Here is a 144,179-nt window from a genome sequence, read left to right as displayed (position 1 = left end):
ATTGCCGTTTGTATGGGATTGATAGTTTAGCTGGATGAATGTCTGGGTCAGTGGCTACTAGAAGATAGATGGGAAGCTGGGTGCTGTCAAGAAGTGGCTATAGAGATGGGTTAGTGCTGAGAGTGGATTGGTCCTGGGAGAAGGGTGCTGTTGGGATTCCCTCAGAGGCCTCTATTCACTCAGCTTCCCAAGAACCCATTTCAACTCCAGCCTTTGTCACTCGGGTATCTTTATTTGACATACAGCAGTGCTAGGCTCAGTTGATCAGACTCAAATGCGAGGGGAATAGATGCAGGGCTTTACACATCTCATTGCATTTACTATACATTGATTGCTTCACACATTTTTGGATTGGTTACTTTCCAGAAACCAGTCATTGTGCAGCACTGTCCATCATTCAACTTCCTCTTTATCTCCGAACTTTGTCCTTTATTATCTAGTTCACTGTAAATAGTTCCCTGGGTGTTCTCCCTCCTATCTTAGTTGGCTCAGACATTCTCTCTTCTTAGTCTACTGACCTATTTAGCACAAACATTCTGTTTTCAACCTGATTATTCATTTCCATCCCTTATTCTATCTTTCAAAAAAATGATGCCTCCCTCCATGTGTTTATTATTCTTGTTGGGCCAGGCCTCGCTACAGGATTGAGTGGGTGCTGGAATGCCTGTAAGTGTTGGCGTAGGTGAGTGGATGCTGACTAAGAGTTGGTGGATGGGGTCCCAATCACCGAGGGGGCAGGGAACTGGATGGTGGCAGGGATCTCTGTGGGGGCTTGGCTTGGGGGCAGGGAGTGTCTCTGGGGTGGCTAGGCAGTAGGGGATCAGTTTGGGTGCTGGCTGGGAAACAGGGACTCTTTCTGGCGAACAGGAGTTGGGAGACTGGCCAGGGGGACAAGTCTGGCTGGGAGATCCTGGGGTAATGTTACATCCCTTTGTTACATTCCCAGAATGCACAAAGTTAAATCAGATACAAACAAATACCCCTACTCAAACATTGCAATGTAACACTACTTTATTTCTTAGATTCAGAACACACAAGAACCCCAAACATAAAGAGAGAAATCAGGCTGCTCCCTAAGGCAGTAAGGAAGAGCTCACCCCACCTTGCTGTAAGCTGGCTCTTTCCAGAATGACTTTGCTCACACGCTTTGCTACAGAGCCCTCTAGCCTGCAAGCAGGATCTGGAACACTCCCGCCCCCTTCCCTTCTGCTCCCTTTGGCCTCACTCTTAAAGCGATAGCTTGCATATCCAACACAGTCTTCAATACACCATACCCTTCACCTTCTTTCCCTGCAGCCTGCTGCTGCCACGCACTTTTGCTTCCACCTCCCCTTCTTTAGTCACTGCTGCTGTTGCTGGCTGCTTCCATGCTTAGATTCAGCAGGGGAAGCAGCCAGATGGGATGCTGTGGCCTCTAGAAGTTTCAGGCAGAACTGCAGCTTCTACCCAGATGCATGACATTCAGGTTGAGTTTCAGGAATACAGACAGGGCTGCCATTTACATGAGTGTCAAGTGAGATGTATAATACTTAGCAGAAGCTGGAAGTTGAATAGTGAGGGAAAGAAGGGAAAGATGGCAGGGGATGTCACCTTGGAGCATTGGGTTCTGACCCTGCCTCTCTCGCAAAGTTCCTATATAATGATGGACAAGTAACACAAATTAAAATTTTCACATGAAACCACTGTTTCTCATTTGCTAGTTACCCAACTCCTGGGCCCCGATTTGTAGAAGTGCTGAGCATTCAGAACTGCAACTGAAGCCAGGCAAGACGGTCCCATGGTCAGAGTGCTGGCATGGGACTTGGGAGATACATGTTAAATTCCCTGCTTCTCCACAAACTTCCATTGTGACGTTGGCAAGTCAATCTCTCTGACTCAGTTATCCATCTGTAGATGGAAGATTAGAGTACATCCCTATTTTACTGGGGAGTAGTGATGCTAAATACATTAAAGATTGCAAGGTGCTCAATTACCATGGTAATGGGGGCGGGCATATAAGTATCTAAGGTAGACAGTCAATATAATCTGTACTTTGAATATCTACCGGGCTACAAAAATACTTTAAGTATTCTGAAAAATCAGGCCGTAGGTATTTCAAATTGAGCATCCAAAATTAGCAGACCCTTTTTGTGCCTCAGATTCCCAGAGGTAAAATAGAGATAATGATATTACTTTGTGTTACTTTGTGTCACTTCTCAGGTGTGTTATGAAGATAATTCATTAATATTTGAGAAGCACTCAGGTAATATGTTTATGAGCATCGTAGAAAAAGCCACGAGGAAATACATTCTCTATTCACTGCATGGTTTGGACTTGCAGTAAATAAGGCATAGGGCCACTTACTGAATGATGAGACCAAATAAATAGCTACCCATTCAGTGAGAGGTGTTCATCCTGCAGACTAATGAAGCAGGGGTCCCATAGAGAAAACAGTATGTGATCATGTAAAGATTACATTCAAGACTGTATCATTACGCATATGTGCATAGGAGCCAAATTAGAGTTGCACAGGCAACCATAATTTTGACACTTTCCAGTGCTTGACTTTGCAACCTTAACATTGCATAAAAAATGTTAAAACAATAACTGATGATCAATTCACCTTTTGGTTAATGTTATGGTATTTATGGGTTTTAGCTTCAGCTTTCCATGTTTGGTTAGGTAAGGCAGATAATGCTCTGCTGTAGATTTGGACAAAATGCACACCAAAGGCTATAAATTACAACCTTTAAAACACTGATAGATAAAGTGGTGGGGTAACTCCCTTTGATGGACACCCAGCCACCCAGTTAGCTGTAAAATCCCCCGTGGTAGCTGTTCTCTGCTTGCTTTACCTGTAAAGGGTTAACAAGCCTACAGGTAAAAGAAAAGGAGTGGGCACCTGACCAAAAGAGCCAGAAGGCTAGAACTTTTAAAAATGGGAAAGAAACTTTCCCTTTGTCTGTTGTTCTCTGGGCTTCAGGGACATGGAGTAGCAATGCTATAAGCAGAAACGCTGTGTAAGGTTTGAACCAGGTAAGAAAAAGTATTTTCCATCCCTAGAAGAAATAAATATGGATAGGGAATGTTTAGTTAGATGCTATCAGGTTTGTTTCTTATTTTGGCTTGTGTATCTCCTGTGCTAACCCCAGATGCTTTTGTTTGATTGTAACCTTTAAGCTGAACCCCCAAGAAAGCTATTTTGGGTGCTTAATTTTTGTAATTGTTTCTTTTAAGATCTAGCAAAAAGCCTAAGTTCCAGATGCATTTTTTCCCTTTGTTTTTATTAAAAATTTACCTTTTTTAAGAACAGGATTGGATTTTTGGCATCCTAAGAGGTTTGCGCATGCTGTTTGATTAGCTGGTAGAAAACAAAGGGAATTAGCTGTGGCTTTCTCAGCTCTTCCCTGGAGTGGGGTGGGGGTGAAAGGGCTTGATTGCACCCCACAGAGAGGAATTCCCAAGTGCTCCTTCCTGGGTTCAAAGGGGTTTTTTTGCATTTGAGTGGTGGCAGCATTTACCAAGCCAAGGTGAGAGAGAAGCTGTAAGTTTGGGAGTTTAATACTTGCACTCCAGGCTTGTATTAATTTTTAAAATCCTTGTGGGCCCCCCACTTCCTGCACATGAAGTAACAGAGTGGGGATTCCGCCTTGACAAACACCCATTACATTTAGTATCGACCCATATAAAACCAGAACATACACACAATATGCAGTTATTTTTTTCCAATTATTTCTTAGTATTTTCTATTAAAGCAACAACAAAGAAAGCTGTCAGATCGGTCTTTCTGATAGAAGTACTCAAGAACATAGGTATAGCCCATTTCAACTCAAGCATCACACATACTGTTCACAGTATCATGCAGAGGAGCTGAATTTTTTGGCTCACAGCAGATATGATTATATCAGTCCTAAATGAAAAGGTAAAGTGAACACCAAGAATGCACCTGAATTCATGGTTGAATAATAAAGCAAAGTGCTTCAGTAAGGTGGTACAGAAAATGACCAATGCAAGTGAAAAATTCACAAGCTTGCTTCAAGGAAAGGTTTTACAATTTTTGTACTAAAGAACAGACTCGTACAATCAAAAGAGGGGACATAGAAACTATCCAGAAAACTTGATGACAATAGAGTGTGAGGAAAAGAGGCTATTCCTGTCATAGATTAAAAACTGGTTAAGAGAGAGGAACAATAATTAGGAATATATAGGCAATCTCAGGATAGAAAGAAGTTAACAGTAGTTGCCCCAAGTCTTGGTAATAGATTCATATTTCTTAACCTGAAAAAGGGAATGAATAGGAGGTAGCAAAGTTTGCTGATATTTGCATGATATTCTTTTGGTTATGGAAGTCTAGGAAGGACCATGAGGGTTTTGTAAGGATTCATGCCCAACTGTAACGGGGTCAGGAGTCACCACCAAGGTGCCTCCTGCTGGTTGCTCTGGGAATTAGCTCAGTCCAGCTCTGGAGCACCCTCCACGGGTGGCGTCTTGCCTGTTTTCTGCTCTACTCCGCTGTTTCGGACCCACATTGCTCCCCCGCTCAGTGGTGTCCTCTTTAGGACACTGCCCTCTAGCAGTGCCCACTACTTCTTTCTCACCCCCCTTCCAGGGGTCACGGCAGTCCTTTGGCTTGCATCCGCCCCAGGGGCCAACCACAACCCAAAGTCTAGCCCTTCACTTCAGGAGCAAGTTGTAGTCTGTATTGGCTATGCTCCTCCATGGCCAGGTGCAGTGCAAGGGGGAGACCCAGGCCCACCTGCTACTCTGGGTCCCAACCCAGGAACCCTCTAGTAGCAGCCTCTCTGCCCTCCTTCTCTCCCCTTGTCTGCCTTTCATCCCTGGGCCTCTTCCCCTTGGCCCTTGCACCCTCTTGGCCCTTTCTGGTAGGGGCCTGCAGCCGAGCAGGTAACACCCTCCACATCCCTGAGCCTGCCCAACACTGCTCTCTCTCTCAGCTGCTATCCCTGGGAGCCAGTCCTCCTCCCTTGCTTGTCAGGAAAAGACTCCCCACTGCTCTGCTGGGCAGGCCCTTATATCTGGGCTGCCCCAGCAGCTGCCTCCTCTCTGGCTCCTAACAAGCCTTGCCCCTAATTAGCTGCAGGTTTCCACAGCCTCCCTGGCTGCTTCTGCCCCCCCCCCCCCCCTGCTGGAGTGGGCCACCTGCAGCACTACACTAACAAAATTTAGGGTTGTGAACAATCTACAAGCACCTTAAATGCCAGTGTGGATTAAGGCAACATGAAGCACAATGGACCTGATTTCCACTGATTTAAATGGAGTTTGGATGAGGCCCACTGAAAGGAACAACTTAACCTGCTCATACACAGGGCTGGTTTCTGAATTAGTTCTGACAAAAAAGACCTAGGCACCATTATGGGCTAAACGATAAAGGGTGCCTGTTTAATGCAGAATGGCAGCAAAAAGAGTATTATTACAAAGAAAATAAAGAATTCAAAAATATTGTCAGGCTGTTTAATGGATTAAAATATATGCATCTTCAGTCAGCTCACTGCACATAAGGAAATTATAAAAGCTATTGAGAAGGACAGCAAGACTGAAGGGATGGAAATACTTTCTTACGAGGTACCATTTAAAAGAGTTTTCAGTGGGACTCTTCCCAGGTTCAGAGTTCTGCACTAGAACTGATTTCAAGATCAGTGCCTCGGATTATTTTGGAAGGAAGAATAAGGAGACAATAGGCATAACGAATATCTGAAATGATTAATGATACAGAGAGGGCAGTCTGGTTCATTTTTATCACTGTTACAAGAATAAGAGAACATAATTAAAAGCAAACAAACTTTAAATTGATAAAAGGAAACATGGTTATACAGCTTATAATCAGAGAGTGGAATTCACTACCACAGGGTACTGAGACAAATAGTTTATAAACTTTAATTTAAAAGAATTAAAGATTTCAAAAGCAGATGTTGCTCTTATTCAGACACTGTGTATACATAGCATCATGGCATACATTTATCACCAGATAAGGCAAGAAAGATTTTGGTCCATAGCATAGCATTGCACAAGTTAGATGCACTATTGTGGTTTTCCACTTTCGCTGGACACACACATCAGTGGCTGCTTTTGGAGACTAAATGGAACATTGGTCTTTTTCAGTAAGGCAGTTCTATTTTTCTTATAATAAAATAACCTCATTTATCATGAATAATCTGACATCTTCTTGAGGAGAAAAGGGGAAAAAAAGTAGGAGGAAATTAAAAAAAAAAAAAAACTATCCCTGGAGCATAAGATAAAAAATTTGTTGAGAGTCAAAACTGCAGAAAAAAAGGAATCAGAACAAGACATGTATGTGATAAAAACAATACTTTACAAAGAGGCAAGTAGAAATTTATTTTGTCCTTCTCATATGGGTCTCAAGGAACATAAGTAAAGTTTAGAATAAATGTAATTAGAGATTGGGTTGGAATAGTGGTTAACTAAACATTTAGGGAGATCTCTTAGGCAGATTAAAGGCAATAGGAGTTCTGCCATTGACTTCAATAGGACCAGGATTTCACCCTTCCTAATTTTCATTGAGCCCACAATTCTCTGATATTGTCTCATAAAATGACAGATATAATAACTAATAAGAAATTGTATTTCTAAATGCTCATAGCTGTGGTGTATTGAAGATTGTGTTGGAATTGCAAGCTGTCACTTTAAGAGTCGGGGGGGGGGAGGGTTCTTGGTCCTGCTTTCAGGCTGGGAGATTCTGTAGTGAAGTATGTGATCAGGGCCTAGCAGCATTCAGTCTGGAAAAAGACAGCCTAGAACAAGGTGGGGTGAGTTGTGCATCTCTGCTTTATGGAGCAGCCTGCTTTCTCTCTCTCTGATTTTGGTTACTTAGTGTTTATTCATTATTCTAAAAATAAAAGTAGTGTTGTGTTGAAACCTTCCAGAAAGAATATTTAAAGTTTATCTATTTTCTCTTTGTATGCTGTGAACAGAACAATACCCATAAAAGGTACATCAGCATTATTGTGACCAAGCTTTGAAACTATATGTTTTCTGAAGACCAAAAGGTACTAAAAGTAGAAGTTTAGCAAACATCTCAACTCATCTTGGAATGGGAGTTTTACACATCTACATGGTAGAGTTGTATGGATTTAAATAGTAATTTTCAAAATTTCCTCAGTGTTTAAAGGATCTTCATGCACCTATATCCCTATTTATGCACATTGGCCCTGATTCAGTGAAGTACTCAAGCACATCCCTAATTTAGGCATGTGTCCCATTGACTTCAATGGAACTATTTGCATACTTAAAGTAAGGCATGTTATATATCTTGCTATATCATAGACCACAAATTTCTCCTCCCATTGCAGTCAATGTTAAAACTTCTATTGACTTTAATGGTGTAAGATCAAGTCCTTATAGGGTGAAATTCACTTTATGCAGAGGCCCAGCACAAAACCGATATACCACTTAATTCCTTTTAATTTCAGCACTCAAAAGAATTTTAAAAATTACAGTAAATTTAAAAAAAAAATCCCCTTTGTGCCTTAAAAGAGAAGCCTAATGTACAGATGTCAATCACTTTGATAGCATTTTTAAGAAAATTCTATTATCCTTTACAAACACTCCAGTTAGAGTTTCATACTATTTCTGATGTTTCCAATTCAGCCATTTGTTTATGTATCTGCACTATTTTCTAGTGTCTCTACCCTACATTTTAATTGAGAAATTCTAGTAGATTCAGAGTCAAATTATAATAAAGGGTGCAGAACTTAAAATCTAAACACTGGCTAGCTGCAAAGATTGCCTTATGAGCATGGGCAAAACAAATGGCCTTCAATGTTGCAGCTGCTAAGGGAAATCACAAAAGGGTCTGAGACATGAGAATTCCTCCCACCATGGGCCTAATCCAAAACCTGTTGGAGTCAATGGAAGACTTCAACAAGGTTTGGATCAAGACCCATTTATTTATAGTCCTTGGGTAATATTACGGGATACATATTCACCTATTAAAGACCAATCCTTTGAGGGTGGGGGGACGTTATGAGCCGGATCTATACACTGTTGTAGTCTAATGAAAGACTCTAAGAGTCTTTGCTTCAAAACCTACAAGACCAGGAGAAATATGCTATATGGCCACTTAAATACAGAGAATAAATATTCTATTATGATTATGGTTACAAAAGTGTCAGCCCTAAAATGGGTTTTGCCATGATTGAATAAATAAAAAAAAAATTATTCTATTGTAACACACCTTGTATGGCACACACACAAAAAGAATAAAGCATCAATCACAGCTCCTGATATTAGGGAAGGTATTAAATAAAGAGGGGGAAAAATACATGGCAAAATATTGGACTAAATGTAAGTCAAGATAAAAGAGAATTGACTCATGAATAATAAATGTAGATTTCATTATATATCAAGAAGAACAAATCATAGCAGATTCTAGTTGAGTAAAATGATTAATAACACAAGTCCAAATCACAGATACTGTAACTGAATATGAATAGGTCAAAATGTCTGGAGATGAGATGTTACAAAGATATAAATGTGTGTCCTTGTGGCTAAGATAAAGTAAAGTAGTGACAAGATATAGTAAGAGCATCTTATCACTTATTCATTGTTATTGTCCTCAGTCACTTATGATTATCAGGGGAGGATATATAGAAGGTGACAAGGCGTAAAGGTGGTCAAACGAGAATTACCAGGCAGCACTGTAAAAAAAATATATCCATCTTGTATTCATCTCTTGTGATCTCCTAATCCCATAGCTGCACTCCATGACAAAGTCATGGAATATACTTCCGCACAAAGTGGAGATGATTGAAATAATGAATGGTTCCTGATTTTCAGAATAAACTGTTAAACTTATTCGGTATTCCTCAGCTGCATATCTATGCATTATCAAATACAGGCAGACAATTCTGTCTTAGTGTCATTTCATTTCCAGCACACAAGTGAAAGGAAAACAAAATACATCTATGAAGCAAACCTGGGAGTTACTAGTCTGAGGCAGCAGACTAATTCTAGGTTCAGCAACCTACTAATTTCATAAATACAGTAACACATTTCATTAACAGGTCATTAGGAACACTGGAAAAGAATGTAAAAACCCACCGTTTTGAGGGCATTGAGAGTCCAAATAGAAAATTATGTCAAACCTTAACAAGCTTCCAGATCACAAGTCAAAATATAGTCAGATTAAAGGATGGAGTCTGCACACTTTACTTATATGGGGTGGTACTGTCTCAAATGAGTAGTCTAATTAAGGTCAATTAAACTTGTCACATAAGTACTACTCAGCATGAAAAATGTACAAAACTTGGCCCTCAATGAAGCAAAATTCCTCACAAATATTCCATCTTAACTCTGCATATACGTTATGGTGTCTCTTTAGTGGTATCTGGGTAAAGACAAGAGATTTAAAAGATTATGTTAGCAGGAAAGTGAACTTCTGTTTTATGTAAAAAGAAAAGGAGTACTTGTGGCACCTTAGAGACTAACCAATTTATTTGAGCATGAGCTTTCGTGAGCTACAGCTCACTTCATCAGATGTTTACCGTGGAAACTGCAGCAGACTTTATATACACACAGAAATCATGAAACAATACCTCCTCCCACCCCACTGTCCTGCTGGTAATAGCTTATCTAAAGTGATCAACAGGTGGGCCATTTCCAGCACAAATCCAGGTTTTCTCACCCTCCACCCCCCCACACAAATTCACTCTCCTGCTGGTGCTAGCCCATCCAAAGTGACAACTCTTTACATAATCAAGTCGGGCTATTTCCTGCATAGATCAATCTATGCAGGAAATAGCCCGACTTGATTATGTAAAGAGTTGTCACTTTGGATGGGCTAGCACCAGCAGGAGAGTGAATTTGTGTGGGGGGGTGGAGGGTGAGAAAACCTGGATTTGTGCTGGAAATGGCCCACCTGTTGATCACTTTAGATAAGCTATTACCAGCAGGACAGTGGGGTGGGAGGAGGTATTGTTTCATGATTTCTGTGTGTATATAAAGTCTGCTGCAGTTTCCACGGTAAACATCTGATGAAGTGAGCTGTAGCTCACGAAAGCTCATGCTCAAATAAATTGGTTAGTCTCTAAGGTGCCACAAGTACTCCTTTTCTTTTTACATAAAACAGAAGTTCACTTTCCTGCTAACATAATCTTTTAAATCTCTTGTCTTTACCCAGATACCACTAAAGAGACACCATAACGTATATGCAGAGTTAAGATGGAATATTTGTGAGGAATTTTGCTTCATTGAGGGCCAAGTTTTGTACATTTTTCATGCTGAGTAGTACTTATGTGACAAGTTTAATTGACCTTAATTAGACTACTCATTTGAGACAGTACCACCCCATATAAGTAAAGTGTGCAGACTCCATCCTTTAATCTGACTATATTTTGACTTGTGATCTGGAAGCTTGTTAAGGTTTGACATAATTTTCTATTTGGACTCTCAATGCCCTCAAAACGGTGGGTTTTTACATTCTTTTCCAGTGTTCCTAATGACCTGTTAATGAAATGTGTTTTTTAACCGGTATTATTGGCCATATGAAATGCAAACAGCTTGTATATATTTCATATTTGATGTACTCAAACTATAAGCAGGTGAAACAGACAAAAAATAAAAGCAGGCAAAATGAAAAATGGTACGATTTCCTGAAATGTTATCTGAAATTAAATTCTACCCTGTGGTTCCCTCTCATCTAATGGTGCTGTACTATGGGCCTGATCCCATAGTTCTTACTCAAGCAAAGCCTCCATAGATTCAATGGAAGTTTCTCTTGAGTAAGTGCAGGAGAGGGTTCCTAAATTTAATATCCAAAACAGCAACACTAAGCAAAATCCTAGAGCTGAATCTCCAATCTAGATATGAGTTTGCCAGTATGAGCACTGTGTTTGAACATCCTGACATTTGGGAAAATCTAGATGCTGATCCAAACTATAAAATTATGCAAAAAGAAAAGGAGTACTTGTGGCACCTTAGAGACTAACCAATTTATTTGAGCATGAGCTTTCGTGAGCTACAGCTCACTTCATCGGATGCATAAGTGAGCTGTAGCTCACGAAAGCTCATGCTCAAATAAATTGGTTAGTCTCTAAGGTGCCACAAGTACTCCTTTTCTTTTTGTGAATACAGACTAACACGGCTGTTACTCTGAAACCTATAAAATTATGGAGTGTCTCGAGCCAGGGTTATGGTTCTGCCTTCTTGTCTCTGCCTCCTTCCATTATTCCCAACAACTCTTTATCTGAAGGGTCTCTCAGAATCAAGAGTTATCACTAAAACCAAGCACAGAAATTCCCTTTCCATCATATTGCCAGCTTCTGAATGGTGGGCACTTAAGTAAATGTCACTTCGTGTGAAACTACAGCTGATCAGAAAATTAAAATTAAAAAAAAATCACACTAATATTTCACAGTTTTGATTTCTGGTATTGGTCATATTTTTGGCAACCTTTTCTGAGCAGTTTTAATGAGAACAGAACACCTCTGAAAACCATTATTTCAATTATTGGTTTTAGGGAGGCTTTAGCTTGTCTCGGCTATAACTGGCCATTGAGCATTTAAAATACCGTCCTTGCAACACATATCCAGAGGGCATATTCAATTAAGCTGGAAATATTTACCAGAAAACAGCAAGTGGGGCTCAGTTTTAGTGCTGTAAATTGGTTATGAATCTTGACAGCTAAGATCTCCTCTTGAAGATAATGATGGATAGACTGAAAAGCTGGAGCATACTATTAAGAAGTTATGGACAATGTCCCTTAAGAGTGTCACTGGCCATTGAAATTAATCTTATGGTAAAAGATCAAATCCCTATCCATTTCCAACTTGGAGATGACTGAATAAATGTTTGAACAGGACATTTATTTCTCATAATTTTTTGTCAATCCCTCACCTCCCTATTATATTAAATGTGTTTTAGATGAGGGAATTATGCTCATGATTATAGATCATCTAGACAGGGGGATGATAGAATAGGCTAACCTAACAATATTAGAGTTTTAGATATTCATGCCCAATATCATAAGCAGCAAATGACCAACCCCATGAAAGCTCTAGATTTATGTTCTTTCTATTAAGAAGACAAGCTTGACTCCTTGCAACTCCATGTCAGTTTTCCCATGACATTCACCATCAACCAACCTGGGCACATCAAGTGTTGTGCTTATTCTGAAAGACTTTAACGGGGCCGGATTTTCAGAGGGTGGTCCTCAACACTTTTTGAAAATCTTGTCCGTTAGTGTTTCATAAGAGACTTTGGGTATCTAACTTGAAGCACATTAAAGAAGCTTGATTTTCAGAAAATGCTGAGACCCTGTCCTGTCTTCTGAACATCAGGTCACTTTAAGGGCACCCAAAACTTGAGGCCCGCAAGATAACAAGTCACTTTCCAAAATGTAGACCACTTTCTTTTTGTACAAATCTATGGACAACGGACACTTGATTGTTCAGTCTGCTGCATGCTACATTATAATCATCAGGTGACTTTATAATAGGCATTTGCCCAATGATATTTACCAAAACTATCTAAAGAAGAGAATGTCCTGTCAAATTGCTATACACAACATAAAGTGATTTATATGTTGTATTACTTAGTATTGGTGGTCTACACAAGAAGGATGACTTAGTCTTCAATTTTTGATCTCCTAAATGTTTTAGTGGCATGAATTTTGACATACTTTATTTGAAGACAGATTGTCATTTGTCATTTAGAAGTTATGATATGTTGTTTTTGTCATAGACTTAATGTGGTGTAAAATGGTGACAACTAAAAGTGTCATATCATGAAAAGGAAAATGTGCATGGCCCTCCGCAAGGTCAGAATCTAAAATGTAGGATTTGGGGATCACTCAAGAAAGAAGAATTTGTATTTTGATTAAATTTGTGCTAATTTTAGCTTTCATTATTCTAATCTATTCTCTTTAGGTCCATATATCCTGCTTATCACTATAATCTCTGTATATTCAGTTCCACAAACAAACGTGGTCCCACTGAAGACACTGGTAAAACTTCCACAGAGTTCAATAGTAACAGTGATGGCTTAACTCTGAGTGATTTTGAAAATCCCACTCAAACATGTTGAGTGGCTTGTCCACACATCTGTGGCAGAACCAGGAAGAGAACCCATATTGCCAGTCTCCTTTATCTATTATTATTAATATTAGAAAGTATGTCATCCCAATAAGCCAAAGAACACTCATTGAAGTCATGCCATGGCATCATTTAACCGCACAGAGTTAAATAGCTGGTAATGTCAGTGGGTCAAGTTTCACAACCATCCCACTAATACCAATATTTGAAAATATGCTTCTCTTCAAAAGGCAGAAGACTGCAGCTGAGATACTTTCAAGTGAACATTTCCATGACATGTATTTTACTGAATCACTGGGGACTGGCACACCCAGTCACCAACTGTTCTCTCTAGCATAACTACTATGCTGTTTTTGCACATACAGCAAGCAAATACACTGCTTATCTGCCAATCAGCAAGGATTTTTGGCACACTGGGAGATGTGCTGGCTGCTGATCAGTGCAGGCTGGGTCCTCAACATATGTAGCAGCTTATGTTGTGAAAATGAGTTTGCAACTGTTGAATTTTGAACACCACTTTTGTGACTTAACCCTTCCCCCCCCCAAAAAAAAAAACAAAAAACAAAAACTAGTTGCCCCCAAAATCCATCAATGTCATGTTCTTAGGCTGACTCTGGCACATAGAGAAAGACCATTTTCCGTAGACTGAGGTTAGGGTCTTGAAACAAAGCCTTGGGGAAAAAAAGAAACAAGTCTTTTGGGCGCACACACACACACTTAAAATAAAGTTGTACTATAGACACAACTTCATACATACTGTGCCCTAGAATCCATCTTATCCAAAGCCCCTTATTACCCTAATTTAGGTTTTGTCCCCAGACAAGCATCACTTACATGGAATTTCTCCCCTCCTCTATGAATATGAATAAACTACTAAGCCCCATTCCACTGGTGGCTGTCTGAGCCTAATTAACTCTGTAATGCCAAGAGGTAACCGGTTATATCTTAACTACAGTTGTAGTGACAGAGGTAAACTAGGCCATCTCAAGAGCAGTTGCTTCCAATTATTTTGTTTTTCACATGGCCGGGGCTTTATCCTATTTCCTGATGCATTTTTCAAAGCAAGATGTCTTTTTTTTTCTTACTAGACTTCTCACATCTGTGGCAGAACACCCTAAGCTTAGCCCTGAGGTGTCTAATGGAAACAGACATTTCCCACATTCCAGGGTTAATTTAACAGAAATTGAAACATCACACTGCTATTGCCTTATTTCCTTACACTGTATTTTTCATGGATTTTATGCTGTTTCTAGAGGATCATTGCAGTAATGGAAAAATGTGGAAAAGACTTAAGCTCCTTAAAACCAACCCTTTTGCAAATGTAGCATATACCTCTCTGGACCAAGAGTGACTCAGATATTAAACTGATGTTTACTGCACTTAGTCCAAAGAAATCTAAATGTCAGCACCAGATATATCCCTTCTTCTGTAGGAACCAACTGTAATTATCACAGGGGAAAATGAGCAGCCTCTCATATCTTTTAATTTCATAAAGTTTTAGCAGCACTATAAGCATTAATAAATAGGGGATTTCTTAACACATATACTTGAAGTTTCAATTATCCCTTTATCACTTTACAGAGAACTGTATGGTGGCAAGCACTGTTTTCTTGTGCTAACTGAAATTATTTGGTGTCAAATCTGCTATTTTATTTTTAAAACAGCCATGGGATCTATGAATAATGAAGACATTCGGGAGTTAAAAACACATTCTTTTTGAAGCACCCTGCCATGGAAGTGTTGAATATTTTCCATTGTTGTTGTCCTTAAACTATCATAGAGCATGTATCAGAGCATTGTGTTTCTGAATTCTATCGATAGAAATGAAATACTGATATGAAGAGTAAGGACTCATTTCGATGCACTGACAATGATTAAAACAGGTTCCACATTCCACATTCAAAGATGACAACTAGACTAATGTGGAAATTTAAAGACAAAACACCCTACTGTGGGCAAGCATCAATTTAACTTATTTCTAGTGGTGCAATTTCTTTGTTCTATAGGTATAGTCACCCAGACTGTTATAGTATTTCTCCTTGTGCATACTGTACAGTAATCTATTAAATGGCAAAATGAGAATGGGAACAGCTGCCTCTTGGTACCTACTTTTGTATTGTAAAGTTCCCAATATATGGACACAAACATTTTTTCGATTTAACATTTAAGGGACCAAACCTGACTTTTCCCACCATTTTGTCATTTCAATCCCATTGACATTAAGATGGATATAAATAGGAGTCATGTGGCTTTCCATCCCAGTCATGACAAGCAGTAGAATCTAGCAGGGTTAGAGCAAAGGTCAGCATCAGGAGTGCGAAGGTCAAATCCAGGCTCTGCCACTGAGTTACCTTGGGTAAATAACTTCACTTCTCTTCTTCAATTTCCCCATCTCTAAAAAGTTGATAACACTTAGTAACTTACCTTCCAGGAATTCTGTAAATTTTCATTAGTGGTGTTTGTAAAGAGCTATGAAAATGTCTAGTGTCATGCAAATGTTAAGTGCTATTAAATCCCTGGATATTTTGAAATTTTGCAGAGGAGACAAAAAAAGTATAGCAGTAGGAACATATCAGCACATTTGTGGAAAACCTGATAACTGGGGACAGATAGGTATTGTATTATTCACAACAACCATGGAAAAATTGGAAACCAGCTCACGAAGAATTATCCAGCAGAACTGGGGAAAGTACAAAAGAGTTGCCTAAAAAATATCAAGTAAAGGATTTCTGCGAGGTGGGCTCACAGAGCCATTTTGTGAAGAAGTCAGAGGAGAGGCTGCACTTGGGGAAAAAAAAAACCATACGGGGCAGTGAATAGACAAGTTGGCCACCCCTGATATTGGAAGAGGAAATGCATAGGAGGTGTGACAAAGTTCCTCCTCTACCTTGGTGGGTCTTGCGCTTATTGGCGGATTTGCTCGCCTTGGAGCTTCACGGCAGCCCTCAGTTTGGCCGTTTTGGTGAACCTACAGTCCAGGTCAACTCCTCCTGTGTCTGACCAGGAGCTGGGAGGTTTGGGGGGAACCCCGGCCTGCCCTCTACTCCGGGTTCCAGCCCAGGGCCCTGTGGAATGCAGCCGTCTAGAGTGCCTTCTGGAACAGCTGTGCGACAGCTACAACTCCCTGGGCTACTTCCCCATGGCCTCCTCCCAACACCTTCTTTATCCTCACTATAGGACCTTCCTCCTGGTGTCTGATAATGCTTGTACTCCTCAGTCCTCCAACAGTCCGCGTTCTCACTCTCAGCTCCTAGTGCCTCTTGCTCCCAGCTCCTTACACGCACACCACAAACTGAAGTGAGCTCCTTTGAAACCCAAGTGCCCTGATTAGCCTGCCTTAATTGATTCTAGCAACTTCTTGATTAGAACACCTGCAGCCAATCAGCCTGTCTGTCTTAATTGTCTCCAGAAGGTTCCTGATTGTTCTGGAACCTTCCCTGTTACCTTACCCAGGGAAAAGGGACCTACTTAACCTGGGGCTAATATATCTGCCTTCTGTTACTCTCCTGTAGCCATCTGGCCTGACCCTGTCACAGAGATTAATGCCATAAAACATGTGAGACAGGTTAGCAGACTGAAAGATTACTTTCCAAAACAAAGCCAGCAGATAACATAACTTGGGTCCTATTGTGAGAGGAAGGTTCCAGAGGAAGGGGCATGTGGCTTGGTTAAATGGTGGTGTTATCAATGCTCAGGTAAGCTTTAAAAAAAACACTGGAACTTTTGGGTGCAAATCTGAATTGAACCCAAAGCCAGAAGCCATTGACATTCATCAGTCACTATAGCTAATTTGCATTCTACTTAGTAAAGAGGAATTAGGAGACATTACAAGATGTCAAAGGTAAGATGAAACTTACACAGGCTGTACTAACTAATTAACACAAACATTGCAACAGAGAGTTCAACTAAGGAAGCAAATTAATTCTCAGAATATGAGAGTCTGAGAGTTTCAACTGGCAAGGAACTTCCAGACCCAGGGGAATGTGTGGAGAAGTGTGTAACTAGTAGACAAAAAGTTAAAGTGGACTCAGCTTTCAAAGAGAATGATGCAGAATTCCTACTACTCTTGACTAGAGGAAAAATCCTGGTGGTTAAAGTAATTACTACTCAGGAGAGGATTTTTTAAAAGATCAAAGTCAGGATTAAAGGGCAGGAAATGCACATTGTGGCAGACCTGATCTCACAATACTCAACACAATACTAGGAGATGGTAGCTGACATAAATATAAATAAGAAATAGCAAATGGTGTTGTAGGGAGAGTGGAATAGAGGGTTTTTTTTCCTGCTTCGTTGTTTATTGTTTTGCTTTGCAGAAGTGGGTAAGCTGCTGGACTAACACATTGCATTTTTAATGGCTGTGAAGGACACCTAGAGCATAGGATAGGCACTTTTTGTTTTGTATGTATTTTAAACAGCATATGGCTGTTTGCATTCTAACACCTCTAGGGACCGCTTCCAAACTGGCTAAACTTAATAGCACTTTTGGGTACGCAAGGAAGAAACAGCAATAATAATTTTGAACCACCCTGTAACAGGGTGGTTGGGGGGCAGAAGCCAGCCAGCCCTTTTTAAAGGCAGAACCTTTTTAAAATAGGTGTTTTGGCCCAGGAAATTGGATTATTAGACCCAGCTGGGAAGAGCTCAAGTGATTCTCTTAAAAGCTGAGAGATCGCAGTTGAAGAGGAGAGCTGCAGGAAGTGAGAAGGCTCCTATGGCAGACCCTGGTGGGGAGCCTGTTTTGGTCAGCAGAATGGCTTTGTTTTGTGAGTTGTGTGTGTTGAGTAATAAACTGAGCTCTGAGGAAAAGGCCCTGATCCAGTGATGAGCTGCCAAAATCTTAACAACCGGTTCCCTATAAAAAGTTCTGATTTAAGGGATGTGCCCCAGTATGTATTTTTTGTACCAACAGGGTTACCATATGTCTGTATTTTCCAGGGAGGAATTTTTAAGAACGGCGATTTAAGAACCAAAAAGCCTGACCTGTCCGGGAAAATACGGATGTGTGTTAACCCTGCCTAATGTTCTTTTTTAAAAAGATGGGCCTGAACTAGAAGTGAGCTCCGTTTCACATGTGTGGGTCCCCGCCACTCCCTGGGGCTGTCCTAGGGTGACCAGATGTCCCGATTTTATAGGGACAGTCCCGATTTTGGGGTCTTTTTCTTATATAGGCTCCTATTACCCTCCACCCCCGTCCTGATTTTTCACACTTGCTGTCTGGTCACCCTAGGGTGTGCACATGTGTGGGTCCCAGCTGCTCCCTGCCCCCCTCATTGAAGCAGGTGTGCAGGGTTACTGCCCTGGGAACTGCAGGGCACCAGTGGACATGGGGCCAGCTGCAGACAGGGGCATGGGGCAGGGCTAGCTGGAGGCAGGGGGTACAGGGTTGGCTGCGGGCAGGGCAGGAGGTGTGGGGTTGGCTGGAGACAGGAGGGTGTGGGGCTGGCTGCTGGCAGAGGGTGTGGGGGTGGCTGGAGGCAGGGCAGGGGGTGCAGCAGGGGCTGGCTGCAGGCAGGGGGTGCAGGGGTGGCTGGCGGCAGGGCTGGCTGCAGGCAGGGAATGGGGGTGGCTGGAGGCAGGGCAGGGGGTGCGGCAGGGGCTGGCTGCGGGCAGGGGATGGGGGTGGCTGGAGGCAGGGGGTGCGGGGGTGGCTGGAGGCAGGGGGTGCGGGGGTGGCTGGAGATGGGGCTGGCTGGAGGCAGGGGTGCGGGGGTGGCTGGAGGCAGGGCAGGGGGTGCGGCAGGGGCTGGCTGCAGGCAGGGAATGGGGGTGGCTGGAGGCAAGGCAGGGGGTGCGGCAGGGGCTGGCTGCGGGCAGGGGATGGGGGTGGCTGGAGGCAGGGGGTGCGGGGGTGGCTGGAGGCAGAGCAGGGGGTGCGGCAGGGGCTGGCTGCGGGCAGGGGGTGGCTGGAGACAGAGGGTGGCTGCGGGCAGGGGGTGCGGCAGGGGCTGGCTGCGGGCAGGGGGGTGGGTACTCACGGGGAGAGCAGCAGGACGCAGCCCAGGCCCAGCAGAGCAGCCGGGGACCCACCAGGCAGCATCGGGAGCCCCAGGGCCGGGGAGCAGCAGCAGCAACAGGGCTCGTGCCCAGGGCCAGGCGGCAGCCCACGTGGCTCCCGCAGCGCAGCGCCCCCGGCGGCCGGAGGAGGAATTACATCACTTCCCGGCCGGGGCCCATCAAAGCCTCAGCGCCCGCTGCAGGGAAGCGGGTTAACGCCCGGCTCTCAAACTGCCTCAAAATTTAACAACCGGTTCGCGCGAACCAGTGCGAACCAGCTCCAGCTCACCACTGCCCTGATCCAAACTCAGTGTGGTGTCGAGGCTGGGAGACAGGCCAGCAGTCTAACACACATGCATGCGCACAATTATACCTACACAATGTTGGGTTGTTCAAATCCAGAGGTATGGCCCCATTTCAGAGAAAGTTCATGAAATTCTGACCTAGATCTGGATTCTAAAGACCCCTAATGTTCAGGGAGAAGGGCTGGATACAAGATTTTGTTTGGGGACCATTTCCACTTCCAATGTACAACAAAGAGCACATTAATGTAAGCCAATGGGAAGTGTGCACTGATATTTCTTGAGGTTCTTTACGATCAATTGAGCAAAGAAAAAGTTCTCACCCTGAGTCCTAGGAAAACTGCCTCAAAGGATAGATATAATGTGTGTGTATATGACAATTATTCTTATTTTTGTAGTGTCTCATTCAAAGATTTGATGGTACTCTTGGCACCAAGGGAGAGCATAAAGTGATGGCTCAAAAGCTTTACCTACATCCATTGTTTAACAGAACAGCAGCTTGATAGCAAGCTCTTTTTCTAAAAGAAGGCAATTTTCTCCATGCAGATCAAGAAGAATGGACACCAATGGGGAAGGCACCAACACTTGATAAAACTGCCCAGTGAGAAAGCAACTGCAAAGTCAAAAGTCTAACAACAACAAAATAAACATTTAAATGCTGTACCAGAAATTGTCAGTTCTCTCTCCGTTTCAACCCGGGGCTGCTTTGACAGGCACAAGTGTATGTTTTAGTGCTCTGCAGGATGAAACACATATGCACAGTCATGCTCTATAACAGCCCTTTGAAACCAGATCAGACAATAAGAAAACTCTTACACTAAGGTTTGGTCTACGCTACAGAGTTAAGCTGCCTTATGTCAACCTGTCGATCTAACTATGTCAGTGTACATATTACAGACTTGCTCCTGCCAGTGTAAGTACCCTACTACAACAACATAACTCCACCTCCACAAGAGGCATAGAGCTTATGTCGGTGTAGTTACAGTGATGTCTGTCTAGACTCTGCATCCCTTACATCATCTGTTGGCTGTCTTGTCAATTTCATAGCTCCACTGGAAAGCTGGCTTCTGGCTCCCCCGCCAGGCAGCTGCGGGGTCTCCACTCCAACCCAGGCTGCCACCCAAGCTCCTGGCTTGGGCTGCCGCCCAGGCTCCCAACTGCAGCCAACCAGTGGACTGGGAGCTAAGAGTTCTATACTCCTACCTCCACCAAACACTTCTCTGTGACCTTGGGCAAGTCATTTAATCCCTTTGCACATTGGTTTGCCCCTTTGTAAAACAACAATGATAATACTTAGCAACCTGAGGCTTGATTCATTAATACTTGTAAAGCTTCAAGAACCTTGGAATGTATACTGTAATCTTAACATACGATTTTCTGGTCTTGTACCACTGACTTGCTGAAAAAGCTTGAAAAAACTGTGTAGAAATAGACTACAGATGCCAATAACTCACTTTGAAGTTCTGACTTTAAAAAATGAAGGCTTAGCCAAACTGTTGTGAAGCCAGAAAATTAGGCTTAAAAGGAAAACTAATTGCCCTTAAAGTTAAGTATTTTTAAAATGTAATTATATGACAGTTGCACTCAGATACTGAATATTGCATTAGAATATTTTAAAGTATCTGTCACAGTTTAAAACAGCATGTGTAACCTCAGCACTTTAAATGAAACATACATAAGACCTCAGTTACCACAAGTTATCACACACAGTCTTCTTGAACAGGGCAAGTTCAACTAACCAAACTGTTCCATTAGTAGTAACTAAGTGACACATCTGTCCTCCACACACTGCACCTATAACGGGGCACACTCACTGCTCGTGAGCGCCCCCTTGGCTGGGCACGTGTGCCTGCACTCTCTCTGTTTGTGGTGAGTCTTTGGTGACTCAGCCCTCCGGGTGAATCACACATAGTCTGTCTCTGAGATAAAAGCAAAGCAAAACCCCTTCTGGAATACAAGTCCAACAGGAAACTCTCCCAGTGCCCTCTGCAACGTTTCCCTCAAGTTGTCCCTGCGCCAGGATAGAGCAATGCCTCAGAGCTCCCTCCCTGGCGACAGGGTCTTCACCCTCTTAGGGCCATTCCGGCTGCAGCTCTCCAGCTGGGCCACTGCAGTTCAGTTCCCCCTCTGGGGTGCCTCAACATCCAGACTGTTTTTCTCAGCGGCTAATGTGGGGAAGGGGAGACCCAGGTGTGCCCACTACTCCAGGTCCCAGCCTAGGGACTCTGTAGATAGCAGCCATATGCTGTGTCCATTTAGCTAAGTCACGCTACTAATCTAATTCCCTGGGCCACTTCCTCACAGCACCTTCACCCTTACCTCAGAACTTTATCCTGATGGAGTCCCAACAACCAGCTCATGGCTCCTTCTTGCTCTCCCTAGCTTTTGGCAGCGCAGCACTGGACTGCCCTGTCCAAGGTCCTGCAGCTCCGCCAGCCAGCCAGCCTCCATACCTCCAGCAAGGAACTGAACTTACTCTGGCCCTGCAGCTCTTCCTATACTAACCTGCTGGGCCCTGATTGGCTGTATACCACACAGCTGTGCTAGACAGCTTGGAGGACCCTCTCCACTGCCCTTTTAAGGGGCAGGGTGTGGCAGGGCCATGAGGCTTCCAGCAGGGGACCTCAAAGGGTCTGTTATACCCCGTCACAGCACCGTACTGAACAGTAGAGCAGGAGAGAAATATACATAAGGCACAGAAGTCAAGACTCATTATATCACTGACTTCATCCACCTGTCAAGGGAGCATATAATCGCCAACATAGTTCTCAACATGCCATGGCCCAACAGGGGACTGAGGCTCAGATTCTCAGCTGATGTAAATCGGCCTAGCTCCCTGGAGCTCCAGGAGCTACATCAGTTCACACCAGCTGAGAATCTGACTTTATCAGATATTGATTGTCAATATTTTTGGGAAGGAGCAACAGGGAGTTAATCTTTTTTTTTGTAAAGATGTTATCTTGCTGTCTTTTAAGATTGGCCATAAAGAACTCGATCCTGCAAATATTTACACATTGGAATAACTTGAATCACAGGAGTGTTATTATTATTATATTTCTTATGACAGTGTTTAGGCACCATCTGAGAATGGGGCCCATGCTAGGCATTGTAAAAACGAGGCAGTTTCTGTGTCAAAGGGTTTACATGTAAAAAGACAAAATACAAAGAGTAAGGAAAGTGACATAACACATGAATGGCATGCTGGTTTGCAAACATCATGTTAGTTCCATTTTTTATTATTTAAATCCTTTGCCTGGCATGTTGCCAGAAAAGGTTTTGCTAGATGCAAAGACAAATAGGAATATTCATACGGAGTTCAATAATTTGGTAAATAACTCCTGTACATAAATGTTTGCAGACTCAGGCCCTAATTCTTGAAGGAAGATGTAGAATTTGGAATAAACCAGAGAGTCTGTGTTGGTATTGCAATTTCATCTTTGTTTCAAGTGCTGTATGAATACCTTTGATTTTGGGCTTAGGTGTTTGTAACTTTCTCACTTTTTTCTCTTTTTTCCCTTCCTTATTCATGCCATCGAGGGTCCTGAGCCAGCAAAGCATTTAGGCACATGAGTAGTCCCACTGATTAAGCTTACTTGTCCAATATAAATGAATACCTGTATGTGGAAAGAATTAAAACATTTTAGAATAATGCATATTAAAGAAAGAATGTCAGGAACAGAGATGACAGCAATGATCATGTACTCTACTTAGAGAGACAAAGTGGGTAAGGTAATATCTTTTATTAGACCAACTTCTGGTGGCGAGAGAGACGAGCTTTTGAGCTTACACAGAGCTCTTCTTCAGGTTTGGGAAATGTACTCAAGAGTGACATAGCTAAATACAATGTGGAACAGACCATTTAGCATAAGTAGTTAACACATATTTTAAGGGACCATTCAAGTGCTCCAGTCATAGGGGGGCAAGGGAAAAAACTGGGGCGGGGGAGTGATTAAAGTGGTTTATAGATTTTTGTGATAAGCCATAAACCCAGTGTCTCTATTCAGTCCATGATTTTTCACATCTAGCAAAGTTATGAATTTAAGCTTCCAGGCTCGTCTTTTGAAGGTGTTGTGCAGGTTTCCTTTGAGGATGAGCACTGAGAGGTCAGATATAGAGTGATCACATTGTGAAAAGCGTTCACCCACAGGTGACAGGGTGTTTTTGTCTTTTATCATTTTGCTGTGTGAGTTCATTCAAAAGTGTAGTAACAGTCTTGTTTTTCCCACATTGGTGTTATTGGGCATTTAGTGCACTGTATGAGGTACACATGTTATGATAAGCATGTATGGGACCCATGGATCTTGAAAGGTTTGTGCTGGGAGGTGTTGATCATTGCAGCAGTGCAGATATGGCAAGAGGTTTTGAATTTGTTGTTCTGGCAGGGTCTAGTGCCGCTTTGAGTTGGTGTGTCCTGGTCTGTGGGGATCTTCCTTCTCATGAGTTTGGAGAGGTTGCAGGGCGGGGGAGGGGTTCAGGAAATATTTCTTTCAGGATATGGTCCCCATCAGGTATGGGTTGTAATTGTTTGACAATACCTCATATGGGTTCCAGTGAGGGGTAGTAGCAGACAACTAGAGGTGTGCAGTCAGAGATGGGGGAGGGGAGTATTTCTGTACTGAAGCAGGTTCTCTCAGTGTATTTGAGTGGCCCATTCCTTGATGTGATCTAGTCCTCAAGTGGAGTTTCTTTGTTTGATTAAGGTGGTTTTAAGTGTGTTAAAGTGTATGTCCCAGGCCTGGGAGCTTAAATGCATAACTCTGCAAGACACTAAAAATCATGGTCTTTATAAAGATACTGGATTTATGGTTTATTACAACAATCTGTAACCCATTAATTCCCCCCACGCTTTATTGTCCTATGATTGGAGAGATGTTAATGGTCTCAGAATATGGTCTCAGAATGGTCTCAGAATATGGGGTTAACTGCTTATAGTGTTCCACTTTCTATTTAGTTGTGAGAGTGGCTACCTTTCCCAGACCTGAAGAAGAGCTCTCTGTAGCTCAAAACCTTGCCTTTTACCAATAGAAGTGGTCCAGTAAAAGATGTTACCTCACACACCTTGCCTATCTGATATCCTGGGACCAATATGGCTACAACAACATTGCAAACAACACTGCATTTAACAAATTATTATTCTTATAGATAATCCCTGACCATAAATCATACAATTTTTTTCCATTCACGATTAAAGTATTATACCAATTTTAGGAAGAACAAAAATCCTGAGGTAGCCAAAAATCTTCCTTAATGAATATGGAGAAGGCAGATTAAAAAATGAAAGTAGGAGAAAGCAAATGAGAAGGAAGTCAGAGGCAGAAGAAAGAAAGAACCCATGGTACATTGAGTAAAGAGAAAGACTTAACTAAGGGATATATGAACAATATTTTTCTTCAGATCAGCAGACTTGGCCCTTAATCTTGTATTTCTCCTATCCATCTATATATCTGAGTGATAGCTTGACTCCAGATCATAAAAGCAATATTTCCTAAATACTAGACCCTGTCAGTCTGGGTTTGTAAACATTTGACGTAAAAAAGACTGTATGCCATAAATACCATATAGAAAGCCAGTGAAAACAATAAAGGCATATATGAGATTGGAGGGCGTTCTTAAAAGTACACTATAATGTCACTAGTGCTTACAGTGGGACCAAACCCTGCTGTCCATTACCCTGGTTCAAATTCATAAATGTATGGGAGAATCTTAGGGTTTACATATAAATACTTCAAGAAAAAATTGGTGAGGACTTTAGAAATATGGCAAGTTATACACAGCAAACACTTTTGTTTAGACCCATAGACCAGAAGGAACCACCAAAACCTCTAATGTGACCTCCTGTTTAGCACAGGCCACCAACACCGCACAGCCACCCCCATATTAACCCCAACAACCAGAATTAGACCAAAGTATTACAGCCTACAGGAGATTCATCTATTGTGTATGTCAAGGTTCCTCCCCCACTCTGAACTCTAGGATACAGATGTGGGGACCTGCATGAAAACCTCCTAAGCTTACTTTCACCAGCTTAGGTTAAAACTTCCCCAAGGTACAAATTAATTTTATCCTTTGTCCCTGGATCTCCACTGCCACCACCAAACTCTAACTGGGTTTACTGGGAAACGTAGTTTGGACACATCTTCCCCCCCAAAATCCTCCCAACCCTTGCACCCGACTTCCTGGGAAAGGTTTGGTAAAAATCCTCACCAATTTGCATAGGTGACCACAGACCCAAACCCTTGGATCTGAGAACAATGAAAAAGCATTTAGTTTTCTTACAAGAGGACTTTTAATAGAAGTAAAGAAATCCCCTCTGTAAAATCAGGATGGTAGATACCTTACAGGGTAATTAGATTCAAAACATAGAGAATCCCTCTAGGCAAAACCTTAAGTTACAAAAAAGACACACAGACAGGAATAGTCATTCTATTCAGCACAGTTCTTTTCTCAGCCATTTAAAGAAATCATAATCTAACACATACCTAGCTAGATTACTTACTAAAGTTCTAAGACTCCATTCCTGGTCTATCCCCGACAAAAGCAGCATATAGACTGACAGAGACCCTTTGTTTCTCTCCCTCCTCCCAGCTTTTGAAAGTATCTTGTCTCCTCATTGGTCATTTTGGTCAGGTGCCAGCGAGGTTACCTTTAGCTTCTTAACCCTTTACAGGGGAGAGGATTTTTCCTCTGGCCAGGAGGGATTTTAAAGGGGTTTACCCTTCCCTTTATATTTATGACAGTGTACCACAGGAAAAACATAGGAGGGACAGAGGTACACCGGTGCCAGAGGTCCCCACAATGGCAGGAACTGATTAGGTGAGGTAAACCCAGATGATCCTGGCAAGTGACCTGCTTCCCATGCTATGGAGGATGAAGGCAAAATAACATCACTGGCATGGGGCAATTGGGGCTCAGTTTGCCCATGGCTGCCTTATGAAGGTTCCACCTAGGTGTAATTGACTGCTCTAGATGGCTGATTAGTAAATAAGCACCTGGACCTAAAAAAAGGTTAACCAAGCTTAGTCATTGGGGAATGCCCAATGGAGACAGGAAGCTGTTGTGGAGAGGAGTTCCCAAGAGAGGCCTGAGCCAGAGAGCTGAGCCAGAAGCCTAGATGGTGAGCTCTCCATAGAACCGTCCAGAATGGGGAACCTGTAAGAAGTACTCCTAAGGAGAAGACCCTCCTAGACCAGGGATTGGCAACCTTTGGCACACGGCCCATCAGGGAAAGCTGCTGGCGGGCCGGTTTGCTTACATTCAGCGTAGGCAGGTTTGGCCGATCTCAGGTCCCACTGGCCGCAGTTCGCCGTTCCAGGCCAATGGGGCTGCGGGAAGCAGTGGCCAGCACATTCCTCAGCCCACGCCGCTTCCCATAGCTCCCATTGGCCTGGAACGGTGAACCGTGGCCAGTGGGAGTCGTGATCGGCCGAACCTGCCGACACTGCAGGTAAACAAACTGCCCCAGCCTATCAGCAGCTTTCCCTGGTGGGCCGCGTGCCAAAGGTTGCCGATCTCTGTCCTAGACAGAGGGCTGCAGTTGACAGGCAACCAATAACGCCTGGTCTCAGCCAGGTGGTCTCACAGGCACAGGCTGTCACTGGAGAAGAGTCACAGTGCTTGGACCTCCCTGGATACCTCCAGAGAAGGACCTTATTCTGGTAGAGACATCAGGCCTGACAGCAGGACAGAGACCAGAACTGAGAGAACTCCTATGGGAGAGCCTGCATAGGAGCAAACATTGGACTTGGGTGGGGAAACAGATGGATTAGGAATGACCAGGTCACCCAACTCTGGGTTGAAAGTTTTGTTTATGTTTTGTGTTGACTTTTCAGTTAATAAATGAGCCTCTCCACAATGGTCAATTTTTAATGAATGCCATTAACTCATGATGAAGAAAACAAAATCACTTTAAGAGTTTATCTTGGAGAAGATGAATATTCCTTTGGGACTGGTGTCCTGATTTCAAAAATACCATATATTACCACATCTACCTACCTAATCCCTCCAAACTGACATTAAAACCGAATGCAATCTAAAATGACACACAGGAGAGTCACTGATGGCTTGACTGCTCTCCCGCCACATTGGCACAGACCACCAAGGACTAACCAATCCGTCTTTGCTCATTTCATAAGTAACTTGGTGTTGACTGCTGTCAAAGAATGGACACAGGACCAAAGGTCTGGCGTGCATTTTAATGGGGCTACCATGTCAGAGAGGCAAAGGTTCTCAAAGCAGAAGCTAGAGCAACTGAAAATGGAGGCAGAACTTTCTCTTAGTATATACTACCCAGCTTACCAAAATGGTTTACAGAACCAAAGCCAAAGGAAAACAGTAGGAGACTCTCCATTACCCCGCAGGATGTGACAATACTCAGTTAACAAATAGCTTTTAGCAATTCACCTTAGCCAGTGTAACTCTTCAGCCTCAGTTTTTTTCAGAGTGTCATGAACTAGAAGGAGATTGAATTTGTACAACATATTCCTCCTTGTAATAGTGCAAATTGACTCTTTAAAATAGAACCCAGGTCCCCCACTACACTGACCCTAGCAGCAAGGCATCCTGGGACAGTGCAGGACCTGAAGACCATTCTAAAGGGCCAGTTTTCCCCAGTGCTGTCATCCTAATGAAAAACAAATAGCTGCTTCCAACAAGATTTTTTTATAGGCTAAAACTGAAATTTATGAATTAAATAAAGCATCCTAGCACTGGAAGTACTTGTGATATACATTCTGCCCTCGTCACTGGGATCGATCAACCTTCGCTCTCATGTCTTCCTACCCATTCAAAGTATGTGTAGTACAATATACATCTCACTTGTCATTTGTTATTCTTTTCTAACTATCCAGTCACCCTTATCATCAGTAAAAATGATGTGCAGCTTATTGTGGATTTTTTTTTAAGTACAGAGTTTACAGTGCTGTAATACCAGCATACGACAGAGATTTAAGGCTCCTTTTCTTAAGCTTTCCAGAGTGTCAGGCAACAATAACAATGAAAAAACACACAAACAAAACCCAACAATCTCACAAGTAACTCTTCAGTATGAATGGGACATTACACTTCAGCTAGATAGGATGGCCCAGAGCCTAGGCTTCTGAAAACTGGAGTTGTTCCATGGAGTCAATGGAGCTATTTATACCACCTGAGGACCTGGCCTATTATGTTTACCTGTGCATACCCCATTGCAAAAGGTATACATCGGACAAGTCATCAGAATACACAAGATGCCATATTCTCAGCTGGTGTAAATTGGTGTAGCTCCATTGAAGTCAATTGAAATATGCCAATTTATTCCATCTAAGGATCTGATCATGGACAGCATGTGAACCACAGGCTGGGGGAAACTAGCCCACAGCCCTGCCCCTTCCACGCCCCCCACCATAGCCCAGAAGCCCTGCCCCCAACCAGATCCCAGAGGCCCCCACTCCAGGCTAGCTCCCCCCAACCCCGGAGCGCTGGGAGGGCAGGTGGCACGGCCTGAGCTGCAGCCACCCCACAGTGAGACTGGACTCCAGACGTGTGGAACAGGAAGCCGGGGGAGGGCTGGGGGCGGACCAGGGGCAGGGCCACACCCAATTATTTGGGGAGGCACAGACTCTCATAGTCTATGATACTCTCCACCCATGGATCTGATCCATGGTTTGTAGTAACTACTAAAAAAGAAGAAAGGGAAAGAGTGGAATAGTCATAGTATTCTATGAGAGACTTTCTATGAAAGGATACACGTTAGTCAAACATGAATTACTGGGCTCAATACAGGGTGATGGGTGAAATTATCTGGCCTGTGTTACACAGGTCAGCCTAGATGAGTTAATGGTCCCTTCTAGCTATAAAATCAGTGAAAGCCTTCCATTAACTTCAGTGGGGTTTGGATCAGGCCCCAGGAACACTGGAGGGTCTGTTGGCTCATTAATTATGAACATTGTGGAAGAAGTGAGCTATACATTATTGCAGAGAAATACAGAATCAGATAGTTTTGGGGATATGTTGGGAATAAAACAAACCACAGAATTAATGAAGGTCAATTTATATGAATGCAACCAATATGTTCAGACTTCTATACACTTTATTTCTTTAAAGCTGCTGCAGTAGTTATGAAGAAAAGGTTGCTTCTGAGATTTAGCAAACCCTCTGGCTATAACGGGAGGTTTGCTGATCATCTCCAAAAACTTCAGCACTTAGCAACTTTTTGCTGCACTGAGGAGCCATAAAAATACTTCTGTTTTTCCTTCTTCTTTGTGGTTATTCCAGATGCATGATTAACAAAGTTCTTAGTCAATTAAACAAACAAATCTAGCCTACCCCTATGAACAGACAGAAGGCAGGAAAACAACAAAAGAGAAAAAAACAATGTTCCTTATATATTGCTTTTGCAATGAATGAGATCAGATATTTTTTACTCATTAAAAAAAAAAGAGCCAGATGCACAGGGAAATAACCATCGTATCCTGCTAAATAAAATTTTCACTGGAAGGGTGAAGGGAAGACAAGAGAAGCTCCCCCCATGGACTTTATATTGTAACTATTTTGCATTCCTCAGATTTAAGGGCACAGTCCTAAACCACCTTATTCACATGACGAGCGCCTCTAAATCCAACAATAATTATAATAATTTGCTTCAATGGCATTTCTCATATAGACAGCTGCAGCAGCACAGGGGCCAGCAAACAGAGCTGTAAACAGGGAAGTTTGTATTGCAGTGCTCATTTGAGGTTTGTTTTACTGTGGGTGGTGGTGTTTTGGTGTGGTTTGTGTTTCCCAGATTAACAGGATTTAGGTGGGAAGGTTATAACAGATACAGAGGCAGCAGTGGGAGTGACCCGTGTAGTGGAAGACACAATGAAGATGACTGAATGTGGAAGCTGTGGTATACACATGATCCTGGAGGGGGTACCTGGAAAGAGTTTTGTCTGCATGAAGTGCCGTCTGATAGAGCTGATGGAAGAAAAGATCTGAGGATTGGAGATGCAGGTGGAAAGTCTGGTTGAGTTTAGAAGGGGGTTCGAATGGATTATGGAGCAAAAACATGAGGCGGCTGAAGGGAAAAGCTCAGACTTGCAGATGGAAGCAGGACTGAGGAATTCTGAGGGGAGACTGCTGGGTGAAGAAAATGGACAGGGGAAGCATGTGACTAAGAGAACCAGGCAGAGGAAAAGACGGGCTAGTGAAGGAGAAATAGAGCTCAAGAATAGGTTTGCAGAGTTAGAATATGAAGAAGGGGCTCAGCAGGTGGTCACTGAAGGTGGAAGGGCATGGAGGAAGAGAAGAGTGGCTAGTCCTATAGGAAAAGGGGAAGAATCAATGGAGACTACACCAAATATGAGCCCCAAGAGGATACAGGATGGGTTGAAGAGCATTACAAGGGAGAATAGGAATGGAAAGAACTTGCAGCCAGAGGGAACAGGGGATAGACCAGAGAATCGCACTGTCACCAGGAAAAGGCAGGTCTATGTGATTGGGGACTCCTTACTGAGAAGAATAGAAACGCCTGTAACCAGAGCCGATCCAGAGACTAGAAGGGTATGCTGTCTTCCAGGTGCTAAAATACGGGATGTGGACCTGAGGTTGAAAAGGATCCTAAAAGGATTGGGAAAGAATCCACTGATCGTCCTTCATGTGGGAACAAATGATACTGGTAGATTCTCATTGGAATGTATCAAGAGAGACTATGCCAGGCTGGGGAAGACACTGAAGGAAATCGAGGCTCAGGTGATCTTCAGTGGAATTCTGCCTGTTCCTAGAGAAGGGCAACAAAGGTGTGACAAGATTATGACTATCAACAGATGGCTCAGGCAGTGGTGCTATAAGGAGGGCTTTGGGATGTATGGCCACTGGGAGGCATTCATGGACAGAGGACAGTTCTCTTGGGATAGACTTCATCTGAGTAGGGAAGGAAATAGACTTCTTGGATGGAGGCTGGCACAACTGATTAAGAGAGCTTTAAACTAGGAATTTGGGGGAGATAGTTGGGAGATGTCCAGGTTGGATTTTAGCAATGAGAGGGAAGAAAACAAAGTAAGAAAGGATACAGCTGTGGGTAGGAGAATGGACATAGGGAGGAAGGGTGGTGTGGATACCAGTCTAATAGGTCATACTGGCTGTAGAATGTCTGTGCCTAATTGGGTAAAGAATGTGAGTGAGGCCAAACAGCAAAAATTAAGATGTCTGTACACCAATGCGAGGAGCCTAGGTAACAAAATGGAGGAACTAGAGCTACTGGTGCAGGAAGTGAAACCAGATATTATAGGGATAACAGAAACATGGTGGAATAGTGGTCATGACTGGACTAGAGGTATTGAAGGGTATGTGCTGTTTAGGAAAGACAGAAATAAAGGTAAAGGTGGTGGTGTAGCATTGTATATCAATGATGAAGTAGAATGTAAAGAAATAAGAAGCAATGGAATGGATAAGACAGAGTCCGTCTGGGCAAAAATCACATTGGGGACGAAAACTACTACAGCCCCCCGTGATATTGCTTGGGGTGTGCAATAGACCACTGGCATCTAATTTGGATATGGACAGAGCCCTCTTTAATGTTTTTAATGAAGTAAATACTAATGGAGACTGTGTGATCATGGGAGACTTTAACTTCCCAGATATAGACTGGAGGACAAGTGCTAGTAATAATAATAGGGCTCAGATTTTCCTAGATGTGATAGCTGATGGATTCCTTCATCAAGTAGTTGCTGAACCAACAAGAGGGGATGCCATTTTAGATTTGGTTTTGGTGAGTAGTGAGGACCTCATAAAAGAAATGGTTGTAGGGGACAACCTTGGTTCAAGTGATCATGAGCTAATTCAGTTCAAACTGAACGGAAGGATAAACAAACATAAATCTGCGACTGGAGTTTTGATTTCAAAAGGGTTGACTTTCAAAAATTAAGGAAATCAGTTAGGGAAGTGGATTGGACTGAAGAACTTATGGATCTAAAGGCAGAGAAGGCCTCGGATTACTCAAATCAAAGCTGCAGAAGCTATCAGAAGCCTGCATCCAAAGGAAGGGGAAAAAATTCATAGGCAGGAGTTGTAGACCAAGCTGGATGAGCAAGCATCTCAGAGAGGTGATTAAGAAAAAGCAGAAAGCATATAGGGAGTGGAAGATGGGAGGGATCAGCAAGGAAAGCTACCTTATTGAGGTCAGAACATGTAGGGATAAAGTGAGAAAGGCAGAAAGTCAAGTAGAGTTGGACCTTTCAAAAGGAATTAAAACCAATAGTAAAAGGTTCTATAGCCATATAAATAAGAAGAAAACAAAGAAAGAAGAAGTGGGACTGCTAAACACTGAGGATGGAGTGGAGGTTAAGGATATCTAGGCATGGCCCAATATCTAAAAAAATACTTTGCCTCAGTCTTTAATGAGGAGTTTAGGGATAATGGTAGCATGACAAATGGGAATGAGGATATGGAGGTAGATATTACCATATCTGAGGTAGAAGCGAAACTCAAACAGCTTGATGGGACTAAATCAGGGGGCCCAGATAATCTTCATCCAAGAATATTAAAGGAATTGGCACATGAAATTGCAAGCCCATTAGCAAGAATTTTTAATGAATCTGTAAACTCAGGGGTTGTACCGTATGACTGGAGAATTGCTAACATAGTTCCTATTTTTAAGAAAGGAAAAAAACATGATTCAGGTAACTACAGGCCTGTTAGTTTGACATCTGTAGCATGAAAAGTCTTGGATAAAATTTTGAAGGAGAAAGTAGTTAAGGACATTGAGGTCAATGGTAAATGGGACAAAATATAACATGGTTTTACAAAAGGCAGATCATGCCAAACCAACCTGATCTCCTTCTTTGAGAAAATAACAGATTTTTTAGACAAAGAAATGCAGTGGATCTAATTTACCTAGATTTCAGTAAGGCGTTTGATACGGTGCCACATGGGGAATTATTAGTTAAATTGGAAATCAATATGAAAATTGAAAGGTGAAAGGAATTGGTTAAAGGGGAGACTACAGCAGGTCATACTGAAAGATGAACTGTCAGACTGGAGGGAGGTTATCAGTGGAGTTCCTCAGGGATCGGTTTTGGGACCAATCTTATTTAATCTTTTTATTACTGACCTCGGCACAAAAAGTGGGAGTGTGCTAATAAAGTTTGCAGACGATACAAAGCTGGGAGGTATTGCCAATTAAAGAGAAGGACCAGGATATCATACAGGAGGATCTGGATGACCTTGTAAACTGGAGTAATAGTAATAGGATGAAATTTAATAGTGAGAAGTGTAAGGTCATGCATTTAGGGATTAATAACAAGAATTTTAGTTATAAACTGGGGAAGCATCAATTAGAAGTAACGGAGGAGGAGAAGGACCTTGGAGTATTGGTTGACCACAGGATGACCAGGAGCTGCCAATGTGATATGACTGTGAAAAAAGCTAATGCAGTCTTGGGATGCATCAGGTGAGGTATTTCCAGTAGGGATAAAATGGTGTTAGTACCGTTATACAAGGCACTGGTGAGACCTCACCTGGAATACAGTGTGCACTTCTGGTCTCCCATGTTTAAGAAGGATGAATTCAAACTGGAACAGGTACAGAGAAGGGCTACTAGGATGATCCGAGAAATGGAAAACTTGTCTTATGAAAGGAGAATCAAGGAGCTTGGCTTGTTTAGCCTAACCAAAAGAAGGTTGAGGGGAGATATGATTGCTCTCTATAAATATATCAGAGGGATAAATATCAGAGAGGAAGAGGAATTATTTAAGCTCAGTACCAATGTGGACACAAGAACAAATTAATATAAACTGGCCATTAGGAAGTTTAGACTTGAAATTAGATGAAGGTTTCGAACCATCAGAGGAGTGAAGTTCTGGAGTAGCCTTCCAAGGGAAACAGTGGGGGCAGAAGACCTATCTGGCTTCAAGATTAAACTCAATAAGTTGCTGGAGGAGATGGTATGATGGGATAACATGATTTTGGCAATTAATTGATCTTTATCTATTCATGGTAAATAGGCCCAATGGCCTGTGATGGGATGTTAGATGGGGTGGGATCTGAGTTACTACAGACAATTCTTTCCTGGGTATCTGGCTGGTGAATCTTGCCCACATACTCAGGGTTCAGCTGATCACCATATTTGGGGTTGGGAAGGAATTTTCCTCCAGGGAAGATTGGAAGAGGCCCTGGGGGGTTTTCACCTTCCTCTGTAGCATGCGGCACGGATCACTTGCTGGAGGATTCTCTGCACTTTACAGTCTTTAAACCATGATTTGAGGACTTCAATAGCTCAGACATAGGTGAGAGGTTTATTGCAGGAGTGGGTGGGTGAGATTCTGTGGCCTGCATTGTGCAGGAGGTCAGACTAGATGATCATAATGGTCCCTTCTGACCTTAATATCTATGAATCTATGTTTCAGAGGGGTAGCCATGTTAGTCTGTATCAATAAAAACAACTTGAAGTCCTTAGAGACTAATACATTTATTTGTCAGATGCATGGAGTGGAACATACAATAGGGAGGCATAAATACACGGAATATGAAAATATGGGAATTGCCTTACCAAGTGGGGGGGAGGGAGGTCAGTGCTAATGAGCCAATTCAATTAACAGTAGGATACCAAGGGAGGAAAAATAACTTTCGTAGTGGAAATGAGAGTGGCCCGTTTCAAACACTTGACAAGAAGGTATGAGTAACAGTAGGGGGAAGGACGATCCCTCATTCTCACAGATCTTGGGAGACAGGCCATTCCTCGCTTACAGACAGCCCCCCAATCTAAAGCAAATATTCACCAGCAACTACACACAACACAACAAAAACACCAACCCAGCAACCAAACCCTGGACCAAACCCTAGTGCCAACTCTGTCCACATATCTATTCAAGGGACATCATCATAGGACCTAACCACATCAGCCACACTATCAGGGACTCATTCACCCACACATCTACCAATGTGATATATGCCATCATGTGCCAGCAATGCCCCTCTGCCATGTACATTGGACAAACTGGACAGTCTTTACACAAAAGAATAAATGGACACAAATCTGACATCAGGAATTATAACATTCAAAAATCAGTAGGAGAACACTTCAATCTCCCTGGTCACTCAATAACAGACCTAAAAGTGGCAGCCATTGTTCAACAAAAAAACTTTAAAAACAGACTCCAACGTGAAACTGCAGAACTGAAATTAATCTGCAAACTGGACACCATCACATTAGGCCTGAATAAAGACTGGGGGTGGTTGGGTCATTACAAAATCTAAACCTAATTTCCCCTACTGTTACTCACACCTTCTTGTCAACTGTTTGAAATGGGCCACTCTCATTTCCACTACAAAAGTTATTTTTCCTCCCTTGGTATCCTACTGTTAATTGAATTGTCTCATTAGCACTGACCCCCTACTTGGTAAGGCAACTCCCATCTTTTCATATGCTATGTATTTATACCTCTCTACTGTATGTTCCACTCCATGCATCTAATGAAGTGGGTTTTAGCCCATGAAAGCTTATGCCCAAATCAATGTGTTAGTCTCTAACGTGCCACAAGGACTCCTCGTTGTCCTTACTCATATATGTGAGAGTTTGCAGGATAAAACCCTAAGTGGCTCATAGATACAAGACTTCCCAGGACTCAGTGAAATCTTCAGTGCTAGAACCTCTTTTGGAATTTTGGGTAAGTGCACTTAAACATGTAGGCCAGATCCTCAGCTGGTGTAAGTCGACATGGCTTCATCAGACTTCCCAACAGTCCTAGGTTTCAAAGGACTGTCCCACTGTGATGCCCCAAATCCTTTGTCTCAGTTGAAGTAGAACATTTTCTTACTACGGAGGAGTGGATGGGCCAAATTTGATTGGCATAGCAGCCTAGCACATGGGGTTGCAATGCCAATCAACTAGGGCCTGTCTGCCCCTCCATCTTCATCACCAGAGGGGCAGACTTGCTAAATCAGAATGGTGCTATGTCCTGCTTTAGCCACTTCAAACACTCGGAGGTTTGCTTCATTGATTTTAATGGGGCTACCATGATTTACTCCAGCTGAGGATGTGGCTGGTAGTACCAGCCCTGAATACATGATAACTTTACAATCTTATCATGCTTCTAAAACTTATAGGTTTAATAAGCAGCCACATCTTTTCAGAATGTGCTTCCTATGAAACAAAACTAAAATATGGTATAATATCAGGAGGAACATGTCCTGGAAGGAAACAATCCGGTATTTCATCAAAGGATGGAGGATGTTAAATATTTTAAGCATATTCTGCTTAAATAAAATAGAACCCCCTTGGATATTAAAAATATATGTGTTCATTGTTACCATTTAGGCAATGGAACATCAATATTCACAATAAAAGAAAATACAAAAGGATTTTGTTGCCTCTTGCTAAGCATGGCCAGTTGTGTAAGTCTGCCTTTGGTAAATGAAGCAGAAGACATGAAACATAATTAAAAAGAGGGGTATGGCAGCATAACTGTGCTTCTTTTTATTAAATATTTAGCATCCTCCATTACAATTTAAGGAGCAAGAGTGCAGGAAAAGGGAGAAAATTTAAAGAGCAAGGCGAGAAGACATAGAGGTGTGACACTGACAGATGAGCACAGCAGTAGTCCTGGCTAATTTATTCTTATGGAACTGTTAAACAAATAAATTAAAAAGCCCCCTACTGACTGCTTTCAACAGGGATGGAAATTGCTTCCTATTCTCTGGGAATCTATCCTTTTTATCTTTCTTGTCCTATCTTTGGTGAATGTGAGTAAGAACCACCATTCAGAGAACAATTTCTAAGAGCAATTCAAATCCAAAGGGCCCTGGCCCTGTTCCGATTGGCTGTGGTTAGACTCAGGATTCAGGAATAATTCCACTGAAGACAGTGGTGGTTCATCCATGTTACTGAGATCAGGATCCGGCTCAAAACCTTCACTCAAAAGGCAGGCCCTCTCCCAATCGTCCGCCCAGACTGTAACTCTGCAGAGAGCGGTTCATGCTGCGAAGCTGCATCTGGAGCACTAACAGGTGGGGTAGACTCAATATATTCACTTTGAATACACTGTTGGCACCTAATAGTAATTGAGCCAATAGATAAGCACTACCCAGAGGACAGCTGTAAAAGGGTGGCCTACCCCTTTAAGAGCCAAACAGCTGGGGCCAGTCCCTTCTGTTCACTAAACAAATGGAGCTGAGAAGGGAACAGTTGTTTTATAAACAGCTGCAGGAAAGGGGGACACTGAAGAAAGAAGCTGCAGGAAGGGGAGGACTTCTGCATTAGTCTGTAGAGAAGGTGGGAAGACCTGTGAGCTGTGGCTGAGTTAGAAAGCCCCAGATGGCAGTTTTGCTTTCCTTTTGTGAGTTTGTTGGCTGTATGAACACTAAATGGAGCCTAAAGGCAAGGGCTAAGGATTAATTTGGGCATGGCTAATAATTCCCCAGGCTAGTGAGGAAGGTTGCCAGTTTGCAGTAATCGAATTACATCATGTGTTATACTGTGAAAATATTATTGTGTGTCCCTGCTTGCTGTTTGCACTGAAAAATACAACAAACATGGGGCCTTACTGTGCAGGGGGCAGGGGCGAAGGTGGAGGTGGGGAAGCATTTCCTGGACGGTGCTCGGATACACCGCTCCAGATTCTCTGCTGTGCTCAGCCTCAGTCAGATTATAGCAACTTGATTTGTAGGCTGGTGCCTGGACCTGATATAGATTATAGTGGTTGCTACAAACTGTGTCAGATGGTAATGGTCCTCTATGGGCTGTCTGTCTGGCAGAGATTCTCTGAGTGTATCAGTGCTCCAACCACACCCCGTATACCCAGTATGCCCCCTACACCAAGCCATGACAGGGTTGGCATAGGAACTGACTATGATGTCTGTACACCTCTTTAAGACAGGCACATGTCATGAGAATTCTCAGCTAGTGAGTACAGCCAAGTTTCCATTCCCTGTCGCTGTACGCATATCACAAAGGGACAAATGAGAGACATAGTACAATATAAATTCCTTCACCTTCAGCTAGAGCTAACAAGAGTAATAAAATCCCACAATGATCCAAATTTTTCTCTGGATGCACCTGTGTAATGGAAAGTAATCACTGCTACTTTTTGCCATAAAAAGTAATCAGATTACTCATCGAGATGACATTTTTCAAAGTATCCCTTAAAGTAATCCTCTACTCTAAACATTAATCTGATTACATGTAACTCCCTATTGTAAACTATTACTTTAACAGTCCTGAATGTCTTAATGCCACATAAATATTTTTGTGACACAGAAGTTCAAAAATGAAAACTGGATAAAAACAAAAGAGATACCAAAGAATCTATTGAGTCGTTTCCCACCCTGAAATGTCCTGACTTTTCCCAACACTGCCATCCTCCACAATTGCCAGCTACCCTAACCCACTGGCATGTTGGTGTGATTACTCCATTCCAGATAAATGATTTAGAAGCCCCATTAATTACTGCTAAAGTTATTCATTAAAATTCAAAGCTATGGCAAAGAGAAGCATTGAAAACTGACAGGTTTCAGAGTAACAGCCGTGTTAGTCTGTATTCGCAAAAAGAAAAGGAGTACTTGTGGCACCTTAGAGACTAACCAATTTATTTGAGCATGAGCTTTCGTGAGCTACAGCTCACTTCATCGGATGCATACCGTGGAAACTGCGGCAGACTTTACATATACACAGAGATATGTAAAGTCTGCCGCAGTTTCCACGGTATGCATCCGATGAAGTGAGCTGTAGCTCACGAAAGCTCATGCTCAAATAAATTGGTTAGTCTCTAAGGTGCCACAAGTACTCCTTTTCTTTTTATTGAAAACTGAGATACTTCCAACATCTAAAGACCCGATAAAGGGATGTAAAGGAATTGAGGTCTTTGGGGGGGAAAATCAGTCTCCAGATCAAGATGACAGCTAGGGGACTTTGATATAATTTGGAACTTTTGTGTCAAATATCTGAAAGACTCAAACATGAATAGCAATCAAAGCAAAAAATGTTAGCCAGGAACTTTTGGTCTCAGCAGGACAAATCCTTTGCATAAGAGAAAAATATTCATATAAGAACACATGCAGATGTAAAAATGGAAAATATATCATTATAATCCTAAAAAAACCTAGGATGCACTTTCTTTCTGTACTTGTATTGCTAAGCAAGTTCCTAGGAAAGCTTTGTGCAAAAAAAGAAAAGATATGTTGGTTATAGATAAATTTCTGAATATCATTATATCTGCCAATGGAACATTTGTTGTTTCAGCCATGTGAAAGTGAATTTAGTGCTCCTGCAAATGAGGGAACTGTATAAGGGCTTCAAGAGGTTCATGTCAATTGCAATATATATGACTCTGTGGAATTAATCTGAAAGAACATTGGATTGAGCAGGGCATAATGCAGGCCAGAAAGGTTTTCCACAGCTCTTCTAGTGTACTTCAACTCTGACCTGGGCATCTCTTGAACAGCAACTTCCTGCTGTGTCATATTATTCGGCAGCTTTATTATGTACAAAAATGTGGAGTTAAGGTGAAATTACCAAATATGTTTTCACTTGTGATCTAAATTGAGATTTAAGATCAGGTGGGGACAGGTAGTGCATTAACCTACTGTCACCAAAACCCCAGTGACAAAGTCCTAAGTAAAGTTGCATTATGAATTGCCCTGTTTTGCATAATTGTTTTTCCTTGATCATTAATAGACTCATTGTACCGGGTAAGCGTTCACAAAACAATTTGCATGTTTAAATATATGTACAGAGATAATGACTTCCCATATTTAAACACAAACGGGAAATGGGAGACTGCAGTCCCCAGTAGGGAAACTCTCATGGAATCAAATTTAGCCCTGATGAATATGGTACAACTCCACTGACTGTGGGGGGAGGGATAGCTCAGTGGTTTGAGGGGGCCATTTAGGGATCAGGGCAAAAATTGGGGCTTGGTCCTCCTTTGAGCAGGGGGGTGGACTAGATGACCTCCTGAGGTCCCTTCCAAACCTGATATTCTATGATTCTATGACTCCAAGGTGAATGATGGACAGACCCTCAGTGAGTGTAAATCAATGTAGCTTCATTGAAATCAGTGGAGTTATGTTGATTTACACTGGCTGTGGGTTTACCCCAAATGCATACTGAACCTGAAGCATCCTGGCTTAAAGTTGTCTTCACGTCTTATGAACAACAAATGGAACACGAAGAAGTGCACCAATTATGATGGCCTCTTTTATGTAATCCCTTATGGACAAGAACTCTGCTTTCAAGAGCTTGCACATCTTATTAGTTCTGTTATTTGTGAACTATACCCATCTACCCTTCAACCTAGACACTTTTAGTTCCTTTTATACATGTAAATGGGCTTATTTTTTGCAGGTGCTTTTATCACCCAGCTCCTTTACCAGTAACTAATACTCAATATTTTTGTACATGCCTTCAAGACCACTCAGAAGACTAGAGAAGGAAATGCCTTTAAAAATGTATAACAGGTATTAGTGTTGGGCTCATTTTTTTTTCCTGTAGATTTCAATGAGACTCCTTGCAGGACTGAGGCAAACAGAATTTGGCCCACAAATTCTGAAGATAAGCCAAGGGATGACCTCCTGATTCTGCAGAGTCAATAGTAAAACTCCTATGGAGCCAGGATGTCACCCCCTTGAAGTGTCAGGAATGCCACAGATCAGGGTGTCTGGTAGTGTTATGCAGAGAAACTTGCATTAATGTCTGTATAAAGCCGAGCATTAGCCAATACGGTGAGTTACTTACCTTCATAAAGCCTGCATTTCATCACTTAAAATAAAATTATCCAGTTACCTTCACAGCACTGGATTTCCCCCCAGTTTAATACCATCCAAATCATCAAATTATACACGTGAAACTGAACACCTACGTATAATTCCCTGAACGATATGCCCTCCCCCTCCAGCGTATGCACTGCCTCAAGCAGTTCTAAAATTCAGCTAATTACATTCAATCGCCTTCATCTGCTCCCGTGGCTGAAGAGGGACATGGACTGACTTTAAGTGAAGTAAATTAATCATCCTAATACAATCACAGTGATTTAAGTGAGAGCTGCTTGTCAAGCAAGTCTCCCTGGTGTTCAGAGGTGGGTTGTTTCCTCACTTGCATTTTTTCGTGAAAATTTTGGAAGGGTCTTGGTTTCCACATCAGAATGGAAACAAATTTTGAAACTTCATCTTTTTTACAAAACAGCAATGTTTCTGGCCAGCCTAACAAGAGAGGATGGTATTTAAGCAAGTGCACAGCAAAATTCTTTCTGCTTTGGAAACAAATTTTTTTTGCCAGACTTTTCCCCAGTTTAAGAAGCAGCTAATAATCTGAGCTATCTTCTTGTGCATACTCTCCCTTTACAGTAATTCTTTCTCCGTGTCTTTCTGTTACCTTATTCTGTGCAATCTTTTTTTCTTTGAGGATTTCAGCAGCTTCTGAAGTCCAAGGGGTCCAAAAAAAGGAGATATATGCATGCAGAGAGAGAGGGAGCTGTACTTCCATCAGTGAATATAATTAACCCCATCAACATTAATGGAAGTTATCAGTGGAAGAGCACAGCTCCCAAGGGAGGTTAGTGCTAATTATGAGGTTCAGATAAGTTAACTCATGCTAAGTAAGCTAGGTGCAGTAATCAGTGTCAATATAATCAGCAGGAAGAAAAGAAAGTATTTCCAACACAGAAGTTTACTTCTTAGAAACATTTTACCTTGGAAGCTCTTTGAACCCATGAAATACAACACATTAGTTAGCCACAGATGGAGAGCATCCAATATGCAGATCTTCACAGATGTCAAGGAGAATATTCAGCAGGAAACATGTCCCATACCAGGAGCAAAACCAGCCACCTCGCGGGAGATTTTTCAAAGACACTAATGGGAGTTAGGTCTCAACTTTCAATTAATTTTAATGGGAGTTGGATTCCTTGCTGCTCTTTGAAAATACCACCACCCGCCACCGTTCATTAACATGTCTTGGAAGTGTGGTCATTCAACTGAAATAATTGTGATAGGTAAAGATAATACTTCATTGGCATTACCTGATCAAGAAAAAAATGGGGCCTGACTTATTAAATATTCAATTTCCCTGTAAGCATGGGAACATGCTTTATTGTCTCTAAAGTTATCTCTGTGCATGCTTATGACACCCTAATGAGTTGATCCAATTACATCACTCCCTTGAATGCTAGCCCCTACTAAACTCATAACCTCTCTAATAACTGGTGTCAGCAGTTACTCATTGAGAAATACACAGTGCAGTAAAATTTTAGGAGAAACTTCACTCTCGTATTTTGTATATTCAGGGCCTTTGGAGATAGAATGTACATGAAGAATTGCTTTGTGTTCTCATTTATGTTGTCAGTTCCACTGCATTTTATCTACATCTCCAAGGTCTTCCTTCTTTTCTCTACTCCTACTTCAATTTCCCTTCACATGAGTTCTGTTTCTCCATATTTCTTCCCACACCATTTCTTCTGTTGTTGCAAATCAGGTGGCTGGCTCATTGTGACCCAGGGGAGGGTGCTCTAGGGAAAGAAATCTTTGTCAAGGCCTTTCCTGGAGTTCCTCCTCTATTATTCTGTCAAATGGATTGGTTCCCCCAACCTTATCCGTCAAAAATGGGCTGGAAGAAACGCCCAACCTGAAGAATGCCCTGAGCTCTAGGCCAAAGCTGCCCATTGCCCGCAGTCTCTGTTTATGGAACTACAGGGCCAGGGGCTTTCTCTCACTGCTCAGTTCTTAGATCCCCTGTAGAGGGTTCTGGGGAATCTCCACTGGGTAAGAGAAGTGTCAGTGTGCATCCATCCTTGCCCTCTGTCCACCCACTTCTGCCCCTAACTAGCCCAGTCTCCACCTTCATCTCCAGCATGGACCACAGACCATTTCAGGATCTAGAAAAGTAGGAATGATGCTGCAAAGGTAGCACCCCACCCTCCCATTTGAACAAGAGTAGGAAAGTCCATGCACAGGGGGTCCTCTCCATGTGCAAAACGGAAATTAAAAAATTCCAAAAGAAATAGATAACTGTGAGGTTTAAAGATGGTGGTGTGTCAGACAAAGAAGGCAAACAATATTAAAAGTGCCTGATAATTACAACAATATAAGTCACCTATGAAATTCTTTTCTTATGTAAACTACCAGAACCTCCCCTCCGCTATACTTCTAAACCCAAGCACAGACTGGCTGCTTTCAGGTGTATCATCCTTATAGGATTTCATGTCCATCTTAAATGTTGCAGCTGTTGTCTCCTGCTCTCTGATGTGCTGTTTGTCCCTCATTTAGCTTCTCTTTAGCCCCATTTTTTGCCCCTCTTTTCCTTTCCCTTTACACTTTTAAACCCTTCCCTTGAGAGTTCCCTCTCCCTTTCTTTTGTGCCTATTTTGCTAATTCCCCTGCCAACAAAATCCCAACCAACAAGTTGTAAAAACCTAGCCACCCTGAAACAAAACAACAACAAAAATCATGGAACTGACAGAACGCTCAAACAATTGCATTGTTCATTCTCTTTGCATGTTCTATTCCTTTCCCCTGCATTTTTCTGTCTTGTCTATATAGATTGTAAACTCTTCAGGGCAGGGATTGTCTTATTCTATATTTGTTACTGTGATGTTCCCCTGATGTTATCTGGACTGGTTATCTGCTAGATCACTCCAATCCTTGACTCTGGGAGCCAGCTTTACCCTGCTTTGCTGTGAGAACCCCTGCTCCTGGGCTGTTCACGTACAGCCTCTAGCATGTAAGCTGCTCCTTGGATTGTGAACCGAATGACACTAGCCAATATGTCAGGTCCCAGACACAACCCTAGAAACCTCCATTTTTCAGTGTCCAGTTATGCCCGCTGGACACTGCAAGCTTACATGAGTTTGTCATTTTAACAAAGAAATTGATATGTACCAGGCTTGTTATCCCAAAGGGAGTCTCTGAAACCCTTCAAACCAAACACACTGCTTCAGGTAGAATAAACAAACAAATTTATTAACTACAAAGATAGATTTGAAGTGATTATAAGACAAAGCACAACAAGTCAGATTTGGTCAAATGAAACAAAAACAAAATGCATTCTAAGCTGATCTTAACACTTTCAGTGTCCTTACAAACTTAGATGCTTCTCACCATAGGCTGGCTGGTTGCTTTTCAGCCAGGCTCTCTCCTTTGATCAGCGCTTCAGTCACTTGGTGGTGATGTCTGTAGATGGAGGTGGAAGAGAGAGGAAGAGCATGGCAAATGTATCTCCCTTTTATTATGTTCTTTCTTCCCTCTTGGCTTTGCCCCCTCCCCGCCCTTCAGGCTCAGGTGAGCATTACCTCATTATAGTTCCAAACTGACCAAAGGAAGGGGGGTGACTCACTTGAGAGTTCAACAGATCCTTTGTTGCTGCCTAGGCCAGTGTCCTTTGTTCCTGTGAGGCTGGGCTGGGTTTGTCCCATACATGCCCTGATGAGGTGTGAACTGCCCCTCTGCTCTTGGAGAGTTTGGGGTGGACTTGTTTTAAGCCATGAGGACACATTTTCAGCCTCATCACTATATACATGAAATTACAACCTATAACATTACTATGACAAGCATTACTATTCCATTATAATAACAACAATGCCATCCAAGTACTGGCCAGACCGGACCTCGCAGTTTATGAAACCTGGTAAAATCACAGCCCATAATGATGGGTGCAGGATAAATGGTCAAAAATACCCACAATAAAATAAGAGGAAAATAGAAAGCCATTACAGATAGATAAACCAGGCTCTGTATTCAGTATCTGGCTTTTTTGTTATTTACATGATGATAATTAAAGAAGGATTTGCTGTTTTGCAAATGACAGAAATTTAGGAAATACAGCAAACAATAAGGAATAATGCAATCAAGGGACTTATGTCATTTGAGAATGGGACATAGCAGGTAGCAAATGCCATTGAAAAAAAATGTTGGTTATCTTGTAAGTGCAAAGGCACATAATACAGTTAGAAAATGAGAAACCAAAGTTATTATTGAAAATTCCAAAAATCTTCAATCTAATGTGCAGCTTCAGTGGAAAAAAAACATCACAGATTTTTTGCTATATTTTTAGCCACAGTATGTACCAGGTAAGGTCACAGTATCATCATATGAGGCATTGGGTAGACTTCACTTTTGATCGTGTATGCAATTCCTACTACTATACTTAAGAAGAATTGTAATTGGGGATGATGGTTTGAAATGATTTATATTGTGAAGGAGAAATGTAAAATCTGGAAGTGCTGTGTTCTTGTTGAAAACGAGATCTTGCACTTACTTAACTGACATCCATAACATCTTGATGACACACACAAATTAAGTAATAATAAATATTATTAGACTGCAAAAGTGGAAAAATAGACTGCAAAAGTGGAAGTTATTAAAATCATTGTTCAAACAAAAGATATGAGTAACCTGGAATCTCAGTTAATTTAACAACATCAATAAAATAAGCGTCATTAATCAAATTTGTTCTCCTTTCATTGACATGCTGCATATAACTAAACAATGTCAAAAACTAATTAAGTAAGGGACCGTTGCTTCAAACCTTTACTCACATGGGTAGACTACAATGCACCTGTTACTTTTTCTGTAAAACATTTTATTTAAGCTTTCTTTCTGTTACCAAATTAGTATTTCAAACTAGATAGTGTTGCCAACCATTCAAAACACTGAAATATTCCTCCATTGATTTTAATGGGAGCAGGATATTTATGCATAATGCAGTTCTTTTACAAGCCCCATTTTAACTTGCATCTTCTTACTCCTTTTGCCATCTTGGTATATATGTTACACCTACTTAGCCTCTCTTACAAATCAAGTAAGCAAGTGCAAGGAGTCTAGCTTAGTCCATTTTATACAGCACTTTTGAACATGGTCCAAGGAAATCAAAGACTAAACAGCTGCAGGGTGAGAGGAGAGAAGAGACTGGGGTAAAGCCCCGAATGACAGAAATTGTGCTAGATCTTGCACTCAGAGGGACTATGGGCCTAATCCAATGTCAGTGGAAATCTAAGATTTAGATCAGGCCTTATGAGTACGGCAGTCAGGATTCAGATAAAAGACCGAGATTAAAAGGCTTCCTAACCCAATCAAGGACTCCCACATTCCAAATGAGAATTTTGCTGACTCATCCTTTCTTTAATTAAAAAAAAAAAAGAGTCCCAATGTTTTGACTCTAAACCTGTATCTAAATTGCACTCTCAGAGACATCGTATTCTACAGTTCAGGGCTGCAGAAAAGAATGATCTCTGAAGCTGAAAGAGCTGAGCTGCCAACTATATATTGTTTATGACATCACTGATAAGCCTTGATAAATGTACAGAGTAACCTCATTTGGCTTGCTATTTGTCAAAAGATATGGTTAGATCACTTTTAACATTTTTCCCCCAAGGCTTATTTCTTAGCCAGGATAAGTGATGAAAAATGATGGCGTGTTATGTTATGTTACCTCATTAACACTGGCATGCACCCATACCTTTCTACTGCCCAGCTTCCCATTAATACAGCACAACACCATTCCTGGAAGGAAAAGGCCAGAACTCAATCTATTCTGCATAAAATTAGATAGATGACCAAATATTAATAACACTCACTCAGTACATTACAGACCTCAGCATTTTCCATGCAGGAATAACATGGCTCTTCAACTGTCTAGTATCTGTTTCTCATGTACAAATGTGAAAAGAACTTTGCTACCATTTCCCTTACACACTAATTCGTCGGCAAAGACTGCACAGAGTAGGTAAAGAGGTCAGACTTGGATGCTCCCCAAGCAAACACCAGACTAGTCAAATTCCAACGTTCTGTTATTGTCACAACAGATAAAGTATAACCAGGCCCACTAGTCTACTCAGAGCCAATTCCTGTGCTAATGGTAAGTAATTTCTGTGGCATATTTTTCTTACCCCTTCAATGACACTTCTGCAGCTCTGATGTTATACATTAGCAGAATATCAGAGACCATAAATAATACAGGCTACTCTTTGTGTGTGAGTATCCCAAATACACAGCACTTGCTGATGAGCACCTTATCAATAAACCCTCCTTTAAGTGCAAAACAGACTCAATCTTGACTGTGGAGTTGTGGGCAGTGCCTCCAGAATGATAGGCTTGAGCCTCAGATGGAAAAGTAGTTCCAAGACACCTTTTCACTTTCTCCAGTTCTAGTGCTAGCCAGGAGTTGAACCAACCACCAGAGAAGTTAACACAGTCAAAGAGCTATACTAATTTATGCCACTTGGCATAAACTATGGTACAGTTTAGAGACCATTTGCTGCCTAAGATCACTGGAGCATAGCACCAGTCCTGCCCCCTGTAGTATCATAATACTATCAAAAATTGCCCTATATAGTGGGAAGAAAAGTGCTATGGAATCTGTACTGCCTGCACAGAAGACACAGGACCTTAGTTTTTAAGATCTTATTAAAAATAATTCTCTTATAATAAGCTTCATGATAATAAGCTCTGTTTACCAGCCTCCGAAAACTGAACAGTTGATCCAAACTCGGCCATGGTTTTAACCTACAGATCCAGGGAACCTAAACATCTTTAAAATGAACCTCTCAGCAAAACATTCCTCAGATAACAGAGCCCAAGAAAGATGCAATAGCATATTCAAAGGCAGAATGCCAACAGCAAAAATAAAAAGCAGGACAGAGAACTAAATGTCCCTCCACAATAAATCACATTATACACAGTAATGTTGTGTTCCATCATAATGTCTCCTGTAATGAAAGGTGACTGTATGGATTGGATATTCTCACTTTAAAGAGATGAAGTACTACCCCGAGAAATCAAAAGTGAAAGGGCTGATTAAGTGAACGTTAAAATTAGTTAGAGAGGAGTGAACATGGAGCACTCACTAAACATACAAAAAAATCAGACATATTTCCATTGTGAATATTAAAAAGATAAGGAAGGTATTATCAAACCACAGATGAATAATTATATATATATATATATATATATATATATAATGATAAGCCCATTGCATGAAGTAATTATGTATTACATCAGCTAAAGCTGGGGGGAGGGGTTGAGAGAAAAATCCTGAGGTTTAGAAAACTGTCATTCCCCTTAGCTACAACTAAAAGGGTATTGTCTTGCAATGCATATTTATCATATTCACTCAAAATTAATTTTATTGAATACAAAATGGCTGTGATGCTGAAGAAGGCATCTAGAGTAGCTGAGGAGTATGAAACTGATGTGTCACCATTCACTCTGTTGCAGTTTGGTTGCTCTCCATGGTCTTAGGCGCTGTCTGTCAGAAAACTAACCTCAGGGATTTTATTTAATAAAATCCCCTTGCTTTTATAAAGCTTGTAAAATTGGTTTTCCATCCAAAGAATGGTCTGATTTAAATCTGACTTTTTTTTCTGAGAGAGGTTTAGAAAATGGGATTCACTTGTATGGCCCCTCTTCCCTTCTAACCAAATATGAGAAAACAACTTGTGTTGTGTGTGTGCTATAACTTATAAAAGCCATTTGATTCTTACAAACAGGAAGAGGGTACACAGCTACCTGAATGTGGTTTGGGAATGTGGTTGTGGCCTTAATTTTTTATATATTATGGGCTGACCTGTCTTTAGAGATCTGCCCAAGGATGGGGCCGTCCATATTTGGATTTTCCCATTTCTGTGCAGTAGGGGGCAGAGATGCTGCTGACCTCATCACTCTATGGGGGATCTGTTAAGAAGGGGATTACCAATGTTCTGGGGGTGGGAATAAGAGGAACAAGGGACGTCACTCACTCTGAAACTATCCCCTGCTCTGTTCCTGGATTCCTGTGAAGAAATCCAAGTGGGAGGCAAGAAAGCTGGGGCTTGCACAGCCTCCATCTATGAATCCTCAACTGATCAGCCACAGGAGACTTCAGCCATGGAAGAGAGATGGGGGAATGGGGCCAGAAGATGTTCTCATCTGAGGAATGAGGTTCCTTTTCCTGCAGATCCCCAAGAACTGTGGGCATAGGAGGCAGCACAGCTTCCAAAATCTGCAGCACTGTAACCTCTTCCACCAGAGGAAAGGGTTAAAGGAGAACATCACAGAGTTCTCATGACCTCTAGGCTCCTTCTACAGGTTTGCTTCTGGAGAGGGGTGAGTTGTTCCTAAATTAGTATTACTCCAGAGAGAGCTGGTGAAGTTAAGAAGCAGTTGGCAAAATTAAGTTACACAACGTTTAGGTGGAGAACCTGATTGTACCATCTCTATATTGTGCACACTTTTGCCAGAGAGATAAGATAAAAAATATCAGTTAAAATTATATAAAACTAAAATTGTAATTAGAGTGATTTGTTGGGCTTATATGAATACACAAAATTAAGGTTAATCGCCTGATAACAGGATTTAGGCCTTGCCCATTGAATTTCAGTAGCTCATGGTCAGTGCTACTAAATTTCCCTATTCTCCTCATATTCTCAATAATTTCCTCCACTGTGGGAAGTAGTAAAGCCAGGAAAGGTTTTCCTCTGCTTTCTGGAACATGACGTTGTCCTCTGTGTAGCTTAAAGAAGATCTATGTTTAGCTGCATTTGGCATCCAACAGATGTCTGCCTAGTTAAGGTCCCCCGAGAGTACAGTATTATGTGGTTTTGGTTGGGCCATGAATTTTTATTGTTTCTGTCCTCCAATCCAGGGTGTTTGAGGCAGATGCCCACTGCAATTTGTCGTTTGTTTTTCATTTCTTTTAGCTTTCATTCCTTTTATTCTATAGTTGTTCTATTTACTATTAAACATAATCACACCAGTCTTATAAAAACATCTGACACATAATACCATCCTTATACATCTCCCCTTTTTACCTTTCCATATAGATAATGCCCTGGCTTACTGAAAATTCATCTGCGAGGCTCATCCCACCAAGTCTGTTCTGCCCAATAGGTCATACGCTTTCCATTATTTAGTATCACTTCTAAATCTTCTTGCTTATTTTATAAACTCCTTTTATGTTCAGAGACACCCTTCTGAACTTCTTTAGCATAATTTAAAACATTTATTCACTTTTGGTTTGATAATACCTTGGTCATCTTTGCCATGTATTAACGTTCAGGCTTTTCAACTGTTTGATGAGGAAGATGGCTTTAAGTGTTTCAGACAATGTTCAGAATTTTACATTTGCCACCATCACATAGGATACCAGAATGGACCTTTCACAAGGTTCACTCGTCATTTTTGCCTCTGAAGCAGAAGAATATAGGCACTGAGGAAAGTTGAAGATAGGGATTGACATTTTTGACTCATTGTCTTTGGCAGATACTCCATATAAAGTGACAGAACTAGATCCTCAATGAGCATATTCATAGATGAATCTAACAATGACTCTATCAACACTAGTTCCATTTCAGCAGCGTTCTTAGTAAGGACATATGATTAGGATGGAAGACCAATGAATTACAAAGTGTGTTTACCAACAAATCTTGCTACGCATCTGGTGATCACATGGGTGCCAGAAACTTCAGTGGCACAATAAGATAGTCAGTGATGCATATTAACTGAATATCCAGCCAGACCACCATAAGGACCTTGCTGGCGATCTGTCCAGGTAGCACTTGATCCTGCCAGTGGTAGTTGGAAAATAACTTGCATTGGGAAGGTTATTTAGATTGTATTGCTGATTGCTATAATTGTGTGTTGAACTCCTGGCGGCATATAACTTTATTTGCCCGCAACTGTGCCTTGGGGATGAAACTTTCACTGAATAAGATTGTATGTGACCTTAAACAACTTTTCAGATGCCGTTTACATGAAGTACCCTACCTCAAGTCCCCTCGGCTGGAAGCTTGCATTGTGCTGCTCAGTCACAATATTTTTTAAAAGCTAAAAAAAGCCAGTTGGGGGTGTTTGCATGTACTTCTCATGACTTCTTTTCTGTGTACCTCACCTTTAAATGGACAGAGGCACACCTGCTGTTTGCTTTCTCATGAGGACCTTACTGTGGTTTTCCTGTCTTACTGTTCACTTAATATAAAATAAGTTACTGCTCAGACTGAGTATACATACTTGCTCTTCAGGTATGGAACAATATACCCATTCAACATTAAAATGATAGACTATTTCATTACAATCCAAAATCATTCAACAGTCAGAAAAAAAACCCAATGACTTTAGGAAAATAATACGAGTAAGAAATATGGGAGTTGACTTACTTATCATTCAGAAAGCTTATGAAACATACATCAGAGCACTACTGGAACAAAACACACATCAGTATCAATTCATACTAGTAGAGGACTGACAGAAATGTGTAAGTTTTAAAGGGACACAGTTGGGTTAATATCATATAATAAAAATATTCCTTACTTGTATTATTAACAGCCAGATTATTAAAATTCAAATCCTATTAAAAAACTAATTTATTTTTCATCATTTGTGGTGCCTTCTTACTTATCACATTTCACTCAGAGCTTTGGCAATGGAAACAGACTGAACAATTTCTGTCTGATGGGTCACTTTTACTTTAAAGGTCTCAGGGACTAACTCAGTTTTGCAATGACTGGGATAAAGACATGACAAAGAAATATTTCTACCCATAGAAAAGAAAGAACGTTTTCAACTAGAATAAAGGAAATCACAGAAACGTTTCTAATTTTAGGTAAAACCTTTAAAAAAACCCTCAATATTAAGCAAAAAGGGACCCAACAAAGTCCTTGTAAACATCAAGGTTACATTTTATATCATCGTTACATAATGAAATTTGAAACTACAAAGTTAGAGAATAGAACATCCCTCTCATTCTTTGACAGAAATATTTGAACCAAACCTATCCCTTGAGAGGTTAATAAATATTAGATTAAGGGCTATAATTATATCTATTATTAGGTTTGACATTTCCAGTACAATATGTTAATTTTAAAACAGTTCCAGAGATTATATACATTCTAATAACTATTTCCTCACATTGAAAATGCACATCATTTCCACTCAGTCATAATGATTATTTTATATTTGAATTGACTTTTTATCCTTGGCTCTGATGTTGTGAAAATCGATTTACTAGACCCATTGAGCTTGTGCTAGTGATGTCTAGAAGTCTTTTCATTAGTAAGCACATTTAATATTACTATGCACATAAAGAGCAGAGATCAAATTGCTTCAAAGCAGTGAGAAAACTCCACTTTACCTCAGTGAATGTGAAAATGGAATTGATATGACCCACTAAGTAAGTGGGGCCCATCTTTGGAGACTATATTGGGGCTGTACTAACACTTTGTGTACAGTTTTTACCTATATGGGGCCTCCCTGCCTGGGAACATGAATGAGGAGTATGGTGTGGTGCCATGTGGATCCTAAGGTTGGTCCTTCCTCTCTTACTCCATAGTTAGGGAAATAATTTCTCTCCCCTTCCTTTTGCAAAGATCTCCAGTGCCTAGTCTAGCAGAGCTACTTGGATGGGATGCTGGGGAGATCAAAAGCAACATGAACTGGAAAGAAAGTTCTGATGGGGTGAAGGGGGCTCTCACATAAGCCCCTTGTCAACAGAGATAGCTTGTGTGTCCCATGAAGCAGAGTCTCAACTTTCATTTTTTAAAAAAGGGAGGGGGAGAGTGAGTTCATAGCTCTTTTCCTTTGGAAAGCAACCTTGAAAATTTAAAGTAACATGAACAAATGTCAAAAGACTGCTGGGGTTGAAAAGAAAACGGAGCTGGGCTCTGTAACAGAAGTGCTCTATAGGCCCCAATCCTGCAGTCCCTTACATGCTTGCTTAACTTTATCAGTGGGACTGCTCATGGCACAGGCATGAGGACATGCATAAGTATTTGCAGAATCAGGGCTTAGATGAGATATCTGTATATATGTGAATGGGTAGATAACAGATCTCCCAGTAGATGGCGCTCAAAAATACACAGCATAGTTCCTGAGTTTTGCAAGACCGATAAAACTTGTCCCAGTTGACAGAAAATATACTGACATCAACTCAACAGGCCCCACTTCTCCTGCAGGACACTGAGGGAACCTCAGAGGCCCCAAATGTAGAATGGTTTGTAAAATGAGTCAGTTACATTTGTCAGAATACCCTTGCTGACCAAATCCTCCTGAGCACTGCCCTGACCATAGAAGGCACAAATCAGTTACAATTGCATGAGCCAACACATCAATTTTTTAATGGATTTTCCTCTAGATCAGCTCACGTAGCCTTCAACATGTACAATTTTGTTTATAATTTCCATTCCTCAATAGTAAGTGAATGACAAACCTCTATAGTTTATGAATAATTTCCCTGGGGCACATCCATATATCTTACGTTTGTTGGGTGCTTGCATTGAAGAAAGAGAGAGCAATATGTTTTCTTCAAGAGGCAAGAAGGAGAATAGGAGCTGGCAACATTTCACTTCTATAAGCATTTTAATTGAGAATGCAATTTTAAAAGGGAGCCAGTGACAAGGAGGAGGGAAAGGGAAGGGGAGTGCACGGTGGTCCCTGAAGCCCAGAATAGGGTGGAGAGGGAATTGGTTAAGGGATTTTTGGAGTTGAATGTATGGAGAGGATGAGCAGAGGAATAGGAGGATGTGGCTGGGGTTCTTGGGGCAAGGGAGGAGACAGGTAGAAGGACGTGGTACTGGGAAGGGGGGTGTGGCTTTATTTGGAGCACTTGTGGTACAGAGATGGAGCTAGTTGATTACAGTAGAGAATGGCTGAGGAACATGTACGCTGGAGATGCTATATGTGGTGGGGCCGGGCAGTGGGAAATGTAGGTCTTATAATCCTATTCTACATAGGTAATGGCTTTAGGTGGATAATTATACACTTGCTCCCTGTTTCAACTTTAAGAGTTAACTCCTTTACATGCATTTCAGGCTGCAAGTCTTTTCTGTAATTCAAGATCAAAGGAGATTCCACCACACTTCAGAGACAATAATTCAATGCATTTTTGGGGGTGGGAAACATGGTTCAAGGTAAATCAGTTAGAGTGACCAGATAGCAAGTATGAAAAATTGGGACACGGGGTGGGGTCGGATAAAATTGGGACATCTGGTCACCCTAACCTCAGGTTACCTTAGTAAGTGATGTTGGATATTAAATGGGTGGCACCTTCCCACTGGAACCAATATTAAACCAATGACACAACATGTAGCTATTGGGAAACAATGAGCTGTTGGAGATCATAGAATCATAGGGCTGGAAGGGACCTTGAGAGGTCATCTAGTCCAATCCCCTGCACTCATGGCAGGACTAAGTATTATCTAAATGTGATGTGTAAAATCAAGGGCCCACATTTTCAAAAGTGATTCATTATTTTGGGTGCCTCATCCTCTGAAAGCTATCCCCTTTTAGATTTCCTCAGTTGGGCATCCCAAAAATAGGGCACACAAAATCACTAATTACTTTTGAAAATTCATTAAAGATCTTGTAGCACATTTCTCAAGAATATAGGTGCAAGCCCTAAAATTCTAGTGTCCTGATTAAACCAGGGTGCTGATTGGTTGATTTCATTTTGCTTACCTGTTACTGTGTTATAGGTCCTTGTGGGCTGGTGTGTCAATGCAACAGTGCCCATCTGGCCAGGCAGAGCATTGCACGATGATGCATTCAGTCAGGTAGGGTGGCCACTCAGTCCCTCTTGCCCAAATCCTGGTGGGGTTTGTGGGTTTTCTCCTTATTCCTGGTGGGGTAGCTTGTCCTGGTGCCCAGGAGGTCTGGAAATCTTAAGTCTCTCAGGGCATTGGTAGGGGACCCAGGCCTGCCCACTTCACTGGTTTCCAGCTTAAGTCTCTCAGGCACAGGAAAATCCACACCCCTGAGTGATGCAGTTATACCAACCCAACTCCCAGTCTAGACAGTGCTATATTAATAGGAGAAGCTCTCCCGTCAGCATAAATAACGTCTTCACTAAGTGCTACCGTGAGGGGGCTGCACTGGTGCAGCTGCAGCACTGTGTGTGTAGACAAGCCCTAAAAGTTTCCTAGTGCACTTTAACGTAGAGTGTATTATGTAAAAGTGTATTAGAAAACTTTTAGTGCACACCAGCAGGGTCTACACAGACCAGTTACTACACAACACATTAGTGTGCTTTAGGAATCACACCCCTGTAGTGTGCACTACCGCATAGTATAGACATTCCTTAACATTTAGATCAATAGCAGTCACTGCCTGACCTAAACTCTTTGGTCATGTTGCTGATGCCATTATAATGACTTTTGTTTAGTCCAAAAGGTGTCTACGTTTCAGCAGTGGGTGAATGAAAGAAATTCTGTAGGTGTACGTTTTGTACTCCCATAAAGCATCCTAATGTGGAGACTGTGTATTGCTCTAAATGCCAAGCACACTAAGGATACTCAATAAATAATAAATGAATAACAACAACAATTATAATAAAACAGTGAGGCTTGCGAAAGGCACTATATAAATCAATAAATAATAATATATGTATCACATAGTACATTGTCTGATCTTTTCCTACTTAATCTAAGGCATTAACTTCACTGTAAAGCACTGAAATAAGCCTATATGAAGGTACATTCATTGGCATTCTCCTCCTTTTTTATGCTTAAATATCATAGTGTCATGAATCAAACATTGGAACTGGTAAATGGCTGCCAAGATTACAAACCATCCTGCTAGACTGTTGCAAGGAAATAGGCCAGTAATTTTTAAAGCAATGTGATCTTCTCTTCTGTCTAGTCCTGGAGTTCTTTTTTTCAGAATTTTATCAATAAATATATTTGATAGTTTTGATCTCTTTAGAGTAATTTTAGTATCTAGAATGCAAAACTCAAAAAACCAAAAACAGGTGGGAGAGAAATTTTCTTTAGAAAAACATCAGTTTAATTTCCACCCTCCACAAAATTGAGATGAGTAGACAGTACTTGCTTGAAACGGATAAAAGGACTGCTGTGCTAAATTGGAATAGCTTTTAATGCCTGTGCAATTCCTCTGTGTGTGTGTGTGTATGTGTGCACACGTGCGCGAACATGATTAATGCCTGTGCAATTCCTATGAGTGTGTGTGTGTGATTGTGATTACTCTTCTTTTTGCTTTCTTTGAAAGGTGATAATAAGCAAGAACCCTTGTCACCTCTGTATCAGTGTTTAAAGAATTTATTGTGGAAAAACTTACTAGGTTTCTTTTCCTTCCAGATATTATAGTATAATTGAGTTTTCTTTTTAAATAATCAGCATATTGAGCCTATCTGAACATCCAGCCCTAACTGGATTATGTCACTGCAACTGAACCATTTCGAGCTAAGAGCTCAACATATCTCACAAGCTCAGCAGCACTCGACCAGGGCGTGAGTCTCTAGAAAAAATGTAAAAGGAAAAGGAGGACTTGTGGCACCTTAGCTGCTACTCTGAAACCTAGAAAAAATGTAGCTGCTTCAGGAAATGGTACTGATGATTCATTAGATGTCATTTTCCCATTTCCATTCATATTGAACCAAATGAGCCACTGTAATTTCAGGTTTCAGAGTAGCAGCCGTGTTAGTCTGTATCCGCAAAAAGAAAAGGAGTACTTGTGGCACCTTAGAGTCTAACCAATTTATTTGAGCATAAGCTTTCGTGAGCTACAGCTCACTTCATCGGATGCATTTAGTAAGGAGCACTCTCCTGCTGTTGTCTTTTGGATGGAGCGTATAATGTTCCTGTCCCCAACAGACAGAGAGTCCAGCACAGAGCTGATCAACATTTTTCAAAGAAACATTTTTGCATTGGAAAATACGATTTAATCTAAATCTACATTTTCCATGGGCAGATGTCAGTGTTTCAGGTTTCCAAACTGACAAGTCAAAGCAAAATGACTTTGACATTGACACTGACGTCACACTTCCATCTCAAAGGTTGATTTTTTTTTTCATTTCAATACCTGCAACGCAGCATTTTTCTGAACAGGAAAATGTTTGATATTTTGATGTTTAAAACCTGAGGTTAAAATATCAGAATTTCTCACAGCGTGGAAGTTTTGTTTTCAGAGCAGTTCTCGTCGAGCACTATCCCAGTCTAGTCACCACCTTAGGCTGTGTCCATAGTTGAGTGCATACCCGACTACTGGATTTTGTGCATGCTTGTGTGTGCTCCCCGTACTTGTGCCCAAGAGTCCCGATATGCTCTATTGGACACTGGTGCGATCACATGTAAACACACGTATCTGCATCCACACTGCTGCTGTAGGCACATAATAATAGTGCCTCCATTTCAAAGCCGGTATCCCAAGATTTTCTGTAGCAGAGGGAGATACTTTAGGAACCACTTCACTTTGTTTTGTTGGTAGTGTTCCCTGCCTGCACACATTTGCTGATGGCAGCTCCTCATCATGTTCCCTCTCATTGTCATGCCCTACAAAATTCAGTAGAAGACAGCAAGCAATTGGGTGATGAGCTAGTTCTGTTCCTGCTCTATATTGTGAGACAAATGGTTATGCAGTAGTGTAGTAGGTGCTCAGTGAGATGCTGGATGGAATTTGGGCAGAATTTTAGGACACACTGAAGATGGCTGACCTTGAGGGTCAATGAAAATTCATTCAGTTCACACTGTATATATGGTGAATGCCTGTATTGTTATGGTTATTGTTTGGTTGACTGTTGCTGCTGGAGCAGGAGAACCAGCAGGGTGTGAAGGGATCACATCATTCTGGAAACCTGGAATGACCAACAGTGGCTTCAGAATTTCCAAATGAGGAAATAGACTTTCATGGAGCTGTTATGAGCTTGCACCAATCCTTCAGTGCCATAATACTCAATTCAGGGAAGCCATACCAATTCAGAAGCAGACTGTTATTAGCTAGTGGAAGCTGGCTACACCAGACAGCTATAAGTCCATTGCAAACCACTTTGGGGTCAGAAAGTCCACTACTGGAGTCATGGTTATGCAGCTTTGTGAGACAATTAGTACAGTGATTTACCTATGGATGGTTGCCATAAGAAAAGTTCCAGAAATAACATCTGGTTTCCAAACAATGCAGGGGCCATCAATAGCACTCATATCCCAATGCTTTGCTCACCAAAAGGGGAAAGTGAGTATGTGAACTGAAAAGGTCACTATTTAATCACTCTGCAAGGCTTACTGGACCAGTGAGGTAGATTTATTAATACAAATCTGGGAAACACGGGAAAGATTTGAAACATGGAGGTGCTGAGGAGATCAGGATTGTACTTGAAGAGGTAAGAAGGGCCTTCATTCCCCAGAAATTATACATTTGTGTACAGCATGTCTGTGCCAATGGTTACTTTGAGGGACTCTAAATACTTACTCTTGCTTTGGTTCATTAAACCAGATCCTGACATCAGTGACCCTGGAAAATAGGAATCCAGTTACAAGCTGTTAGAATGGCTATGTGCTTGGTAGTCTGAAGGCTTGTTGGCGTTGCCTATGCACCTGTCTGGATGGCTATGTGGCACACATTATTCATATAATCATCATCCACTGTGCAGTATGTAAAGGTAAAGGGGAGAGGTTCTGTCCTGAGCGGGCTCAGATCTAATCTGGTTTATAAATTCTGTACAGGCAGCTAGATCCCACTTATGTACTCACTGGTTCTCGTTCCCAGTGGGGAAGGAAAATCAGGGATGTCATCTTGTGTAGTGACACAGAGTTGCGTCTCTCTGAGCTTGAGAGACCACTACTCACCCCTGGTGGGTGGAGCCAGATCAGCCCTGCCCCCCATGCCAGAAGCAGAAGGGAGTGGCAGGAAGTATAAAAGACTGGCCCTGCAGCTCAGCTGGCCCAAAGCCATGAAAAGAAGCAAATGCCTCCAGCCTGCTGCAGAACTCTGGAGCTGAAACTGCTCTGTGCGGTGCCCTGCCCCTGGAGGAGATCAACCCTGGAGAGGAGTTGCTTGGCCTGCTGTGTACCCTGAGGAGATGGAAGACCCTTTGACTATGGAACCCTTTACCTAGACTGTGGTAGGAAGTAGTCCTACCTGGTCTGGTTTTGCTGCCAGAAAGCAAGTCAGCGTGTTTCGGTAGGATCCCCGCTGACCCAGTGGCAAACCATCTGCCACAGTTAGGGCACTGGGTTGGGTCCCACTGGCTGTCTTTGCCAGGAGGCTTAGTCAAAAGCCTGCTCCCTGCTCTGCCACACCCAGAGGGCCAGAGTCCCAGACTGTGTGTTTAGTTTAACCTCATTTTATGCCTTGGTCTTTCTAATTTTGTCCCTAGCTGCTTGTGTTACTGTTTTTTTTATATTAACCTTTTGTCATTTGTCCTAGTTTCTACTTCTTGTATATCTGTTTATTGAGTTTCAGGTCGATCTCTTGGCTAAACAAAGGTGGCCTCTTATCATACTATCTTTCCTATGCATTAGGATAGTTTGATCTTGTGCCCTTAATAGTGTCTCTTTAAAAAACTGACAACTCTCTTGAACTTTTTTTTGCCTTAGACTTGATTCCCATGGGATCTTACCTACCAATTCAATGAGTTTGCCAAAGTCTGCCATCTTGAAGTCATTGGCTTTCCCTCCTACCATTCCTTAGAATCATGAACTGTCTCATTTCATCACTTTTACCCAAGCTGCTTTCCACCTTCAGATTCTCAACTAGTTCCTCTCACTTTGTCAGAGTCAAATCTAGAATGGTCTCTCTTCTAGTCCTTTCTCCACCTAAAAAGTTGTCTCCAATGCATTCCAGGAACTTGTTGATAATCTGTGCCCTCCTGTAGTTTTTTCCCAACAGATGTATGGGTAGTTGAAGTCCCTCATCACCACCAAATCCTTTGTTTTGGATGCTTTTTTCAGTTGCTTAAAAAAAATCTCATCCACCTCTTTCTGGTTAGGTGGTCTATAGAAGACACCATCACCCTTGTTTTGTTTTTTTAATCCCTTTTATCCTGACACAGAGGATAAAACAGGTCTGTTTCCCACTTCTATCTCAATCTTGGTGCAAGTGTATACATCTTTGATATACAAGAAAACACATCCTCTCTTTTTTCCCCTGCCTGTTCTTCCTGAACAAGCTGTACCCTTCTATACCAATACTCCAATAATGTAACATTATCCCACCAAGTTTCTATGCTGCATTTGTGATGATTCACTAGTATTTCTAGTTCCTGTTTATTCCCCATACTTCTCAAAAAAGGCACTTAGCGCTTCCACCTTTCCACATTTTCAGATACTGTCTTTCCCACATCTCTTCCCTTTCAGTCTGTCCTTCCTGACCAATCTGTACCCTTCTATATCAATACTCCAGTCATGTGTATTAGTGGTGATTATTTACTAGTATTTTGACTTCTTCCTGTTTATTCCCCATACATCTTGCATTAGTATACAGACATCTAAGATGTTTATTCCCTCTTGTCTCTCTTTTATTCAATTTCCCATGTTACCCTCAGATTCCAACCCTTTATCCAGGCCTCCATGTTTTGGACATACACTGTTATTGCCAGTATGTGTCCTCTTTCTTTGTTATTGTTCTTTGGTTTTATTTTTTAACATGTATGAAGAAAGCCATTAAGACACTGATCAACCCCTTTTATGTGTTTTAGATGAGTGGTTCTCAGCCAGGGGTATTCGTACTCCTGTGGGTATGTAGAGGTCTTCCAAGGGGTACATCAACTTATCTAGATATTTGCCTAGTTTTACAACAGGCTACGTATAAAGCACTAGCAAATTCAGTACATACTAAAATTTCATACAGACAATGATGTGTTGATACTGCTCTATACACTGTACACTGAAATGTAAATACAATATTTATATTCCAATTGATTTATTTTATAATTATATGCAAAAATAAGAAAGTAAGCAATTTTTCGATAGTAGTGTGCTGGGACACTTTTGTATTTTTATGTCTGATTTTGTGAGCAAGTAGTTTAAGTGAGACAAAACTTGGGGATACTCAAGACAAATCAGACTCCTGAAAGGGGTACAGTATTCTGGAAAGTTTGAGAACCACTGTTTTAGATATCTGCTACACTGAAAAATATTAGTACTTTTAAAAGCACATAATACATACACTGCTTTTTCCTCATCCCTTCCATGTATCTGTAGGACTTACGATATTTCTGGACCTTTGGTGGCATGGTTTCACTCTTGGGAGCCAAAGGTCCTGCCTCTTCAAAGAGAAGGAGAACATTGTATATTTGGCCTTTAAGAAAAAATCCCTCCACATTACACAACCTTGCTGTAGGAGGCCACAATTTTGATACTTTTCAACATTCCAGGAATGTAACTGTCTCACTATCCTTACTTCTCAGACACTTTTTGCAGCCTATGAGGAAGGAGCTGAGAAATGCACACATGGGGCACAACTATTTTTCTTTTATAAAAGTGTTTAGGGAAAAAATAGCTTTAGAAACCAAATGAGTAATTGTGGTTGATCGAAAATAAATTAAATCATTGATTTGTAACTCTGCCTCACTTGAGGATCATTTTGGGCTGGAGCAGAGCAGCCCAAACAACACTGCTGTTGAAACACACAGACACACAGCAATGCAGAGCTTATTATCCAGGGAGGAAAAGTCAGTGCACAGTATTTCAAATGCTCTTGATATTAAAATCAGGAATTTAGCATTAGACCAAGAGGGGATATTGGAGGGCAAGGTGTGGGGCCCATTGTAACTTACCAGTCTGAGGTTTTGGTTCCTGCCACAGCTTGGGGTCCTCCTCGGGTTCATAATGGGAGGCTTCTTCAACCGACTGTTCTAGGTAAAGGAGCAGAATCACATGCTCTGGGTCTTCTGGGACATCCTCCCTGGTCCCTGCTGCCTCCTCAGCCTGGTCTTCATAAACACGCTGTCAGACAACGAGGCTGGTGGGATTGAGGACCACAAGGAAACCTGTTCTGGTGGGGTCAGTGCAGCATGCCACTACCAATGCACAGGAGACGGCAGAAGTGTCAGGAAGAAAGGGTTCCGTGCGTTGTAGCTATGGAGGTGGAGGACTATTGAAACTTGAGACCTGCTACATGCCCTTTACTCCTAATCACACTGTAAACTGGCACCGCTATGGGGCCATGTCAAAGCTAAGGTGTGTATTTACCCACACCCCTCAGCCATGCTAAATTACTTGCCCTCTGCTCACCTTGAGACACATGCTTTTAGGGTGTAAGAGTGGACAATATGGGGGTTATGGCACATGTATGCTTGCTAGCATAGATGTACCTTTAGAAAACTATCCTTCACCAGCATCCTGGGTACAAAAAGGCCTTAGCAACTAGAAAAGGAGGACTTGTGGCACCTTAGAGACTAACAAATTTATTTGAGCATAAGCTTTCGAAAGCTTATGCTCAAATAAATTTGTTAGTCTCTAAGGTGCCACAAGTCCTCCTTTTCTTTTTGCGAATACAGACTAACACGGCTGCTACTCTGAAACTTAGCAACTAGAGATACCTAAATACTTAACTGGGAGAAAGTGAGCACATCACTTTTTGCTGGTACTGGACAGAGCTCAAATAGGCTAGTGAAGTTTTGCTTTCTACAGAGAAGAAGCAGGAAAGTTGGGAGAGAGAGCTGACTATTTCTCTTCCATCTGCCTCTCAAACATAGGTATACGTTTAGATGGCAGCTCATGCTAGACACACGTGGCCAGATACTCAGCCAGAATAAATCAGCTCAGCTCATTGATGTCAATGGAGTTTTAATAATTTACACCAGCTGAGGATCAGGCTCATAAACAGGTAAGGGCAGGGTGGACAAAGATGTCCTTTAGGTCAGAACAGTAAGACACAAGCTATGGGGACGAGCCAACAGAGTTCTCATGGTGTCACAAAAGAGTGATTCTCCAGGTAAAATAGTTGAGAATTAAATAATCCCAAAGCACAGGATTCATTGGTACCAGGACTTGAAGGAAGATCATTAAGACTTCAGATCTATTTAGTTTGGTACATACAGTCAGGACTGGAAAACATCATTTGATACAAAGGGGTTGTTGACAAAGTATCTGGCAAATACTGCAAAACATTTCTATTGGCATGTATAGTTAACAGATGTTAGAAATGAAAAGCTGACAGTTTTTATGGGATAATTAAATCTCTCTTTAGTTGACAACTGCAATTTAATTTAATCAGGAGTAATAGCCCCTCATAATTTCCATTGTAGTGATGTGCAGCTTTCACCTAGAGCCTGGAACAAAACATAGCAGAGCTTTGTCAAGGGGCTTCAAATAAAATGTTGCTGATCTTAAGACTACTAATATATTAACTCTGAAGTATTTACATTCATTTGTTGCTGGAAAAATAAAAGGCAAAATTACAAGTTGATGGAAATTGTTACGGACAAAAATTGTGGTCTATGCCCAAGAGACAATGACGGTATATGAAATCAATTGTCAACTATACTATTATGGAAAAGGGAAAAGATTTTGTGTCTTATTTTAGCAGGGTAGCTAATCTAAATAGATGAGTCGTATTCTGTCACCTTCACCCTGACAACATGGGAAGGTTTGCCATGAAGGGAGCATGCATCTTTTTTGCAATATGGAGCTCTGTTGGATGAAATGGAGAGACAGAGCTGAGTATCATTAGCATGTTGAAAACACTTACACCACTTTTCTTCACTAACTCTCCCAACAGTCCCATATAGACACACTGAAGAGGAAAGGTAATAAGGTGGACCCTGGTGAAAATCCACATGAGAGAGACCTGGGGTAGACAAGTACTGCCCAAAACAACCCTTGTGGACTTTTCCAATAAAAAATAGTGAAGCCAACAAAAGACCAAACCATCTATCCACAATCAAGTCAGTAAGTGAATCAACAGCACACCTGAAACAACAGTATCAAAGGTACTTCAATAATGTCAGCATTGGCACGTTATATTTATCCATTGCCAGGAGGAGATAATTTATGTGCCACCAGTACAATCTGAATATCATAACTGGTATGAGGCCAGAATGAGACATGTCAAGGAGATCCAAGGCATCTAGATACTCAAAGAGTTTTCTTGCCACAGTTTTGTTCATAATCTTAGGCAGAACTGTACAGTTTGAAACAAGTCTATATTAAATGGCCAGGATGGCTGGTTTCATGAACAAAGTTTGTATACACGCTTCCTCAAAAGCACTTGGCATCCTGCTCTACTTACAGGAGGCACTGACAATCTCCACTGACAAGGAACTCATTATTTCCCCTACTAGCCTTCAACATCCAAGACGGAGATGGGTCTGAAGGACAGATTGTGAATTCAAGTTACCCTAGCATGTCGTGAATCTCAGTGAACGCTACCTAGATAATCTCAAGCAGACATGCCACCTTCCATCAAGATCCTCATCTGCTAGCAGAAACGCAGGCTGTGCAGTCTGAATCCAATCAGTTCTCTCTGAAACATAGGAAATTTTCTGACAACAGGAGATTGTCCAAGCAGCCTCTAAGGGAAAACAACCTAAATTAACATAAAGTAGATTGCCCACTACATGAAATGAACCTGATATTTGAGATTTTGTAGATACTATAGTTGAGCAAACAAATCAATTTTCTGCCTCCTACACAAGCCCTAACCTTAGATCTTAAGAAACCTTTATTGGCAGTTGGTCAGATATAAGTTAAAATGAATACTGTGTCATTATAAATTAATACTATGCACCAATCAAGGATTTGGGATAAACCCTTTGCTAGCTCTGTGCCATAAGGTGGATAGCCTCATATGAGATTACCACTTCCCTATGCTTATCAATAAAGTAGTATTTCCCAACCTTACGTAATAGGGATAAATATGTTGATTTTAAAACTTAGGGTGGAAAAATAACATACCATAAATTACTAGTCATGATGGCCACTTTATGTTGTCACAATATCTTCTACTGTGTGTATCAATACCAGGCATTGGGTCAAGCTGTGCACACTTTATCTCTGCACTTCAAGAGAAAGATAACCTGTTTCAGAAGGGACAAGACGGAAGTACTGGTAAGCATGGTCACTCACCCATTATAACATATAGTGTTTTACAATGATAACTTATAGTGCTCTTCCTACGAAAGTGTACAAAGAAGTTTTCAAGTACTCACAGATAGTGTGGAGTAAACGGGGTGTGTGGTGGGGAGAGGTGGCGATGGGTAAAGATACCCTTGCAGTAAATGTGGCCAGGAAAGTAAAACACTCATGTCTAATATTGAAAACTTGCTTGTGCCTAAAAATGTACATTGGAGAAAGCATTCAGGAAAAGTTCAGTCTTAGAGAAATGATGTCTGTTAAGACAATGACCCCGTGTCATCCACTTTAGAACTCCCAGCCCTATATGTTCTTGGCAGAAAACAGGCTATATACCAAACTATTCAGACCATTTTCCGTCTTCATGAATCAGTATTTTTCACCCAGTCATGCTACCAGTCCCCCCCTTAGTCTCTATTCTTCAGCCGATTCTCATTGTATGTGCTTAGGAAAGATACACACATCTTCATAAAACTATCATATGTTGTCTCCAGAATGAATGCACACATTCAAACACATTTGGTAGAAAAGTTTGTAAAATATGATATTACAAATACAGAAACATCTGTACTAAAATTGGAAGCTCTATGAATTCATCAGTTTGGATGGATTCTTGACATTGATTGAGAGAGCAATATGCTCCCAATATAATAAAATTAATACTTGCTATTTTTCATAGTCAGCTGAGGTATAGGTTGGTTTGTTGTTCTTTTTAAGTTGAGTAAATTCTACATAGAACTGTGTAAAAAAAATCACACAGTATGAAAATATTGAAATGTATCTTCCAAAGCAGTCTGACAAAATGGTGAAAAAATACTTCCCTCATAAAGAAAATGAATGTGGTTTCAAAGATTTCACCAAAAATAAGTTTTTCTTCCAGTGAAACTAAAAAAAGTTATGTTGAAACTATGTCAAAGTTGAAGGGGAGACTGGTATGAAAGAGTCAAAATGATACATTAGTTTATCTTGTATTTTCCCTGTCTCTTCATCTGAACCCTATTTGCCTGCTCAACATTTCACATTATCACAGCAGAGAGACCTTAGAAGAGAAACAGGTGGCACGGGCTTTGAAAGAAAAATGAGAAGAAATTTAGATAAGCCAGAAGGAGAATTTATTCCTAAATGTTGTCTTGTATATTGGTTAAGTTTATTTCTCAAGAACATTCTGTTTGTTTGTTTGTTTTTTGTGTATTATTTTATTGGCAGAGAGGAAGACAGATGCGCTACGGGGATGCTGAGAAGCAAGGAAATCCCATTGAACTGAAGGGTACAAAGGATGCATGTGTAGGATTTAGGAGGATGCAATAACAGGAACACTGGTCATGGGAGCAAATGCACTAGTGCTCTAATTCAGTGGTTCTCAAACGGTGGGTCGAGCCCTCAAAGTGGGTCGCAACCCTGTTTTAATGGGGCTGACGATGAAACCTGAGGGCTTTAGCCTTGGGTAGTGGGGCTCTGATTACAGGCCCCCAACCTGGGGCTGAAGCCCTGGAGCTCTGGCTTTGCCTCCCGCCCTGGCCCCTCCTTGCCCAGGGCATGGGGTGGTGGGGCTTGGGTAGGCTCAGGCTGCCCCCACCCCCCTGGGGTCATCTAGTACTTTTTGTTGTCAGAAGGGGGTCGCAGTGCAGCTGAGTTCAAGAACCCCTGCTCTAATTACAGGGCACCAGAGGAAAGGGAAAAGAATGGAAAGAATAGGAAAATTCTCATTGCCATCACTACATAAAGCCCCATCTTTGCTCTGCTATAAACTGCGTTTGGAAATTGGTCTTTCGCTCAGTTTAAAAGAAAAATAGGCCCAAGCTTCCATGTTCAGATCTGGATCTCCCATTTTCCTCAGGGGAGTTCAGATCCAGGGTTTGAGCGTATTCCCAGATGTAAGATGGTTCGAGTTAAAATGGTTTCCAATGCAATATGACTGACTTGGCGGGGCAACAAAGGAGGAAGTAAGGCCAAGGTTTTTACAGTGTTTAGGTGTTGCTGCACTCCGCATTGTTGGACCCAAGTCTTATTTTCAAAAATGACTTAGGAGCCCAAGTCTCACTGAAAGTCAAATGGAATTAGGTTCCTAAACTTACTTAGATTATGTAACACTAAATATCTAACACAACATCTAAATACCTTTAAAAATCAGACCCTAAGTGGATAGTGACATTATTACCATAATTCCAGGTTAAAAGGAAGAAGTATTCCTATACTTAAGAATTCTCATAAATCTTTGCAAGAAGACACGGAAGGTCTGGAGAGCACAATGATAGCATCAGCACCAGGAATTCCAGCAGCAATTTCCTGGAGTTACTCTAAGAAAATGGAAGGTTCTCTTAAAAAGATTGGTGCTCCAATAGGTGAATTCCCAACATGATTTTGAGGAAGCCTTTGGAGGAGTTCAAGATATTTCCATATAGCGTTTTTTGTTTGTTTGTTTGTTTTTTTTAAAAAGTCTGGGATCAAGAGACGTGGGCATTGAAGGAAGGGGAGATCAAACCTACTTGTACTCCAGATCTCAATGGGGCAAAATTGACATCAGAGAAGGACTTAGAATATTCAGATAACTAGATGGGGCGGTGGGTGTTAAACTTTGCCAGGGCAAGTGGATGATTGATCTGTTTGGTCCCAGGCTTCTCTGGAAAAATACAGAAGATTTTCAATTTATATTTTACCTTTGCCAATAGATACACACAAAATTTTTAAATCTCCACTCAGTATCTCAGCAGTCTGTTAAGGGTTTAATTGGAGGTTTACTCCTTTGCAGTCAAAAGAGGCACTAGCATCCTTAGCTGGCAGATAACTTCAAAAAGCAATTCAGCTTCTCAGATTTGAGCTCCTGTTTGCTTCTTCTATGAGGATGTTCAGTATTACTGCAATAGATCACCAGGGCTGCTTTCCTCTGATGTATTGTTGCAATACATCATTTGAACTGTGTCTGGCAGGAACATGAATTTCAGACATGGACCTATTTTATATGTTTTATTTGTGGACAATCTTAAAAAAATCAATATGGAGTTCAGAAACTCACACTGGAGCTTAAAAAATACAGCAACGCCTTCCAAAATCCTTAAACACCTAAAAGCCTCACAAAAGTTTGAGAAACACTGAACACAGGAGTGGAGGAACATGGCACAGGTATCCCATTCAAATAATGGCAGATCTGAAGATTTGACTGGGTTTCTGTTCATTTCTAGTTAATCGGTAAGGTGTCTCAGGCCCCTAAGGAAGTACACATGAAACCTTCCCCTCTTTATTCTGAGCCCTGCCACTTTTCTTCATAAATTATTCTTCAAATAATGAAGCCAAATTGCACTGTATGAGCATAAACATAAATGGATCAGTCTTTATACACTCAACAATGCACACTTATATAGTCTTGGGAATTAGGAAATGCTCTGCTGATAGAGGAAACAATCACAGGAATAATAATATGGCTTCCTGCTCCAATTGAAACACATCATGGAAAATTCCAACTGTACAGCCATTAGAGTTGGACCTTGGCTTAACTTCGTCTGCAAAAGAAAACATCTAATGGTGCAGTGCTGTATACAGAGGTAAACATCACTTTCCTTCTCCTCCTTACAACTTCCCGATTTATATGTCCAAGGATCACATTAGCTCTTTTTGTCACAGCATTGCACTGAGAGAGCATGTGGAGTTTCTTCTCCTCTATGACCCCAAATCCTTTTCAAAATCACCACGTTCCAGGCTATAGTCCCCCATTCTGTAGGTATGGCCTTCATTTCTTGTTCCTAGATGTATAACTGCATTTGGGTATATTAAAACTAATTTTGTTTGACTTGGCCCAGTTTACCAAACAATCCAGTGTTCTGTATGATTGCTCAGTCCCCACCATTACTTACCTCTCTGCCAATCCTTGCCATCTGTACATTTTCTGAGCAGTGATTTTATATTTACTTCCAGATCATTCACAAAAATGTTGAATAGCACCAGGCCTCATACCGATCCCTGGAGAACTCCACCATTTAATGATGATTCCCCATTGACAACCAATGATTTAGATGTCAGCCAATTCTTAACCCTCTTAACGTGTGCTTTGTTGATATTGTATAGTGCTAATTTTTTAATCAGAATTTTGTGCAGTTCTAAATCAAATGCCTTATGAAAGCCTTACTGTATTATATGTATGCAGTTACCTTTATTGGTCAAATGTGTAGTCTCTTCAAAGAATGAAATCAGGTTTGTTTGTGTATGCTTGCTGCTGTGGCTAGCCGGGCTTTTCCTCTCAACAGTCAACATCTGAATGAGGCAATATTGTTTGACTGCAAAAGTACAAAACAGTACAAGCTATACAGTTTCCTCTGGAGTTGCTCCAGGACTCCTTGACATGATTCGGTCCCTGACTGATCTCTTATCCCTTTCAACACCAGCTCTGCATTCATTGTGAAGTATTTTCTGTTTATAAAACCCTCTAAGTCTCTGAAACTTTGACTTTTTCGAAGCTTGGAAGCCAGACAGGGAGGAATAGGTCCTGCTCTTTCAGCCCTGTACTGCAATCATGGACTTTCTGTGATATGCCCTCTGAAAAGGAAGGGGATGTGAATAATCAGGAGAAAATAACTGCCTTCTTATTTCAACAGTCATAACTGTTCAGGTGCAGCTCTTCTCAGAGTTATCATTAGGTCTTTTTTTTCCAGTCAGTTCAGGCGCCGTGCAGTAGCTGTAGGCATATACCTCGGATGCTGCACTTTACCTGCTGAATAGACCTACTTCACGTAAGACGACAGTGGTATTGCAAATGCAGGTGCTGACTGCTGTCAGATCAGAGGGTCAGTGTGATGCTCCTGTTCTTCTAATACTGTGGTGGATAAATGGGGGATTTTATTCTTCAAGGGTTGTGCAGTTCAACAAACATCTTTTTCTTTAAGAAAAGTAGCAAAAATATGTAATTTATTTAACCTTTTGCCATTTTAAACACAAATTTCCTATTGTTAATTTATTGAGGCAGACTGTCTGTGCTCAATGCAGGGCAGTAAGGATGGTGTCAAGGAAAAGGTAACAGATTCATGGTTTGAGGTTGTACTGTTACCAGGCAGCTTTAAGTTACATCACTGGCATAGGGGCCTATGAGCCCTGCTCCAGTGGGGAAATAGGCATAGTGCTGTGTAGCTCTGCCATGCCTCTTCTCCTGCACCCCTCCTGTCCCACTTGGGGGATGTGGTAGAACTAATGCAACCAGCAACAGTACAGATGTCCCAATGTGGAGTGCCTCTCTAACCGAGAAATTCACTGTTGGTCTAGGGTGACCAGGTGTCCAGGTTTGACCGGAACATCTGGTCGAAAAGGGACCCTGGAGGCTCCGGTCACCACCGATGACTAGGCCGTTAAAGGTCTGGTCGACAGGGCTGCAGCACTAAGGCAGGTTAGTCCCTACCTGTCTGGGGGCACCACACTGCACCCTGGAAGCAGCCAACCGGTCCGGCTCCTAGGCGGGGGTGGCATGGGTCTCCATGTGCTGCCCCCACCCCGAGCACTGGCTCCGCACTCCCATTGGCTGATAACCGGCCAATGGAAGTTAAGGGGACGGTGCCTGCAAGCGAGAGCAGCATGCACTGCAGAGCCTCTTGCCCCCCGCTGCCTAGGAGCTGGACCTACTGGCTACTTCTGGGATGCAGCAAGGAGGTAGGATAGGCAGTGAGCCCGCCTTAGTCCCTCCGCTGCGCTGCTGATCGGGAGCTGCCTGAGGTAAGTCCACACCCCAACCCCGAGCCTCAACCCCCTGCCCCAGCCCTGAGCCCCCCACAAACCCAGAGTACCCTCCTGAACCCCAAACCCCTCATCCTCGGCCCCCATCCCAGAGCCCACATGCCCATCCCAGAGCCCTCACCCCCTACGCACCCCAACCCCCTTCCCAGCCTAGAGCCCCCTCCCACACTCCAAACCTCTCATCCCTGCCCCAGCCCAGAGCTCTCACCCCCAGCCCAGAGCTCATGCCCCCTCCTGCACCCCAAGCCCCCTAACCCAAAGCCCGCTCCTACACCCCAGAGCTCTCATCCCCCCCTGCACTCCAACCTCCTGCCCCAGCCCAGAGCCCCCTCCCACACTCCAAATCCCTTGGGCCAACCCCCAAGCCTGAAGCCCACTCCTGTACCCCAAACCGTTCATCCCCGGCATCAGCCCCGATCCAGCACCCCCAGCCCAGAGCCCTCACCCCTCAACCCCCTGCCTCAACCTGCAGCCCTCTCCCACATTCCAAATCCCTCAGCCCCACCCCACATCCTGGAGCCCCCTCCTGCACCCCAAACCCCTCATCCCCAGCTCCATCCCAGAGCCCGCACCCCCAGCCAGAGCCTTCACCCCAACTCCCTGCCCCAGACCAGAGCCCCCTCTCACACCCTGAACCCCTCATTTATGGCCACAGCCCGCACCCCCATTTAGAGCCCTCACCCCCTCCTGCACCCCAACCTCCTGCCACAGCCCAGTGAAAGTGAGTGAGGGTGGGGAAGAGCGAGCCACCAAGGGAGGAGGAATGTAGTGAGCAGGGGGAAGGGGCAAGAAAAGGGGTGGGCTTTGGGGAACGGGTCGGGCTAGGGTGTTCGGTTTTGTTCCAATAGAAAGATGGCAAGCCTATGTTCGTCTCTGGCAGCTGGATTTCTGCCTCCTTTTTCCCACAAAGTGGTGAAAAGAGTTGGATCTCAGAAGAGAAGTTGATCTACTGTGGTGTTATAAGTTCATTTCTAGGAATCTGAGCTTGGGATAAACCAAAACTCTTAACAAAAGAAGGGATGCTGCTGGAGCTCAGCTCACTCCCTCATCCCTGCCAGAGCCTTTCCCCACTGCTGGAGCCTTTCCCTGAGGAGGGAAAAGGCACAGGCAGCAGTACACTACACTGCTACAAATAGCTGGGTAGATGGGAGGGGGCACTGCTTGTGCATGTAGGTTCGTGCATGTTTATATTCTACTTTACGCAGCTGTGCCTTGCTGTCTACACTGCTATTTATACCCATGATGGGGACAATGCAGTGTAAGACAGTGCAGTAAGGAGTGTGCAGTGTAGACCTACCGTTAGGGAGCAGCCTGTTTTGTCTCTCCCTGTTTTGGGGTTCTTTTATGTTATCATTCTGAAATTCTAAGAAATAAAGTAGTGGTGTGTTGCAACCTTCCAGCAAGAGTATTTATGTTTTTATCTAACTTTTGTTATGCTGTGAATGTAACAGAAACCATACCCAGTTCTTGACTAAGAACGTGAAAACTAATTTCTAAAGACCTGCTTCTTCTTTTTTTTTAAGCAAAGATACAGATGGAATCCGATGCAACCTACTTAAGTAGTGCAGCTAACCAAATTAGTTCCTGCTAAACTCACAAATACAGTGTCATGCATTTGCATGGCTCTTTGCAGGCAGAGTAAGACACAAGAGGAGCACAATGCAAAATATCGGACAAGAGATCAGGGAAAGCAAGGTGTGGGGGTTAGTGATGATGAGAAGATGACAGACGAGAAGTGGGATTAAGGAGGGATTTGAAGGAAGGGAGAAAGAGGGCAGGCAAGGATAGGGAGGCAGCACCAGCAGGACTATGGCAGAAGGCTGGAAGCTGGGATTTCAGGGAGACAAAGGTAGTGATAAGGTAAAAAGAGGCCTGAGTGTGAATGGAGGGAAATGAGGGTAGAGTGGTAGCTGTGGGCAAGATTACATAGGACCTCATAAGTGAAGATAAACAAGAAACTTTAACGTAATGTGGTAGCTGACAGAAATCAATGGGGAGATTCAAAGAGAGGATGTCAGAGCAAAGGTGGAAGAAGCCTTAAAGGTGGACAGATATTGCTCAAACTATGTGGCTATCTGCTTTACCCTTCCCAAACTCAAGCCATCATCAGGTACTGCATATCAAGTTCTTAGAAAGCAGGCAGAAAGAGGAAATCTTATATACTTCCTCAAAGCACCACCTCAAACAAGAGATACTTCTGGGAGTAATCAGTTAGCACTGTCCATCACTGTGCTGACAGACCTTGGGGGTGGGGAGGCTCTTTGGAGCAGGATATTATATTGCCTTAAGGTCTCCTAACACTTCTATATCCACAGTTACCTTCACACAGGAGATTGTTTTCCTCCTACAGATGTTTCAGAGTTCAGAAAATTATTTTCATCTGTGAAGTTAGAAAATGCTAGGTTATTGCCATTTCTTTCTCTTTATTTTTAGGGATTTTTTTGTTTACTTGTTTAAAAAGGATGGTAGGATGAAACACAGGATAAGAAAACCAGCTTGGAGCCATTTAAATTAAATATCAGAGAAGAACTTAGATACTGATAGTGCTGAGTTTTAGCCAGCGGAGAAACACAGAAAAAGAGAAAAATAGACTGTAAGAGAACTATTACTCGTATCAAGAGCCCAACAATATAATAACCAGAGAGAGAGAGAGAGAATATGTGTGCAAAAGAGAGATTTGGTAAGAACTTAACCACACATAATTTGAACATAAGCTGAAATCATGACTGAAGAGTGTTTATGAGACAAGTCTGGAGAATGGGTAAACTTGATTTTCAAAGACAAAGGTAAAAGCTGATGCCTCTAGCTAGGTGTCATCAAATCTGATGAACAATCACCTCTCAAGTGGCCATTCTTTGGCAAGGAAGAGGGACAGGACTAAGCAGATCTGCATCTTAGAAAACAGCAGCATGTATCTTCTTTCACCATCAGACTCCTTGGCTGCAACCTTGCAGCAGGAATGGACTGAACTATAAAATGAGAGGCAAAAATACCCCAAGTTCCCTCTCCCTACACATCTATCTTTTCCACCTAAGACAACAAAGAAACAGGCTATGGACTTTGGGAGCAGATCATGGCCTGAGAGTTTGATCAGCAATGTACTGAAAATATGTGGTAAGCGACTTCACCTTGAACCAAGTCTATTCTGTTAAGTTTGGAAAGCGGTTTCTCTTTATTTTTCTTGAAACCATTTCTGACTTTATTGCCTCATTTCTTGTATTCCCTAGAAATCCCTCTCGTTGTAGTTAAATAAACTTGTTTTATTTTTTAATCAAAACAAATCCAGTGTTGTGAATTATTTGGGTAACTCCATTTAGGGTGGCAGACTACTGTATGTCGATTCCCTTAGAGGGGCAAATGGACCTAATATATCTGTACTGTTCAAGGGAGGGATGGACTGTGCAAAACACGAGGTTTTTGTGTGTGGTGTGGGGCTGAATCTGGGACTGAAGGTGTGTTGGGGTCACCCTGCAAATAGTAACCAAGGCTGCTGGAAGCCAGAGTGAGGCTGGTGATTGCTGACAGGCAGCTGGGATCAGAACTGCTGAACCAGGGCAGTGGCTACACAGATAGTCAGGGTGTGACTACATGCTGTTTGGCTGTTTGTGAGGAGCCCAGGTGCCCAGCCAAAGCAGAAAAACTTTATAGGGCACTCAGGTTGCAGGGCAAGCAATGACTCAGCCCCTTACTGATCTGGATTGCACCCTGGAATGTCACATATACTTACTCATAGACTCATAGATATTTAGGTCAGAAGGGACCATTATGATCATCTAGTCTGACCTCCTGCACAACGCAGGCCGCAGAATTTCACCCACCACTCCTGCAAAAAACCTCTCACCTATGCCTGTGCTATTGAAGTCCTCAAATCGTGGTTTAAAGACTTCAAGGAGCAGAGAATCCTCCAGCAAGTGACCCGTGCCCCATGCTACAGAGGAAGGCGAAAAACCTCTTCCAATCTGCCCTGGAGGAAAATTCCTTCCTGACCCCAAATATGGCGATCAGCTAAACCCTGAGCATATGGGCAAGATTCATCAGCCAGATACTACAGAAAATTATTTCCTGGGTAACTCAGATCCCACCCCATCTAATATCCCATCACAGGCCATTGGGCCTATTTACCATGAATATTTAATTACCAAAACCATGTTATCCCATCATACCATCTCCTCCATAAATGTATCGAGTTTAATCTTAAAGCCAGATAGATCTTTTGCCCCCACTGCTTCCCTTGGAAGGCTGTTCAAAACTTCACTCCTCTGATGGTTAGAAACCTTCGTCTAATTTCTAGTCTAAATTTCCTGGTGGCCTACTTATGTGCTTACGTTTTATTGACTTCAATAGGATGTAGGTATTTGCTTACATGTTTGCTTACAAGTAGAGCCTACAGTGTTGAATTTGAAATCTGTTTCCTGGAGTCCACTGATGTCACTGTAGCTAATAAAGAACCATCATGGTCAAGTTCTCAACCTCTAGCTTGTTTGGTCCTATTTTCAACTGAAAATTTTTCCCTCTACCATATGCAGTTTCAGCAAAAATAAAATGTTCTGTAGGAAAATGTCACATTTGACAAAAAATTTGATTTTTGGATGGGAAATATCAAAACAAAAATCAAACAAAATATTGCATTATGTATGAAAAGAAGAAATCTTTTCATTTCATTTATTTGTTTCGGTTCAGTATTCAAAGCTGGAGAGAAAGTCAAACCAAAAATTTCAATTCAAATCAAATCTAAATGAAAAACTTTCAATCTGAAGCTAAACATTTTGAGTCTGAATCCACAACTCAAACGGAACTTTTGTTGAAGATCTGAAAAGTCTGGAGTTTTTAATTTCCCCATTGTTTTATCATTTTATCTGTGCATCCTGGTCTGTCTAGGAACAGAAGCAAAAGTGGTGAACAGATTAGAAAAGTTATTCTTGCAGTATTTCTGGCCCAAACAGAAGCAGAAAGTACCTGCAATCTTTTGAGAAAGCATGTTCCTATATGATTGCCAATGAAGTTTGGCAAACCCCAAAGGTTTCAGCAATGTCTTAAATTTGAACACTTATCTAGATAGAAGGTCAGATCCTCAGATGGCATAAAATGGAGCTTTATAGAGCTATTGTGATTTACATCAGCTGGGGATCTGGCCCTGAATTTTCTTTTTTGACACTTACTCCTCACATATCACTCATAAGATTCTAAAAAGCATTGGATTAGAATATCTCTTTCAATTTCTCTTTCCTATATTCTTGCTTGTGTTTTCAAATCAGAAGCCAAAGATATATTGATTTCCCCTAAATGTAATTTTAAGACATTTAGAGCTAGAGTATTTACTGGTTTCAGAGTAGCAGCCGTGTTAGTCTTTATTTGCAAAAAGAAAAGGAGTACTAGTGGCACCTTAGAGACTAACCAATTTATCCGATGAAGTGAGCTGTAGCTCACGAAAGCTCATGCTCAAATAAATTGGTTAGTCTCTAAGGTGCCACTAGTACTCCTTTTCTTTTTAGAGTATTTACTCTTTATTCCCCTTTGACATGGAAGCTGCTTCTTGTGTGATGGATTTGTTATATGCATTTTTAAATAAAATTGTACAACATACACATTCAGTTCTTCTTTTGAGTGTGTTTAAATTTCAAAACACCGTACAATTATTTTTTGGAGTCATTATGTTAATGTAAATAGAAATATTAATCATGCTTATATTCCACATTGTGGGTTTTCTGTTTCCCCACATAACTGAGCTTGTTTTCTCAAGTTAGTGCTTTTGCACCTTCTCATTATATGACAGAAATCTTGAGTCAGTTCTTTTAAACTTTACTCTTCTGATGCTGTTTCACAGAATTTCTAAAATACTATATGTCCCACAATAATTATAGGCAATGAAAAAAATGAAGCTGTTATACCCATCTCTTGTGTTCTAACTGTAACCTTTCTGGCAGGTGGAGTCAGTAACAACAAGGCCAGGTTCAGTATCTAGGTGTTCCTCTTAACAATGCAGAACAGAACTGGCTTGAGGCCCTATCCAGTAAGCTGGGAAAATCTAATACCTCTAAGAGGCAATACTTCCCCTCTCGCAAGCACTGCGTCAGTGTATAACAAAGAGAACTTTTATTAAAAGGGCAAGGGAACCCAGCATTAATTTGGGAAAACACCACAACCCCATTCAAAAGCACAGGACCATAAGCAAACCTGACCCCACAGCATGTTGGGCAGCATCCTTGTGGGAAAGTCCAATGAATGAATGTCCCTTAACATACTGCTCTTTTCTCCCTCTGCCGCACCCTACTCACAGTTCGGCTGTCCAGGCTAGTGAAGATTCAGAGTTTAGGGGTGCGTTCACGGGTTTCACTTCCTACCCCTGGGGTGGGTGGCGTCGAGCAATGCTTCTGCTGCTGCCTCTGCAACTGGCTCACAGCTGCTGCTGCTTCTCTGCCCCCACTGCTCCTCTGCCCCAGCTGGTGGCCACTGTCTCTCTGCTGCCACTAGCCACCGCTGCCTACTGCTCCTGCAACGTCACATTCTGAGGTACCACCACTTAACCCAGCTCTTAGTGATTTCAGCGCTCAGTGCTTTCCGCAGGTAGTGGGGAACTTCACAGCCAGTGTAGTGTCTGTATGGTCTCCCACTGCTCCACACATGGTGTAAGGCTTAGCCCCCATACCTGTGCAGCAGTAATGTCAGCTCTAGGAATCACCCACCAGAAACAAGGACTCTCCATTGACTCTTATCAGCTCTGTCGTTAAACACTGGAGAGGGGCAGCTCATATGCTGTTGTGAACTCTCTGGGCAGAATCCACACCTCCAGGTAGGAACACCGGTTCCTACCCACTCCACTAGGATTTGGCATCTCTACCCCTTCTTAGTAAGTGAGGTTCAGTTGAGAGTGACCCCTCAATCAGGACATGCTAAGTACACTTCTGCTGCCTTTAGTCATACACTAAGGATAACAACATTTCATTACCCCATGCATGCAAATACTAGAATGATTTGTAACCCCAAACCAGCTACATCTGCTGTGCACCTAGATGGAGTAGGTTTGTCTATGCAAACACGGTCTGCTCATGAAGTCTTTTCCTCCAGCTCATCACTATGTGTCAGGGGACCTCATTCAAATCCTGCTTATATAACCATCAGCGTATTCAGCCATAAAGAAAAAGGAAAAGGAAAAATAAATCAAGATGGAAAAGGGGAGACATGCAATGATGAACTTACACTTTTCTCTCCACTATTAATAGCTTGTCAGCATACTATAATGAAATACATATTTCACATAGCTTAAAAATCATATAGACAGACTACTAATTTTATAAACAAAAATAATCTTATGCACATCACAAAAAAGCTATCCAGAACATTATCATACACTTAACAGCCAACTAGCTGAATTATATGAAGTAATTAGATATGTTTTTTCCCCTAAATGTCATGTAAATAAGGTAAAAGTACAAGGCAAAATTCTCAAAGTTCCTGAGCGATTTAGGAAACTAAATCCCATTGGCTTCTAGTGGGAATTAAGCTCCTAAATCATTCAGATACTTTTTTATCTATCGGCCAACATTGTAAAGCTCTGGTCTTTCATTATCAAGAGGCCAAGGGAGTTCAGTGCCAAATTCCTTCTGAAACTCAGCAGGAGTTGGACATGTAACTTCCTCAGGCTCTTTCAAAAATCCCAGCCCATCTAAGTTAGGAATCTAAATTTATATTTAGGCATCTAAGTAATTCTGGCCTGATTTTAAGAGGTATTAAGCTCCCACGACTCTCACTCAGACCAGCTGAAACTGTAAGTGCTCAGATCAGATTTATTTCAGCACTGAAATGTGGATTTAGATGGTTCACTTTAGACACCCAAGTTTGGATGTTTTGGCCCAGCTATTTAGGTTTCAGCTAAGGTTGCCTGGTGTCCGGTTTTCGACTGGAACACCCGGTCAAAAAGGGACCCTGACAGTTCCAGTCAGCACCCGCGACCAAGCCAGCCATTAAAAGTCCGGTCAGCAGTGCTGCAGGTCTAAGGCAGGCTAATCCCTACCTGTCCTGGCACTGCGCTGTGCCCTGGAAGCGGTCAGTAGGTCCAGCTCCTAGGCAGGGGGGCCACGGGGCTCCACACACTGTCCCTGCCCCAAGCACTGGCTCCGCACTCCCATTGGCTGGGAACCAGGGCCTGCTTCAGGGGCGCAGTGCATGGCCAGGACAAGCAAGGAGCCTGTCTTAGCCCCACTGTGCCGCTGAACAGGTAAGCCCGAGCCCCAACCCCTGCCCCAGCCCTGAACTCCCCCCAACCTGGAGCCCCCTCCTCCTCCTCAAACTCCTCATCCCTGGGTCCACCAGAGAGCCTGCACCCCTGGCCAGAGTCTTCACCCTCCCTGCACCCCAACCCCCTGCCCCAGCCCAGAGCCTACACCCCCTTCAACACCCCAACCTCCCGTCCCAGCCCAGTGAAAGTGAGTGAGGGTGGGGGAGAGAAAGCCACTGAGGGAGGGGGAATGTAGTGAGCGGGGGCACGGGTAGGGTGTTTAGTTCTGTGTGATTAGAAAGTTGGCAACCTTAGTTTCAACATTGCCTTTCAGGAGAGAGAAAGCCCTAATAATAGAAGTTTCCTGTATTGTAGCCACTGTAAATAACATTTGCATGCTCTGCTTTGTATTCTTATTGTGTTTGTTACCTTTGCAGCTTTCTTCCCTGTGTTATCTTTCCTCATTTACCAATAAAACTTACAACATTGGGTTCTGGATGGCTAATTTAAACATTTTTGTCATTAATATAGTAGAGGCATTTGGCTGTTTGTAGGCGGTAAAACCTTTGGCTGTAAAACATACTAAGTTGATGATACCGAAATATTCTTGCTCTGAAGACTCTTTGCCTAGATGCTTTAAATCAGTTTAAGTTGCTATGTGACAGCTTGTGAAACTTGGCTTTCATATTCTAACTGTAGATCAAGATGGGCTTCAACTGGAACACATGATCCAAACCTCTTAAGACTTTGTCTGAACCTAGATCTGAAACTGATGACTAAGGCTCACATTTAATTTTTGACTCCACTCAGTATATTTGCATCTGGATACATAGGGAGAATTTTCCATCAATCCTAAGACACCTATTTTGTCTGCATTTTCTTTATCTTCTGCAGGTTTGTAAATATGATTAGTCACAAATGCCAGACAAGTCTGGATATTCCATCTTGTTACTGTGATGTAGAGAGAAAAACAGGCTTGATTCATTCAATGTCGATGTACTTTGTTTGTGAAAGTCCAATGAAACTAGAATAGGACTTTAAAATGTCACTAAAATGCTGTATCATACGGAAATTCCTTCACATCAGGCACATTTAATCCAGATTCTCAAGTAAAAGACGAAAGCTGAGGCCAGGGAGATTTAACCAGCCTAAGGCAATTCACACATCCCACCAGCTCAAAAGCTTTCAATTTCAGTCTAGACAACCCTAAGGGAAAGCCTCTAGCCTGAGGAATGCCTCTGGAGCACACTCACCAAGTGAGGCTTTTTTTAATTGCATGCAAAGCACAAGCAATCCACAGATAAACGAAGCCCTCCTGCTATTTCATCCCAATTAGGCCCAATGAGATCCCCTACAGAAGTGGACCGCTGTTTCTGTGCCATGGAGGTGGCCATTCTGCCACAGATACTCCACCATGTTTATAAAATGGGAATGAGGGTGTTCCTTTGAGGGAGGGTTATTCAGCTGTACAAGTGCATCAGCACCTTGTTGGAGTGGCCAGTTCTAAGGAACATGATCTTTATGCTGGAGGATCCTTCTTCCGCTGACACAGGTCTTAGAAAATGTGAAGTCTGATATAAAGCGTATGTATTTTAACTATTATTACTGCAGAAACAATGCTCATGCTCAGGCTCAGGATGTGTGGTGAGTTCTGTCCCTATTCTTCTCACAGGATAATTAAAATACACCAGTGTCATAAATATAAAGGGAAGGGTAACCACCTTTCTATATACAGTGCTATAAAATCCCTTCTGGCTGGAGGCAACATCCTGTTACCTGTAAAGGGTTAAGAAGCTCAGCTAACCTGGCTGGCACCTGACCCAAAGGACCAATAAGGGAACAAGATACTTTCAAATCTTGGGAAGGCTTTTGTTTTGGGCTCTTTGTTTACGTGTTTGTTCTCTCTTGGGACTGAGAGGGGCCAGACAGAAATCCATCTTCTCCAACACATCCTAATCCAAGTCTCCAATATTGCACCCAGTATAGGTAAGCCAGGCAAGGCAGATTAGTTTATCTTTTGTTTTATGTGAATTTTCTCTCTGTTAAGAGAGAAAGCTTGGATATTAGGAAGCTTGGATAATTAGGATGGAATAAGCTTGGATATTAGGAAAAACTTTTTCACTAAGAGGGTGGTGAAACACTGGAATGCGTTACCTAGGGAGGTGGTAGAATCTCCTTCCTTAGAGGTTTTTAAGGTCAGGCTTGACAAAGCCCTGGCTGGGATGATTTAACTGGGAATTGGTCCTGCTTCGAGCAGGGGGTTGGACTAGATGACCTTCTGGGGTCCCTTCCAACCCTGATATTCTATGATTCTATGAAGAGGGAGGTTTATTCCTGTTTTCTATTACTTTAAGGTTTTGCCCAGAGGGGGATCCTCTGTGTTTTGAATCTGAATACCCTGTAAAGTATTTTCCATCCTGATTTTACAGAGATGATTTTTACCTCTTTTTTTTTTTTTAATAAAACCCTTCTTTTAAGAACCTGACTGATTTTTCCATTGTTCCAAGATCCAGGGGTTTGGGTCTTTGATGATTTTGTAACCAATTGGTTAGGATATTATTCTCAAGCCTCCCCAGGAAAGGGGGTGTGTAGGGCTTGGGGGGATATTTTAGAGGGAAGATGTCTCCAAGTGGTCTCTTTCCCTGTTCTTTGTTTAAAACGCTTGGTGGTGGCAGCATATTGTTCAAGGACAAGGCAAAGTTTGTACCTTGGGGAAGTTTTTAACCTAAGCTGGTAAGAATAAGCTTAGGGGGTCTTTCATGCAGGTTCCCACATCTGTACCCTAGAGTTCAGAGTGGGGAAGGAACCCTGACAACCAGTGACCTCCTTCCACATCAATCTTTAGATTTTCATCCTAATCTCCAAGGCTCCACCCAGCTCCAGCCTGACTGACACGTTTGCTCTAGTTTCTAATTTCATCCTCTTTTGTGCCCTCTGCTCTGCCAGTGATGCCAAAGTCACCACCCCCTTTGTTTCCTTCTCCTGTTCTGACCTTTTTAGTTCTTCCAGGTCTCCCATATAAGCAGAAAGCCTCCTCCCCTTGACTCAGTGGGCAAGGTGCTTACCATCACATCATTCAAATCCCTCCTGAAAACCCATTGTGCCTGCAAGGTTCACAAATAGCATTGCCAATGGAAGCAAATTCATTCATGGTCTACAAAAGCAAATTCCATTAACCACCCCCCCCAACGTTATATATAGGCTATCTGTCCCTTATCTTCCGGTCTCCCAGATTATCTCTCTTTTAGGCTGTGATGCTGCAACTGGATCTATGTGGAGAGACCCATATGGCCTTAAAAAGCACCCCTGAACTAAGTGGGAACCAACTCAGACACAGTGGTCCCTGTGTACAGATCTATTGCAGGATTTTTACTTAGAGTCTCAGATTTTTTGCAGCTTTTCAATGACATTTGTCAAACTCAGGTCCATTAAAACATTTTGTTTCATTTGACCATCAATTAGCCTAAATTTCAAATTGAAATGTTTTTTTTCAAACAGGCAAATCAGAATTTTTCATTAAGAAAATTTGAAACAGGATGATTTGACAATTTTTACATTTTAACATGTTTTTAAGTTGAGAAATTCATCAAAACTGACCTGTACCTGCAACAGTTTTGGTTTCAATTAATTGACATTTTATTGATGGGCAAATGTCTCATAAAAAAATCCTGATTAACTGTAGTTACAACTAAAAAGTATTCTTTAAACCAAAAGGACCACGGACACCCAGTGTCATGTAGAGAAACTATGCAATAGCCAATATAGTTTAATTAAAGATAGGTTGGTTGTAAATTGTCCATTTACCTTTGAGCTGTCTCGATGCATTTTATAATGTCAAACTCCCTTAAGTACACGACTGATAGAAATCCCAAAATGTACAATGAAATTGTATGCTGGTCAAGATCCCAACCAGCAAAACATTTGGGCATATGCATTCTCCTGTTCTGAGGTTAGCGTCCCTGGGTGAGGGTGCAAACTGTATCCTAATTTTTGAACTGTGAATGCAAATCTGAGAAGTCCCGTAGTTTGAGGTAGGGGTTTCTATTCACATTTAAGTTTTGGACTTGACTCTACATCATCTTCCATTCAATGACCTCAAAGTGGTTTACAGCGATTAACTAAGCTCCCAACTCAACAAATAACTTAAGCATATGCTTAATTATAAGCATTTGAATAGTCCCATTGAAGTCAGTTGGGACTGCTCTTAAGTGATCAGATGAATAGGGATCTTTGTAAACCTGAGACGGGTAAGGATTATCAACCCCCTTAATCCATCACTGAAATACAGCCATGTCAGTTACCTATTGGATGGAACACAGCAACGTAGTTTAGATTATAAAGGCAAAAACCCACTACCAAATAATGTTATGAATGTTATAATGTTTAACATTTACATAGCACTTTTCATATCCAAAGAACTGGAGAAGCAGGTTTTTTCTGGCTCTTATCCCCAAAGGGCGTGCTGTTGGAGATTCAGGGGAGTTGCTTTGCACTGGCAACTCAGCCAGAATCCCTCCTGATCAGTGTTTGCACCCACCTTCTTGGCCTGCACTGCTGAAACGGCGAAAGGAAACTGACCTTTTATCTAGCCCTCACAGCTCCCTTCCTTCTATACCCTGTCTAGGCAGCCCGTGGAAGGTCTAGTCATCAGTAGTACTTGTGCTACAAATCAGGGTTGGTGTTAGTATCATTCACATTGCTGTACTTTCATTTCACTAAGATCTTGTCAACTCAACTTCACACTTTGCTGTGGCATGAGTCACTTTATTTCAGGTTGGCTTCACTCACACACTTGTGTTTTGAGACACTTGTGCCTTTTTAATTCCAGAGTCACTGGTGTTATGTTCTTGTTTCATGCATGAAATATTAATTGTATCATTGTGTAAACATTCCAAGACAGCTCTGTTTTGGGTAATTAATCATTCTGTTTGTGCTCCAGATCACATCCGATGAAGTGAGCTGTAGCTCACGAAAGCTTATGCTCAGATAAATTGGTTAGTCTCTAAGGTGCCACAAAGTACTCCTTTTCTTTTTCCAGATCACACAGTTTCACTTTAGAGGCACCCATAACACATGCTATTTCAGATATTTTGTGTCTATTTCTTCTTTAAAAAAATTCATAATCATCAGGAGCTGTTTTATAGTACAGTTAATTTAATTTTTATAGAGAAGATTGGTTCTCTTTTTGCTGTATTAGCTCTCATAGACGAATACCAACAATATTTTTGTTCCCAGTGCCTCCTCCCCTCAAAATCAATAGAATATGGAGACAAACACAGGGATTTTTTTCTATTAATAGTATAATTTTGTTATTAACTCTGGGGAATGGAAATTACTGAAACACATTTCATTAAAGTTGTCTTGTCTGCATAAGAATCAATATCACTGTTTCCTAAAAACAGAATGGCTATGTTGCCAAAAAAAGATCCTTTCTATGTCTCCGCTGTGTTTTGCTGTTCTTCTAAAATCTTATCTGTTTGCAGCTCTGAATGTTATTCTGTCTCCTTTGCACATTCTGTGGTTCATCTAGAGACTTTATAAGGTCTTCTAGAAATCTGTTGGCTTCAGCTAGTGACTGAAAAAAAAAGTTGGTCATCTGATTATTTTCAAATTTTGCTGGATATTGTAATTGCAGCATCAAAATTCTTGAGATCCTGGAGAAGAGATATGAAAGTTTGTCCATTTCTCACAGTTTCTAGGCTTAAATCCAGGTATACAAGAAAAAAGTCCAAAAAGTTAAAGGATTCTGTGGATCCACCTGGCATAGGCTCGAACCAATGCCTTACACTGATAAGAAAACAATTTCACAAAAGGCCTGGGCCATGCTCCTGGGGCTCACTTTGATTGCCATAGGGCCCAGTTCTAGTTTTAGTGGCATTTCTTCCTTTAGATCCCAAAGTGATGTAGATTATGTGGTGTTTCTGTATGTATGGTTATGTTTTGCACCAATCCACGCAGAGATTCCCACTGATTTCAGTTGGCTTAGGATCAGGCCTTTAGCACTCCACAATGTCAAAAGAGGAACCCCTGGCACCCCTAAGATTGGAGAACTGAAAATGGCTCCTTTTGCAGCTTTCCCCCTCTCAGTGGATACTGAGCACAGCTAGGTGCTGACCCAAAATCCACTGAAGGCAACTGAAAGATTCCCAGAGACTTCAGTTCACTTTTAGCTTGAGGTCCTAAAGAGTGAGTCCCATATATCAAACAACAACAATTTCCACGGAGATGCATTAGGTTTCAGTTTGGCCCATAAGATGTTTCCCTCAGATTTTATGCGTGGAATGGAACAGAGACACTTTTGTTGTATTACTAACTAATGAAAAGGTTTTACCTCTATGCTTGTTGGTTTCACAATAATAAAGATGGACAATCGATCCTTCTGTTCCCTAAGGAATCCCATGAAATATGCTGGCTTTCTCGAAGTGTTTACATGAATGCTGACTCTGAAGTTTTGGGTTTTTTTAAGGTTCAGAGGCAATTTTTGAATTGTAAAGAGGCATAAATGGCTCTGTGGGGGCAGTAGATGACAATATACTCAAAGAGAGAGAGAGACTGACTCAAGCTTTGCCTAATACGTCAGCTCCCTTTGGGTATGTCTACACTGCATCTGGGAGAATGCCTCCTATCCTAGACTTGTGCTCGTGGGGCGCACACTGACATGCTAAAACCAGCTGTGTAGACATTGCAGCTTGAGCTGGGGTTGGAGGCTTGAGAGCCCAAGCTCCAGCTTGAGCCATAATGTCTATACAGCTATTTTTAGCATAGCACAAGACTGTGGACCTGAGCTGGGAGGCTCATTCCCATATGTAGTGCGGACACAGGATTTAAAAGTTTGCTCAGTTCGTTCTCCCTTTCCTGTCCCCCTTGCCCTTTGTCACACCTACCTACTTCTGCAGTGTGAAGGTTTCGGCTGAGACTAGAGGTGGTAGCAGTAGCTCTGAAACACTGAGATAGGTTATTTTTCAATTGTTCCAGACTGATGCTACAAATGAAATTACATGACTGGTACAAAAACAACATGAATGAATCTATGATAGAGCCTAATTTGCATCCTGATTTGCAGCTCAACGAAGGAAATTGGCTTAGACTGGCACAAGTACCCCCAAGTCCCCAGAGGTTCAGTTCAAGTAAATCTCTGAAACTTTTGAGGACTGCCCATCATTAATAATTACACGCCCTGCTACCAGAGCTCACCATAGGAAGCATAAGACCCTATATGAAGAGAGATTAGTGTTGGCTTTAGTCAGATTTCCAGAAAAAACATCATATATTAGAGTGGAGAAGGGTAGGAGAGCTGGGGGAGCTTCAGGGTGGTTTGTCAACAATGATAGGAATTGTCATGGGGGTGGGGAAGAATGTTAAGGAAGGCTTTAAGAGTGATAACGTGGATTTGATCAGTAAGCTCAATTTGGGAGCGGGGGCAAGGAGATTTAGTCCCTAATGGGTAAGGCACTGACATTCCTAGCCAAGGACTGTGCGTTCTAGTCCCATCTTGAGCAGATGATACTTTGGGTAGGGAGGCTGGTCTAGTGGGCACAGAAGCAGGCTAGAGATCAAGGTTCAGTTCTGACCTCAGCTACAAACTTCCAATGTGACTTGGGCAAGTCACTTACTCTATCCTGTGCTTCAGTTCTATAGCTCTACACCTGAGTTAGGTAACTTCCCTTTCTCGCAGGGGTGATGAGAGTATGAAATCCATTAGTGACTGTGAGGTGCTTGGATACCACAGAGAGGATGACCACATTGATCTGTCTTCAATTGTCTTTTAGGATGGAGAGGCGAGGATGTGGTCGCAGACTAATTACTGTGAGATGCTAAAAGGATGTGATGACAGGATAGAGCTGTGTGTATCTGCATACTTTGCACATGAATCAGACCTGCCCTGGTTGCTGCCGGTATGGTCCTGTATACACACGAGCGGAAACATTTTCCCGCAAGATGCACTTTTTCAGAACAGTGGTGGTGAGAAATCCTTACCACAAGTAAAAGCAGGGAATCTTTTCACCTACTTAAAAACCCTCTTTATGCACTCACTCTCATAAACCTAAAGATCAGAGATGCTTCGTATGAATATTAGGGAATCTTTTAAAAGCTGGTCACTTTTCTACATGTAGCAGAGTGCAATATTAATAGCTGGCTTCCGATTTTAATTGCCTCTCTAATGTGGACTACGAACCTCTATCTTCAATGTTTTTCAATTGGTTTCTCTATTGAATGAGTCACAGGTGGACCAATGTAATTTGGTTTCTGTAATGGTCTGATTGCACAGAACTTTTTATTCTATTGTGATTGATCTTTTATGCCGTATTTTACAAAGCTACAGTAAAACAGAAATAGTACATACAGAAAATAATAGTATGATGCCAGTAGTCAATAAAAATCACAGAGTGGATAGAATATCACAACTATACTCTATTACGTGGCAACCGCCGCTCTCACGGTTCCTCGCAGCCATCAGGGAGACGATCTTAAAATAAGGTAGCACTCCATTAAACAAGAATTAGAGATCATAAAAGGAGGAAAGCTTTCCCTGCCATGGCCCAGGCAGAGCTAACACAGTATCAATTTTTAGGGAAAACTTCTTTTACAGGAAAAAATGATACAGAGGAGCCAATTCTCTGTTACAGCCTCTTTACTCCATTTGGCAGGGCAAAGGGACCTTAAAGTGGGCATAAATTATATGTACTGATTTTAAGGCTCCTTTACACTACCAGAGTGATGTAAAAAAGCCTTGGTGTAAATAAATTCAAGCCCAGAGTATGTGAGAAGGCAAAGTATCAAGCCCTGTACATAAACCATACTGTCACAGCCTTGTCTTTATGTATGTACTACATCTGGTATTTCAAAATGAGTCTCTCTAGCTTATTAAATGCATTTTAGATGGGGCAGCAAATTTTCTTAATGAAATTCTAGACATTATGGGTCAGAGTTTATGTTACATTCCAGACTAAAAACAGCACTGTACTAACAACTGTGGTGATTATGAATCTCAGAACACTGGTAGATCTGAGAGAGAGGGGAAAAAAGACTTACGAATGTTGATTTGGTGTGTTGTCTATTAGACTTAGTCAATAGATAGCCAGAAAAGCCAACGGATTCTTCCAGTTGATTCACAACGTGTGATGCCATAATGGTTTCTTATGTGCACAGGCTCTAATTAAGTTCCACCATAAGCAGACTGAGCACTTAAGACAGAGCCACTGTTCATGTTGTCCCACTAATCCCTTCTATCCAGACTGAGACACTGGACTAGGTTAATTCTTGCTAACATAAGGAAATGCAATTGGGTGTCCCTAAGCCAACCTAACCCACCATGGCCTTGAGGTTTCTACCAGTGGCAAGCAACTTCATTCTTTATCAGGGGCTCAGAGAAGCCTCCCAGAAAAGGCTCTCTAGGAGGCAGGCTAACTCAATACATCCCCAGTTTCCATAAGCACACCTCCTCCCGAGTCAGTTCTGCATGCTTTTGGCACTGCATACATACCCAGCACGGGGTTAAGCTGCTGACTTCTTGCGTAACAATGACCCTCGTTAGACCATCTGAGGACTGAACCCAAACCCTGGACTGAAAATCTTCAGTTAAAGGACCAGGTCTCCTAGCTCACAGACAGTGGCAGACTCATATGCCTCCTTAAGTGCTCCAGCCACTAGCGAGGGATTAAGAACCTCTAACATCATCTCAGGATGCCCACTGTGGCACAACATGGGCCTGCAGGTGCATGGCCCTCCGCTCTCTCTGGGGTTCTTGTAAGAAGTCACCTGCAGGCCATGGTGATTCCCCATGGTGTGGTTTTAGTTTATTAAGTCTCTACATCAAACTACTCCTTGTTCCAGCCCTTGTTCTCCTTGATTCAGGATCCCACTAACTCCAATAGGTTTTCCCTCCTTCAGTCAGGAGTCCCACAGCCCTCCTCCTTCTGGGGTTTGTGCTGGTCATTCAGGCTGGCTGCAGCCTTCACTCAGCTTCTCTACACTGGGCCCTTTCAACTCTGTCCCTTCCCTCCCGGCCTGGGATAGGCAGGTAGCCCTCACTGCTTCTTTTGCCTCTCTGGAGGCTTCTCTTTTACCTCAGGCCAGGACTGATTTAACCACATGAGTTTCCTATCATGTGGCTACGCTGATTTTCCATATATGTGAAAGAAGGGCTGAATGAGTCACAGGTGGACCATTACCCCATAAAGGGCCACTCACCCTGTAACATTGCCACTCTGTGGCACTAATGTCTATACTCCCCTTTTGGGAACTAAGCAGGGTTAGACACAGTTAGCCCTTCAATTGGAGGCCCTCTGGGAATACCAGGTTCATTCCATGTAGATGACCTCACTAGCAGTGTTAATACTTGAACTGCTGCAACTTTTTCCTGGTGGACTTTCTGCCACCAGGGGCCCTATGACAAAGTCTGCACAAGTGACTCAGGCCCACTCTCGCATCCTCTACCCATCCCCATATCTGGGTGGCAGAGAGTCAAAACTAGAACTAGATACAAGAGAAAATGACAGCCACACGTTCAGTATCAGTTAATTTCTGCACTTGCCTTTGATTTTGTAGTAGATTATTATGATTCACTGGAGGCGGACAAGGGGGTGAGACTTTGGTGTTATTGAGTGCTGATAGTTCCACTGGGACTAGCAGCTTGCATGAAAGCAATGGTATTCTTCAAGTGCATTTTTTCAGTGAATGATGCCCCAGTGAAAACCGAGCAGCTGACATGGAGGTACCAAACAGCTCTCTAATTAAAGCTGGATTGATGAACCCAGGAAAAAGCCTTGCAGAGTTTGCAGCAGTGGGATCTTCCAGAGTTTCTGATGATTCTGTTTTGTGATGTTTCCTTTTGTAGCAGGTCTCACATTTTTGAGACTGAGCACTGAAGCACCTTGGGCAGATGAGACTCCCAAAGATATATAACACACACAAGTGGGTGAACTGAAACGTTAATGTATTTGTTTTGCAGTGTATCTTGTTTGTTTATTTATGTCTGTATTTATTTTGATGGTGCAGTAGAAGCAACATGCTCAAAGTCTGCATACAAAGAAGGATGAGTTGGAACTCCCAAAATAAAAACTAAAAACAAATGAACAACAACAACAAAAAACAACCACCACTACCAGGGAAACTTCTTAAATTTGTGTTAAGGATACGAGTATGTCCCGATCTCGGCAAGCTGTAAAAGATGTATGAAATGAAAAATCCCTGAAGATGCTTCTGCACCAGCACTGCTACATACTCAAGTAATAACCACAAACAATGCAGAAAAGCCCTAAAATCTAAGGAGGAAGAAAAAATAATGTTTTTTTCCATTATTTTTTAATTTCATTTCATACTTTTGCTCCCTTGTCAAACATTTCTGATGGAGTGTCTGTCTTTGCTCATTCTCATACAAACTACAGAAAAAAGAATTAAAACCTTTTTAAAAGGAAAAAAAATATGATCTGTTTTCTATTTCTTGATCCTTTGGATTTTTAAGCATATTTATAACACTGAAAACACTCCTTTCAATTCTTGTATTCATGACAATGCCTTGGATCACAATCCGAGTCAAATTTAGATGACTGTTCGTAGGACATTATGCCATCAGCAGTGGCTTCTGGGACACTTGAGCCTTTTCTTGCAGTATGTTCTTGGTGGATTCAATTTACATAAGCCAAACTATGTGATTGTTAGAGGACAATGTGGTACAGAGATGATCATTCACGTTGTCAAACCTGGCAGTAGCATTTGACAATGATCATGAACTGATGAGTTCTCGAAGAGACCTGGCAAAGGTGGGAGGAGCTGCACTGAGCTGGCTCTGTCCCTTCCTCTTGGACAGAATACTGTGGCTCACAATGGACACCAACACGTCACTCAGGGGATCTGGGTACTACACCTGCACCAGAGCACTACAGGAGTCAGTTCAAGGCAGGCCCTGAGCTGTCTTGAGAGCTGCATGAAGAGCTTCACCTGCAGAAACCATTGCTGTACACAACATTTTTATTGGTCCTACAAGACCCAGCAATAATGTTGCATATCTTTGAGCACAATTGCCTAGCATCTGGCCGGTTAACTATTTACATATAGAGAGAGACATCTCTTTTATAGAGCACTCTTGTAACAGGCTGAGCACTTGCTATCCACCTAGAAAATCACAGGAACACCACTGCAATTCACAGAGCCTGAGTTAGGCACCTAGGCTCCCTATACAATGAATGGGGAGAGAGAGACAGCTTAGACTGCAATTTACACAAGGCAGTACACCAGACAGGGAGCTACCTAAGTGATCCAATTGGAGATGCTCATGAGAGAGGTGTGTCCAAGGCCCACCTCTCTCACAGAGACAGGTGCTAAGTCCAGGCTGCAAGGAGGCACCTCTCTCAGCTTGTGAACCCTCTCCTAGAGTTAGTCACATCAGGCACATGTAGCAAGAAGCTGGGGGAGAAGGGAGGGTTGCAGGGGAAGGAGGGTCATCCTGGTCTCCCACCTCCACACAATTCATATTTATATACAGTGAAACAGCCTCAAAAGGACAGATTGAGGGAGAGCCGCACCAGAATATCCCATAGCTCAATGCTTAGGGACTTATCTGAGAGGTGACAGACCTTGTTCAAATGCCTTCTCCTCATCATGTGGAAGAGGTCTAGGACCAGGGGTTTCTCTTCACAACCCAGGTGAGTATCTTAACCATTGGGCTAAAAGTAAAGAGGGAGGTCCTTCATCTCCTTCCCACCCCTCCCCCAGTTATTTTGTTTTGTATGGAGGTCGGTGCAGGGGTGAAAGCAACCTAAAGGACTTACCGGTATGGTGGCTGGCCAGGGTCCTGGGCAAGGTTGGTGAGGGGGCAGCTCTGGGGCCCTGGAAGGGGCAGGGCTGGGGCTAGACTACCCCCCCCCCCAGCCAGCCCTTCAGTGCTGCCCGGCCCACACCGCCCGGGATCTCCAGCAGCAATTTAAAGCAAATGCCACTTTTGCCAATCCTCCCTCTCCCCCATCAGTGGCCCTGCTGGTATGGTTGGCTGTGTACCAGTGGCCACTTTCTTACCGGTGTGCTGTACCAGCCTGTGCTGGCTTATTTTCACCTCTGGGTAGCTGGCCTGTGTGCACCCCCACCCTACCGACTTGGGTCCCACAAGCAAGTTAGCAGGAGGCACAGTTCATGGATTGCCCTGGGGTTGAGGCAGGGGGTAGGCGTCCAGACACCCAGAATGAGGCAGCAATGCACATGCAGAAACGTAAGCACCTAGGGAAATTTTTCCGCAAAAACCTAGGCACTAAATGGGTTTAGGTGCCTACAGGCTCCAGCAGCAGCTGAGCAGGAGTTTTATGAACCACAGTCGTGGCTAAAAACAAGACTTGGGCACTAAGTCTGGGGGTTATGTGCTTAACTACCTTTGTGAATCTAGCCCTACATCTTTCTTCACGGTATAACATGAAAACTGCCTAATTAGGAATTCTGGAAAAAATTCTCATTAATTTCCCTGGGCTTCGGATCATGACCATAGTATTGGGGAGTGGAGGGGGGGAAAAACTGACTTCTATACAGATCTCTTATATTCCTATTTGAAAGAGTCTCTGTGTGTCATAGATCTGTCCTTTTCTATCTTATCACCTTGTCATTGGAATGTGTCAAAATCATAAACATCACATATTTAATAAGTTTATTTTACTCTACATTTGGGTTTTCCATCACTCTGTTTGTATAGTCCATTTTAAAAAGTCTCCTTAAATTAATCTTTTAGCCATACTGAAGACTTTGCTTAATCTACATTTCAAACAGGGGCATTTTTATTTATTTGTGAGCTGCATGAGGCTTTCAAAAGCTCTCTCAGACTTACTGAAGTACCTTCTGTTATTACAGATGTACTCATCCTGCTTGTTTGGCTAGGTCACTCTTACATGCTTTTAAAGCTGGTCTCTCCAAAACAATACAGCCTGTTTCAGAAATAATAGGCTTTAATTTCCAGGTGATATTAAATGCGCAATCATAATGTGACCATTTTACTTTAAAGAAAGAAAACTCACAGGAGTCACTAACCACTGGTCAGGACAAAGATCAGATTTGGAAATAAGCTCAGCATACTATGCATTAGGAAGCAATAAATTACTGTATCCATTGCTTCTCTCACCTCTTTTCCTTTGTATTGCAGCTGTCAAGGATTCCAATTTAAAAATCAACCATAATTACGATATTGTTATCTCTCCATGCCTTCTTTTGTCTGATACTTATTCACATTTCTCCAATAAGGGAAGGGAAAGAGTCTATATCATACTTTGTTAATGTGTCCCTCAGATCTAAGAGTATGCATCTCAAGCAAAATGCCAAGACCGCTGAAGTCAATGGAATTTTTGCCATTGAGTCTGATACAAGAATTGTACCCTTCATGCGCCTCCTCAACTTGTTTTATGGCCTTCATCATGTTCTTGAGCCCAGCATCTGCATTGTCACCCAAAACTACACACTGGCCTTTTAGGTTAGGGTTTTCAAAGGAGCCTATGGGAGTTAGACACCCAAATCCCAGCTTCAAATGTTTATTTATACTATCACAAACATACAATTCTATCCAGCAGCAGTCACTGTAGAAGTGCTGTATATGAGACTGACCCAAAGCTCATTAGAGTCAATGGGAACCTTTTCATTAGCTACAAGGGGTTTTGGACCAGACCCTAAATCAACACATCAATTCATAATGCTAAATGTGAACCCATTAATCGTATTTTATGCAGCTTGCACTTACAGGAACGAGATTCTACTATTCTTGTAACTTTGATTGTCTTAACAGCCATGGAACCTGTAAGAGTGAACGACTTTTGAAAATCAGTCCCCGCATTGTTGCCAAACCCAATTTATCTTTCAATTTCTGACAGGCATTTCTTCTTAATACAACACATTTTTCTTGAGCAAATGTATCGTGGCCAATACAAAAAAAAGACCCTGTCTATGTGCAGGAGTCTTCTACATTCCTTTGTTTTACCCTATAGGTTTTCCGTTACTGTTAACAAAGAAACTGGCAATCTTCTGCAGCAGTATCTCCATCCAGAGACATTTAATCTGCTGGTCTCTCTTGACTGGTGAAGATAAGTAATGTGAATAGAATAGGTGATGTGAAGGTGGCAGCTTTCTGAGCATCAAGGAGGAGCATCATGCAGCTGCCTTTTTGAATATTGTACTAACAAACCACTCTCTGTTGAAGACTGAAGAAATGAAATCACTTGCTCTGCCTGTACTTGATATCCATGCTTAAATATTCAGTTGGCCAGACCAACCCAAATACAGGTACAGTACCTCTCGCTGGGCAAAATTCTGCCCTCATTTGCACCTAGTAAATGAGTAGGTTGGGAAGTAGAAAAACATTGAATATTTCCCTGCGTATTTCAAATTAACTTCACTGAATCTTGAGCATCCAATTACATGCATCCAGTTATACAAAAGATCAGAAATGCCAAGCGCGTGCACATAGTCATACTTAAAAGTTCCAAACAGATTCCTTAACATTAATCAAAACACAAATCATCCCTTGAGCAGTCCTAAAATATCTATTAATAAATTAAAAAGGTGGGGTTTTCCCCCCAAACTCTAAAGAAATCTTACAACTTCAAAGGCTGCATGAAAAATATTCTTTGCAAAACCTGCAATGACTAAGACATCATAATCAAATATTAAAATGCATCTGCATCAAACACTAAAATAATTATTTTCTAGCCCTAAAGGGGCTGTGAAACATAGGTTAAATTATGGCTATGCCATGAAGTGGCTTTTAATTATTCGCTGCAGCAGAAACAAATCTCTTCCAATCTTAACAAGACCTTTGATGTATAGCAAGCACTATTACTCCTCTTTAAAAAGAGCGTTATAAACGTTGCTCTTTTTAAAAGGCATTTTTCTCTAGAGTTGTAGCACTGGAAAATGTGCATGGTAGGAACATGAATTAAGGCACACATATTATTAGTAGTTCAAAGATGTGAAGAATGATTATTTGCTTTAAAAACGTGTCACATTGCTGATTTCCCTCAGGTACTCTTGCTGTGATCTTGGCGATATCTCCACATTTGTGCATGAAAAATGGGTACTTAAACAAAGAACCAACCTGTTTCCAAGAGTAAATAACTTTACCCTGGAAAATGCAGGGATTAGCAGTGCTACAAGAAAACTGTCTTATACAGCCATGTTATCCCATTGACTCCTAGGGTGAACAAGGCAGGCTTCCATAAGGGCAGAGTCACACCTTGTTAAAGTGGAAAGAGTAAATCACCTTCACAGCTTATCACAACAAAAACACATCCAAGACCTGGTGGTGTCACTTATCTCAAATAGTGTCTTGGGAGTGCAGGATGTTGACAGGGGGCACTCAATCAGGCAGTGTTCAAGTATTTGCCTATGCTCTCCACATTCACATTTGGGGTTATTCCTTAGCTTCCAGTTGATCAAATTGTCACCATTCTTTGCCACCTCAGCTCTCACTTTCTTTAGAGCCCACCAGTGTTTTCATTAGAGGTTAGTACCTGGAGGGAGTTGTTCTGTAGGAACCAGGTTCTTCAAGATCATCGGCATTTCCCCAATTTTGTTACTCTGTAGCCTTCCACAGTGATATTTAGGGGTAAGGGATTTTCAGAGGCAAAGCTCTTTCCAGACTTCAGCCTCTTGGCTGGGGGAAAATGTCCATGCAATGGATGTCTGGAATCATGAATCTGTTTTTCTCTCTCCTTTTTACTGAAGGCATCCCACCTCACTGATGCTTGTACAATTCCTGGAAGGCAGCATAACGACAAAGTGGGAGTCAGTTCAAAGTCCCTGTGATAATCCTGCAGGATTGATTGAATTAACTATCAGTTTTCTGCATATGGCTTGAGCATGACCATCCTGGAGGGAGAGGGGGAGGATCAGTACTTTGCAGTGACTCACAAAGGGTGTGATTAGTCGCTTGGAGTGTTTTTGGATGAGCTCCCCATTTTGTGTTGGCCAATTTCTGGAGTACACAATTCCTGGAGTTCACTTTCTTCTCAACTTCTTGAGGTGTTCTTTGAATGTCAGCTTTCAGTCTAATGTGACCCCAAGGTACACATGGTTCAAAGATTGTACCATGACACAATATTTTCAGTTTTTGCTTGGCTTGATGGTGTATCAAATAGAAGGTGCACACCTGTGTCCTGCTAGGGTTGGCATTCAGGAATCATGTGTGAGAATATTCACCAAGTATACTCAGGAAGCCAGTTAGAATAGACTTAGTGTCCTCAAATCTTTTCAACTTGGTGACAATGCAAAGATCTGTATAAAAAAAGCTTTGCCTGTTGGGAAATTCTGGTTGGTCATTTGTATAGACATTAAAGAGTAGGGTGATAACACTGAACCTTGGGGCAGTCCATTCCACTGAGTATGCCATTGACATTTCTGACCATCTGTCAAGGTTCCTCCCCCACTCTGAACTCTAGGGTACAGATGTGGGGACCTGCATGAAAAACCTCCTAAGCTTATCTTTACCAGCTTAGGTCAAAACTTCCCCAAGGTACAAAATATTCCACCCGTCGTCCTTGGATTGGCCGCTACCACCACCAAACTAATACTGGTTACTGGGGAAGAGCTGTTTGGACGCGTCTGTCCCCCCAAAATACTTCACAAAACCTTGCACCCCACTTCCTGGACAAGGTTTGATAAAAAGCCTCACCAATTTGCCTAGGTGACTACAGACCCAGACCCTTGGATCTTAAGAACAATGAACAATCCTCCCAACACTTGCACCCCCCCCCCTTTCCAGGGAAATGTTAGATAAAAAGCCTCACCAATTTGCATAGGTGACCACGGACCCAAACCCTTGGATCTGAGAACAATGAAAAAGCATTCAGTTTTCTTACAAGAAGACTTTTAATAAAAATAGTAGTAAATAGAAATAAAGAAATCCCCCCTGTAAAATCAGGATAGTAGATAGCTTACAGGGTAATTAGATTCAAAAACATAGAGAACCCCTCTAGGCAAAACCTTAAGTTACAAAAAAGATACACAGACAGAAATAGTTATTCTATTCAGCACAGTTCTTTTCTCAGCCATTTAAAGAAATCATAATCTAACACATACCTAGCTAGATTACTTACTAAAAGTTCTAAGACTCCATTCCTGGTCTATCCCCGACAAAGACAGACTATAGACAGACCCACAGACCCTTTGTTTCTCTCCCTCCTCCCAGCTTTTGAAAGTATCTTGTCTCCTCATTGGTCATTTCGGCCAGGTGCCAGCGAGGTTACCTTTAGCTTCTTAACCCTTTACAGGTGAGAGGAACTTTCCCCTGGCCAGGAGGGATTTCAAAGGGGTTTACCCTTCCCTTAATATTTATGACACCATCCATTTCAACAAAGAAATGAGGATTCTTGAGCAGGGAGGAGATGACTTGGACCACCTTGCTATTTCTCAAAACTCTTGCCAATTTCAATGGAAGTGCATGATGAAGTTCACTGTGTCAGAAGCAGATGACAGATCAACAAACCCAGCATCTGTAATTTTGCAGTTTCAAAACCATCTTCAAATGTACTGAGTTAGGTTTAAAAGTTGGCGACATCATTAACATCCTGGGCAAAAAATTACTTGGTCATCAGTCAGCTGCCCATCCGCTCTTGGTGCTGTTCCACCCAATTCATCCTGAATGGTAAATCAGCCCAAAAAGCAAAGCACAGAACAAAACAAGCCAAGAAGTATCTCCGCCCACTCTGCAGAGACTGCAAAGTCACAACAAGTAGCTCAATATTGAGGAGCTGCGGAAACCCTGAAATGGGGACTTGATGGTATATTGAATGAATTATTACTGCACTTCTGGACAAGGCCACAAAAGTGGCTGCTTGATTTCTCTAACCCTTGCATGCAAATAGCCAGACTGTGGAGACTGATCAAACCATATTGTTGGGATTTTTCTCCAAGACCTTTCTGTGATGCTCTGTACCTGGGGGGGAACAGCCTACAGCCCCATGTTCATCTTTATAAAATGATTGTGTGGTATCCAATGCAAAGTTTGTCATGTTGCTTGTCTTCAGAAGGCTTATGATGCTCTGAGCATGGTTGTTATAGTGATGTTACAGTAATATTATAGGTTATAATTTCATGTATAAAGTTATAAGGCTGAAAATGTATCCTCATGGCTTAAAGCAAGCCCAGACAAAAACTCTCCAGAAGCAGAGGGGCACTTCACACCTCATCAGGGCATGGATGGGGCAAACCCAGTCCAGCCTCACAGGAACAATAGATGCTGGCCTAGGCAGCAACAAAAGAATCTGTTAGACTCTTGAGTGAGTCATCCCCCTTCCTTTGGTCAGTTTGGAACTGAAATGAGGTAATGCTCACCACACCAAGTGACTGAAGCACTGATCAAAGGGGAGAGCCTGGCTGAAAAGCAACCAACCAGCCTGTGGTGAAAAGCATCTATGTTTGTAAGGGCATTGAAAGTGTTAAGATCATCTTAGAATGTGTTTTGCTTTTATTTCATTTGACCAAATCTGACTTGTTATGCTTTGACTTATAATCACTTAACATCTATCTTTATTGTTAATAAATCTGTTTGTTTATTCTACCTGAAGCAGTGTGTTTGGTTTGAATTGTGTCAGAAACTCTCCTTGGGATAACAAGCCTGGTACATCTTAATTTCTTTGTTAAATTGACAAATTTATATAAGCTTGCAGCGTTCAGTTGGCATAACTGGACACTGCAAGACGGAGGTTCGTAAGGTTGTGTCTGGGACCAAAGATATTGGCTAGTGTCATTTGGTTGCAAGTAGCTGGGAGCAGCTACAAAGTGATTGGACAGTACAGGCCATGCTCCCTGGGAGTGCCTCCATGGGCCACCTGAAAGGGAGAATGAGACAGAGCTGAGGGCAGGGCCATGGAACAGGCACTGGACTGGAAGGGAGGTGACCTGAGTTCCACTGAGGACTGTGTGACTTTGATGAAGTCACTTTACCTCTTTGTTTCCTCTCCCTATGTCTTGTCTATTTAGACAGAAATGGTCTCTTTTTATGTGTTCGGACAGCACCTAGTACAAAGTTGATCTTACTGATCTTACTTGTGGCCTCTAAGCCCCACTATAATACAAATGTAACCCACACACCTTCTGGGTGTGTGTTCTGTCCCACCTAGTGGCACTGAGACCACTTAGGGAGAGAGATTAATGAGTCTTGTCTACAGCCTTAGCTAAGAGCCATCTGACTTTTAGCTCACGCAGTAGAGCAGGGGTCCCCAACGCAGTGCCTGTGGGTGTCATGGTGCCCGCCGGGGCATTTTGTGTGCCTGCAGGACACCCCGCAGCTGAAATGCCACCCAGAAGCGTTGCTGTTTCTTGGTGGCATTTTGGCGGCGATGCTCATTGCCGCTGCCACTTTTCGGTGGCGGTATTTCGGCGGCAGGGTGTCTGGCGCCTGCCACATTCTTCTGGGAATAGCAATATGCTATTCCCAGAGGAAAGGTTGGGGACCACTGCAGTAGAGGCTCATGCATTTAGCTCCAGAGGTCCCAGTTCAATCCCGCCCGCCAACGATGGGGGTCTGTTGGTGTTACACAAACAATACCTAATAATAAGTAAGGCTCTTTCTCTGTGCTTGACTACCTAGCTGCAAATAGGAAGAGCCACAGCACAGTTTTCAAGGATGCCCTGCCCTGCACTCACACAGAGCCTAGAGGAAGAATTTAGCTTAATTCTGCCAGAATTTCCCCAGGGGACTCAGGCTGCCATAATGACCAAAAGATTGAATCTAGGCCATTTTTCTTAATCAGGCTGTAAAGTCTGAGTGCTTTGGGATTTTTGGAGTGTTTATCTAAAGCGTTTATATGCCCACCCTCACCCCAAAATCTGAGCATCTCAGAACTTTTAATGTATTTAGCTTCATAACACCCCTGTGAAGTAAGGAAGTATGATGATCCCCAGGACAGACAGACAGAGAACTGAAGCACAGAGAGACTAAGTGACCTGTCCAAAGCCAAACTGGAAGTCTGTGGCAAGCCAGGGAACTGAACCAACCTTTCCTGAGTCTCATACTCAAGGCTTAACCCCTGGGCCACCCATCCTTCCTCTCCAATATGGAAAACTTCAGAATTAAATGTCAGTTATTATTAGCCAGACAAACCACTCTTCCCCTGTTATAAAAAAAACTCTATCCCAACACAGACCATAAGGGGAATACTTTGTCTGTTTAATAGCATACACATGATATAACAAGACTGTCAAGGTTCCTTCCTCACTCTGAATTCTAGGGTACAGATGTGGGGACCTGCATGAAAAACCCCTAAGCTTATTTTTACCAGCTTAGGTTAAAGCTTCCCCAAGGTACAAACTATTTTACGTTTTGCCCTTGGACTTTATTGCTGCCACCACCAAGCGTCTAACAAATATATAACAGGGAAAGAGCCCACTTGGAAACGTCTTTCCCCCCAAAATCCTCCCAAACCCTACACCCCTTTTCCTGGGGAAGGCTTGATAAAAATCCTCACCAATTTGCATAGGTGAACACAGACCCAAACCCTTGGATCTTAAGAACAATGAAAAAGCAATCAGGTTCTTAAAAGAAGAAATTTAATTGAAGAAAAAAAGTAAAAGAATCACCTCTGTAAAATCAGGATGGTAAATACCTTACAGGGTAATCAGATTCAAAACATAGAGAATCCCTCTAGGCAAAACCTTAAGTTACAAAAAGACACAAATACAGGAATATACATTCCATTCAGCACAGCTTATTTTCTCAGCCATTTAAACAAAACAGAATCGAATGCATATCTAGCTAGATTACTTACTAAGTTCTAAGACTCCATTCCTTTTCTGTTCCTGGCAAAAGCATCACACAGACCGAGAGAAACTTTGTTTCTCCCCCCCCTCCAGCTTTGAAAGTATCTTGTCTCCTTATTGGTCATTTTGGTCAGGTGCCAGCGAGGTTATCCTAGCTTCTTAACCCTTTACAGGTGAAAGGGTTTTTCCTCTGGCCAGGAGGGATTTTAAAGGTGTTTACCCTTCCCTTTATATTTATGACAAAGACAAATGAACTTCCTGTGCTAACTCCAATGTCTTCCTGGGCCACGGATGATAATTTAAAAAACAGCTCTAAAATATTATAGACACTGCACAAAGAACTGTGTTTGCATATAGCTTTAGCACTGGCAGAATATTATTACTCTATTAATGTTAATTATCAATAATATACCTAACAACTGTTCAGTAGAACAGGCATATGGTTATAGCCAATTCTTCATCCACAACGTGGTTGCTTTCTAAACCAATACTAAAATCTGTGCTTCCCTGTTTCTATTTAAATCTTTAAAACACCACTTCAGTATCATTGTTCAGTCATTTTTAATTTTCCTTGATTTTTGGCATTACTCCATAATATATTGCCTTGCCCCAACCACTGAAGATGTTTGTAATTTCAAATACTTTATCACTAATTTGTTGATTTTCTCCAGTAAACACACAGTGTTCTATACAGTGCATTTGTCTTCCAATAGTCTCTTTAGATCCATGACACTCCCAGTATTCAGAGAGCCTGGCATGTCAAAGGACTTAATTTTTTCTCTAGTTTATATATCCACTCACAGCACTAGGTCTCATCAATAGTGGTTCAACACTCTGGTATATTGGACACACTTCTGAGGTGTCATTCTAAGTATGTGTAGAACCCCATGCTAACACAATGTGGCTCTTTGTTCCCCTCTAATGCTTGGCTCCTGTACAGAGGTTTCTGAGTTTACTAGGGGCTTCACTCTAACAGCTGTGGTCCTTTAGCTCAGACAGTAGCAGTTACTACTTTCTGATGCAGAGATTGTGAGTTAGGTCCCCACAGACAACGCACCAAGGATGTAAAAGTTAAGTGTGTCTTTAAAAGCAACTCACCTCTAGTCTGGACCAGTAACACTGAAATGCATAAGTGATAATTGTATTACTGGTTTCAGAGTAACAGCCGTGTTAGTCTGTATTCGCAAAAAGAAAAGGAGTACTTGTGGCACCTTAGAGACTAACCAATTTATTTGAGCATGAGCTTTCGTGAGCTACAGCTCACTTCATCAGATGTATACCGTGGAAACTGCAGCAGACTTTATATATACACAGAGAATATGAAACAATACCTCCTCCCACCCCACTGTCCTGCTGGTAATAGCTTATCTAAATTGATCATCAGGTGGGCCATTTCCAGCACAAATCCAGGTTTTCTCACCCTCCACCCCCCCACACAAATTCACTCTCCTGCTGGTGCTAGCCCATCCAAAGTGACAACTCTTTACATAATCAAGTCGGGCTATTTCCTGCATAAATCCAGGTTTTCTCACATCCCCCCCACCCCCATACACACACAAACTCACTCTCCTGCTGGTAATAGCTCATCTAAACTGACCACTCTCCAAGTTTAAATCCAAGTTAAACCAGAACATCTGGGGGGGGGGGGGTAGGAAAAAACAAGAGGAAACAGGCTACCTTGCATAATGACTTAGCCACTCCCAGTCTCTATTTAAGCCTAAATTAATAGTATCCAATTTGCAAATGAATTCCAATTCAGCAGTTTCTCGCTGGAGTCTGGATTTGAAGTTTTTTTGTTTCAAGATAGCGACCTTCATGTCTGTGATTGCGTGACCAGAGAGATTGAAGTGTTCTCCGACTGGTTTATGAATGTTATAATTCTTGACATCTGATTTGTGTCCATTTATTCTTTTACGTAGAGACTGTCCAGTTTGACCAATGTACATGGCAGAGGGGCATTGCTGGCACATGATGGCATATATCACATTGGTGGATGTGCAGGTGAACGAGCCTCTGATAGTGTGGCTGATGTTATTAGGCCCTGTGATGGTGTCCCCTGAATAGATATGTGGGCACAATTGGCAACGGGCTTTGTTGCAAGGATAAGTTCCTGGGTTAGTGGTTCTGTTGTGTGGTATGTGGTTGTTGGTGAGTATTTGCTTCAGGTTGCGGGGCTGTCTGTAGGCAAGGACTGGCCTGTCTCCCAAGACTTGTGAGAGTGTTGGGTCATCCTTTAGGATAGGTTGTAGATCCTTAATAATGCGTTGGAGGGGTTTTAGTTGGGGGCTGAAGGTGACCGCTAGTGGCGTTCTGTTATATTCTTTGTTAGGCCTGTCCTGTAGTAGGTAACTTCTGGGAACTCTTCTGGCTCTATCAATCTGTTTCTTTACTTCTGCAGGTGGGTATTGTAGTTGTAAGAAAGCTTGACAGAGATCTTGTAGGTGTTTGTCTCTGTCTGAGGGGTTGGAGCAAATGCGGTTGTATCGCAGAGCTTTGGCAGTAGACGATGGATCGTGTGGTGTGGTCAGGGTGAAAGCTGGAGGCATGCAGGTAGGAATAGCGGTCAGTAGGTTTCCGGTATAGGGTGGTGTTTATGTGGCCATTGTTTATTAGCACTGTAGTGTCCAGGAAGTGGATCTCTTGTGTGGACTGGACCAGGCTGAGGTTGGTGGTTCAGGGCATTGCTAAGGGGAAAATTTAAGTTTGTTGGGTGCTTTACATTTGCATTTCAATTTATCATGTTTAGATTGCTTTTAAGGCTAACCTCAACTCTGAATTTCCTGGGTTTGTTTAGTTGTGAGATAACAATTCTTGTAATTTTTTCTAATCTTAAATTGTTCAAATGTATTCCCATTGTAGCTCCATCTTAATGTAGTGTTTCAATAAAACTTTCACATGTGCATGTATAATTTTCTCATCCTGGTATTATGGGCATCTTTAAAAAGCCTTCTCACTATATAAAGCACAGAAAATAATTGTGTACAATATCCTGACTTTTTAAATGGCAACCTCTAACAAAAGCCCAGTGGCAAGCAGTGAATCTCTGGGTACTGACTGGCAGAATCTCTGGGTGCTGACTGTGCGCAAACACACACAAACACACACACAAACAGTGACTTGGGGGCTGGTCACCGGAAAATGAGAGAAACAGCTTTCTCTCAGGTTTCAGAGTGGTAGCTGTGTTAGTCTGTATCAGCAAAACCAATGAGGAGGAGGAGTCTTTGTGGCACCTTAGAGACTGGGCAAGGGATAGTTATCTCTCTGTCTGCCTGTCTACATGTAAACTGAGTATTGTGTGGTTCACAATGGGCACACAATATGCTAATCAAGTGATTGCAAAGTCTCCAGGGGAGATCCTAGACAGGAAAGCAGGGATTATCCTGTCTGCAAATACAGACTGGATTTTTGGACTATAACAATAGGAAGTGAGACAAACTCTGAGGAGCCAAGAAGATACCATGCTTTTCTCATAAACGGAAGATCACAGCCAAGCGTGGCTGAAATACACCAGAAGGATTTTGGGTGAGCTTTTGCTCTGTATGACATGACAATGTCTTATTAAGTATGTTTAGGCTCTAATATGCATTGTATCATTTATTTTATATGTAACCCTTTTGCTTCCAGTATTTCTGCTTGCTATCATTTGAATCTCTGTTCTTCGTTAAATAAACTTATACTAGCTTTCTCTACAAACAAATATAGGTGTTGTGTGTTAAGTGGAGCTGTGTTCTGTTGTGTAATGGGTAAACTGTGGTGTGTTATTCCTTTGGGAACAGAGGATCTAAGAGTTCTGTGAGCACACAATGGATCAGGGGCTGGGCACTCCAGAATGATGCTTGGAGGATGCAGGGGTCGGAGCGTGCTCATCCTTAACCTGCAAGGGAGAATAGGGCCTGTGGAGGCCTGGAAGGCAGTGCTTGTGTTGCCAGAGACTGGTGGTGTTGGTGAACTCACACCACAGACAGGGGGTAGTGAAGTGCCTAGTAACCATGGCAAGAGTCACACAACACAAGCTTTTTGTGAGGTGCCATTTGCCTTTATTTATGTTGTGTCCCAAGTTCAACTAAGTGAATTATTAAATGACACCACTGATACGTAACATGAACCAAGCTAAACAACAGGAACATGCCTTGGGGAACAAATAGGGTTGGGCTTTTAAAAAAGCCATCACTCCATCGCTCTAGGACAGTGGTTCCCAAACGTGTTCCACCGCTTGTGCGGGGAAAGCCCCCTGGTGGGCCAGGCCAGTTTGTTTACCTGCCACGTCCGCAGGTTCGGCCGATCGCGGCTCCCACTGTCCATGGTTCGCTGGTGCAGGCCAATGGGAGCTGCTGGAAGCGGTGCAGGCTGAGGTATGTGCTGGCCGCCACTTCCAGCAGCTCCCATTGGCCTGGAGCAGCAAACCACAGCCAGTGGGAGCCGCGATCGGCCGAAACTGCGGATGCGGCAGGTAAACAAACCATCCCGGCCCACCAGGGGCTTTCCCTGAACAGCGGTGGAACAAGTTTGGGAACCACTGTTCTAGAGTTAAATCCCAACTTCTAAATGCTAAGCCAATCATTAACATTGCAAGAGCTGCTTTCCATGCATCTCTGGTCTCCTAGGGCTCCTACCACCATTATTCACTTTGGTCTTTATCTCTTTGATTGGTCAGTGTGAGAGTACTGAGAGCAGGAACTAAGTCCATGGGGGTTAAAGATGCTGAGTCATCAGATAGGAGCACAGAGAGAAAGACATGCTATCCCTGACTATCTGCTTTTCTTCTGCTTTGAAAACCTAATGCTTTCCCCCCCATTCCATAAGTAGTTTCCTTTCTGAGTTGCTCTCAGCTTTAAGACTTGTGCTAGAAGAGTTCTGCACAGATTACCTATGGGACCCATGCACAGGACCAGTACGCAGCATGATCCAAAGATCAGAAGTTTGGGGGTTGAAGCTGGGAATTTAAGGCCCTGCCCTGTATCAATGAAACCAATGGAATTTTGCCTGTGTCTTCAATGGAAGAATGATCAAGGTCCTGGAATAGTAAAAGCAATGTGCATTGTGTTTTCCAGATGAAAGAGCAAAAGGGTTTTAAGTTAGAGCTGTAGAGAAAGCAGAAATTCTGCTTTTCAGAGGATTTCAAGATTTTGAAGTCTCTTTTAGTTCCTGTTAGGAATGAAACCTGAGAATTTCAAAATTATTTGCAAAAGAAAATTCAAAGAAAAAAATGGGTTGAAATATTTTGTTTCAATAAGTTCGACAAATGTTGATATTTCCCTTGCTATTTTATATGATATAAAGCATAATACAAAATAAAAAAATTCAAAACAGTTATTTTGATGAGAAAAATCTAAATGCCTCGTTCTTACAATATTGAATTCCACCACCCCCTACCCCCGTTTAAAATGAATTTTTTTTTGAAAGGGACACTTTTGAAAATTTTTTGACAGAAATGTATTCTCCAATGGAAACTGATTTGGTTGACGTTTTTCCAGTTTGAAGTAGTTTTAAGATTTTTTTTCCATGATCTTGCTGATTTCCAAAATTAAACACAGCAGTTAGGAAAATCCTGCTGACATTTGAAACATCAGTGCATACGTGTCCATTACCGCATATTCTTCTAAATTTACAAAGCCATTCATGGGGTCTCTATCTGCATATTCTCATTACTGAATATGGAAGCAGAACTATGTCTCCTATTTTCAAGTTCAATTATTTCTTTACCTTTCCTCATATATGGCCCAATCTTGTGGACTTCCCTTCACCCCAATTAACAAAAGATGCTCAAGTTCTGTCCAGGATCAGCCCTACAAGTTGCAAACCTACAGCTGTTTCCTGCAAAGAACTCATTTAGAGCTGTGTGAGTAACTGATTTTTCAGTTCTGAAAAGTTAAAAAAAATTTCATGTCAAACAAAATGTCTCATTTAGACTTAAACCTTTTTAACTTTTATAAAATAAAATTCAAGTAAATTTCTAACTGAAAAGTCATTTTGAATAAACAACATTAAAACATTTTATTTTGAAGGTGTCCAGATGTTTTAATTTTTTTCAGAATTTGTTTTAGGAATCTTTTTTCTGTTTTGTTTTGTTTTCTGATTGAAACAATTTGGTGAAGTTGACAAGAATCTACATTTTTTTGGAGAAAAGAGTTTCTGATGAAAAAATTCACACAGCTCTATTCTTATTAACATCAATAGCAAGTTTTTCCTGTCCTTGTGAGCACTTCCTACAGTCAGTCATTTCTGTGCACAAAGCAGTTTTCCAGCTATATTGTTATTGTCATATAGCTCAGTAATTTAGATTGTACAGTACAACTTGAACACATTCAGACAGCTACTGCTTTGAGTGACACCAGTGTAAATCTGCAGTAACTCCAGTGATCTAAACTAAGACCCTGATCCTGCTATACTTAGGGTATGTCTACAGTGTCAGAGTTACAGCACTGGCAGTTACAGCGCCGCTCAGAGAGCTCTGAAGGAAAACTGCTGTTGTGTGTTCACACTGTCAGCTGCCTGCGCAATAGCGTGTCCACATTTGCGACACTTGTAGCGGTATTCAGAGCGGTGCACTCTGGGCAGCTATCCCCCAGAGCATCTCTTCCTCTTCTGCTGCTAAGAGTTGTGGGAAGGTGGAGGGGGTCATGAGGCATCCTAGGTCCTGTCTCAATGTCTCATGATGCATTGCTTCACATCCCAGCAATCCCTGTGCTTCCATCCACATTTGGCGCCATCTTTCAACGGTTTGTGTACTGCGTGCTCTGCCTCTTTGGTCTCCAGGAATAGATCCCGCACTGTTGACCAGAATGCTGCTCGCTCTCACTAACACGCCACGAGTGGCAGTGGAGTTATTCCTTAAACTACAAAGGCAAGAGCAGTTCGACATTGATCTCACCACGTGTTGTAGCTACAACACAAGATTGCTTGTGGCATTGATGGAGGTGCTGACCACAGTGGAGCGCCACTTCTGGGCTCGGGAAACAAGCACTGAGTAGTGGGATCACATCGTCATGCATGTCTGGGATGATGACCAGTGGCTGCAGAACTTCCAGATGAGGAAAGCCACATTCATGGGATTGTGTGATGAGCTCACCCCAGTCCTGCAGTGCAAGAACATGAGAATGAGAGCTGCCCTGCCATTGGAGAAGTGTGTGGCGATTGCACTGTGGAAGCTGGCTACTCCAGACTGCTACCAATCGGTCACTAACCATTTCAGAGTGGGAAAGTCGACTGTTAGACTCATGTGGATGGAAGTGTGCAGGGCCATTAATCGCATCCTGCTCCAAAAGATCGTGACTCTGGGCAATGTGCATGACATTGTGGATCGCTTTGCACAAATGGGATTCCCTAACTGCAGAGGGGCAATAGATGGCACACACATTCCAATTCTGGCACCAGACCACCTAGCCACCAAGTACATTAATCGGAAGGGGTATTTCTCTCTGGTTCTCCAGGCACTTGTGGATCACCATGGGCATTTCGCAGACATTAACGCAGGCTGGTCTGGAAAGGTGCATGATGCACGCATGTTTCGAAACACTGGCCTGTTCAAGAAGCTGCAAGCTGGGACTTTCTTCCTGGACCAGCAGATCACCGTGGGGGGAAGCTGAAATGAGAGCTTGTGATCCTTGGAAATCCCGCCTACCCCTTAATGCCGTGGCTTATGAAGCCATACATGCGGCACCTCAACAGCAGCAAGGAGCAGTTCAGCAACAGGCTGGGCAAGTGCAGAATGACTGTGGAGTGTGCTTTGGGCCATTTAAAGGCCCGTTGGTATGGTCTATATGGGAGGTTGGACCTGGCCGATGACAATATTCCTATGCTTAAAGCCACATGCTGTAAGCTCCATAATATTTGTGAAGTGAAATCTTCACTCAGGCCTGGACAGCACAGGCTCAATGCCTGGAGGCTGAATTTGAACAGCCAGAGACCAGGGCTATTAGAGGAGCACAACACGGGGCCATAAGGATCAGTGATGCCTTGAGGCAGCAATTTGAAGCTGAAAGCCACTAATATTTGTTGCTATGCTCGGGAGTGCAGTGCTTGTAATGCAAAGAGGTGATTGTGATTGTTGCAGGCGATGCACTATGAAGGTTTAAGAAAATTGCCTGTTGCTTTGCAGGGCTGTCATAAATATAAAGGGAAGGGTAAACACCTTTAAAATCCCTCCTGGCCAGAGGAAAAACCCTTTCACCTGTAAAGGATTAAGAAGCTAGGATAACCTCGCTGGCACCTGACCAAATGACCAATGAGGAGACAAGATACTTTCAAAAGCTGGGGGGAGGGAGAAACAAAGCCTCTCTCTCTCTGTGTGTGATGCTTTTGCTGGGAACAGAAAAAGAATGGAGTCTTAGAACTTAGTAAGTAATCTAGCTAGATATGCGTTAGATTCTGATTTCTTTAAATGGCTGAGAAAATAAGCTGTGATGAATGGAATGGATATTCCTGTTTTTGTCTTTTTGTAACTTAAGGTTTTGCCAAGAGGGATGCTCTATGTTTTGAATATAATTACCCTGTAAGGTATTTACCATCCTGATTTTACAGAGGTGATTCTTTTTACCTTTTCTTCTATTAAAATTCTTCTTTTAAGAAACTGAATGCTTTTTCATTGTTCTTAAGATCCAAGGGTTTGGGTCTGTGTTCACGTATGCAAATTGGTGAGGATTTTTATCAAACCTTCCCCAGGAAAGGGGGTGTAGGGTTTGGGGAGGATTTGGGGGGGAAAGACGTTTCCAAACAGACTCTTTCCAAATTATAACCCTGTTAAACGTTTGGTGGTGGCAGCGATAAGTCCAAGGGCTAAAGGTAAAATAGTTTGTACCTTGGGGAAGTTTTAACCTAAGCTGGTAAAAGTAAGCTCAGGAGGTTTTCATGCAGGTCCTCACATCTGTACCCGAGAGTTCAGAGTGGGGAAGGAACCTTGACAAAGGCTCTCTTTGCTCTCAGTTATTAGAATAAAGACTGTTTTCAAACCAAAACAATTCTTTTATTAAAAAACACATCAGCACTGAGGGGGATGGGGGGAAGGGAGGGTCCCAGGAGGAGAAGGAGTCCTGGGACGGTTAAAGATTTGTGTATGTCCAGGTACCATATGCAACCTTCTCCTTTGGAGTACAGTGCAGCAGGTACTGTATTTCAGCAGGGCTAAATTGCAGAGGGATGGGTGTTGAGTGCAGTGGGTACTGGGAGTCTGCAGTGCTGGACTGTGACAGGGGAGGAGTGGAATGCAGCAGGTACAGACTAGAGCCAGGAGTTTGATAAGAGTGTGTTGGCGGTGTCTGAGGGCGCATGGGAAAGAGTTTTGTGACAGCGGCTGCAAGGGAAGGCGGGCATGAAGCCGCTCAGTTTGCAGTGCTCATATCGCCTGAAGCATGTCCACATGGCGCTTCATAATGTTTATTCCGTGGCTTCATTCTGGCATGCCACATTCTCCTTTTGGTCCCTCTTCTTTCTGTCCTGCCACTCCTTCAGTTCTTGTTTGTCAGCTGTGGAGTGCATCATGACATCATGCAATAAGTCCTCTTTAGGTCTTCATGCCATTTTCTGATTCTGCGCAGCCATTCAACTGGCGATAAAGCACCAGGTGATTGGTGAGCAGGATCTCACTGTCAGGCCCGGGCAGTTGGCGGCCGGGGTCCTGCTGTCAGCACAGTGCATGGTGGGGCTCCCACTGTCAGCCTCGCACATTAATGACTAATATAGTTGCAGCAAAATGTCCGATTATCAAAAAGAATGGCAGACATAACATAATACTTGAGTGTTTATATTATTGCAGAAAATTTTTCTTAAACAAAGAGATCTTCTCTGGCTGTTCCAAATTACCCCAATTAATAAAGGTCCATTATTACTTTTCCGCAATTTTCCATGTCTTGTCCACAACTCAGCAGCAATTATTTGACAATCATCCTGCAATTCAAGTAATTATTAGCTCTTATTATATCTGTAATGTTCTGGAGGTCTATAGATCAGATTGATAGATATTTCCTTTCCCAGAGAGTTTACTCAGAACTGATGCGTTCTTCTTGAACACACTGAACACAACTGCAGTTCAAGGTTTCTTGGTAATCTTCCACCTTGTTTACCTGTGTATTTACATGCATCCTTGGAAGTGTAATAAATGTGTCAGATGCTGAAGAATTGAGAAATTAATGATCACAAATAACAGTAATAAGAAATCTTGGTAATTTGCATTGGTTTTGGTATAACTGATCAGCCTCAATTCTAGTCTGCGATAATGGCTTGCAAAACTGTCTTATTGTTGTAGTACACATCTACAACATTAGCTGTATCTACACTTGTGTGGAGAGTTATTGACTGGATTTTAATGCAGTTCTGGGTAAATTAAAAAATTGTTGGTGGGTTAAAAATAAGCAAGTGTCGGATTTGAGAAATACTGCTAAAAAGTTGACCCGAAAAGGACCCAGAGTTAAAATTGGTGAGCTAAATAGTCTCTGGCCACAATGAAAAGCAGTTACCCTATTAGATTCCATTCTCTATGGGCTACAGCACTTATCCAACTGGCACATCTAGTTTGTTAGATTTCAGCTATGAAATCAAACTGGCACCTCAGCAAATTCATAAAAATTCTCTCTCTCTCTCACACACACACACTTACTTGCAGAAACTTTTAGTAGGGGCTTTATAGGAGGAGAGGCACATAGATCCATGAGATGTCTTCAAAATGCCTTACTTAGAACGCATTTTATTTTACCCTTGTGGGACACTGCTGTGCAGTTATCCCACACATTAAGAGAGTTTCCCACTTACAGAAGTAGTTCAACTCAACAATTCTATATAAAGCTGTGTCATACACAGGACAAAAGTCAGGTATTTTGGAGTTGTAACCATGTGCCACAATGTCAGTCATTAGGATGGTAACACGGAGGCAATCAAAAATGTTCATCTTGTATGTAGAGTTACCAGCTTTGACAGTGGAATTTCGCAGAATCAGGAGTCTAAACCTGCAGTTGCATTTTGCCTTTCCCTACCCTATCCTGTCCTCACTTTACATTTGCTTTTCTAGTGCAGGTTGCAAGGAGATAATGGAAAGTTTTGTAGCCACAAAATTTTGGATTTCTCCCTCACTCAACCTTTAGACTTTGAATCACAGGTATGTACCCCATCTGCAATAAGTACTCTGATATTGTGTTCACTGACCTACCCGAGTTCCAGCTTCTCAGGCACAGCTGCTCTCAAAAACCAGGGCAAAATGAAAGTGAACTGACTGACCAAAACACAATGCTGAGGCTGCTCATCTAGTGCTATTAAAACAAAGGGCACCTTTACTCTTTTTATGCTAGTGCACAACAAAGGCATCCCTAATATAGCCCCATGGACAGTGCACAGGAGTGGGACTCAGGACTCCTGGGTTCTATACCCAACACTTCCACTGGCCTGATGGGTAACCTTAGGCAAGTCAGAGCCCCTCTGTATAATGGGGATAGTGATACTGACCTCCCTTGTACAGCACTTTGACACAGGAGGATGAAATGTGTGTTATCACACCAAAATCTATTCCCAGTAACACTGCTATAAATGCAGTCATTGTACTTAAAATAAGGTGTTATACTGGTGTAAAATGAGAGCAGAATTTGACTCAATAAATAAAGGCATCGTTCCCTCTTTGCTATCTGCAGGTCAACATAGCAGGGGACTAAGATACAGTGAAGACTGCTAAAAACATAGCAATTGCCCTAGAAAGCTAATTAAGAATTTGCAGTTAGATAACCTTTGTATGCACTATATATGCTATAGTAACTACAGGGGCATGGAAGAAGCTATTTATCTTGGGCAAAACTGGCAAGTTTTCAAGGCCCTCCAGTGTAGTTTTATTCTCACTGTTCCTGACTGAGTTTTGTCTTCTAATCCACATTAAGTAGCATTTTCAGTTAAACACAGCAGGACTGGGAGCATTCTTTTTGACAGTGTTTTCTGGTATCTTTTTTTTTTCTTTTCTAACACATCCTGCTAGGCAGTTCAGAGATCCTCAGAATCAAACTTCAGAAGCCCTTTGGGTTAACACTAACTTTCAATCTTGACATTTCCTTTTTGGGGCTGAGGAGAGATATGCAAGATGTGGGTTAGACGGTGACCATTACAATGAGGCTCGTGACATTTCCTTTTCTGGTGCCTTTTGCAAAGGGTGAAAATAAATTCAGTTTGTGCAAGTGTTTGCTAATTGCACCACAATAAAAATACAGTTTTGCCAGCAAAAATTGCATCAAGCTTTTGTTCTAAGAGCATCTGGAAGCCTTGGATAACAGGGGAGAGAGCTAGGGAAAGAGATTCCCTCTCTCTTTGAAGTGAATCATAGCAACCCAGAAAGCAACATTTCCAGTCTTACAGTGAAATTTTGGCAAAGAAACAAATCAGTGTTTTTGTACCCTGCCGTAGTTGTATAGTTGGTGATAGCTCTGCAACAGCAATTAAAATTTCATTAATATGGAATGCATTTGGATAAATGAATAGGTAATATAACCATTATAATGACATTAGGTTTGCCTTGAGCTTTAATTTATAATGGCTTCGTATTCACTTCTTTACTTTGTTTTGGACAGATTGTATCTCTAACAAGGAGTGGGCCCGAGTCAAATATCCTTCATGTGTTTGAAAAGTATTTCATTAGGGAAACTGCTGCCACCTATATTTATTTGAAAATGCATTTTGTTTTCCTCAGTACAGTACATCTCAACACAAAGAATAGACCCATATAAAAGTTGGCAAATATTGGTTCATCAGTTCCAGAAATTAAAGCATCCACTAATTCTTTAGTGTTTTCTCTACATTTCTGAGTTGCTTTTGGAAAAGCTGAAGAGCAAAGATAACTCATAAACAATATCCCTTTGGGTCCTTTTTACAAATCTTATTTGTAGACTTTCCAAAAGCTTTTGGGTAAATATACAGACGCAAAGATGTGCCCTGAACGTTTTAGAGATTCCATTACCAAATAAGTAAATGCATACATAAACAATCTGCAAATAAAATTAGTTAAGGCTTACTTGTGGTGATGTCAAACATAAATTAGCATAAATTTATTACCACAATAGCTGATGAAAGCTGAGTGATCGTAAAAAAAACATACATTTGGGGAATTCACTTTGAATACATAGTGCTTCTATCAAGAAATAACTTGATCAATATAATACCTACCACTTATATACCTTCTTTTCATTGATAGATCTCAAATAGCTGTTTACTCCTGAGGCCATTCTGCGCCAAAAATTTAAAAATTCTGTGCACCAAAACATTAAAAATTCTGCACACAATACTTTAAAATTCTGCAAATTTTATTTATCAAATAAATGTGGAGGCTCCAACATGGCATGGGGGAGCACAGGCCACTGGCTGCACAGAGGTGGGAGATCATTGTGCAGTCCTGCCCCCAGTGATGAGGCTGCATCCAACCCTGACACAGCTCAAGGACCAGGCCTGCCCCAGAAACACCCCGGATACCTGTCCCTCCATGTCAGGTGCACCAGGTGTGGGCAGGCAGGCTCAGCAAGGTAGGATCTATGTGTGGAGGGTCTTAATATGGGGGGATCAAGGTACTGTATTTAAATTACTATTAACTTTCAGTTCCGTAATCTGTTCCTCTTTATCTGTCAAGACGAGGTCTAATATAGAATCCACCATGTTGGATGCAACACTTTCTGAGGTAGGAAATTGTACCTGTGCATGTTACTTTGCAGGCTGCAACCATTATCATGATGCTAGGGTAGCACTGGGGGCACTGCTAGTGGAAGCATGGTAGCAAGTATGCAATAGAATGAGAGGGGGTGGTGAGATCACACCTACAGCAGGTCACAGGACAGGTGGTAACAGCAATTTCCATTCATTAACCTGAACTGTGGTGAGTCAAGGTGGCTGAAGGATCATTGGGTACTTGAACTTCTAACCCCCTGGTATCAATGTTTAATGCAGAAACTCCTTGTTGTTAGAAATTTCCTATTTTTCAACATTGAGTTGTTTGTTTATTATTGGCTGAAAGACGTTAATTCCCCTATGTCAAGATCTCTTAAGATACTCTGCAGTACAATCTTATCTCCATATCAATGGGGACTTCTGCTGAAACTGATGTTCTTGCTATATAACTGATACCATTGTACCATTTCTTTATGTTCCTCCTGTTGTGCAGCAGTTACCCTGCATTCTATTTTCTCACGAAAGCTTATGCTCAAATAAATTGGTTAGTCTCTAAGGTGCAACAAGTACTCCTGTTCTTTGGAAAGAGAACACCATTTATTAATTAGTCTGTTTTTTGGCGGGGACAAATATTTCAAGTATTTTCCCCACATCCTCACTAATAATTGATAGGATAATAGAACAGAGTCTTTGAAACCACTACAAAACCACATAGCTATGCACATTATGATTTACATAACTAGCTATTATAATTTTAAAATGTAGCTATGAACAAGTAACATGTAGAATTAATAAGACTATAGTTCATTGTATAAGCATTAAACTCTCTCCACTCAGTGACATAATCCTTACATGGATTTAAGTCTGACATGTATGTGATCATTGAAGGGGAAGAAAGTAATGTAGCAATATAGTGCCTTCATTCATTCTGTCACTTATGAGGAACCCACACCAGCTCAGATTTTGTAAGTTAAACAGTATTAGCTGCTCCATTGCTGTGTTTGTCCTACAAGAATCTGACTGACTGTGTATGTTTACGTCTTAGTGCAATTCAACATGCCGACAGTTCAATTTCAACCTGTCTTCTCTTGCATCTCTCTCTCTCTCTATTTTGCTCATTGGAGTGGCGGAACAAAGCTGCAGGTTAAGGTTTCAGTTATCACATATCATTATTTCCTGATTCCCAGTGTATTTAGCTGGAATCAAAAGTTCAAAGGAAGCAGCCTGTTTAAGGTACCAATGAAGAACTTAGTTTAAAATGTAATAGGGACAATCAACAGCCTGTATGGAAGCATTTAGTGATGTTGAACATAAATTAGTCACTTTTGACAGTTTATCAGTGAGTTTGTGTGCCTCAGTTTTTTGGTGCTCAAGTTGACACCTTAAAGGAGGCCTGATTTCCCAGAAGTGCTGAGCATCCGCTTTCTTAAAATTGGGCCCCTTGAAGGTGTCTCAGATTGGGCACTCGAAGCTTGAAGTATCGAAAATCACTAGCCATTTTGGAACAACTTGGCCATAATAAATTTTGTTTAAAAAAAATCCAAAATGCTATGTCAGAGGATTGAAGTCTGACCTCCGAAAGCACAGTAAGTTCTCACTCAGGCCAATGGGATGTGTGTGTGTTTTCTAAAAGAAAATTTCCCCTTGAATGACTCTATGGGGGGGGGGAATTGCTTAACTTGGAATTGCTCAATAGAACTGACTATTATTTCTTCATGACTTACTCAAAATAAAGCCTTGGAGGGAAAAAATCCCACTTACTGTTCATAATTTATGCTGTTGTCTTCATATTTTTTTCAGCATGGAAAGGGAAACCAACTCAGCTATCAGCTTTGTCACCAGTTTCTAAACAGTCACTTCCTTATATTCATGGACTACTAATTTATTCTTTATTTCAGTTTATAGAATGTGGAAAATACAGTTTACCCCACTTTGACATCTTACACAAATAAAATAAGATAAGCTAGCAGCTAACCCTATAAAAGTCAAGAAAATTCAATCTAAGCCCCTCCCAGAGACAGTTGTCCCCATTAGTCAGTGGCACAGCTGTGATTAGCTAGATCCTTCTTGATTTGAAAAAGAGGGAGCTGGCTGAAGAACATTCTCCATGAGGAGCCTTTGGCTTTGGAACTAATATCCCCTCTTCATCTAAAGAGACAGTTGGATACTAATGGGGACAGATGTCTATGGGAGGGACTCAGTTTGAGTTTTCTCAACTTTTGTAGGGTTAGCTGCTAGTTTATTTGTTTGTGTAGCATGTCAAAGCAGGGTAAACTGAATTTTTCATATTCTGTAAACTGAAAGAAAGAAAATATATTAATAGTCCATTAGAATAAAGAAGCGCCTGTTTAGAAACCCATGACAAAGCAGGCAGCTAGCTTCATTTCCCTGTCCATGCTGAAAAAATATAAAGGCAAAAGTATAAATTGAAGTCAATGGAACTATGATAATGTACTCTAGATGAGGATCTGCCCATATATATTCACTGCTAGATTTCTAGTAAACAACCACATTTTCCTAATAGACTTATGGAAACCTTACTGTACTGAAGAAAATGACAGGTTTCAGAGTAGCAGCCATGTTAGTCTGTATCCGCAAAAAGAAAAGGAGTACTTGTGGCAGTTGGAGAACACTTCAATCTCTCTGGTCACTCTATTACAGACCTAAAAGTTGCAATATTACAAGAAAAAAACTTCAAAAACAGACTCCAACGAGAGACTGCTGAATTGGAATTAATTTGCAAACTGGACACCATTACATTAGGCTTGACTAAAGACTGGGAGTTGATGTGTCATTACACAAAGTAAAACTATTTCCCCTGTTTATTTCCCCCCTACTGTTCCTCACACATTCTTGTCAACTGCTGGAAATGGCCCACCTTGATTATCGCTAAAAAAGGTTTTTTTTCTCTCCTGCTGGTAATAGCTCACCTTACCTCATCACTCTTGTTACAGTCCGTATGGTAACACCCATTGTTTCATGTTCTCTGTGTATTTAAAATTTCCCTTCTGTATTTTCCACTGCATGCTTCCGATGAAGTGAGCTTCAGCTAACGACAGCTTATGCTTAAATACATTTGTTAGTCTCTATGGTGCCACAAGTACTCCTTTTCTTTTTGAAGAAAATGAGTGGCACAGTCATTTTGTTGAGCATTACAGCTGCAGTCCTATATTTAAAACTAAACACTGCTTGATCCACGGTCACTGACAATCACTGCCTTTGCATGCAAAAGATGGCAAGAGAAAGAAACTGCATAATTTTGTCAAAATAAAGATTCCACTGAAATTTTACTTACTTCAGATAGTTTAGATGACAAATATGAGGAGAGATTAAAGAGGCTAGGATTTTTCAGCTTGGAAAAGAGAAGACTAAGGGGGGATATGATAGAGGTATATAAAATCATGAGTGGTGTGGAGAAAGTGAATAAGGAAAAGTTATTTACTTGTTCCCATAATATAAGAACTAGGGGCCACCAAATAAAGAAATGGTAGCAGGTTTAAAATAAAATAAAAGGAAGTTCTTCTTCACTCAGCGCACAGTCAACCTGTGGAACTCCTTGCCTGAGGAGATTGTGAAGGCTAGGACTATAACAGGGTTTAAAAGAGAACTGGATAAATTCATGGAGATTAAATCCATTAATCGCTATTAGCCAGGATGGGTAAGGAATGGTGTCCCTAGCCTCTGTTTGTCAGAGGGTGGAGATGGATGGCAGGAGAGAGATCACTAGATCATTACCTGTTAGGTTAACTCCCTCTGGGGCACCTGGCATTGACCACTGTCGGTAGACAGGATACTGGGCTGGATGGACCTTTGGTCTGACCCAGTATGGCCATTCTTATGTTCTTATCAGAATTTAAAGCTGGTAAACTGAAATGGCTACATTGCAGAGTAAAATGCAAAAGCAGAACTGAGCTGGATAATCATTTTCCTTTTAAAGCAGACCACAACTGCCAAAAGAGACTTAATACACTCCTATTACTATAGTTAAGATGGATGAATGTGCATTAACCCGCATAACTGTATCAATATAGACCACTATTAAAGGAGATTTCTTAAGGGATGGTAGGGAATCACTTATTAGTTTTCATTTTTCCCCTATTTTCCTCATGGGATTGGCTCCTACTGAGTTTCTTTTACCTTTGCAGTGTCTATACCAACAATCATGTAAGGCCCTCACCTGTGGGATACTGAGCACCTCCCACAGAGTGATGAGTGTCGTCAAATCCCACTAACTTCACTGAGAGATGAGGGCACTCCAGGATTTTGTAGGATCAGGCCCATTGGACATTGATGTGAATAGCGAGAACAACTAGAGCTATGTTATGGATTAAAAAGAAAAATAGTTGGGGTGGATTATAAATCTTCATGCTTCAGGACATAAGCCACCCTCCAACTTGTGGTTCCATAACTGCCCACTGGTGGGTATGACAGATAGTTTGGACACTTGGAAGATCCAAAGACTACCATATCAACTTCATAAATATTCTATGTATATTTATGGGCTAGGTATTGTGTTCTGGCTCCATGGGAATTACAAGAGTTCCCTGCAGAAACTAAAATCACTGGGAGGTCATTAATATAATTCCCTAGGCAGGTAATCATCCTGGAGAAGATTCACCATGTGGGAGGAAATTGCTCACACTGGTTTTATCTGGTTAAAGAGACCTGACAAAGATCTGAGAACTATAAAAAGTAACCACCCAGAATTAAGGAGATGGGTCATTCTAACTTGATCCAAGAACTGACTGAAACTGTGACCGAGAGAGAGACCCTGAGGAAAAGGCCTGAAGTACTTTGCTTCTATCATAGTCTCCATGTGGAAGATGGATGACTCCCTGGTAAGGTGAGATCTGCATATAAGCTTTTTATTGATTTTAAGAGATGTTTTCTCTGTAATGTTTTGTTCTGAGTGAACAGCACTCTGCTTTATGAAGGCTGGCTGGCAATGGATAGCCCTGCCAGACTTGCTAAGATGATCACAGTGAATTGCGAGAGGATTGCAGCCTAAATCCCTGACCCAGATGGAGAGAATTGTGGGTTCCTGCCCTGAAAAAGTTGGTGGTTAGAAGCTTGAGACCTAAGTGGTGTATCCTCAAGGAGGCCACGAAGGGGTCAGATGTGCAGTTACCTCAAACTGTGACACAGGGTTTCTTGCACCTTCTTTCTGCAGTTGGTACTGGTCCTTACTGAAGATAGGATATCCAGCTAGATGGACCAATGATTTGATTCAGCATGGTCATTTTCCTGGGCCTAAAACACCCTGAAGAATATCAGAGAGGGAATTTTAAAATATGCATATTTGTGTATTTCATATAACTTTTTCTAGTCATTGTTTAAATCAAGTAGAAGAAATAAAGAAAAGCACCCATACAAAAATGAAAAGGAGTACTTGTGGCACCTTAGAGACTAACCAATTTATTTGAACATAAGCTTTTGTGAGCTACAGCTCACTTCATCGGATGCTTTTGTGTGTATAAAAAGATCTTCTACACTTTCCACAGTATGCATCCGATGAAGTGAGCTGTAGCTCACGAAAGCTTATGCTCAAATAAATTGGTTAGTCTCTGAGATGCCACAAGTACTCCTTTTCTTTTTGCGAATACAGACTAACACGGCTGTTACTCTGAAACCATACAAAAATGGTATTTCTTTTTGGAAGTCATCGTTTTGGTCCTTGAGTACAAAATCAGGATGTCAAAGGGAGAAAAGTACATCAGAGCAATTGCTTAATTACGATAGGTGAAGTTGATACTTTGGCTTTTTAAGCTACTGTAACAGCTGGAGCCTTCAGGAGAGCATAAGTCTACAGTTGAGCTGAAAGGAGATGAGCTTCCTCTAACTTTGATTGAGAGTCCTTGGATATCCTTGATAAGAAACATATGGTGATCTCTCTAAATAAAAAGTGTTAGCAGAACTAGAAATCTATCAAATTCTAGTATTATGGAATAACGTTTGCTCACAAGAGTTCCTATATATAGCAATTAAATTAAAACTTCTAGTTCCATGTGTATACTGGTTTTAGACTGGTATAAAGTCAGTAGTGTTGGTACAATGGAGTGGAGAAGTGGGCTTTTTTTGATTCTCACTTGTATCACTTGCATAACTCAAATCATGGCTTCAGCACTTGTGTGTAATACGGCCATTTGTACATCATACCATCATTTATTATATATATAAAGCCATGTGCAAAGTAATAATATAAAGTATGATTCTCTCCAGAATTTATTTCACACAACACTAAATTTTAACCATTCACAGGAAATAGCAATTCATTCTGCTTAACTCAGATTTACAACTAAAGTTGTTCACAAACCTGAAAATTGAATGAGTTTTTCAATTCTCTCTTTTTTCCCTATCAAAATTTTCCTTGGGAAAAGAAGCGATTTCTTGATCAGCTTTGTTCACAAACTCCTTTGATAGTACACAGTTTATGGACTTCTGAATATATAAAATACTTTTGGTCATGTGACTATGACTTCACCAATTCCACTCACACAGGTGCTCATGAAAATCTCACCAGACAATTCCAATATGCAGCAAAGATGTTATTCAGAGACTTGTATTTTTCCTTTTTATTTAAGTCAAAGGCTCTCAGAGAAACATCCAGCCCAGATTTCTTGACATACAACACTGTTGAATTTCTGGTATATCACTATAGGGCACTGCTGGGAGGACTGATATGTGAAATCATGTGGAATTTACAATGCGTTCTTTTTGAAATGCCAACACCAATTGAGCTAATGCAGAGACAATTTAGAGAATTTACCTTGCAGCATATGGATGGACTGGGATGAAACTATACCAGAGGAGGGGGAAGGAGGACAGCCAAGATGGATTCCTAGTTGTTTGGGCATTCCAAGATGGTGCACCTATGATGTTAAGCACCGAAGTTTTTCCCCTACAATCTGATAACTCTCTTTCCATTCCACTAGCATCTAAGGAGGTTGTTAAACGGCTACTAAAGTTAAATATTTTTTTAAAAATTGCCTAGACTTGATAACTTGCACCCAAGAGTTTTCAAATAGCTGGTTGAGGAGCTTACTGGACTGTTAATGTTGATTTTTCACTAAGTCTCGGAGCACTGGGGAAATACTAGAAGACTGGAAGAAAACTAATGTTGTGCCATTTTTAAAAGGGGTAAATGGGATGACCCAGGTAATTATAGGCCTGTCAGCCTAACATTGATCTCTTGCAAGATAATGAAGCTGCTGGTATGGGACTCGATTAATAAAGAAATACAGAAGGGTAATGTAAATTATCATGGGCTTATGGAAAACAGATCCTGTCAAACTGGATATATTTTTCTGATGGGATTACAAGTTTGGTTGATAAAGGTAACAGTGCTGAAATAATATTCTTATATAATATTCTGAAAGGCATTGACTTGATCACTTTTTTTGTCTTTGAATTATAGCAAACACATGCATTCCTGTTCACTACTAGCCATTCCAAATTATTTTGAACAGAGTTTCTGATTTGGGGCTCCAATTCCTAGGCACCTTATGAAGGTGATGTAGGCCAAAAACACCTTAAAAGCTGAAGCTCTCCTGACACAGTGGGTGGAAAGTGAAAAGCAGCAAATGTCTTGCTCAAGGAGGCTCCACAGTCTCATTCACTTCACATGCGGGGGTTACGGTTATGCAAGGGGCATAGCTAATGAGATATGCATGGACAGCATGGAGGCACATAGCCACAAACCTGCACCGGAGGGAAGCATAAAATTGAATATGCTGTTTTTCACTATATATCAAACATCTAGGTAAGTATCTTGGACCTTGCTTTCGGACTGATTGTCAGAGCCGGCCTTATGGTAGGGAAAGTGGGCGCCATAGCCAGGGGCACTGTGCTGCAGAGGCCAGGGGCTCAGACTTCCCCTCTCTGCCTGCAGGTGCAGCCCTGAGCGGCAGGAACATCCGCTACCCTGCTCCTGAGCAGAGGCCCCCTGCTCGTTGCCCTGCGTGGTTTCCCAGCCTGGCTCCAAGTCCTGCGTCTGCGAGCCAGGATCTTCCCCGCGTCCTCCTCTCAGACTGTCCCAGCCCTGCCACTCCTCTTTCCAGGGGCAGTCTGAATGAAAGGTATGCCGCCCGATGGAAGGCGAGTATGGAGTCTCGGCCAGCCAATGGGAGCTGGAAGTTGCCAGCCTCTTCCAAGTTGGGAGGGGAAGGGACGGAAGGGACTGGGAACTAAAACTGCAGGGCAAAGAGACCAGTAAGTCTTAGGGGGTCCTGACCCGGTGCCCCATCTCCCAGCCACCCCTACCCCCAGCTACCAGGGCACCCCCCTCTGTGCCCCTAACTTCCAGCTCCCGAGGGCCCCATCCCTGTGCCGCCATCTTCCAGTTCCTGAGGGCCCCTCTCTGTGCCCCCAACTCCCAGGGGACCCCCTGCTCTGTGCCCCCATCTTCCCGCTACCAAGGGCCCCTTCTCTGTGCCCCCAGAGCTCCCTGTGCCCCTAGCTCCCAGGGGATCCTCCCCATACCCCAGCTATCAGCTGCCCTCCCACCAGCTCCCAGGGGACCCTTCCCTGTGCCTCTAGGTCCCAGCCCACCCAGCTCCTAGGGGGCCCTCTGTGCCCCCAGAACCTGGAGGATCCCTCCCTGTGTTCCCATCCCCCACCAGCACCCAGGGACCCCTCCCTGTGCCTACAGCTCCCAGGCCCCTTCCATGCCCACACAGCTCACAGGAGGCCCCTCCCTCTGCCCCACACATCCCAGTTCTCAGGGTGTCCCTCACATCTTTGAGTTTCCCCCTCCTACATACCACACTCAGATCCCACAGTTCCCCATGCTCCCCGGCTCTCAGGAGCTCCCCCTTTTTCTTACTCATCCCTAAGGGAGGTGTTAGTGCAGGGGGATGGGGCTATTTCAGGAGCCAACCTTCCACCATTACCACTCACCCTAGCTACCTTCTGTGCATTGGAGCATTTTAACCTCCCCCTCCCCAAATAACCCACCTTCCCTGGGACTGGGGAGGGGCACTTGAATATTGGGGATGCTCAATATTGGGGTGGGGAGAGATCTGCCCTCCTGGAGCCCTCATGTCACTGGGCCCCCGGTATCCCCACACCAATGTGATTCTAGCTATACACCTCTGGGTCCCTCCCCACTCTCTGGGACTCTCAGGTCACCATGCTCCTCTGCCACCACAGCCCTCTGCACCTCCCCTTGGGCTGCTGACCCTCTGGGGCTCTGGCAGAGGAGCTGGATGCCGTGCTGAGTGGGAGAATTTGGGAGGTGCAGGAGAGGTACGACTCTGCCCCAGAGCCCGCTCACCCTGTCAGAGTGAGGAAGGCTGCCTACTACAGTGTCTTGGCTGCCTGCTCAATGATCAGATGAGGGTTCCCTGTAGCACTGGCTGGGGGAGTCAAAGTAACTGCTGTGGGGTTTCCTATCATGCCCATCACCATGGCATCCAGATGTGAGACACTGCAGAGCAAAACCGGCCCTAGGCGTGGGTGACATGGTCATGGAGGCGCTGTGGTTAAGAGGCAAGAAGCAGGGTGGGTGTGGAGTGCAAGGTCATGGAAGGGAGTCTGGGGCAATGAGGTGTGGAGGGAGAAGCAGCGGGGGCTGGGGTGATGGGGAGCGTGGGAAGGCAGCTGGGACCAGGGGAGCCAAAATACATGATTGCCCAGGGTGCTATTTTCCCTAAGGCTTGCCCTGCTGATGGTAAAGATTCATAGTTTCTGGCAGTAAAGCCTTTCCATTCCAGCTTTGCTCAAAGGGGGCTTGTGCTGTATATCATAAACAAACACTGCACAAAAATCAGGAGTGACAATTGCTTGACAACCGTCAGGCCGCTGGTGTGCCAAGCCCACTGCCTATCACTTTGGCCATATTATCTCTCTGCTTCTTTGTGTTCCCCATCTGTCTGTGCCCTACTGTTCTCTTTTGTCTTATAATTTGATGATAAATTCCTTGAGGCAGGGACTATCTTTTAGTTTTGTTTGTATAGCACCTAGCCAAATGGGGACCCTAGGAGCTACTATAATAAAAATTAACCTCCAGGACAGCTCCACGACATCCCTTTGAAATCATAGTTCTAAAATTATCCTTTGAACAACACGAGCCTTTCACACAGGCTGTCTTCATACTCAGCAGCAAAAAGAGTCACATTTTATAGACGGAAGTGATGTACCTTTTACTTGGCATCTCCCCTCCTCTTGGATGAACATGACCATGTGGGTGATAGCCCATATAACTTCATTTTTCGTGTAGACATAACGGGGTGAGTTCAAAAAAGAATGCAAAGATTTCCTTTGAATGCCTTTCCTTTTCTCATTTACAGCTTTAAATGAGACCCTTACGTTTTCTGCATGAGCCACAGAGGGCTTGCTGTGTCATGTCTGATATTGCAATACATTAATTGTGGGTGGTTTAAGTTCATTTGTACAGTAAATTTATTCCATTATTGGCTGCTTTAATCTCAGGAAAAGGGCTGAAAGCACAAGCCATAATCTGAATTTATCTTTACCTTTTAAATTACCAAATGCTGACCGCTTCTTGTCAAACGCTGTCAGGCAAATAGCTATCTCTCTGTGAAAACTGCTAGGCCATTAATCACCCTGATCAGGATTCAGAAACCAAAGAGACATCTCTAAATAAAGCATAATGAGTAACACTGTACATAGCAGCTTATGTAACGGCTTATTTTGAGCAAAAGTCCACACTTTTGCTTCTTCAGTTTTAGCTTGCTGACCTCTGTTTGTAGGATACTCTCTTATATATTATACAAACTGAACAGGTAGAAAGATTGTCATACCAGAGAAGCACTGCAATATAAACAATGAGCGAATATGTTTCTTCTACACATTGAGAAAGCATGTCTGTCTTTCTCTCAGGCTACCAGTAGATGAATCTTTCATTATTCACCTCTCTTCAACATAATCAAGTAATTAGGAATACAGAGATTGTCATAATGAATCAGACCAGTGGTCCATCTCGTCCAGTGTTCTGACCCCAATTGTTCCCAGTGCCAGATGCTTCTGGGAAAGGTGCAAGAAATTCTGCAGTAGCCAAAGTGGACTGCAGAGATGAAGTTAACCCCTTACGCCATTATCAAGCCAAATATTAAGCATCTTTCTTATAATTGGTCCTTTCTTCGTGGAGGGGCTAGGATTTCTTCTTCGTGTAGCATGCTGAGCATGCTATGCCTAATAATGATTATTGCCTACATTAAATCTCATGAGAGATGAACCAACTCTTCCACATGGTCACATCCATATCCTATTTTCAGATTATACTCTACACATTACTCCTTACCTTTACAAGGTTTGGATTGTCCCCTATCAGTTTGCTTAGTGCCACTCAGTTGCTTGCAATAATGATCTTCTCCACTTGACAGGCATGACAACTGCCCTCAGAGTTACGCTCACCTTTGCTAGCCAATGTTAGGTACAAATAGTCTGTCATTGCACTAGTCTTCTAACTGGCATCTCATTCCGCCCATCTGACTGAGAAGCCTTTGCCAACACAAGCTGTTCAAAGTCCAGTAAGTTCTAGCTATCCTGGATTTAGTTTCCTAAGTGTTGAAGTTACAGGTCTCCTGTACAGTTTATACAAAGATGCATGGCCACAATAAAATAAAAACCTCTGGTCAGATTCTCTGGCGAGGTGCAGCTGCTTTGTCCCACAGGTGTCATCTGTTCTTAACTCCATGGAGATTTGCCACAGTGCAAGGTGGGTTTCCAACGGCATAAAGCTACCTCCACCCCCACTGGCCACCGCCACAAGAACAGAGGGGGGGGGAAAAGGGTCCCTGGCCGAGGGAGAAAAGCTGTGGCTGGGCCAGTCCTGCATAACCCCAATTGCTGAAGGGTTGATCTAACAAACCGTCTCTGCACACCATTCCTTGACCCAGGCTTCGTACAGGAAAGATACACTGATACCCCAGACTCTGGCCTGCTGTCTTACTTTACCTTAAAATAATAACCCGTGGCACTTATGTAACCCTACCTCTTCAAAGCATGAGATAAACATGAGCTCATCAGTCCTTACCACACACACCTCAGGTGTTTAACATTTTACAGATGGGGAAATTGAAACACAGCAGGCTTGCAGGTGCAACTCCCATTGACAACAGGAGTTGCATGAGTTCATGCCCAGGATGAATTTGGATGAGTTTCTCCAGTTCACGTTGCAAAACGTTGGCAGCACCAGGAACAGAAGTTCCCAATCCCAAGTCCCACTCACTGTCTACCAGACTGACTTGTTCATTTCCCCACAAACATTGATAAAAAATAGTGAATTCTAATATTATTGACATTTAAATGTAATTATTCTTCTGCAGTCATTTGGAACAAGAAATAACCACCTCTCCCCCTCTCTTTTTGTCTCTAATGTGCCTGTCACTAGGGTATTCAAGTACCTGTATTTCAGGCCCTGAACCTGCAAAGTATGTCTAAAATAGAAGTACTTGAACACAATAATGACTGGCACATTATAAGAATCTGATAGACAAAGAGAGAGAGGTTGACTTCTTGTTCAAACGACTGAAGGAGGATAGGTATGTTTAAATGGTGGGGCTCAGTCTCTCTTGTTGAAATTGCACCACCGTGTATAAATCATTAAACTTTCACTGAAGCAGGGACTGGATCCCAGGTACCTCTCACCAAATGGATGCCCTGATCACTTGGCTATCGAGTCTCTCTCTCTCTCTGGCCCAATGACTAATTATTTTACACAAAATGGAACAGCTTCAACAAGAGACAGCCACCCAGAAAATCTATAATCCAGTGGTTAGAGCCCTCATGTGCAGTGTAAAATATACTCTGAATCAGACAGAGTGGGGACTTAAACCTGGGTCTCCCGCATGCCAGGGAAATTCTGTAGACATGAGAGTATGGAGGGTGTGGAACGGCACAGGGACCCCCTTCTCCTCCTGTTTTGTGAATGGTGCCTAAGGCTGCTTCCCTCTCACCCTCACTCTCCAGTATTTTTGGCCAAAGTTGTTGAGAATGTTTACGTCAAATTCACAAAGAGTTTCAGAGACCTGCATATTTTGGCAAGTGAACTACTCATCCCAAAAATTTTGCCCAGCTCTAATTTATAAAATTATCTTAAAGATGTGATTAAATGCTTTGCTGGATTGTGGCCTAAATCCTTGACCTGTGCTAAAATGAGTAACACCCCAAAATTTATGGTTATTCTTACGGTGTCGGCCTTGGGAAACTAACACTCCCAGCACATTAATGATTTTTGCACAATAGCAATTTGTGAATCTGCACAAATTTAAAAGCAGTGACCTAGAGGCCAATGTCTCCTATCAGTTACAAGCCTCTTGAGTCATTCAGCCCCACCAGTCAACTTTTCATTTCTATTTGCCATGTCAGTTTCACTTTACGGTGGATCAGATCTATAAGGTTTTTCACATTTAGAGTGGCTTTTTCATCAATTACAATTTCTTTTTCAGAGGCTTCTGAAGTTTCTTCATTGATTTCAACACTCTCCACATAGAACTCAGCCATTATTTCTTGCTGTATCTATTCTCTTCCAGACAGCATACATCACTGAGCTCTGTGTATTCCATATCACAGCTACACGTCTGCCCTCCACAGGAGAACAGATGCGACAGCTGCAAAGGATTTTAAATGGTCTTTTAAAGTATTTTTAGTGGAAACCATTATTTTACATTAACTAAATGAATATTTTATTTGAGACCATATAATACCAGTGGATGAACCCTTAAAATTAATTTTCTCCTTCAGAATTTATAGGGGAAGATGAGAAATTGATACCCGGGAGAGAGGGAAGAAACCACCTTTCCAAAGGGGGGGAAATATTGAAAAAGTTGGTCTCTCCAAAAGACTCCATCAAAGAATTAAAGTTAAGAGATCAGAGCCAGGTGGCTCTATCCAGGACTCTCAGGGTTACTACAGAGCAGAAATTGAAGCACTAAAATAAGATATTCTAAAATGCATGAAAACCTGTTACAAGGAATAGATCAGACATGGTGTAGAAAATCTATGGTACAGCCATAAAGAAGATGTGAAAAGGTATGCTCACTGAACCTCATACGATTAAGCTTTTGGCTTTGATTTGAATGAGCATTCTAAAATGCGTTAACTTCTTTATTCCGTAAACCTGAAATTCATCCAATAGGCTCTTGTACTGTCTCACCATACTCACTGTGTATGTGTGTGTGCATACACTTTCTGCCAGTGAGAAAAATTGTAAGAATAGCAAATCCCATTAGGTTTTGGCACATTTGCTTCTGCAATTCAAATGCAAAAGATGCAAAAATGAAAAATATATCAAATTATTTCAGACCATCAGAAATAAATATTCACCGAATTCTTCCAAGTTGTATGCACTTGTATAAGGATAGAACATAGGCCCTGGTCTGGGGTGAATTTTCAATTCATTTTTTTAGCTGAGTATTGGGAATTATACCAGACTCACTAACGGCTGTCACTAAAGAACCAGACTCACTAACAGCTGTCACAAAAGAGTAGCATGGAATTACAAATCATAAACATACATCTGATCTCTATTCCATGTACATTAATCTCAAGCATTTCTATCAACTACTGATTTACACCAATGCAACAGAAATCAGAATCCAGTCCATGGAACATATAGACTTACCTTTCAGCACACAGTTTTCAACTGGTTACTCAAGTATTTACATGTAATCTCAACTGCGGACTGTACCTGGTAAATCAAAGAAATAAAGTACCTAAATATACTTGGCTCTTCTGTCCCTAAAATTTATTATATTCTTATTAGAAATGGGTCTACATCAAAATCTCATTTCCTAGTGCTTCTGAACTTTGGCAGAGGTCAATTCCAAATTTAGATCCAGATCTGAATTTTACAGCTGGTCCCTCCCTCTAAGGGGCTGAACCAAATCCCTGGATCCTAATTAGAGTGGAGGGCTGAAACTCAGGATCCACATCTGAATTTTGTAGCTGAGGCCTGTTCCTAATTCCTACCACAGACACACAACTCTTTGCTACAATTATTTATAAATCACACCGATCTGTTGCACAGGGAATCCAGGTTTCCCTGTACTAAATAGCTCATTGCAATAGGCAGCAAAAGCTGTCAAATATATTGGCCAAGTTAATACAAATTAATCAGCTTAAGTGTCTGGTGTGCTAGACACCAATGATTCATTAAAGGGAGGAGAACTTCTCTGCAAGCTGACAAGATCTGTTGTAAGTGGATAAAAGAAGGTTGTTGCTCTAATATTAGTTTGTCATCTGCTTTGCCATTTCCTTTTTAAAGAAATGACTGTGCATAAAACACTTCCCCTGGAGAGAAAACCAAAGTTCAGGTGCTCCACCCATTTCCATTTGCTGCTTTCCTCTTCTACTGTCAGCTCCATCTGTCTGCCATAGGAACTTCAAGTCTTTTAAATGGTCTATTTACTCACTTGCAAGCTTGTCCTCTTATTTGGCTGTACTCTGCCATTCGTTTGTTACTTTCAGCATTCACAGCATCCCACTATTGGCAAACTTTTCCTACTTTTCAACACATTGCATGTTATCCGTTCCTTCTCCTTTGTTGGCCTGATATTTTGTAGTTTCCACACAATGTGATTGATTTCTGCTTTGGAGGCGGTATCTTTTCCAGCCCATGCAATTGCTCCTTTCCTATCCTTAGCTCTTTGCAGGGCTCTCTAAAAACTTCTCATCCAGCATTCCGTGATCTCCGCAGAACCTTCCCATTCCCCCTGTATATCATAGATCATAGAATCTCAGGTTTGGAAGGGACCTTAGTAGGTCATCTAGTTCAACCCCCTGCTCAAAGCAGGACCAATCCCCAATTTTTGCTCCGATCCCTAAATGGCCCCCTCAAGGATTGAACTCTCAACCCTGGGTTTAGCAAGCCAATGCTCAAACCACTGAGCTATCCCTCCCCCACTGTATCTAAACTTTGTCCTGGTTTGTTATTTGGAGTAGCCAATAAGATAGAGGTTTACTCTAAAGTCACTCGTAAGAGCAGTAATTTGTACTGTTGCTCTGCCAGTGATTTATTTGCTCATTTAACAACTGCAGAATATCATTCTACATTGTTATAGAACCCTTCACCAGAAAGTCCTGTACTTGGACTCCTGCATCTACCTCATTTACATTTCCATAATAATTGAATATTAACAATATTATAGTGTTGAATCCCTTTAACCATATAATGTAGATTCTGAGTGAATACTTTTTTCCTCTTCAGTCACTTATTAATGGATGCATGGTAATGGATGATGACAGGAGTTTTAACTCTTGAATGCAAATCTTTCTGTAAGGGGCATCACACTGATGATATTTCTTCTGGCTACTGTAGCAAACTGCTGCTCTGGCATAAGTTCTTCAGTTACTGTCAAGGGAAAGTCACCCTGACTAGGAACTTTGTTTCTTACGATCATCTGTTTTATTACCATCTGTTAAATGCTGTCCAGTGTGTTTCCACTTACTTTAAGAAAGTGAAAGCAGCATTTCTCTCAAAACCCAATTACATGTACCAATCATATTTCCAACTGAATAGTGCATGGTCCCGGGGATATTCCCTCCACATCTGTGACTAGCTGTTTGGAGCAATCAAAGATGAGAAAACCCCACATTTTAATCTCAGTACAGTGTATGCTGGGACACAATTTGGGGATTGTTTACAGTGTTGTGCAAATTCCCTTACAGTGCAGAAATAATCAATAAATCATATAGGTATATGTTACACACACATAGGTAGTACATTGCATGCGTCTGTGATATTGCCCACAGGGAGGACAAGGAAACTACTACAAGGGGCAGTTACATCAGTTCTCCTTTAACTCATGTAAATGGAACTTGTGTTTCCTCTGGAGCTGAGGAACCATGATTCTAGTTCAAACCCCCCAAGTGTGTCTATGGTTTGTCTAGCCACTGGATCTGTTGCCTACATCACCTGTTTTTGTAACAGTACTTCAGCATGAAGTTTTGATTTAAGAAACTCCCAGTTACGTGGATATAACAATTACCTAACCTACTGAGACCACTGGGCACCACTACTCATAAGGGACAGACATAATACCATGTTATTTATCTGACTAATCACAATTAAGCAATACAGCTTGAATTTAGAATATTCATGATTAATTCCTAGAAGAATAAATTTGAAAATATTAAGTTTACTAACACACACACTTGATATGCCACAGACAGAAGGAGGACTGACAATAAGAACCCTCTACACCATTCTGTCATTGAAAGTTGAAAATGCGGCCCAAGGAGGTAAATTTTTTAGACTTGTTTGATATTTATTAAGCATACGATTCTGTCACGGAGGTCATGGATTCTGTGATTTTCTGGGACCTCCGTTACTTCTGGGGCAGAGCTGGAATAGCTGTCAGCCACAGGCCCACCAGAGCAGCTGATTGGTGGCAAGCCCCAGGTCCACTGGAGCAGTCGTCCCCAGCCTGCCAGAGCAGTGGCTGGAGTTGGGTAAGACGCCCTGGGGCTGAGGCAGCAGCGCTCAGCTCCTGCTGCAGGAGCAGCAGTGGGGCTGGAGCAGCTGCAAGCCCCAGAAGCAGCACTCTGTGTCCCCCCAAAAGGTATTTTTAGTAAAAGTCAGAGACAGAATTTTTGTTTATTGATCGTGACCTGTCCGTGACTTTTACTAAAAATACCTGTGACAGAATCTTAACCTTACTGTTTATTGTTCACTCAGCACTACTTAAAAAAAAAATCAGTTATGTTCAGAATGTTGAACAATATATGCTGGCTAATTTTTTATATATATTATATATATATACACACAATCTGTATTATATGCACTATATATACACACATTAGTATGCATTAAGCACAAATATTATAGCAGTTATGTAGACTAATTTGGCCTATTCCTTCACTATAATCCTGTTAATTTACGCTAAGTACCTCATAACACATTGAATTAGCTAGCAGATAGGAAAGCTGTCAAGATCAGGACATTTGATTATATTACCATAGGAACAGGCAGGGAGTTATTCTCACAGACCAGTATTGGAATGTCCCAAAGGAAGAGGACAAGACATTGGATTGGTCTACCCTAGTAGAGACCTAATATGGTCAAGCAATTGACTAGACAAGTTATCAACAAACTGGTGAGTCAGGTAGGAGCTATCTAGCCAAAAGTTCCATCAAACCAAATACAACCTAACTGCTCTGAGGAGGATACTGTTTAGTAAGTGGTGGGGGGCTTATGTTCATTAATCTCATGTATACTCATGAAGCCAGGTAGGCCAGGCCTAGAAGGGAGAAAATTTTTCTCGTAAGTGTTACTATGGCCAGAGCCATCCCTTGGGTAGGGCAAATCGGGGCAACCGCTCCGGGCTCCACACTTTGGGGGACCCTGCAGGCTGGTGCGAGAGGCCAGCACCATCAGCCTGGAAGAGACAAATCCATCACTTCTGCCCCAGGCCCCGGACCCACGTAGGGATGGCCCTGACTATGGCAAAATGCCTTTTTAATAACCAGTTTAATACAGAATGAGTAATAAAGCACTTTAAGCAAAACACCAATACTTTAGAAATTCCTGGGCAAGAAGCCAAAAACGATTAATTATAAATGAAATTTTTTGGGCAAACTGCCCAGACACAGTAAATATTTTTGGTAAGTAAATGTGTAACCAAATATGGGAGTGATTCACCTGTGCAGGACACGAGACACAAAAACAACCCCTGGAATTCATTATGTGAAGTAAAAGTTACATGTAACCCATGGACCTCCTGAGTGTGGTGTTCTGTCCCCTCTCAATTGGCCCTTAGCTAAAGCTCTAGAGCAGACTCATTAATTTCTAAGGGGTCTTGGTGCCACTCGGGAGGTGTGGGGGTTACATAAATAAGGAAACAAATCAAAGAACTAAAAAAAAAAAAAGGTTACAACTAGAACAAGATCAAAATAAAAAAGTTCAGCAAGTGGAAGATGTAAGTAACTGTAACACCTGTCTTGCTTTCTGTTTACAAGAAATGAAGGGAAGACTAAGAGACTGTCAGATACAGTGCAACGAGCAAGAGGGACAGAAGTTAGGCTGGCAGGGACAGACTGAAAATCAAGTGGCCCACAAACAGGTAACTGCAACAAGGAAGGGCACTCCTGTAATCCATTTGGCATGCAGACAAATTAACAAGCAATTTGGGAACAAATTCAGGTCTTCAGGGAACAGGTAGCAAGCTGTCAAGGTTCCTTCCCCACTCTGAACTCTAGGGTACAGATGTGGGGACCTGCATGAAAACCTCCTAAGCTTACTTTTACCAGCTTAGGTTAAAACTTCCCCAAGGTACAAACTATTTTACCCTTTGCCCTTGGACTTCCACTGCCACCACCAAACTTTATCTGGGTTCCTGAGAAAACGTTGTTTGGAAAAGTCTTTCCAGCCAAAATCCTCCCAACCCTTGAACCCCACTTCCTGGGGAAGGTTTGGTAAAAATCCTCACCAATTTGCATAGGTGACCACCGACCCAAACCCTTGGATCTTAGAACAATGTAAAAGCATTCAGTTTCCTTACAAGAAGACTTTTAATAGAAGAAAAAAAAGAATCACCTCTGTAAAATCAGGGTGGTAAATACCTTACAGGGTAATTAGATTCAAAACATAGAGAATCCCTCTAGGCAAAACCTTAAGTTACAAAAAAGACACACAGACAGGAATATTCATTCTATTCAGCACAGCTATTTTCTCAGCCATTTAAAGAAATCATAATCTAACAAATACCTATCTAGATTACTTACTAAGTTCTAAGACTCCATTCCTGTTTTGTCCCCGGCAAAAGCATCACACAGACAGACACAGACTCTTTGTTTTTCTCCCTCCTCCCAGCTTTTGAAAGTATCTTGTCTCCTCATTGGTCATTTTGGTCAGGTGCCAGCGAGGTTACCTTTAGCTTCTTAACCCTTTACAGGTGAAAGGATTTTTCCTCTGGCCAGGAGGGATTTTAAAGGTGATTACCCTTCCCTTTATATTTATGACACAAGCCTACACTCTCCTCTGAGAGTTGGGATAAACACACACATACACACAGGTCCTGGTTCCCAACCCCCGTATGCTTTAACACACAGAATTTCACTCTCCTCTCAGAGCTTATTTTCAAGTCAAGTTTTTCCTTTATGTCCTTTCTTCATCCGAACCTTTCCTCTTCCTTTCTTTCTCTTGTAGTGCTCACTTCACTCAGTTTGCTAAACTCACTGCTGCCGCCTATGCTTTGAAATACCCTCAGAGAGTTAATTAATTTTCCTTAGCTCATGTCTCCTTCCCTTCCCACATTGCTTCTCCTACATTGCTCCGCTCTCCCTTTGTTTTAAAAGTTATAGTTGTTACAGAAACCCCCATCACAGAAACACAGAACTGGACAACAAAAAAACGAGAAGAAATTATCAGAACACTCAAGGTAAAAACTTTAATTTTACTGGATTTATTTTAGTAATTATTTTAATCCTTTAGGAGTGCTATAGCTGAATATACTTTTAACTGTCTTGAAGATGTGGCTTCCAAGCCATAGAAATGTGAACTCTGTTTCTAACCCTAGACACTAACTAAAATATGAAATATAAGTTTTCCTTATTTCTCAATAGTAGTTTTCGTAAACGTAATATAAAGTACTGGAAACTGCCTTAAGTTAACTAAGTTAATTCAACAAAGTGGGCAAATAAGGGATTTTTTTAATCAATTCTTATTACAAGTTTTACATAAAAAGGTAACAAACAAAAGAATTAAACATTTAATTAGGGAGGTTAACTATTTGTTTTAAAAACGCATTGCCTTAATAACTTTAAACTTCTAATGCCTCATCTTGTATAGTTATAAATAGGGCTGTCGATTAATCACAGTTAACTCATGCAATTAACTGAAAAAATTAATTATGATTAAAAAATTAATCGTAGTTTTAATCGCACTGTTAAACAATAGTGTTGTACCAATTGAAATTTATTAACTATATTTGGTGTTTTTCTACATTTGCATATATATTGATTTCAATTACAATATAGAATACAAAGTGTATATTATTTTATTTCAAATATTTGCACTGTAAAAATGATAAAAGAAATAGTATTTTTCAATTCACCTCATACAAGTACCGTAGTGCAATCTCTGTCATGAAAGTGCAATTTACAAATGTAGATTTTTTTTTGTTCCATAACTGCACTCAAAAACAAAATATAAAACTTCAGAGCCTAGAAGTCCACTCAGTCCTACGTCTTCTTCAGCAATCGCTAAGACAAACAAGTTTGTTTACATTTACAGCATATAAATGCTGCCCTCTTCTTATTTACAATGTCACCAGAAAACAGGCATTAGCATGGCACTTTTCTAGCCAGCATTGCAAGGTATTTATGTGCCAGATATGCTAAATATTCATATGCCCCTTCATTCCAGAGGACATGCTTCCATGCTGATAATGCTCGTTTAAAAATAATGTGTTAGTTAAATTTGTGACTAAACTCCTTGGGGGAGAACTGTATGTCCCCTGCTCTGTTTTACCCGCATTTTGCCATATATTTCATGTTACAGCAATCTCGAATGATAACCCAGCACATGTTGTTCATTTTAAGAACACTTTCACTGAAGATTTCACAAAACCCAAAGAAGGTACCAATGTGAGATTTCTAAAGATAGCTACAGCACTTGACCCAAGGTTTAAGAATCTGAAGTGCCTTCCAAAATCTGAGAAGGACAAGGTGTGGAACATGCTGTCATAAGTCTTAAAAGAGCAACACTCCGATGTGGAAACTACAGAACCTGAATCACCAAAAATGAAAATCAACCTTCAGCTGGTGGCATCTGACACAGATGATGAAAATGAACATTTGTCCGTCCGCTCTGCTTTGGATCATTATCGAGCAGAAACCATCATCAGCATGGACACGTCCTCTGGACCGGTGGTTGAAGCATGAAGGGATATATGAATCTTTAGCCTACCTGGCACATAAATATCTTGCGACGCCGGCTACAAGAGTGCCATGCGAACGCCTGTTCTAACTTTTGGGTGACATTGTAAATAAGAAGTGGACAGCATTATCTCCTGCAAATGTAAACAAACTTGTTTGTCTGAACTATTGGCTGAACAAGTTGCAGCACTGAATGGACTTGAAGGCTCTTAAGTTTTACATTGTTTTATTTTTGAATGCAGGTTTTTTTGTACATGTTTCTACATTTGTAAGTTCAACTTTCGTAATAAAGAGACTGCACTACAGTACTTGTATTAGATGAATTGAAAAATACTATTTGTTTTGTTTTTTTACAGTTCAAATACCTGTAATCAAAACTAAACAAACACTGTACGCTTTGTCTTCTGTGTTGAAATCAATATATTTGAAAATGTAGAAAACATCCAAAAATATTTAAATAAATGGTATTCTACTATTGTGTAACAGTGCAATTAATCGAATGATTAATCACTGTTAAGTTTTTTAATCGCTTGACAGCCTTAGTTATAAAACACACTGTTGGCACCATACCTCTTTAATTATAAGTTTGTTCTGTATAACATATGTTGTGTATGTCACAACTCATTTTTATTTTTTACTTTGTTGCAACACAACAAATTTTATATTTGTTTTATATTTTATATTATATAAAACTTTAGATTATATTTAATTATTAAAATATATTTTATATTTAATTATAAAAATACTTTTTAATATAAGTGGTACCATACTATTTTAATGTTATGGCTGGGTTATATCATCATAATGCCAATTTAATTTTTTTGCAAAGCTCAAAAAGGCCTCCATTGTAAATATAGGTACATATATTTTAGCCTCAATAAATGAAATTGCAAACAATTGATTTAAAAAGTATTATTAATCATAGTCTTTTAACTGAAAACACTGAAAAAGGAAAATTATCTAACCTTATTAGCGATAAACAATTAGCTAAATGGTATTGTCCTCCATGTATCACAGAAATAGCAGCAAATTGTCAGTGTGCCAATTTTTTGGTTCAAAGAAAAAACTGTAGGAAAACAATCTCATTATGCAAAGGTAATATTAATACATATCATAACCTTTTAAAGATGATTTTATAAACTTGTTTGTGCCTTTATTAAATATTAAAATACAGTTATAAGCTTATTACAGCCAAAAATGTTTAAAAATATATATTATGTCTCGTTATGTTGCAAAATGTTAAAGCTAAACAAACTAATTTCAACAGATTTCTACCTTTGTCTCCGAAGCACAAGCAAGGGTCATAAAAGTCTATTACCCTCAAGAGTTTACATGAACCTGCATTTAAACTTCATTTTGCTTTAATTTTTATATTTTCTTTTGTGTTATGTTAAAAATGTATTGGTTATTAAAGTTTACGCTTCCAAATATTTCACAAAAGTATAGTTGCTATCACAAACAAATTAATTCTAAAAAGCTTAGGTAACAATTATGTTGCTAATTCTCTTGCTAAATCAGAGTGCTCAGAATGGGGGAGCAATATACTTTCTCACAGAAGACTGAGCATCTGTTTCAACAGTTAAGCACTATATATATATATATATATATATATATATATATATATAATGAAAAACTAGCAATGCACATGTTAAGGAAGTAAAAAATCATCGAAAACATGTATATTTATTCTGAAAAACTGGGAAAATCTGAACAAAAAGCAAAAACATATTTTAAGAAAGGGGAAAAAAATTAGAGTGAAAATCCGGGTTAAGCTTATGCTGTACCAAAACACATTGTGTTATAAATAATTTGGTCCCTATTACATTATAAATAAAGTAAGTTCATCTGTGTGTAAAATCAGGTTACTTAGAACAAGAGAAATATAAAAAACAAAACAAACAAAGAAACAAGTTTAGCATGATAACCAGCTTAAGCTGTTCAAGGGTGCATCCCACAGACTGGAGACACAAGAAGATATCAATGCACAGTGAAGAAACCTCTAGGAAACAGAAGGAGAAAAGAGGTGTTTTTTTTTAAAAAATAGACCAGTCAACTACACTTCAAACTACCATATATGGACAATTGATTACAAAAACCATTATAAAGACCCTTAGCCAGGCCAGATCTGACTGTTATTTAAACTGTATATTATTAAGCAATATGAATTTATGCATATACCTGTGATTTTAAATCTCTCTCTCATTGTAATGTGGCTAATTTAGTGATTATGTAAAAGCAAATATATAATTACTGTATACTTTGTTAATTAATATACTAGCTTCTTATCAGGAACATGTAATAGACCCAATGGCTGGGGAAAACACTATTCCAGAGTCTGGTACCTTTCAAACTAGGAGACTTCAAAGTCTAGATGAAATTACTGGTTAAGTTTCAGAATTTTTTGTATTTGGAATGTCTATTGGAACAGCACAATATGAAAAAATTACATTAAAAATAACTATTTTGAGCATCAGGCTGCAGAAACCATCTGTAAACTCATAATTCATGGCATTGAGGGTTTAGCTACTAAAAAAATCCAAAAAGAAAAAAAAAACGTGGTACATAATATGCATAACATTGCTACACTGTTTAGCCAAACACTAGCAAACTTAATAAATTAGTCACAACAAATTATGAACAGGTAAAGAAATTTGCACTGCTTTATGGTAATTACATTTTAAATACCATAACCAACTCCTTAGGGAACCTTAAAAGGGGAAATTGCCTAACCTTATTAGTGATATACAGTTAGCTTAATAGTATAGTCATCCATGTATAACAGAAACAGTGGCAAATTGGCAATGTGCTAAATTGTGCAGATAGATCTCCTTTACTACCATTCATAATTTGGGTTCAGTGACACTGCATCTTAATCGAGGCACATATTATTCAAAACAATCTTGCTCAGTGTCTAATGCCATGTACATTTCTTTTATGGTATCACTACAAATATCAAATCCTGACACAGCGATCTTTGATAAATTAGTTACTGTCCATTCAGTAGGTTAGGTGGAAGATGGCATCTACAAGGAATGACTATATTAACTATTGGTGTATCATACAGCAACACAAACCTGGAGAGAACCGTACACAACGTGTTCCATTAAAGGATATCAGTATGTATGCCGATATGATGTTTTTGGCATTGTAACTCCAGTGTGTAGCCATGATAGCTTGGACCAGTACCATGAGACAGAGAAGCTACTCCTGTCTCCTGCCTGGTGAAGTTTATCAAATGGTGACAACCTGCAGTAAGGGTGACCTATAATATGGATGGGCAGTACTGTATAGTAACTTATTGCAAGTAATTTATATATGGCAGCATCACTGGTAATGTCACTACAAATTTCTGTTTTACTTCTCATGTACGTAGCACTGTAGGACACAGAATAATAATGCCTATCCCAGTTTTTCAACAACAAAAAAATGTATTATCCAAAGTGAGCTCCAACACCAGGATGAAGTTGAAATTTCACCTATCAGTTTTTAACATGCATATTAATCCATTTACTTTACATTTAAAAACATTACTAGACAGAAAAGATTTAGATTAGCTATAACATGCACAAGGAAGAACAAGCCTTCAGAGACCTCATCCATGATTGGGATCTTAAAATACTCCATTTCTCACACTTAGATATAAGTTGCATTTAAAGCTTTGTATTATTATAAAGATGCATTAATTTTAGCTGTGTTAATTATACATTGCCACTTATGTAGCTTGGCAAAACACTTTAAATCACATATAAAGGCTCTCACCACTCCTTCAAATATTAATTTGGCAAAGGTGTCACTATAACAATTATCAGGGTGACAAGTGTGGTGCCTGTTGACCAATATATGCTGGTTAGCACATAATATTAGTATTATAGTCACTTCCTCATAGTAGAGCTCTTTGGGGTTATTTAATTAAAGGGTAACAAATTTAGCCAAATTGACACATGTTTACTCACACTATCAAGCTCTATTTTAAAAACAGGCTTTAGGAAGTATATTAAATAACATATATACCTATTTATAGAGCAAGGGCAGGTCATTCTCAATATCAGGCCCTCATTTCTGTAGTTTACTGTCACCAGAAATTTGCACAAGCTACGGCCTTGTCACAATCTGAGAACATTGTAAGATCTACCTCTTTGCCAAAACAACGAGGAGTCCTTGTGGTACCTTGTGAGGTGAGTGTGAGGTGGCAGTTATTGAAAAGCTTTGGCAAAGAGTCGTCGCCATGTTAGTCTGTATCAGCAAAAACAGTGAAGAATCCTTGTGGCACCTTAGAGACTAAATTTTATTTCGGCAAAAGCTTTTGTGGTCTAGAACCCACTTCATCGGATACACAGAGTGAAAATACAGGAGCAGGTATAAATACATGAAAGGATGGGGGGTTGCTTTACCAAGTGTGTAAAGCAAGGTCAGTCTAATGAGATAAATCAATTAACAGCAGGATACCAAGGGAGGAAAAATAACTTTGAAGCGGTATGAGAGTTGCCCATTACAGACAAAAAGAAAAGGAGTAGTTGCGGCACCTTGTAGACTAACAAATTTATTTGAGCATAAGCTTTCGTGAGCTACAGAGCTCACTTCATCGGATGCATGCAGTGGAAAATACAGTGGGGAGATTTTATATACACAGAGAACATGAAACAATGGGTGTTACCATATACACTGTAACGAGAGGGATCAGGTAAGGTGAGCTATTACCAGCAGGAGAGAAAAAAAAAACAAACACAAAACTAAACAAAAAAAACCATTTGTACTGATAATCAAGGTGGGCCACTTCCAGCAGTTGACAAGAATGTGTGAGGAACAGTCGGGGGGTGGGGAGGAATAAACATGGGGAAATAGTTTTACTTTGTGTAATGACACATCCACTCCCAGTCTTTATTCGCCTAACGTAATGGTGTCTAGTTTGCAAATTAATTCCAATTCAGCAGTCTCTCATTGGAGTCTATTTTTGAAGTTTTTTTGTGGAAGAATTGCCACTTTTAGGTCTGTAATTGATTGACCAGAGAGATTGAATGTTATAATTCTTGACATCTGATTTGTGTCCATTTATTCTTTTATGTAGAGACTGTCCAGTTTGGCCAATGTACATGGCAGAGGGGCATTGCTGGCACATGATGGCATATATCACAATGGTAGATGTGCAGGTGAACGAGCCTCTGACAGTGTGGCTGATGTGATTAGGCCCTATAATAGTGTCCCCTGAATAGATATGTGGATACAGCTGGCAATGGGCTTTGTTGCAAGGATAGGTTCCTGGATTAGTGGTTTTGTTGTGTGGTTGCTGGTGAGTATTTGCTTCAGGTTGGAGGGCTGTCTGTAGGCAGGGACTGGCCTGTCTCCCAAGAGCTGTGAGAGCGATGGGTCATCCTTCAGGATAGGTTGTAGATCCTTGATGATGTGCTGGAGAGGTTTTAGTTGGGGGCTGAAGGTGACCGCTAGTGGCGTTCTGTTATTTTCTTTGTTGGGCCTGTCCTGTAGTAGGTGACTTCTGGGTACTCTTCTGGCTCTGTCAATCTGTTTCTTCATTCAGCAGGTGGGTATTGTAGTTGTAAGAACGCTTGATAGAGATCTTGTTGGTGTTTGTCTCTGTCTGAGGGGTTGGAGCAAATGCGGTTATATCGTAGAGTTTGGCTGTAGACAATGGATTGTGTGGTGTGGTCTGGACGAAAGCTGGAGGCATGTAGATAAGTATAGTGATCAGTAGGTTTCCAGTATAGGGTGGTGTTTATATGACCATCGCTCATTAGCACCGTAGTGTCTAGGAAGTGGACCTCTTGTGTGGACTGGTCCAGGCTGAGGTTGATGGTAGGGTGGAAATCATTGAAATCTTGGTGGAATTCCTCGAGGGCCTCCTTCCCATGGGTCCAGATGATGAAGATGTCATCAGTGTAGTGCAAGTAGAGTAGGAGTGTAAGGGGACGAGAGCTGAGGAAGCATTCTAAGTCAGCCATAAAAATGTTGGCATTCTGAGGGGCCATGTTGGGTACCCATAGCAGTCCCGCTGACTTGAGGTATAAATTGTCCCCAAATCTGGAATAGTTGTGGGTGAGGACAAAGTCTCCTGTATTTTCACTCCATGTATCCGATGAAGTGGGTTCTAGCCCACGAAAGCTTATGCCCAAATAAATTGGTTAGTCTCTAAGGTGCCACAAGGACTCCTCATTGTTTTTGCTGATACAGACTAACACGGTTACGATTCTTTGTCAAAGCTTTTCAATAACTGCCACCTCACACTCTGACATTGGCTTACTTACAAGGTCTTTGTTATCCCTATCTTTTAAAAAGCCTTACTGCCACAGGGAAAGGAGTTCTCCGATACAAAGTTCTCCAATGCCTCCCATTTACTTGAATGCTTGACCCACTTGAGAAACTTTGGACAAATCATTTGATCACTGCAGAAGTCATAAGCACAGGCCTATTTGCTGTTCTCTAACATCAGTGATCACAGCTATATATATTCTCTGACAGGTAATCACATTCTAGTGAAAGTTTATGGTGAAGCAAAATAATTGTTTACTGTGACCTTCTCATGCATGTGGCCCATGTGTTCATTTTTCAAATCTGTCTGGCTTTGGGTAATTACAGTATACATTAGGTAGCAATCACTCCATATCATCCAAAGACTTGCTTGTTGATATGTATTATTTCTGGTATCAACCACTTGATAAATAATCAATGGCAGCTTAGATACAATAATGGATGGTGGTTTTGGAAGGAGCTATAACAGTCGCTGTGAATCTTCCTTTTCCTCCTTCTAAAGTCCATGGACTAGTTAAATACAACTACATTTCTTGGTCTATGTTTTGCTACTATTGCTTTAAGGATTACAATGTCTAGACAAAAACATGGCCAGTTAAAGATGTCTGTATGATATTTAATATCTATATAAATAAAAATAATTTAAGAGCTTAGATTATGATCATTTAAGTGAAAAACAATGTTAATAATGCTAAAAAAAGTAATACTTTTTTGCTTTTCTCTATTGCCTTCCATCTGAGGATCCTAAAATGACTTACAGTGTTATTAAATTACACCCATGAGGTACTTTAAGCTCTATATGACTGATGCACAACATTGTTAAGGTAACACAGTAAATCAGTGGCAGAGCCCAAACCAGAACCTAGTGCAGTGACTGAAATCACTAGGCCAGGTTTCCAATGTATGTAATGATCAATGTAGCATAAAGTATGCATATAACTGTAAGCCAGTACGTAGCCTCACCAGCTGCAGAAGGAAAAGTAATCTCCCAAATGAGGTCTCTTCTGATGTCTTTCTTCAGGGCTTGTTTTATTTCCAAATGCACAAACTCAAAACCAGAACAATTCAACTCAAACTAGTCAAAGGTTGCCAAGTCTCACAAGATAAAGCTGCACTGGATTTCAAAACAAGCCCAAACCACCCAAAACAAGCCAGTCTCATTTTGGTTGCCACCAGTCCACGTCCACAGTGCCACCGGCCAACTGCCGGTACAGCCATCATACCACCAGACCCCCAAAACAAACACACACACACACACACCCGGTGGTGTATCACACCACTAGAAATGCCCCAAGAGTCACTGACCAACAACGGTGGCACTGTGCCACTCCACTCCCCTCCCCCACCGCCCTGTGGAGCCCCTCCATATAGGCCCCAGACCCAGAGGGCCATACCACTCCCCAACCTCCCCCCCCCGCAACTTGCCCCAAGCAGCCCCCCCCCCAGCTTTGCCACCCTCTCCCCCACACAAACCCGCACAGCCTGCATCCCCCCTGCCCCTCGCAGCTCCCGCGATGGGCCATAAAATCAGGTTAGGCTGTCTCTCACTAGATCTCCCGAGCCAGAAATTTCACTTTTGTGATTTAGTTCTTCCATTGATGGTCAAAAACAAGCCCTCTTTTTTTTTTCCTCTTTAAATAGTAACAAAAGTTAACCAAACAAAAAGGTCTTGGGTTCACTTTACATTGTGGTCTAAGGTTTTGGTTGATTATGAATTTCTCTGATGCAGCTTTATCAGTTCTCCTGATTTTATTACGCATCTCAT

The sequence above is a fragment of the Caretta caretta genome, chromosome 11 (genome assembly GCF_965140235.1).
Source record: "Caretta caretta isolate rCarCar2 chromosome 11, rCarCar1.hap1, whole genome shotgun sequence".
NCBI lineage: Eukaryota > Metazoa > Chordata > Testudines > Cheloniidae > Caretta > Caretta caretta.
Note: the sequence above shows the minus strand (reverse complement) of the source record.